Raw genomic sequence first — 140,002 nt, forward strand, 5'->3', positions numbered from 1 at the left:
CATTAAGTGCTCAATAAATACAATTGAATGAATGAATGAATGAAAGGGGGAGGGCGAACAATTACCGAATCCCCATTTTACAGAGGAGGAAATTGAGGTACAGAGAAGTTAAGTAAATTACCTAAGGTCACACAGCAGGCGAGGGGCAGTGCAAGGATTAGAACCCAGGTCCTTTCACTCCAAGGTCCGGACTCTTTCCAGTAGGCCAAATACATTATTTCTGGACTTTATAATTAGTAATTCAATCATGAGTACTTTCGGAGAAAGACACCTCACTCTTGTGAGACGTATTGTGAAACACACTGTGAAGCAGCGCGGCCTAGTGAATAGCGCCCGGGCCTCAGAGTCAGAGGATTTGTGTTCTAATCCCGGATCCACCCTTGTCTGCTGGGTGACTTTGGGCGAGTCACTTAACTGCTCTTATGACTCAGTTACCTTATCTGTAAAATGGAGGCGAAGATTGTGAGCCCCATGTGAGACAGGGACTGCATCCAAAAGGATTAGCCTGTATCTGCCTCAGTACTTAGTACAGTGCCAGACACAGAGTAAGCGCTTAGCAAATACCATAAGGGAAATTAGCCATATAAGTCAAAGGCTAATTCTTGGGGGTAAAATCTAGGTAAAATGTTTTTGGATGGGTTATGGAGCTTTAAAATGTCAGCCGATCGACTGTATTCACATCTCAGTGAAATCAGTACTCTTCCTCCTGGAGTCGTCTGAATTTTTTTGTGAGTTTTGAGTCAGATAATCTGTACTCCAAATGAGACCTTTAATCAGCTTGCCCTGTAGGACGAGTACAATACCTGGTTTGATAATTGTCATGTTGTTACCTTGGCTAATTTAATTTCTAGGTTAATTTTTTTCCTCGTTCATGCGATGTGGCAGGATTAGCTTATTCAGCTAGACACACCCTAATGTGTGAACTTCTTTTTCTATGTTTTTTGGTATTTGTTAAGTGCCTACGGTGGCCAGGCACTGTACTAAACACTGGGGTAGATTCAAGCTCAATCAGGTTGGACACAGTCCATGTCCCACATGGGACTCACAGACTTTGTCTCCGTTTGACAGATGAGGGAACTGAGGCCTGGAGAAGCAAAGTGACTTGCCCCGGATCACCCAGACAGGTGGCGGAGCCAGGATTAGAACCCAGGCTCCCTGATTCTCAGGCCCGGACTTTAACCACTGGGCTACACTGCTTCATGATGGATGAGTGGTTGGGAGGCTTCAGTGTTCAGGTCAGGGTAGGAGATGGATAATTTTTCCAAGTCCTTCGGTGATAAAAAGGAGCCGTTTTCGTCCCAGTGTGGCCCTTAGCTTAAGAATGGGTCTGCATGGCAAATGGAGAGCCCTAGGAGGGGCAGGAGGGCCATCATCATCATCATCATCAATTGTATTTATTGAGCGCTTACTGTGTGCAGAGCACTGTACTAAGCGCTTGGGAAGTACAAGTTGGCAATATATAGAGACAGGCCCTACCCAACAGTGGGCTCACAGTCTAAAAGGGGGAGACAGAGAACAAAACCAAACATACTAACAAAATAAAATAAATAGAATAGGTATGTACAAGTAAAATAAATAAACAGGTGCTGAGGGGAAGGGAAGGAGGTAAGATGGGGGCATGGGCTGGGCCCCTCTCAGTTCAGCCAAAACCATTTATTGATTGCCTACCGTGTGTACAGAACTGTGTTAAAGAAGCAGCCTGGCCTGGTGGCTAGAGCCCAGGCCTGGGAATCAGAAGGTCATGGGTTCTAATCCCGTCTCTGCCCGTTTATCTGCTGTGTGACCACGGGCAAGTCACTTCACTTCTCTGGGCCTCAGGTCCCTCATCTGTAAAATGGGGATCGAGACTGAGAGCCCCACAGGGGACGGGGACTGGGTCCAACCTGATTTGCTGGGATCCACCCCAGCACTTAGTACAGTGCCTGACACATAGTAAGTGCTTAGCAAAGGCCATTATTATTATTATTATTATTATTGTCCTGTTAAAATAAGGACGTGAAGGTATTATTGTACATATGTATATATGTTTGTACATATTTATTACTGTATCTTACTTGTACATATCTATTCTATTTATTTTATTTTGTTAGCATGTTTGGTTTTGTTCTCTGTCTCCCCCTTCTAGACTGTAAGCCCGCTGTTGGGTAGGGACTGTCTCTATGTGTTGCCGACTTGTACTTCCCAAGCGCTTAGTACAGTGCTCTGCACACAGTAAACGCTCAATAAATATGATTGATTGATTGATTGATTATTATTATCCTGTTAAAATAAGGAGGGGAAGGATTCAAAGGGACCAATTTTGTTGGTTTTCCCAATTTTATTACAGTGATGCTTTCATTGTAATTTTTATAAAAAAATTGATGGAATGTTTGGTATGTCTGCAATGTTGATTTTCATTTTAGACCAGGTCCTCCCATTGTACCTACATGGTAAATTGGATTTTGATTAGGGGAGCTCAGGTGTTTTCTGACAAGTTCACATACATTTTTTTTTTGATGCGTGCAGTCTTGGTCATTCAAGATACGTTAAATCTCTTTCATGGGGGATTAAGATCTTTTGCTGCTAAGCAGTGTTGTGTGGTCTGATCTCTTCTCTAGTGTTGAAGGCCATTTTTCTGTTGTGCCCGAATTGTAAGAAGCACTAAGCCGAATTGTGGCTTAGTGGAGAGAGCCCAGGCTTGGGAGTCAGAAGGACCTGGGTTCTGATCCTGGCTCTGCCACTTGTCTGGGATGTGACCTTGGGCAAATCCCTTCTCTGCGCCTTAGTTTCCTCTGCTGTAAAATGGGGCTACCTGTTCTCCTTCCTACTTAGGCTGTGAGCCCCACGCGGGACAGGGACTGCGTCCGACCGGATGAACTTGTACCTACCCCGGTGCTTAGAACAGTGCTTAACCCATAGTAAGCGCTTGACAAATACCATGAAAAAGAGGCAAATTCAAATGGTTCAAAAAACAGAAAATCTTGAAACCGAGATGGTGAACTCTAAACTGGTCCCTGTGCAGTCATCCTTACACACACACACACACACCCTGTGCTTGTAACTAAAAAAAAAAAAAATCTCTGTAGGTGGAAATTCTCAGGATTATTCATAAAAAAATCCATATTCCTTGAAGGCTGAGGCGGAATGAAAAAGCACCAAGATTTTAAGACGGTAGAATCTGGGCCTTTTCAAGGTGGGGGTTGAGGGGCGGGGGTGGTTTCCTGTCTTCTGGGTTTGTGTTTTCTTAAGGATGTTAAACACAAACTTCTCAATGGGAAAAGGAAAGGGTCACTGTGGGGAAGGAAGCTTGTCTGTCACTATTTGTTTGGAAGATTAGATCTGGGCAGCTTCTCCTGCCTCCCCCTGCTCCCTGTGAGCCCGGGACCCAGGAGGATCCGGAGGGAAGCCCAGGGAATTCATTCATTTCAATCGTATTTATTGAGCGCTTTTTGTGTTCAGAGCACTGTAGTAAGCGCTTGGGAGAGGACAGCATAACAATAAGCAGACTCACTTTCTGCCCTCAATAAGTTTACAGTCTAGAGGAATGAGAAGAATTACAGTCCCGAGGAATTAGCAACCTCCTAGATCATTAGTGGCCCTTTTTTTTTTATGGCATCTGACCAGGACAGTGTACTGCATCTAGTGGGTGTTCTTCATCCTGTGGTAGGGCAGGGGGGATGGGGAGGAGGAGAGGAAACAGGGGCTCAGTCTGGGAAGGCCTCTTGGAGGAGGTGAGCTCTCAGTAGGGCCTTGAAGGGAGGAAGAGAGCTAGCTTGGCGGATGTGTAGAGGGAGGGCATTACGGGCCGGAGGAGGACGTGGGCCGGGGGTCGCCGGCGGGACGGGCGAGAATGAGGTACAGTGAAATTAGCGGTGACACAGGAACGGAGGGTGCGGGCTGGGCTGGAGAAGGAGATAAGGGAGGTGAGGTAGGAGGGGGCGAGGGGATGGACAGCCTTGAAGCCGAAAGTGAGGAGTTTTTGCTTGATGTGTAGGTTGACAGGCAGCCACTGGAGATTTTTGAGGAGGGGAGTATCATGCCCAGAGCGTTTCAGCACAATGATCCGGGCAGCAGCGTTTGACACCCGTCCACATGTTTTGTTTTGTTGTCTTTCTCTCCCTTCTAGACTGTGAGCCCGTTGTTGGGTAGGGACCATCTCTATATGTTGCCAACTTGTACTTCCCAAGCGCTTAGTACAGTGCTCAAGCACACAGTAAGCACTCAATAAATACGATTGAACGAATGAGTGAATGGTACTGGTGTCAAAGTTGACAGTGATTTCACAGGCAACTCCCCACTTGTAAATGAGGGTAGGGTTGATTAGAAGAAGGATGAAATTTAGGGTGGAGCTGGAAAGTCACTTGGACTCTAGCTGAACTGTGAAAAACGCATTCGTCATGACAATTGGAGTGTCAGCGACTTGTTAAAAATGATGACTTTTTTCTTTTCACAATGAGTTCCCCTCCCAAGAAAGGCTGTGGAACAGGTTAACCTCCAAGTCAACCTCTTCCTCTAGACTGTAAGCCTTTTGGGAGCAGGGAAACTCAAGGAGCGTTCAGTCTACTGTGTGCAGAGCACTGTACTCAGCACTTGGGAGGATTATAATAATTGTGGTATTTTTTGGCACACACTTACTGTGTGCCAGGCACCGTACTAGGTGCTGGGATGGAGCCAAGCAGATCGGTTTGGACGCAGCCCCTGTCCCGTATGGGGCTCAAAAGTCTCAATCCCCATTTTCCAGATGAGGTCACTGAGGCCCAGAGAAGTGAAGTGATTTGCCCAAGGTTACACAGCAGACAAGCAGCGGAGCCGGGATTAGAACCCATGACCTCCTGACTCCCAGGCTGCGGCTTTACCCACTAAGACCGTAGAATTAATAGGCACAATCCTTGCCTTCAAGGAGCTTACAGGCTTATTGGGTGCAGAGCACTGTAAGCGCTTAACAAATGCCATCATTATTATTATTAGGGATTTAGGGAGCCAAGGGACCCTCCCGTGGAGATTAGCTCTGCTTTTTTTTTTAAATGGTATTTATTAAGTGCTTGCTATGTACCAGGCACTGTTCTAAGCACTGGGCTAGATATAGGGTGATCATATCGGACACAGTCCATGTCCCACATGGGATTCACAGCAGCGTGGCCCAGTGGGTAAAGCCCGGGCCCGGGAGGCAGAGGACCTGGGTTCTAATCCTGTCTCTGCCACTTGTCTGCTGTGTGTGACCTTGGGCAGGTCACTTCTCTGGGCCTTAGATCCCTCCTCAGTCATATTTCTTGAGTGCTTATTATGGGCCGAGCACTGTGCGAAACCCTTGGGAGAGTACACTGTAACAGAGTTGAAAGATATATTCCCTGGCCATAACAGCAACAAACTAGAGGCAAGTCACTTCACTTCTCTGGGCCTCAATTCCCTCATCTGTAAAATGGGGATTAAATGTGTGAGCCCCATTGAGACAGGGACTGTATACAACCCGATTAACTTGTATCTGTCTCAACGCTTCGGACAGTGCTTGGCAAATAGTAAGTGCTTAACAAGTACCATTATTATTATTATTGTTATCATCAGAGGGAAAATGTGTAAAATGGGAATTAATATCGTGAGCCCTAAGTGGGACATGGACTTTGTCCAACCTGGTTAACTTGTAATTACCCCAGTGCTAAGTAATAATAGTAATAATAAATGTGATATTTGCTAAGTGCTTACTATGTGCCAAGCACTGACTAAGTGCCAGGGTGGATACAAGCAAATAGGGTTAGGCACAGTCCCTGTCCCATGTGGGGCTCACAGACTCAGTCCCTCTTTTACAGATGAGGTAACTGAGGCCCAGAGAAGTGAAGTGACTTGCCCAATGTCATCCAGCAGACAAGTGGTGGAGCCGGGATTAGAACCCCTGACCCTCCAACTCCCAGGCCCGGGCTCTATCCACTATGCCATGCTGCTTTTGTACTACTTCTAGTACAGTGCCTGGCACATAGTGAGCACTCAACAAATCCCATAAAAATAAAAAAAGAAATACAATAGTACAGCGCCTAGCATATAGTAAGCGCCTCACAAGTACCATAAAAAAAGTGATGTTTAGGATGTTTAGACAACTTTGTGCCTGCAGCTATTTAATCGTGGCCTGGTTCACTCAGCGAAATGTAAATGCCAAAACGGAGGGCTGCTAGGCGCCTTCGTACGTTTAGCTAACTAAATGTCCTTGGCTTCTGCAGTTTTCCCGGTGGTCAGCTTCTGTTGTAGGCCAGGGCAGCTTTAGAACAGAAGGGAGTTTCCAGGGACACAACTGAATCACCACCAAGTGAAGAAACAGCACCACCCAAATTCCACTCCGAGTTGGAAGGAGGGAGAGGCGTTTTCCACATTTCAGCTGTCGCTTGCAGGCAAGAGTTCAAGTCTGTAAGTTCACAACTGGCCTCGCTCTAGGGTGGACAGATTCAAGCCCAGATCTCTGCCCCAAGTGATTTTTTAATTCTCGTTTTTCCTCCTAGGGCCATCATCTCGAGGAGTGTTTCAACATGAAGCAGGAGATGGTAAGCTAGACAGTAAGCTTCTTGAGGGCAGGGATAGTGTTTGCTAACCTTCTTGGCATCTTCCAAGAGCTCAGTCCTGTGCTCTCCACACCCAGCCCGCCCACTTCGCTCCTCTGGTGCTAACCTTCTCACTGTCCCTCCATCTCGCCTATCTCGCCACCGACCCCCGGTTCACGTCCTGCCTCTGGCTCCTCAAATCACACAATTACTCTCCTCCCTCATCCCTTCAAAGCCTTACTAAAGGCTCATCTCCTCCATGAGGTCTTCCCAGACTAAGCCCCAGTCTTCCTCATCTCCCCCTCCCTTCCACGTGGCCCAGAATTGATCCCTTTGCTCTTCCCCCACTCCCAGCCCCCCAGCACTTCTGTATATAGCTGCCATTTTATTTATTTGTGTTGTTGGTTTATTTGTATTGATGTCTGTCTCCCCCCATGTAGACTGTGAACTCGTTGTGGGCAGGAATTGTCACTCTATATTGTGCCTAATACAAGCGCCTAATATGGTGCTATGCACACAGTAAGTGCTTAATACAATACAATTGGATTAATGAGTGAATAAACATCGTAAGCTCTTTTTGGACAGGGATTGTCCTTTTTTAAAAAAAAGATATGGCATTCGTTTAGTGCTTACTATGTGCCAGTCACTGTACTAAGCCCTGGGGTAGGTAGAATTTTATCAGGTTAGACACAGTCCCTGTCCCACATGGGGCTCACTTCTTAATCCCCAATTTCCAGATGAGGGAACTGAGGCCCAAAGAAGTAAGGTGATTCACCCGGTAACACGGTAGACAACAGACGGAGCCAGGATTAGAACCCAGGTCCCTCTGACTCCAGGTCTGTGCCCTAGCCGTCGACGTTAGCCTGTGTGGTGGATAGGGAGGCAACCCAAGTGAGGTATTTCATTCATTCATTCATTCGTTCAATCGCATTTATTGAGCGCTTACTGTGTGCGGAGCACTATACTAAGTGCTTGGGAAGTACACGATGGCAACATATAGAGACGGTCCCTACCCAACAGTGGGCTCACGGTCTAGAAGGGGGAGACAGACAACAAAACAAAACATATTAACACAATAAAATAAATAGAATAGTAAATATGTACAAGAGAATAATAAATATTTCCGCAGTAGGCTTTGATCCTCACAGCCTCCTTTGTCAGACCTAGGCCCCAGCGGGCCACGGGAAGGAAAAGAGGCCTCTCTCTGACTGGGTTAATGAGTCAGGTCTGGACACTTAGTATCGCATAGTGGCTAGAGCCCAGGCCTCCGAGTCCAAAGGTCATGGGTTCTAATCCTGATATTTGTCTTCTCGGTGACCTTGGGTAAGCCTCTTCACTTCTCTGGGCCTCATCGACCTCATCTGTAAAGGGAGGATTGCGACTGTGAGCCCCACGTGGGACAGGGACTTGATCTAATCCGATTTGCTTTGATTGACCCCAGCGCTTAGTACAGTTCCTGGCACATAGTAAGTACTTAACAAATGCCGTAATTGTTATTGTTTTTATTATTACTTGCCAAGGGAGGTGGGCAGAGCACCCAGAGGGCCTGGCCATCTGGGGCCAAGCTGACTGACCTTAGCTTTCTCACTCAACACTCCATCGTACTTGCGTTTTTGGGAAGAACAACCAGTCCATTGCATTTGTTGAGCACTTACTGTGTGTACAGCACTGAACTGAGCGATCGGGAGGGTCCATTTTTTTATGGTATTTATTAAGTACTTACTATGTGCCAGGCACTGTTTTAAGCCCTGGGGTAGATACAAGCAAATCGGGTTGGACCCAGTCCATGTCCCACGTGGGGTTCACGGTCTCCATTCCCATTTGACAGATGAGGTAGCTGAGGCTCAAAGAAGTGAAGAGACTTGGCCGAGGTCGTACAGCAGACAAGTGATGGAGCCGGGATTAGAACACAGGTCCTTCTGATTCCCAGGCCTGGGCTCTGTTCACTAGGCCAGGCTGCTCATCCTATTCAACTGACTTGGCCCCTGCCCCCCAAAGAGGATTTCATTGTCATACTCTAACGTCGACAGTCGTGCTCTTACTGTGTGCAACGCACTGTCCTAAGCGCTTGGGAAGCAGCGTGGCTCAGTGGAAAGAGCTTGGGCTTTGGAGTTAGAGGCCAGGGTTCAAATCCCAGCTCTGCCAGTTGTCAGCTGTGTGACTTTGGGCAAGTCACTTCACTTCTCTGTGCCTCAGTTACCTCATCTGTAAAATGGGGATGAAGACTGTAAGCCCCCTGTGGGACAACCTGATCACCTTGTAACCTCCCCAACGCTTAGAACAGTGCTTTTCACATAGTAAGCACTTTATAAATGTCATTATTATTATTATTATTATTATTATTACAGCAGAACGATAAATAGACACATTCCTTGCCCACCACGAGCTTAAAGTCTAGACGGGGAGAAAGAACATTAATATGCATACAAGGCAGTCGTGTTGGACAGCTCCTGTCCCTCTTGGGGCTCACAGTCAAAGTAGGAGGGGGAATGGGCTTTGAATCCCCATTATACAGATGGGGAACCTGAGGCATGGAGTAGTGAAGTGACTTGCCCAACATCACACAGGTGGAACCCTGGCCCTCTGACCCCCAAGCCTGCACTCTGTGGTCAGGAAACGTAACTACCAACTCTGTTGTATTGTCTGCTCCTCAACACTTAGCAAAGTGCTCTGCCCACAGTAAGCGCCCAATAAATACCATCAGTGGATTGCTTCTACTAGCCTCGCTGCTCCTAACCGGGCCGAATTGGATCTGTATCCTAGGCGTTGCCCTTTCTGGGAGAAGCATAATATGAACAGTAACTGGGGTAATTATTCAGTGCCTACTATGTGCCGAGCACTGTACCAAATAAGCACTGGTGTAGATCCAGATGAGATCATCATCTTGGACCCAGGTGCTTAAACCGCATTTTAGAGGTGAGGAAATAGGCACAGAGAATAATAATAATAATAATAATGATGGCTTTGTTAAGTGCTTACTATGTGCAAAGCACTGTTCTAAGCACTGGGGGGATACAAGGTGATCAGGTTGTGCCACGTGGGGCTCACAGTCTTAATCCCCATTTTACAGATGTGGTGAGGCACAGAGAAGTTAAGTGACTTGCCCAAAGTCACACAGCTAACAATTGGCGGAGCCGGAATTTGAACCCGTGACCCCTGACTCCAAAGCCCGGGCTTTTTCCACTGAGCCACGCTGTGACTTGCCCATGGTGTCCCAGCAGGCAAGTGGCAGAGCTAGGATTTAATAATGATGATAATGATAATAATGATATTTGTTAAGGACTGACTATGTGCCAGACACTGTACTAAGTGCTGGGGTAGATACAAGGTAATTGGGATGTACACAGCCCCTGCCCCACATTGGGTTTACAGTCTTAATCCCCATTTTATAGATGAGGGAACTGAGGCACCAAGAAGTGATGTACCCAAGCTCTCCCAGCAGACAAGTGGCGGAGCTAGAATTAGAACCCAGGTCCTTCTGACTGCCAGCCCCGTGCTCTATCCACTAGACCGTGCTCTTTCTTTGAACCCAGAGCTTCTGGGTCTCTAGACACTAAGCTCTTTGTGGGCAGGGAATTTGTCTATCAACTCTGTTATATTGGACTCTCCCAAGCACTTAGCACACCGCTCTGCACACAGTAAGCGCTCAATAAATATCATTGATTGGCTCTCAGGCCCGGGCTCTTTCCACTGGGCCACACTGCATCCTTGCATGCACCTTGCCTAAAGGTGGAGCTGAGTCTGATTTGAGCCCAGAAGTCCTAGTTTAAGATTGTGCTTCCCTCATAGTGAGTATGGAATTACAGGGCTAAAAGGGCGCTCAGTTAATTCTGCTACTACTTACCATACCCACCCTGTTCACAGGCAGGGATAAAGTTCGCACTTTCATTGGTTCATTTTCATTATTCGCTAGCATGTCTTTCGGAATGTGCCTTTGGATATCTTTGTTTATTTGGTTTTTGGGGGGTTTTTTTGAAAAATGGTATTTGTTACACGCTTACTATGTGCCAGACACTGTAGACCCAAGCTAATGAGGTTGGACACAGTTCATGTCCCATGTGGGGCTCACAGCCTTAATCCCCATTTGACAGATGGGGTAACGGAGGCACAGAGAAGTGAAGTGATTTGCCCAAGGTCACCCAGGGTGCAGCCGGGATTAGTACCCAGGTCAGTCAACCAATCAATCATATTTCTTGAGCGCTGACTGTGTGCAGAGCACTGTACTAAGCACATGGGAAGTACAAGTTGGCAACATATAGAGACGGTCCCTACCCAACAGTGGGCTCACAGTCTAGAAGGGGGAGACAGAGAACAAAACAAAACATATTAACAAAATAAAATAAATAGAATAGATATGTACAAGTAAAATAAATGATCATAGTCTGCTCCTGATAATCCACTAGGCCACCTTGTTTCTCTTTGGTATTTTTATTAACTATAGTGGTGTTTGTTAAGCGCTTCTTCTGTGCTGAGCACTGTACAAAGCGCTGGGATGGTCAGCATACTCAGAGCAGAGTGTTTGGGTCACGGGGGTTCACAGTCGAAAGGAGAAAAAGAACGGAGATTTAATCTCCTTTTTACAGAAAGGAAGATACAAGGTAATCAGGTTTCAGTTGGTGCTCACAATCTAGATATTCTAGATATCAGTGTAGATACCCATTTAGATATCTAATAATTTAGATATTATTCCTGTTTGTAAATGACTTTGGGCCCGTCCCCTTAGGTCTTCAGCTCGCCTTGGGAACTTACTATGTGAGAGCCCTGCACTAAGCGCTCGGGAGAGTACAATACAACAGAATTAGAAGACCCTTTCCCCTCCCATAACGAGCATACAGTTTATATGAGAGCAGCGTGGCTCAGTGGAAGGAGCGTGGGCTTGGGAATCAGAGGTCATGGGTTCTAATCCCAGCTCCGCCACTTATCAGCTGTGTGGCTTTGGGCAAGTCACTTAACTTCTCTGTGCCTCAGTTACCTGATCTGGAAAATGGGGATGAAGACTGTGAGCCCCATGTGGGACAGCCTGATTACCTTGTATCTCCCCCAGTGCTTAGAACAGTGCTTGGCACATAGTAAGTGCTTAACAAATACCAAAATTATTATTAATTATTGTTATAGGGGAAGACACACATTACTGTGACAGACATTAATATGAAGAAAGGCATTAAAATGATCATGTCCTTTAACTCTGCTGTACTTTCATGAGCAGTTAGTACACTCTTCTGTTCTCAGTAGGTGCCCAGTACATAGTAGTGACTGATGATGGCCTTCGGGACTCAACTCCGGAAATTAATCCTGAGGGCAGAAGGTATGCAAAGCCATGTTTTTGTCTCAATGGACAAGTTTACCAAGTGGATAAACTCATCCTGTTTGCCCCAGTGGGTTTCTTAAATGTTTGAAATTAGCCACCTGGAGGAGGAAAATGAGCAAACGAATATTCTGCCCCAGAGGGAATTTAGTCCTCTAATTTCAGTGAGTCTTTTTTTTTAAAATGGTATTAGTTAAGGGCTTATTATGTGCCAGACATTATACTGAGTGCTGGGGTAGATACAGGCTAATCAGGTTAGACACAGTCCCTGTCTCTCATTGGGCTCGTAGACTTTGTCTCCATTATACAGATGAGGAAACTGAGGCCCAGAGAAGTGAAGCGTCTTGCCCAAGGCCCCCAGCAGACAAGTGGCAGAGCTGAGATTCGAACCCAGGTCCTCCTAACTCCCAGGCCCAGGCTCTACTCACTAGGCTACCCTGCTTCTTTTGTTACTTAAGATCGCTCTCTGTTCTTTCTAGACTAGAATGCTGATGTCCTCTCTCCAGCTTTGCTTCCTCAGAGCCCTTTCAAATGAGGATCCACCCTTAATGTAATTTTTCAAGTTTAAGGTAGTTGAGGTTTTCCTTTGTGGGTTTTTTAAAAGCTCTTTGGGGAAGTATTATTCAGCTGGTGACTGCTTTCAAGTGCTCACTTACCATTGATTCATTCAATCATATATGTTGAGCACTTACTGTGCGCAGAGCACTGTATTAAGCGCTTTGGAAGTACAAGTCAGCAACTTATAGAGACGGTCCATACCCAGATGGGTTACAGTGATTTTGGGGGTTTATTCTTTATCTGAGGTTTTTTTTTAAGTGCACAAGGATATGAAATTTTTGTAATCTTGTTGTGGGCGGGGAACGTGTCGGTCATCTCAGTTGTACTCTCCCAAGCGCTTACCACAGTTCTGTACACATAGTAAGCTCTCATTCAATACCATTGATTTATCGATTGATAAAGCACCTATTTTCTCATCATTTTAGAGACTCCCCTCCTCGGTGTCTTTGAATCGAGCCAAACCACCCAACAGACTGTAGGGTGAGGTTGAAAAATAATAACATGTCTTTCAGGCTTAGGAAACGTGGATGCTTAATGCTCTGACCTCCCCCTGCTAAAGTTGAAATGTCCCACCACCCCAACTAAGTCTTGCTGTCCATCCTGAGAAGAAGATGGGATCTGTAAGTGAACTTGAAGGAGACAGCTTTATCCAGAACAAATGGTCTGGATCAAACCAACAGATGGGAAAAGATGTTTATCTAAGGCCTGCTCATAGATCATTTTATAGAGAGGGGAAATTGGATTGAAGAAAGGGTGTCCTTAGGGGATAACTGAATTACCTCACCCTAGAAAACCAGATAATCCTGAGTGGGGGACGTGAGGAGAGGGGGTTTCCTTCATGTCGTTCAGATGGCTTGTGGCCCAGGAACAGCTGCTCTGTGTAAATTGGGCCGCTGACTTTTGGTAGGTAGCCTTCCTTTCATCATCCCTGGCTCTTTCTGGGAAGGGCTGCCTGGGCTGGAGGCCGGGATGGGGTTTAGCACTATACTGGGGCACGGGGTGACCTCCAGAAGTGAGAGGCAGGGCCCGAGTTGAGAAAAAAGTCAATTTAGCATCACTGATGTTGATAGCTGAAAAATTGTACACTGTCAGGGTGTGTGTTTATCGGTGTCAGAGTGTGTGTGTGACACAGCATGTGATGGAGTATGTGTGACAGAGTGCGCGTTATAGAGTGTGTGTGTGACTGTGTGTGTGTGTGACAGTGTGTGTGACTCCTTGTCTGTGACAGTGTGTGTCTGTGTGTGTGTATGGATGATCAAGATAGAGTGTGTGGTTGGTTTGTTTTTGGTGTTTGTGTGTGTGTCTAGGGGTGTCAGTTGGCAAATTCTTGAGGGCTTCCAGTGGCCACGCTAACAAAGGATCACTTTTCCTCAAGGAGGCAAAATTGTGTTATCTAGGCAAGCACTATTTTGCTTTCCCAAAGTAATTTTGCAATTACAGACTAAGTACCCAGTATTTTTCCCCCTACTCCATCGTGCTTTTTTTTTTGATGACATTTATTAAGTGCTTACTATGTGCAAAGCACTGTTCTAAGCGCTGGGGAGGTTACATGTAATCAGATTGTCCCACAGGGGGCTCACAGTAATCCCTATTTTACAGGGGAGGTCACTGAGCCCCAGAGAAGTTAAGTGACTTGCCCACAGTCACACAGCTGACGATTGGCAGAGCCGGGATTTGAACCCATGACCTCTGACTCTTTCCACTGAGCCATGCTGCTTCTCTTGTGCTGCTGCTTTTGTGGTCACTAAGAGCCTTTTGGCATTTCTGAACGATTGCCCACCTAAATCCTGCCACCTTTTCATCGTGCCATCTGGGATGTTTTTGGTTTTTTTGATGAGGAATGATGTGAGCTAAGATTTTCAATAAAGACCTCCGTAAACTGGCCTCCGCTTTCTATCCCTGTGGGTGGGTGCCTGCTGACTTCAGTGGGTTGGAGTGATGAGACTTGTGGCCCTGCAGGGTAGACTTAGACGTAGAAGGTTTATTCCCTCCCAACCCCACAACTCTTACGTTCATATCTGTAATGGTATTTATTTATCTTGATGTCTGTCACCGCCCCCCCCCCCCCCCCCCCCCCACTGTAAGCTCGTTGTTGGCAGGTAATATGTCTGTTTATTGCTGTATTGTACTTTCCCAAGCGTTTAGTACAGTGCTCGGCACACAGTAAGCCCTCAATAAATACGACTGAATGAATGAATTGAATAAATGAATTCAGCCTCAAGTCTACTGCCTTGATTTTGTGGCCGAGTTGCGGAAATCCATTTTTCTGGGGTATCTGGAGTGATTCTCTAAATGTCAGTCCCACCTCCGACATCTTGTTCCTCTCAGTTAATCAGTCAGTGGTATTTATTGAGCGTTTACGGTGGGCAGGGCACTGTGCTAAGCACTTGATCTAATCTACTCACTCACCAGGTCTCTTTATCGACCTCTTGCTCCTGCTTCACAATCAATCCTATTTATTGAGCGCTTACTGTGTGCAGAGCACTGTAATAATAATAATGATGATGATGGTATTTGTTAAGCGCTTAATATGTGCAAAGCACTGTTCTGAGCGCTGGGGGATACAAGGTGATCAGGTTGCCTCATGTGGGGCTCACAGTCTTAATCCCCATTTTACAGATGAGGGAACTGAGGCACAGAGAAGTTAAGTGACTTGCCCAAAGTCACCCAGCTGACAATTGGCGGAGCTGGGATTTGAACCCATGACCTCTGACTCCAAAGCCCGAGCTCTTTCCACTGAGCCACACACTGTACTAAGCCCTTGGGAAGTACAGAACAAAAGGCAATCCTCTTAACTGGAACGCCCTCCCTCTTAACATCTGACAAACTACCTTGCCCCCCGGTTTTCAGCACCTTCCTGAAATTCCATCATCTTTGAGGAAGCTTTCCCCCATGTATTTCTCCTTTTGTCCTTCTTTTTCACGCCTGTGCTTTTTTTAAGGTATTCGTTAAAGAGCTTCCTATTTGCCAGGCACTGTACTAAGCGCTGGGGTAAATATAAGATAATCAGATTAGACACAGTCCATGTCCCATATGGGGCTCACAGTCTTAATCCCCATTTTCCAGATAAGGGAACTGAGGCCCTGAGAAGTGAAGTGACCTGCCCACTGAGCGCTTACTGTGTGCCGAGCACTGTACTAAGTGCTTGGGAGAGTACGGAATAGCAATATAGGACACACAGTCCCTGTCCACCATGAGCCCAGGCCCGCGCTGTAGCCACTAGGCAACACCGCTTCTCACTCATTCCCCGACTCATCCGTATTTCCATCTTTCCTCCCATCTGTGAATTATTTTGGGTCTGTCCCTCCTTGCCAAACCGCAAGGTCCTTGACGGCAAAGATCTGCTCTTCCGATTATCTCGTGCTCTCCCAAGCGCGTCATACAGGGTTCTGTCGGTGTTCAAGGACTACTACTGATCGACTGACAGAGTGGCAGGTGTAATTAAAAAGAAGCAGGGATAAAATGTTCAATCTTCAGCATCAGGGGTAGCGTATGATCCTGTTTTAAGTCCGTGGAGAAGCAGCGCTGCCTGGTGGCTAGAGCCCGGGCATGGGGGGTGGTCATAAGGACCTGGGTTCTAATCCTCCATTTGTTGGCTGGGTGACCAGGGCAAGTCACTTCTGTGGGCCCCAATTCCCTCATCTGGAAAATGGGGATTAAGACTGGGAACCCCTGTGGGACATGGACTGTGTCCAACACCATGAGCTTGTGTCTACCCCAGTGCTTAGTACAGCGCTTGGCACATAGTGAGTGCTTAACAAATACCATTTTAAAGAAAGGCACACACATATTTCCTAGCATTTCCAGGGCAACATCTGATTACCTCGAAATTACAGAAGTTTACTTCTGATTAAAAGAAATATATTAATCGGCATTTCTCTATTTTGAGGGGCGCATGCAGTATTGTATAGTTTTATTTATTTTAATGGTCCAGATAACAGAAATGGACATTTTTTCTCTGATTTTGTATACTAGTTTTGGGTGATGTCACATCCACTTTGAGGCTGTTTCCGTCCTTGGCCTGCTCTGACTTTATTCCAGAGGAAGGCTTTCTGTGGTCCTATTTTTCAGAAGTCCAGACGTTTTATAGTCGAAAGCTCAGTTGGGGCTGTTGGGTGTGATCCTTTATCCTCAGAATCGATGGCGTGAATTCAAAGATTTTTGTTTTCTTGTTCTGGGATTCTTTGGGGGCATGTTCAACTTTATTCATAACCTCTGAAAAATGCAGTTTTTTAAACATAAAAAAAAACCCCATGTGAGGTTTTGCATAAACACTTGCCATGATTTGAGCTCCTTCCAAAAATTCAAGAATGATCATTTTTATTTGTGGTGAAACTGGGCATTAGAGGGAGGAGTAGAGAAGTAGGAGGAGTATAAGAAGCAGTGTGCCCTCGTGGATAGAGCAAGGGCCTTGGAGTCAGAAGGACCTGGGTTCTAATCCCTGCCCCGCCACTTGTCTGCTATGTGACCTTGGGCAAGTCACTTCGCTTGTGTGTCTGTTACCTCATCTGTAAAATGGAGATTAAGACTGTGAGCCCCACGTGGGACATGGACTGTATCTGACCTGATTAGCTTGTATCTACCCCAGTGCTTAGTTCAGTGCCTGGCACAAAGTGCTTAACAAATACCATTAAAAAAGTATTTGGAATGGAGAAATAGGCAGAGTAGGAGAATTAGGAGTACAGTCCTGTAAACTCGAAGTTGGCAGGGAACTCTGTTGTATCATAATCTCCTGAGCACTTAGTACAGCGCTCTGCACCCAGTAAGTGCTGAATAAATATCATTGATTAGGAGTATAGAAGTGGGCAGAGGTTGAATATGATAATAATAATAATTGTGATATTAGTTAAGCGCTTACTATGTGCCAGACACTGTACTAAGCTCTGGGATGGATACATGCAAATCGGGTCGGACCCGATTCCTGTCCCACGTGGGGCTCACTGTCTCAATCCCCATTCTCTGAGGCCCAGAGAAGTGAAGCGACCTGCCCAAAGTCACACCGCAGACAAGTGGCAGAGGCGGGATTAGAACCCGTGACCTTCTGACTCCCAAGCCCGGGCTCTGGCCACTACACCACGCTTCTCTTAGGAGAAGTAGAGGACAAAAAAACCCAACAACAGTGGGTTACTAATACAGGAATCACGCGAGTCTACTTGACAGTAAAATCTCCGAAAAATATTCTCTTTATATAGACCTAGATGAGCTAGTGGCCTCCTGACTGACTTCCACCAAAAGGCTATTGTCCGGTCCAAGTGGCGACTCAGGAGTCAGTGGAGGAAATGGTTCCGGAGGAAATGGCCGGGACAATCCGACTGGGGAGGGAGGGAGGGAAGGAGTCACATCCTGTGCTCCTCAGGCCAATAGGCGCCATGTTCGGGAACTCGAGCCAGCTGCCCCTCGGGTTATATTGGCTTACCTGGGGTCTATTCCTTCTCCTCAACAGACCCTTTTTCGAGGGGAGAGAGAACAGATTCATTCATTCATTCAGTCGTATTTATTGAGTGCTTACTGTGAGCAGAGCACTGTACTTTTCTATTTAGTTTATTTTGTCAATATGTTTTGTTTTGCTGTCCGTCTCCCCCTTCTAGACTGTGAGCCCGCTGTTGGGAAGGGACCGTCTCTATATGTTGCCAACTTGTACTTCCCAAGCGCTTAGTACAGTGTTCTGCACACAGTAAGCGCTCAGTAAATACGATTGAATGAACAAATGAATACTAAGCGCTTGGGAAGTACAAGTTGGCAACATATAGAGATGGTCCCTACCCAACAACGGGCTGTAAGTAACATCAGTGCGTTGGTCCAAGGCATCACGCAGTGGCATTTACTGAACTGCCTCTCTATGCTAGATGCTGCGTTAAGCACTGGGGGCAGAAACCAGCTGCAAGACAGTGTTCCCTGCCCTACAGGTAGGTATTTACGATCAAATGGGGGAAAGGGACGATAATTGCTTATAGTTAGCCAGTAATTGTATTTATTTACTGTGTGCCGGCACTGTACTGAGTGCTTGGGGGAGGACAGCAGAACAATAAACAGACACAGTCCCTGCCCACAACGAGTTTACAGCCTAGAGGAGTCCAGCTGGAGGAGGAAGTGTGGTCTAATGGATAGAACTGGGCATGGGAGTCAGCCTGGGTTCTAGTCCTGACTCTGCTACGTGTCTGCTAGGTGACCTCTGGGCCTCAGTTCCCTTATCTGTGAAATGGGCATTAGGACTGTGAGCCCCATGTGCGACATGGACTGTGTCCGATCTGATTAGCTTGCTTAGTACAATGCCTGGTGCCTAGTAAGCGATTAACACATAACATTAAAAAAAAGAACAAGAATAAAACAGGAAGTTCTAATACATCATGTCCATTGTGCAGCGTGGCCTTGTGGGACAAGCGCTGTATCTGACGTAATTATCTCACATCTACCCAGTGCTTGGCACAGAGTAAGCGTTTAAGAAATACCACAGATATAGTGGAAAGAGCCGGGGCTTGGGAGTCCGAGAACCCGGCTCCTAATGTTGTCCCTGCCGCGTGACCTTGGACAAGTCATTTCACTTCCGTAGGCCTCGTTTTCCTCATCTGTAAAATGAGATTGAAATGGTTGGTCTTAGACGGTGAATCCGAGGAGGGACAGGAACTGTGTCCGACCTGATGATCTCGTACCTACCTCAGCGCTTAGTACAGTGCTGGGCACAGAGGCTGTTCTAGTGTGCTCTCTCAAGCGCTTAGTACTGTGCTTTGCACACAGTAAGCACTCAATAAGTATGATTGAATGTAGACTGTAGTAAGCTCATCATGGGCTGGGAACATGTCTCCTCAGTCACTTGTATCGGAGTCTCCTGAGCGCTTAGAACAGTGCTCTGCACATAGCAAACACGCAATAAATGCTATCGATTGATTTGTATAGTTTGTCAATCAGTCGGTCAGTGGTTTTTATTGGGCCCTTAGTCCTCTGCACAACGTCTGTGTGGGCAGAGGTGGAGAAGAGAAGGGGGCCCAAAATTGAACCTTGGGGGACTCCCCCAGTTAGGGGGTGGGAGGCAGAGGAGAGCCAGACAGAAAAATAGGAACACAGTGAATATCTGAAGCAGCGTGACCTAGAACGCAGGCCCGGAAGTCAGAAGGACCTGGGTTCAAATCCCAGCCCCTCCCCTTTTCTGCCGGTGCTCTCGGGCCTCAGTTCCCTCGTCTGTAAAAATACTACTACTACTACTACTACTACTACTACTACTACTACTACTACTACTACTAATGGCATTTATTAAGCGCTTACTATGTGCAAAGTACTGTTCTAAGCACTGGGGAGGTTACAAGGTGATCAGGTTGTCCCGGGGGGGCTCACAGTCTTAATCCCCATTTGACAGATGAGGGAACTGAGGCACAGAGCAGTTAAGTGACTTTCCCAAAGTCACACAGCTGACAGTTGGCGGAGCCGGGATTTGAACCCCTGACCTCTGACTCCAAAGCCCGTGCTCTTTTCACTGAGCCATGCTGCCTTCCCTGAAAAAATGAGAATTAAAAATGAGAATTAATGAGAATTAAGAGAATTAAGAAATGAGAATTAAGAATGTGAGCCCCATATGGGACATGGACTCTCTCCAACCTGATTAGCTTGGCTCTACCCTAGCACTCAGTACAGTGCCTGACCTATAGCAAGCGTTTAACAAATGCCATAAAAGAAAAAAAAATAGGAGGAGAACTGGGAGAGGACAGTCGTCTGTGAAGCCAAGGTTAGATAATGTTCCCTGGAAGGGAGTGGCCCACGGAATTGACGGCGTGGGCCATAGTCGAGAGGTCGAGGAGGATCAGAATGGAGCGGAGGCCGGCGGATTTGGCGAGAAGGGAGGTCGTCGGTGACCTTCAAGAGGTCGGTTTCCACGAGGAGGCGGAAGCCAGATCGCATGGGGCGGGGGGGCGAGGAGAGAATGGGGAGAGAGGAAATGGAGGCAGTGAGAGTAAACAACTCACTGGAGGAGTTTGGAGAGGAAGGGGAGGAGGGAGATGGGGCGATCACTGGAGGCAGCCGGGGGCTCAAGGAAGGGTTTTTTTAGGGTAGGGAAGACATGGGACTGTTTGAAAGCAGCATCAGGGAAAGAGCTGTTGGAGCAATTTGAAGAAGGTGTTCAGGGAAGGAGCAGATGCTTTAACGTGCAACAGGATGGGGTTGGACAGCGGGATGGGGGAATTTTTTACCAGGAGGCAAGAGGTGGGGCCTCAGTGACCTCGTCTGAAAATAGGGATTGAGACTGTGAGCCTCACGTGGGACAGGGACTGGGTCCAAACCGATTTGCCTGTACCCACCTCAACACTTAATACAGTGCCTGGCACCTAGTAAATGCCGAACAAATACCACTCTTCTTCTTCTTATTATTATCTCCACTAGAGACACTTGCTGGGTAGGGTGGGAGAGTTGGAGGGGGCGGGAGGAGGGTGGAACTGAAGAGGAACAGGGGAGTTTTTAGCGGGGCCGCTGCTGATGGTTTTAATTTTATTGAGGAAATAGGTGGCCAGGGCTTTAAGGGCAAGAGATGGGGGAGATGAGAGGACAGGGGGCTGGAAGAGGGAATTAAACGTCTGAAATGGGTGGCGTGGGAAATAGGCCCGGGAGTCAATAAGATTGGATAAAGGTTATTCTTGGGCCAAGAAGACAGTGGAATTAGAACAGGTGAGGTTGAATTTGTGATGGTTATAGTTATAGCAGGTGAGGATGGATAGAGCCCGGGCCTGGAAGTTATCCTGGCTCTGGCCGCTGTCTGCTGTGTGACCTTAGGCAAGTCACTTCACTTCTCTGGGCCTCAGTTTTCCCATCTGGAAAATGGGGGTGGAGACTGTGAGCCCCATGTTGGACAGGGCCTGTGTCCAACCCGATTAACTTGTGTCTACCCCAGCACTTCGAACGGTGCCTGGCACATAGTAAGCACATAACAAATGCCGTCATAATAATAATCTGTGCCTCAGTTTTCTCATCTGTAAAATGGGGATTCAATTCCTGTTCTTCCCACTTCGACTGCGAGGTCAGAACTGCGTCTGACTTGATTCATGTGTATCTACCCCTGCTCTTAGAACAGTGTTTGACACATAGTAAGTGCTAATATCAGTAATAATAATAATAATAATAATATTCTTGTACTGGGAGAGTACATTAGAGTAAGTAAGGTAAGAAGCAGCATAGCTTAGTGGAAAGAGCCCGGGCTTGGGAGTCAGAGGACGTGGGTTCTAATTCCGGCTCCACCACTTATCTGCCGTGTGACCTTGGGCAAGTTCCTTCACTTCTCTGTGCCTCTGTTATCTCATTTGTAAAATGGGGAGTCAGACTGTGAGCCCCACGTGGGACAACCTGATTACCTTGTATCTACCCCAGTAGGTAGAACAGTGCTTGGCACATAGTAGCTGCTTAACAAATACCATCGTTCTTCTTCTTCTTTTTAAGTAGGCAAGATCCCTGCCTTCAAGGAGCTTAGAATCAAGCTGGGGAGAGACATGAAAATAAATTACAGGTAGGGGAAGGGAAGGGATATAATTAGATGGCTCCACCCCACTTAGGCATTTGAGCATCCCTACCCAGTTGTAAACCTTCTGTAAATACTGATTTACATATCATACCATTGAAACCCTTATTAATCAACTCATCTCCAATTTCCCCCTTTCCTCTTCAGGGTAGACTGTAAAGTCCTTAAGGGCAGGGATTGATTGGATCGCCTAATTCTCTTCAAAGCTCTCAAACCATGACCTGCCGGGTAGTAGACACTCAATAAATGCCATAGATGGTTTTGTGTCTTTCTCCCTGGCTCCACTGTAAGATCCGTAGTGGAAAGATGGCTTTGAAAGAACCCTTGGGAGTCAGAAGACCTGGGTTCTAATCCTGACTCTGCCGCTTGTCTGCTGGGGGCCTTAGCTTTTCTGTGCCTTAGTTCCCTCATCTGAGAAATGGGGATCAAGACACTGAGCCCTGAGTGGGACAGGGACTGTGTCCAGCGTGATTAGCTTGGATCTACCCCAGTGCCTAGTACAGTGCCTGGTGCATAGTACGTGCCTAATGAATGCCATTAAAAAGGATCGTTAAGGTCATGGGTCTCATGCTTTCTAACTCCATTGTACTCTCCCAAGGCCCTAGTGCAATATTCTGCCTGCTCCAAAAGACTCTCAGTAAATGATTCAAGAGTTTTTATTGAGCACTACTCTTTGCAGAGCACTGTGCTAAGCACTTGTGTAAGCACATTAGAGCGAGCTGTGATCGGTCGATTGAGGTCTTTTGCAAATGGAAAACAGGATTCGGGCCACTGCGTAAGATTTTTAAGGTGTCCAATTTATGAAACGTACAATAATAATAATTGTATTAGTTGTTAAGCGCTTACTGAGGGCCAGGCATTGTACTAACGGCTGGGGTGGATACAAGCAAGTCCCTGCACCACGTGGGGCTCACGGTCATTTGACAGATGAGGGAACTGAGGCCCAGAGAAGTGAAGTGACTTATCCAAGGTCACACAACAGGCAAGGGGCGAAGCTGGGATTAGAACCCAGGTCCTCTGACTCCCAGGCCCAAGCTCTTTCCATTAGGCCACTCTACTTACAATGATGATGTTATCTGTTAAGCGCGTACTATGTGACAAGCACTGTTGTAAGCGCTTATCTAGAGACCGACAGCCCCTTTATGGGCAGGGAATGTGTCTGCTAACTCTGTTGTATTGTCCTCTCCTAAGTGCTTAGTACAGTGCTCTGCACATAGTAAGTCCTCAATAAGGACCATGGATGATGTTGTTTGTGCTTATTCGAAGAAGGTGAAAGCCACTTATGTCTGGTCACTCTGTTCTGCTGGACTCTCCTATGTGCCGAGCACTGTTCTAAGTGCTGGGGTAGATACAAGGTTATCAGGTTGTCCACATGGGGCTCACAGTCTTAATCCCCATTTTACAGATGAGATAACTGAGGCACGGAGCAGTGAAGTGACTTGCCCAAAGTCACACAGCTGACAAGTGGCTTAGCATTGATGATGATGTTTGTGCTTATCTGAGGATGTTGAAATTCACTTATGCCCGCTAGACCTGTTGTATTGTATTCTCCTAAGCACTTAGTACAGTACTCTGCAGGTAGCAAGTGCTCAGTAAGGACCATTGATGATGACGTTTGTCCTTATTTGAGGACAGTGTAATTCACCTATAAGTGCCTGTGTGTCTGTAAAAGGGGTGTGTGTGAGTGTGTGTGTGTGTGTAGTATGTCTGTCTGTTTGTCTGTCTGTCTGAAAAGGCCAGTGTGGGAGCCATGGCCCCAGGGCACGGGAATAAGTTGTCCCTAATGTGTGGTGTAATGTTTGCAGTGCAGGGAGGGTCCTGTTTTCATTTTGGCCTCCTCCTCCTCCTCCTCCTCCTCCTCTCTGTTTTCCTGCCAAGCTTCTGGTCCACTCCCTTGTCCATGGCAGCCGTCCAGGTTGCTCTGTCCCCTCCAATTGTCTCCCTGCGTAGGCTAAACACAACCTTTCCTCTTGAGCCATTTTGGAATAATTCAGACAGAAAACCAAGAACTAGTGAATGGTAACCTCTCCCCTAGCCCCCTGCAAGTCCGTTTCCCTCGCCCTCCTTACCCCCAAACAGAATAAACCAGTGAGAGCCTCACTATCTCTGTCTGTAGCCAGTCAGTCCGTTGTATTTATTGAGTGCTTACTTTGCATGGAGCACTGGACTAAGCGCTTGGGAGAGGACACTACAACAATAAACAGACACATTTCTTGTCCAAAATGAGCGTACAGTTTAGCGGGGGAGACAGAAATCAATAGAAATAAAGAAATGACAGATCTGGACATAAGTGCTGTGGGTCTGGAAGCGTTACATCCTGTCAAAACTGGGAATTAGACTGCAGCAGTAACATGGTGTCAGTATAGGGAAGCAGTACAGCTGAATGGATAGAGCCTGGGCCTGGGGTGGGAAGGACCTGGATTCTAATCCCGGCTCTGCCACATAATAATAATAATAATAATAATAATAATAATAATAATAATAATAATAATAATAATAATGGCATTTGTTAAGCGCTTACTATGTGCGTAGCACTGTTCTAAGCACATTATGTTATTTGTTAAGTGCTGATGATGTGCCAGGCACTGTATTAAGCGCTGGGGTGGATACAAGCAAATCAGACTGGGAATAGTCACTGTCCCAAATGGGGGACTCACAGTCTCAATCCCCAGTTTACAGATGAGGGAACTGAGGCCCAGAGAAGCAAAGTGACTTGCCCAAGGTCACCCAGCAGACAAGTGGCAGAGCCACGATTAGAACCCATGACCTTCTGACTGCCAGACCCAGGCTCTATCTGCTCCGCCATGCTGCTTGTCTGCTGGGTGACCTTGGGCTAGTGACTTCACTTCTCTGTGGCTCAGTTCCCACATCTGGAAAATAGGGGTTAAGACTGTGAGTCCCACATGGGATGAGGACAGTGTCCAACCTGAAGAGCTTATATCTACCCCAGTGATGATTATGATGATTATGGTGTTTGTTAAGCGCTTACTATGTGCAAAGCACTGTTCTAAGCGCTGGGGGTATACAAGGTGATCAGGTTGTCCCACGTGGGGCTCACAGTCTTAATCCCATTTTACAGATGAGGTAACTGAGGCACAGAGAAGTTAAGTGGCTTGCCCAAGGTCCCACAGCTGACAAGTGGCGGAGCCGGCATTCGAACCCATGACCTCTGACTCCAAAGCCCGTGCTCTTTCCACTGAGCCACGTGCTTAGAACAGGGCTTGACACAGAGGAAGCCTTTAACGAATGCCATTATTATTGTCATAACTATCGGCATCAACAGGTAGTCGCTGGGTAAATTGATGGCTTTGCTGATAATAATAATAATAATAATAATGATAATGTTGGCATTTGTTAAGCGCTTACTATGTGCAAAGCACTGTTCTAAGCCCTGGGGAGGATACAAGGTGATCAGACTGTCCCGTGTGGGGCTCACAGTCTTAATCTCCATTTTACAGATGGGGTCACTGAGGCACAGAGAAGCTAAGTGACTTGCCCATGGTCACACAGCTGACAATTGGCAGAGCCGGAATTTGAACCCATGACCTCTGACTCCAAAGCCCGGGCTCTTTCCAATGAGCCACGCTGCTTCCCTGATGGCAGACCTTTTCCTAGCCAGCCGGGGAGAATTTCCCCAGTGGATCCCAGCCCCACCATCAGAAAGCAAATGAGTGCAGATGAGTGATTCATAAAGTCCACTGGAATGTGCAACTTGAAATTTAGTCTGTCCTTTTACCCCTTCCGAACTCTGCTGCACCTGTGAAACAGAGCCCATTCAGTCCAACGAAGTGTGTTCATTGGCTCCTCTGTACTCTAAACCTGACTCATCGTCTCCTAGGAGTGTGAGAATGGAGTTGATTTTAACTTTTTTTTATGTCTTTTAAATGCTTACTATGTGCCAGGTTCCAGACTAATCGCCTGGGTAGAGAAGCAGCGTGGCTCAGTGGAAAAACCCCAGGCTTGGGAGTTAGAGGTCTTGGGTTCAAATCCTGGATCTGCCGCCTGTCAGCTGTGTGACTTTGGGCAAGTCACTTCACTTCTCTGGGCCTCAGTTACCTCATCTGGAAAATGGGGATGAAGACTGTGAGCCCCATGTGGGACAACCTGATTGCCTTGTATCCTCCCCAGCGCTTAGAACCGTGCTTGGCACATAGTAAGCGCTTAACAAATGCCATTATTATTATTATTATTATTATTACTATTACAAGCTAATGGGGTTGGACACAGTCCCTGTCCCACATGGGGTTCGCACTTTTAATACCCATTTTACAGAAAAGGAAACCGAGACCCAGAAAAGTAGAGTGACTTACCCAAGGTCACAATACAGACAAGTTATTGAAGCCTTATTGAAGGCCCATCTCCTCCAAGAGGCCTTCGCAGACTAAGCCCCACTTTTCCTCATCTCCCGCTCACCTTCTGCGTCGCCCTTACTTGCTCCCTTTATTCATTCCTTCTCCCAGCCCCTCACCATTTTGTCCATATCTGCCATTTCTTTATTTGTATTGATGTTTCCCTCACCCACTCTAGACTGTAAGTTTGTTGTGGGCAAGGAATGTGTCTGTTTATTATTATTTTACTCTCCCAAGCGCTTAGTTCAGTGCCTTGCAAGTAGTAAGCACTCAATAAATGTGACAGAATGAATGATTGAAGTGGTGGAGCTTTATTTTTGTTTGCTTCACCCCTCCCTCAACTCCACAGTCCTTATGTCCAGAGCGGTCATTAATTTATATCAATGTCTGTCTCTTTGTCCAGACTGTAAGCTCACATTGGGCAGGGAAAGTATCTAGAGACAGCATGGCATAATGGATAGAGCTCAGGCCTGGGAATCAGAAGGTTCTAGTCCCGGCTCCTCCACGTGGCCGCTGTGTGACCTCAGGCAAGTCACTTCATGTCTCTGGGCCTCAGCCCCCTCGTCTGCAAAATGGGGCTTAAGACTGTGAACCCTATGTGGGACGTGGACTGCGTCTCACCTGATGAGCTTGTATCCACCTCAGCACTTAGTACAGTGCCTGGCAAGTAGCAAGCATTTAACAAATGCCATTTAAAAAAAGCAACAAAAAGTTTGTTATAGCGCACTCTCCCAAAAGCTTAGTACAGTTCTCTGCCCGCAGTAAGCGCTCAATAAATCCAATTGACTGAGGACTGACTGAGAAAGCTTGGAGAACCATGGGTCCCATGGGGATTGGCAGGTGAGTGGCAGAACCGGGATGAGAACCCAGGTCACTCAACTCTCAGTATTAATAATAATAATAATGGCATTTGTTAAGCACTTACTATGTGCAAAGCACTGTTCTAAGCGCTGGGGGGGAATACAAGGTGATCAGGTTGTCCCAGATGGGGCTCACAATCTTAATCCCCATTTTACAGATGAGGTAACTGAGGCTCAGAGAAGTGAAGTGACTTGCCCAAGATCACACAGCAGAGATGTGGCAGAGATGGAATTCGAACCCATGGCCTCTGACTCCCAAGCCCAGGCTCTTTCCACTGAGCCAACCTGCTTCAGTCTGGTGCTCTCTCCACTAAGCCATGTTGCTTCCCACGCTGCTTCAGGAATACGGGGAGAGGGAAGAGAGGGAAGACAGAGACCAGGAATCTACATTCTCTACAGCCCGTTGGATTCAAGCAAGAAGCCCGGCAAGAGGAAATATTTGGGATTTTAGCAAGGTTCTCCTTGTGTTTTCAGAAATTCTGGGCTGGGTAGAAAGAAATCCCTGGCCACGTCTGTTATCTTTGCCTAATGAACTGTGAGGGATCGAGCTAACTCCTCTGCTCATTCCAGGGCTAGGCTGTTTAAAGTCTTTTCTGATTTTTGTTTAGCTCCCCTCTCAGTAGAATAATGATTTCAGCCCGAGATTTTAGGATGTGGGGCATTTTTTTTTTTAAAGAAACGAGGTTTTATTCCTGTTGGTGCCTTCTTGGGCATTTTCCTAGTGTTTGGGATGTTTTAAGGAGTCCAGTGGGCAGTTGGAGAAGCAGCCTGGCCTAGTGGATAGAGCTCAGGCCTAGGAGTCAGAAGGACCTGGGGTGCCACATGTCTGCTGTGTGACCTTGGGCAAGTCACTTAACTTCTCTGAGCCTCAGCTACCTCATCTGTAAAATGGGGATTAAGACTGTGAGCCCCACGTGGGACAACTTGATCACCTTGTATCCCCCCCCCCCAGCACTTAGAACAGTGCTCTGCACATAGTAAGCGCTTAACAAATGCCATCATTATTATTATTATTCTAATCCCACCTCCTCCAGTTGTTGGCTCTGTGACCCAGGGGGTGGTCTCTGGGCTTCAGCTCCCTCAGCTGTAAAATGGGGATTAGTACAGTGCTTTAGTAAGCGCTCAATAAATACAATTGAATGAAAGGAAGCGCTCAATAAATTCAACTGCATGAACGAATGAAGTGGCCGAGCTTCATGTTTGTTTCCTTTGCTTCACCTCTCCCTCAACCCCACAGTCAATCAATCAATCAGTCGTATTTATTGAGCGCTTACTGTGTGCAGAGCACTGTACTAAGCGCTTGGGAAGTACAAGTTGGCAACATAGAGAGACAGTCCCTACACAACAGTGGGCTCACAGTCCGAAAGGGGGAGACAGAGAACAAAACAAAACATATTAACAAAATACAATAAGTAGAATAGATATGTACAAGTAAAATAAATAAATAGAGTAATAAATCCGTACAAACATATATACATTATATACAGGCGCTGTGGGGAAGGGAAGGAGGTAGGGCGGGGAGGATGGAGAGGGGGAGGAGGGGGAGAGCGTCCAACCTGATTAGCTTGTATCTACTCCAGCACTTAGTACAGTGCCTGACACATGGTAAGCGTTTAAACAAATACCATAAATATTTATATATATACATATATATATGTGTGCGTGCGTGTGTGTATATATATTTATGATATTTGTAAACCGCTTACTACGTATGTACACAGAGAGGTAGGAATGAGGGTGAGGAAGACTATGGAGTGATGCATGTAGGTAAATAGGTGTTAGTGTCATCTACATCGAAGTTAAACCTTGTGGACAGATATTTAGAGCCATTAGTTTAGAAAGCACTGCTATAAATCGTTTTTCGCCTGCGTTCCCCATCAGATTGTAAACTCCTGGAGGTGAGGGAAAATACATCTTGTTTTGGTCATTCTCCCATCCCACCTTTCCTACAATGCTTTGCACTCACCTTCCTGACAGTGGGCCAGTGGACGTTGATCCCTAGAACCGACAGTTTGGTTTTTGAGGATTTTCTACCCACAAGAGACCTTAAGCTCCCTTTTTTTTTTGTAGTGGTATTTGTTGAAGCACTTATTACGTGCCAGTCACTGTACTAAGTGCCGGGGTTGATAAAAACTTATCGGCTTGGAGACAGTCCATGTCTCACATGGGGCTTCCAGTCTTAACCCCCATTTTACAGATGAGGGAACAGAGGCAGAGAGAAGTGAAATGACTTGCCAGAGGTCACACAGCAGACAAGTGGCAGAGCTGGGATTAGAACCCAGGTCCTTCTGATTCCCAGGCCCAGGTTCTAGCCACTAGGCCACGCTACTTCTCATTTATGGCCTTTACTGTATTATGCTTTCCCAATGCTTAGTACAGTGCTGTACATCCAATACATGCCCAATAAATATTATTGATTGATGGATCGATTGCTTTCTATGCTTCCTTCACCAAATGATGCTCTTCCCTGACTGACACTTTCCCTCTCTCTCTCTCCTGTAGCTGCTGTGGATTCATCTAGGATCTTCTTAATTCCGTTGGACGTTTGATTGCGACTATGGCAACACAGGTAGAGATCATTGCCCCCTTAAAATCCCTGACCACCCTCTCCGTTGTCAATGAAGTGACCAATGAGGAGATATTACACAAGCAATACGTGAAGGATGATAATGGCGTGGCACATTGCTCTGGCCTGAAACGCCCTCCCTCTTCTTTTTTGACAGGGAACTTTTCTGCTAATTCTCTTGTATTGTACTTTCTCAAGCGCTTATTACAATGCTCAGTAATAATAATAATAATGATGGTATTTGTTAAGTGCTTACTATGTGCAAAGCACTGTTCTAAGCGCTGGGGAGGTTACAAGGTGATCAGGTTGTCCCCATTTTACAGATGAGGTAACTGAGGCCCAAGAAAGTGAAGTGACTTGCCCAAAGTCACACAACTGACAATTGGCCGAGCCGGGATTTGAACCACTGACCTCTGACTCCAAAGCCTGTACTCTTTCCACTGAGCCACGCTGCTCCTCAGTACATAGTTAGTGCTCAGTAAATACTGTTGATTGATCTGACAGGCAATTTCTCCCACCCACCTCCAAATCCTCACTGAAGGCCCATCTCCTCCAAGAGGTCTTCCCTGTAAAATGGGGATTAAGTCTGTGAGCCCCACGTGGGTCGACCTGATGACCTTGTATCTACCCCAGCTCTTAGAAGAGTGCTTGGTGCATAGTAAGTGTTTAACAAATACCACATCATTATTATTATTGTTATTTTCCTTTTCTTTCACCCCCTTCTGAGTCGCCCTGACTTGCTCCCTGTATTCATCCCCCCCACCAGCCCCTCAGCCCTTATGTCCATAGCTGGCATTTATTTCTATTAATCTCGCTCCCCCTAGACTGAATGCTCACTATGGGCAGGGAATGTGTCTGTTATTATATTGTACTCTGCCCAGCGCTTAGTACAGTGTTCTGCACACAGTAAGCACTCAATAAATATGATTGATTGATTAATGGATTGATTGGGTCTACCCTGATTTCAGGAGACAAGAGCGGCTCTGGGATTCTTGTGAGCCCACGGCCATGTCTACCGGAAGCTCAAGGCCCAGACTCTCCCCCAGACCCTTTTCCAAAGACGCGCCGTCGGAGAGTTTCGCCAATGTGAAATTTCCCGTCACATCCCTGAAGGGCAGCCATGGGACTTGGGGAAGCCTCTGGCCCAGCCCAGCAGTGGAGAGCAGTAGAGAGGACAAGGCCCAGGACGACAACATGCCTTCCTTAGTGGAACAAAACACAGCCAAAGACGAGCGTCTGAGCCAAAACGCGACCTTCTCCGCCAAGGCCCTCTACCCCCAACCCGGTCCAAACATGGTGATTGTTTTTGCCGCGGCCAGCATCGAGAAACCTGGGGAGCGGGCGACTCTGACCACTGGGGAGCTTAGACAAGATGGTGCCACTTCCTTTAGAGAGGCACCACCGTCCCTGGAGCCCGGGGGGACGACCGAGCTGGGATTACCTTTCCGGAAACCTCCCGGTGCTCTCTGCCGACGGACTTCTCTCTCTTTCGATCCAAAGCAAGTCTCCCAGAGATCTCCCGGGATGGGGGTTGAGCAGGATCCCCGGGAAAACCATGCCATTCTAAACCCCCAGGACTGCCGGCGAAGGGACACCGACAAAGCTGACTCGACCCCCGAGGTCCAGTTAAGGCCCAAGAGGAGGCCGGTGTCCGCCATCTTTCTCGAGTCCATTCAAGATCGAAAGGAGAACAGTTTGGCCGCCTTGGGAGAAAACTCCCCACCTGCCACTCCGGAGAAAACGTGTGTCAGAAAACCTAGGCCTCTCTCCGTGGATCTTACAGCCAAATTTGAAAATAAAAACGTTCCCCCCAAAATAAGTAGCCCCTGGGGTGAGAGCAGAGAAAAGGGACCCTCAGCGCACCCCGCTGATGCAGACCAGCGGCGAGAACGCCCTGTTTTAGAACGGAAAGCCGAGGAATCGCGGTCCGTGACGAGAGATCCCGTCCCCTCCGACTGCAGAGGAGGGGCTGACGAGCCCGATTTTCTTGACGTTCAAAACAGAATCAGGGAGTGGAAGCAGATAGTTCCCCTGAAACACACCGACTCGCTCAGCTCCAGAACCTCGGCCGAGATCTCAGCTAAGATCCACCGGCCCCCTAGGGAAAATCCCACCAAGTTGGAAAACGGACAAAACGAGAAGGAGACGGGCACTTTGGTTCTGTCACTTAAGGCTGACAGAAGTGGAGACGATGGGAACGAAACGCCGAAGGAGGAAGGGAGGCCAAGGGAGAAGTCGTCGGAAAGGACCCATCTCGCCAACACTTCCCCGGCAACCGAGTGGGTCAAGGGCAGCGTGAAGAAGCGCATCAGTTGGTTTGGCTCAGAGAACATCTTCTCCCCTTCCGGGATCGAACCTCCTCCTCCCTCCACTGTTGAGAAGGATAACAGGACAGGACAGAAGGATAACATTCAGGACAGAAGCAAAGGTTGGAAAAAAGAAGGCCAAGATATCCCGGGAGAGGGTCTCTGGCAGCCATTTCCTCCGAGGCCACTGTCTGCTGATTTAACCAAGGTGTAAGTACCCTTTTCCCTTCTCGCCGGTAATAATTATGATTTTATGAAGCGCGTTCTATGGGCCAAGCACTCTATTGAGCGCTGGGTTAGGTAGAAGGTCATCAGGTTGACACAGTCCCTGTCCTACTTGGGCCCCATGGTCTTAAGTAGGAAGGAGTAGGAATTAATTTCCATTTTTCATATGAGGAAACTGAGGCTCAGAGAAATCCTGTGACTTGTCCAAGGCTACCCGGCAGGCAAGTGGCAGAACGGGGATTAGAACCCAAGTCCTCTGATTTTCAGACTTGGGCTCTTTCCACTAGGCCGTGCTGCTTCCCAAATGTTCCTAAATACCAAATATGTATCCCCCAAATCTCCTAATGTTAATTTCCGATGTTCTTAATATTTTTTAAACTTTAGGTCAGATGTTGATTTTTTTTTTTGTCTTCACCAGGCTCAAAACAATCAATTCTCCTTTTTTAAAAAAATTGTATTTTAAAGCTTTCTGTGGGTCAAGCAGTCTTCTAAACACTGCGGTAGGTCCAAGTTTATTCTTTCAATTCAGTCCTATTTATTGAGCGTTTACTCTTCAGGTTGGACTTGGCTCACAGTCAAAGTAAGAGGGAGTAGGATTTAATCCCTGTTTTACAGATGAGGAAATTGAGGCACAGGGAAGTGAAGTGATTTGCCCAAGGTCACATTGCAAGCATTTGAGGTCCTCTGACTTGTTTGAGAAGCAGCATGGCACAGTGGCTAGAGCCCAGGCCTGGGAGTTAGAAGGTCAAGGGTTCTAATCCTGGCTCCACCACGTGTCTGCTTTGTGACCCTGAGCAAGTCACTTCACTTCTCTGGGCCTCAGTCCCCTCATCTGTAAAATGGGGATTAAGACTGTGATCCCTAGGTGGGACAGGGACTGTGTCCAACCCAATTATCTTGTACCAATCCCAGTGCTTAGAGCAGTGTCTGGCACATAGTAAGTGCTTGACAAATATTATCATTATTAGAGAAGCAGCGTGGCCCAGTGGAAAGAGCCCGGGCTTGGGAGTCAGAGGTCATGGGCTCTAATCCCAGTTCCGCCACTTATCAGATGTGTGACTTTGGGCAAGTCACTTCACTTCTCTGTGCTTAAGTTACCTCATCTGTAAAATGGGGATTAAGACTGTGAGCCCCACGTGGGACAACCTGATCACCTTGTATACCCCCCAGCGCTTAGAACAGTGCTTTGCACATAGCGCTTAACAAATGCCATTATTATTATTATAATTATTATAATTACTAATACTGTGAGACATGTGGGACAGGAACTGTGTCCAACCTAATTAACTGTACCAACCCCATCGATTAGAACACTGTTTGACACTTAGTAAGCGCTTAACAAATACCATAAAAAAAAATAGCCAGGATTAAATGGCTCTGTTCCTGTTTATGAGAAGAACCCCAGTCTCTGGGAGTCAGCAGACCCAAATTTGAATCCACTGCTTCTCCACTGTGTGATCTTGGGCAAGTCACTTAACCTCTTTGTGCCTCAGTTTCCTCATTTGTCAAATGGGAGTTAAATATCTGCCTCCTCCCTTGCCTTAGACTGTGAACCCAGGTAGAACAGGGACTGATCATTGCACCTGAGTGCAACGTTTGGCACATAGTCAAGCAGCTTGGCCGAGTGGGTAGTGTTCGGGGCCTGAGAATCAGAAGGACCTTGGTTCTAATCCCAGCTCCACCACTTGTCTGCTGTGTGATCTGGGGCAAGTCACTTTAATCTCACTTCTCTATGCCTCGGTTACCTCATCTGAAAAATAGGGATGAAGACTGTGAGCCCTGTTTGGGACAGGGACTGTATCCAACCCGATTATCTTGTATCTACCCCAGTGCTTAGTAGAGTGCCTGGCACATAGTAAGCGCTTAACTGGTACCGCAGTTATTATTAGTCAACACCGAACAAATGCCACTGTTGTTCTGTTCGTTAGGTTTTCAAGTCCAGCTCCAAGGAGCGAAGGGAGATGGGAGCGATCTGCTGAGCCGAATTCTCCTAAAGAACTTCAAGGAAAGGTAAGGAGCCAATATTGTGGCCTTGTCTCAGAATTTGTCTGAAATTCTGCTTTTGGCATCAGGTCTCGGGTTGACCTCTGAGAAGCCCCTCGTGGGTAGCAAAGAGGGCGTGGGCCGAGCCTTCCCAATGGGCCGCCTTTCCTCCTGACTCTGGAAGGCCGGTGCCCGGAGTCCCGGATGCTGAGGCTACTGACTGCAAGGGTTTCAGCGCTTAGAAGAGCGCTTGACACATAGAAAGCGCTTAACAAATACCATCATCATCCTGTACAAGTCACTGATCCCAATAATAATTGTGGTGTTTGGTAAGCGCTCATTATGTGTCAGGCACTAAGCGCTGGGGTAGATACAGGGTAGTTAGTCTAGACACAGTCCCTGTCCCACAGTGGGCTCACAGTCTTCTGGCTCAGTGGAAAGAGCCCGGGCTTTGGAGTCCGAGGTCATGGGTTCGAATCCCAGCTCCGCCAATTGTCAGCTGGGTGACTTTGGGCAAGTCACTTCACTTCTCTGGGCCTCAGTTACCTCATCTGTAAAATGGGGATTAAGACTGTGAGCCCCCTGTGGGACAACCTGATCAACTTGTAACCTCCCCAGCGCTTAGAACAGTGTTTTGCACATAGTAAGTGCTTAATAAATGCAATTGTTATTATTCATCCCCATTTTATAGTTGGGGGAACTGAGATACAGAGAACTGAAATGACTTAACCTCGATCACACGCAGACATGTGGCAGAGGTGGGATTAGAACCCAAGTCCTCTGACTCCCAGGCCTGGGCTCTTTCCACTAGGCCATGCTGCTGCTTCTAATAATAACAATAATAATAATAATAATAATAATTATGGTATTAGTTGAGCACTTACCTTGTGCTGGGCACTGTAGTAAGCACTGGGGTAGAGACAAGCAAATTGGATTGGACACAATTCAGGTCTCACATGGGGCTCACTGTCTTAATCTCCAATGTATAGATGAGGTAACTGAGGCCCAGAGAAGTGAAGTGACTTGCCAGGGTCACATAGCAGACAAGTGGTGAAGCTGGAATTGGAACCGAGGTCCTCTTACTCCCAGATCTGGGCTCTTTCCACTAGGCCACTCTGATTCCTGTATTACATTATTCCACTTGTTGGAGTGGAAGGTCTTTTTATGGTATTTGTTAAATGCTCATTGTGGGCCAGGCACTGAACTAAACACCGGGGTAGAAACTAGCTAATATATAGATACATATATATACATATATAAAATCTCCCGTGGTACTTGCCAATAGGAAGCACTTAACAAATACCATTTTTATTATAGAAGACCTGCAACCTCCCATTGAATGCAACTCTTAAACCAGAGCCCCAGGTCATTTTTGCTTCCTGTTAAATCCACCACCACTAGTCTTTATTTTCCCATCCCTCATGGTTGACTTTTCTATTTTAGCATAAAGAAGGACATCTTTGGCCCGAAGCAGACTTGGACGAAGTCTCTGCGTCAGGCAGCCAGAGGAAGTCAGTGAGAAGATCAGACAAGGCCGGGCAGATCGAGAGGCAGGGAAGTTGCGTCAGAGGAGGAATAGGTTCCTCCCTTCAGACCCAAACTGCCCTGGGGACGGAGCGAAATGCTGAAGTCAAGCCAAGACCCTCCCCGTCGGAAGAAGAGGAAAACTGTCGAACCATTAGGGCAACGGTGTTTGAACATCACGTGCAAAGGTGCTACGTCGGGGATCGGCCAGGACCTACTGACCCCGAAGCGAAGCTTTCCGGCAGACTCTCTGAGGAGGCTTCGGTGGCGACGGGCTTCAGCCGTGAGAGAGCATGTGAGCCGGGGGACAAAATGGGAGGTGGAACCGATGGGCCCCGGGGGTTCAGAGTTCGGGTCTCGGTCCCACCCGCTGCTCTGTTGAATGAAGAGCAGAAACTCTTCCCGGCCGACGATCGGTCAAGTGACAGATGGAAGAAGCCCACGCTCCTTCCCAGTGAAAATCGCCCCGTTGGCCAGGAGTGGGGGCCGAGGCGTGACATCGTTCCTGGGAACGGGACGTTCAGTGAGGTCCCGAAAGACGAGGCAGCGACAGGTCGGAGCCAAGAGCACCGGTCTTCCTTGTGGGAGAGATACCTCAGCGACAGTCCACAGGACAAGCCAGATGGTCAGGCGGGCTGTTTCCGAGCTCCCGTCCAGGCTTCCCCCGTCAGAGATGGGCCAGAAGCGTCCGGGCCTGGCATCGGAGAAGCCAAAGTCGAGTCCGGTGGCGATCCAGTCCCACATGGACGTGGGCCTGAGCCCTCACATGCCAGAGTCCAGGACGTGGGATCCACCGCCAGAGAGAAAGGGACGACGTGGCACGTCCGGAGTTTGAGGAGAAAGAACGAAAGTCCGACCTGTGTTCCCGAGAACTTTGTAGTTCAAGCTGTCCGGGCCTTGGCCTGTGACACAAGCCTTGCCATGGGTCAGGAAAAAGTTTCGACACAAGGAAAGAAAGCAGGCAGTCGGTCGTCAGCGGAAAGAGGTGACCAGCTCCATCCATTCTCAACAGATCTCCACCCTAGGACAGACCTCGGAGCCAACGGTGAAGGAGATTCCTTGAGCCTCGAAATCAACCCCCCGAGAAATGCTGCGCCCCACGCCGGTGAGCAGAGCCGGTTCCGGGAGGCTGAAGAGAGACTTGGGAAGCCCCGGGAGAGTGAGGGGAAAACGGTGGAGAGATGGCGGCGGAGGACGTTACCCGTCCATCTGGGGTTGGATGAGTTCGGCCTGTCGGAACGTTTGAGAAGGCTCGAGAGGAGGGGTGAGCTGTTGCAAACCGACAACGAGGAGGTGAGAAGGAGAAGTCAACACCTTCAAGGCGATGGTGATTCGAAAGAGGCCACCCTGGTTGTTTCTCAGGAACCGAGCGACAGACCGTCAAAAACCGTCCCCTCCATTTCCCGGGTCCCAGATGATAGAAGAGAAAAGAGCACTTCCATCTCAGTTGGTGAAAGCAGACAGCCTTTTTCGCGGGGCAAAGACCCACCGGTTAATTCGAATCCCACCGATAATTCCGGCGGAAACCTCAGTGCTCCGTCTCGGCACCCGTCGACCGATCTGCCCTCCGCCACCCGGGGAAGTTCTCCGGGGGCCTTCGATAGCAAAAACTTGGGGAGGGATAATTTAAACCTGTTAAAAGATAACAAGCCCCCTGAACAGTCGTTGCTTCGTGAGGATGAGAAGAGGCAGTCTGGTAGCCGAAGCCCTCGGACTTCCGGTTTGGATGGAAGAATGATCGACGTTGATTCTTTGTTGTTTAGGGGCCGGCCGGAGAATTCCAGTAGCCCCCGGGATGATCCAAAAGGCAGTGGATGCCGAGGGTCTTCCCATCACATCTCAGCATCCACTCCACGCTTTAAGAGTCCCTGCAAAGAGAGCGACACGATAACCGGAAAGAAGCAGGATGGAGACAGTGAGGACGCGCTTGGCAAGGAGCGGGAAGATGGTTTCAAGCACCGTATTCTCGATATCGATGCCCTGATGGCAGAGTACAAGGATGGATGCAGGAGTGGTCAGGCCGGTCAAGAAGAACGGGACCCCCTGACTTTGGATCGGGGTGGGTCCCAGCAGGAGAGGCCGGACCACGGGAGGGTCGCCGAGAAGACGCCCCTGAAGTCTGGCTGGACGGATCAGAAAGAATCTAGGGATCCTTCTTATCCCAGGAGATCGTATGGTCTCTCCCCGCCCCGTCGGCGACTGGGAAGTTTGACAATAGCGCACCCCCAACCGGAAAGCACCAAGTGCCCGACGGAGTCTCCCGGCCGAGATGCCGGCAGGCAGTACTCCCAGGATCCACGGGGAAGATTTCCGTCTTCGCTCTCCGGTCGGCTTGCGGACGCAGTGGATCGTGGGGACGGTCTCCCTATGACCGGAGCAGTGGAGAAAGAGACCCCCGGGTTGGGAAGGCAGCAGGGGCTGGAAGGCCGGGGGTCCCAGCCGGAACCCAGCTGGGACCCGTGGACGGCCGTGGCTTCTGAAGAGGTTCCCAGGAGGCGGACCGTGCGGAAGAAAGACGGGGAGAGTTCCACCCGCGGGCGGAATAAAGCCAGGTGGAGTGATCGTGGGATCGATCCGGAAGCCTTGCCTTTGGAAATCAAGCACACTTACTCGGAGAAGGGACCCCCCTGGAAGATCAGAGAGGAGCTCTCTCTGAAGCGGGAAGCCAGAGGAAGACGGGATGCACAGCATTGCCAGCCGAGCCCCCCCAAGGAAAGTTCTGAAAATCAGCTGGCAAGAAGAGGGCCGTCTTATCGGGACTTGGAGCCTGGCGAGGAGAAAAAGGTATGCTCTAAATTACAACCATAATAAAAATAATAATTAGGGTACTTGATGAGGGCTTACTATGTGCCAGGTACTGTAATAATAATAGTAATAATAATGATAATGATGGTATTTGTTAAGCACTTCTAGACTGTGAGCCCGTTGTTGGGTATGGACCATCTCTATACGTTGCCGACTTGTACTTCCCAAGCGCTTAGTACAGTGCTCTGCACACAGTAAGCGCTCAATAAATGCGATTGAATGAATGAATGAATATGCCAGGCACTGTACTAAGTTCTGGGGTGGATACAAGCCAGTCAGGTTGGACACAGTTCCTGTCCCACATGGGGCTCACAGGCTCAATCCCCATTTTACAGATTCATCCATTCATTCAATTCATTCAATCGTATTTATTGAGTGCTTACTGTGTGCAGAGCACTGTACTAAGCGCTTGGGAAGTACAAGTTGGCAACATATAGAGACGGTCCCTACCCAACAGTGGGCTTACAGTCTAGAAGGGGCAGGGGGAGACAGAGACAGAGAACAAAACATATTAACGAAACATATTAACAGAATAAAATAAATAGAATAAATATGTACAAGTAAAATAAATAAATAAATCGAGTAATAAATACGTGCAAGCATATATACATATATACAGGTTCTATTTTGGACGTGTTAAGTTTGAGGTGTCGGCAGCATATCCGAGTCGAGATGTTATTCATTCGGTCATTATCGTCATCATCATTATCATTATCATCATTCGATTATTGAGCCCTTACTGTGTGCAGAACACTGTACTGTGAGGTAAATAGGCCCAGAGAAGTGAAGTGACTTGCCCAAGATCACCCAGCAGACAAATGGCAAGGCCAGGATTAGAATCCATGACCTTCTGACTCCCAGGCCCATGCTCTAGCTACTAAGCCCTGCTGCTTCTGTGTTTCTATGTGATACTTTTTTTTTTTAATTCCCAAAGCGCCATACATTAATTAGTTATTTACTGTTCTAAGCGCTGGAGTGTTTACAAACTAATCAGGTTGGAAACAGTCCCTATCCCAAGTGGGGCTCACAGTCTCAATCCCCATTTTACAGATGAGGTAGACACATTTAGGGCAGGGATCATTTCTCCCGATAATTAACAATAATAATAATAGTAATTTCACCTTGTTGCGTGCTTGTTCTGTGCCAAGCACTGTGCTAGGCACTGGGGGAGATACAAGGTCATCAGGTTGGACACAGTCCCGGTCCTACACGGGGCTCCCAGTCCAACCAAGGAGGAGGGATTGGGATTTAAGCCCCATTTCATTCATTCACTCATCATTCATTCCATTTTAGACTGTGAGCCCACTGTTGGGTAGGGACTGTCTCTATATGTTGCCAACTTGTACTTCCCAAGTGCTTAGTACAGTGCTCTGCACACAGTAAGCGCTCAATAAATACGATTGATTGTATTTATTGAGCACTTGGAAGAGTACTGTAGAACAGTAAACTGACACATTCCCTGGCCACAGTGAGGAAACCGAGGCCCAGAGAAGTGAAGAGACTCGCCTAACGTCAAACAGCAGACTAGTGGCGGAGCCGGTTTTAGAACCCAGGTCCTCTGATTCCCAGGCCCTGTTGTTCTTTCCTCTAGGCCACGTTGCTTCCTCATATTTATCAAGCACTTTCTCTGCACAGAGCACTGTGTTAAGTGCTCGGGAGAGCACCATAACGTTAGGAGCTACTATCTCTGCCCGAAAGCAGCATATAACTCTTTTGTACTCTCCAGAGCCCCTGGCACAGTGCTGTGTACAGAATGGTCACTCAATAGCATTTTTAAAATTTTAAAAATATTAAAATATTAATTTTGAAAAATATTTTTAATAGTATTTACTGGGTGTCCACTTGGTATGGAGCACTGTACTTGGTATCTGGGAAGTACAGAATGAAAGAATGAAACATCCCTGGCTACAAGGAGCTTACACTCCAAGAAGGCATCAAACATAAAAAATGCAGAGGGTTTTTTTATAGTGTTATGGCCTTACTGTGGGCCAGGCACTGTACTAAGCGCTGGGGTAGAGATGAGCTAATCAGGTAGAACACCATCCTTGGGGCTCACAGTTTTAATCCTCATTTTAAAGCTGAGGGAACCGAGGCCTGAGAAGTGAAGCAACTCGCCCAAGGTCACACGGCAGACAAATGGTGGAGTCGGGATTAGAACTCAGGTCCCCTTGTGACTCCCAAGCCTGTGCTCTAGCCACTAGTCCATGCTGCTTTTCATACAACTGGAATAGTCAGAATAAATGAAGAGTCCCCATTCTGTGCTAAGCAATGACTTCTATTATAATTTATTTATTTCTTTATATTAATGTCTGTCTCCTCTTTTAGACTGTAAGCTCTCTGTGGGCCGGTATGTGTTTGTGATATTGTTTTGTTGTATTCTCCCAAACGCTCAGCTCCTTGTAGGCCGGGATGTGTTTGTGATATTGTTTTGTTGTATTCTCCCAGACAGTATATGCTTTGCACACAGTAAGTGCTCAATAAATACAATTGAATGAATGAATAATACCCCTTATCTATGGAAATCTCACTCTAAGTTTCCCCTCTAGACTGTCAGCTCATTATGGGCAGGGAACGTGTCTACTAATTCTGTCTTATCGTCCCCTCCCAAGCGCTTAGTACAGCGCTTTGCACACAGTAAGCCTTCAATAAATGCCATGGGTGGATTGCTCGATCGCTCTGACAAAGTTGTACCTCAGCGTCCACATAAATCGCGTGGTCCTTAATTGCCGCAAGCGAGAATTTTCCAAAACGTTTCCCGTCTCCCGGAACTCAGGCGCCCCAAGATTTGGAAAGACAGAGGAGGAGGCCTCGTACTGACAGACCCCTTGGGAGAGACCCCACCCCTCCACCGATGCCGAGGAGAAGCCGCAGTTTTTGTAAAGACAAGAGAATGGAGCCATTTCTGGTGAGTTCCCGTCTGCGCTACTTGTTCCGGGTTAAAGAATCATCCCGTCTTGGATGCCCTTGTCCGTTTGGCTCCGGTGTGTGTGTGGGGAAGGTGGGAGTTGGGGATCGCGCTGGAGGGAAAACCGTTGACAGCAGCTGGTCGGGGGCTTCTGGTTCGTTCATCGTGGTGTATAAGTGCTTTCTATGTCCCAGGCAGTGTACTGAGCGCTGGGGTGGATACAAGGTACTTATTTCTATTAATGTCTGCGCCCCCCCCCCCCCCAGACTTTGAGCTTGTGGTGGGCAGGGAATGTGTCTGTTGTTGTATTGTACTCTCCCAAGCACTTCGAATAGTGCTTTGCACACAGTAAGCGTTCAATAAATACATTTGAATGAACGAAGGAAAAGGATGGGGCTCCCCGTCTTCATCCCCATTTTACAGATGAGGGAATGGAGGTACAGAGAAGGGAAGTGACTTGCCTAAGGTCACACAGCGGACAACTGGCGGAGCCGGGATTAGAACCCAGGTCCTGCTGACGCCCAGGCTCTAGCCACTGTGTTTCTCGCGTCAGCAAGTCGGCTGATTTCAGTTCACCCGTTCTTTGTAAACAAAGAGTCTTTGAGGTAGTCGTTGTGCAGTTCGACATACTTCTTCAGAGAGTCACCATGGCCCCATCAATATTAAGATTGCTCTTTGATCGAACATTAAATTGGTGCCATAAAATGCCATGTCACTTTGGCCCCCTGACCTTGTTTAGCATTTAACTTTAAGGCTGAATGTGGAGTTCATTTTTTTTTTTTAAGACCTCCCATTCCACTCTTCCCCATTTCACTTTCTGTGGAGGAAACAATGTTACTTTAATTCAGATGGCTTCCATAGAATCCGAACAGATTGGCGGATATGGAACTGGGAAGAGATGAAGAGAGGGGCTCTGTCTTACGGGGTGGTGGTGAAATAATTCGGTTTAACTCCTAGGTTAGTCTCTGAGAATGCCGGAAACTACCAGTAGAGCACTTTGGCCGAGTGGAAAGAGCACAGCACTGGGAGTCGGAGGACCTGGGTTCTAATCCCTATCCGCCAATTTGTTGTTTTGTGTTTTTTATAGTACTTGGAAGGCGCTGCCAAGCACTCTTCTAAGTGCTCTTCAGGTCGGACCCAGTTCCTGTCCCGCATGGGATTCATTCATTCATTCACTTGTATTTATTGAGCACTTACTGTGTGCAGAGCACTGTACTAAGCGCTTGGGAAGTACAAGTTGGAAAAAGTACAAGTTGGATTCACACAGCAGACGAGTAGCGGAGCCGGGATTAGAACCCCTGTCCTTTGACTCCCAAACCCGTGCTCTTGCTAAGCTGCTTCTACTGCTACTGCTACTATCCATTCATTCAATCATATTTATTGAGCGCTTACTGTGTGCAGAGCACTGTACTAAGCTCTTGGGAAGTACAAATCGGCAACATAACTACTACTGATGTTGCTACTACTACAACTATTGCTACTGCTGCTGGTGAGAAGCAGTATGGTCTAGTGGTCTAGTTTAGTGCTTAGAGCAGCACTCTGCACACAGTAAGCGCTCAATAAATACGATTGAATGAATGAATGGATAGAGCACAAACCTGGGAGTCAGAAGAACATGGGTTCTCATCCCGGCTCTGCCACTTGTCTGCTGTGTGACCTTGGGCAAGTCACTTCACTTACCTGGGCCTCCATTAGCTCATCTATAATGTGGCACATAGTAAGTGCTCAGCAAATGCCACAGTTATCACTATTATTATTCTTGCTACTGTTTCTACTACTGCTACTACTTGTACTACTGTGTAGTGGATAGAGCATGGGCCTCGAGGTCAGAAGGCCGTGGGTTCTAATCCCGGCTCTGCCACTCGTCTGCTGGGTGACCGTGGTCAAGAAGCAGCATGGCTCAGTGGAAAGAGCTCGGGCTTTGGAGTCAAGAGGTCATGGGTTCAAATCCCGGCTCCGCCAACTGCCAGCGGGGTGACTTTGGGCAAGGCACTTAACTTCTCTGGGCCTCAGTGACCTCATCTGTAAAATGGGGATGAAGACCGTGAGCCCCCTGTGGGACAACCTGATCGCCTTGTAACCTCCCCAGCGCTTAGAACAGTGCTCTGCACATAGTAAGCGCTTAACAAATGCCATTATTATTAAGTCACTTCGCTTCCTCCGGGCCTCAGTTCCCTCATCCGTAAAATGGGGATTGAAGAGAGCAGGTTTGGAACGGCCGGCATTCCTCACTGGTGAAGAAGCAGCACGGCCCAGTGGAAAGAGCATGGATCACGGGGGCCGGGGTCCCCTTTTCCCCAGCGTTTAGCACAGGGCTCTGCCCCCCAGTAATCGCTCAGTAAATACCGCCACTTCCACAGACCTTATTTTTTCTTTTCCCCAGCGCTTAGCACAGGGCTCTGCCCCCCAGTAAGCGCTCAGTAAATACCGCCACTTCCACAGTCCTTATTTTTTCTTTTCCCCAGCGCTTAGCACAGGGCTCTGCCCCCCAGTAGGCGCTCAGTAAATACCGCCACTTCCACAGTCCTTTTTTCTAATGTCGAGGTTTGTCTTGCAATGCCAGGAGATGGCCACCAGAGGGCGAGGTTGAAATCAGTTGAAAATATCTTCATTTTAAAGGGTTTCCCAAGCAGAAACACTCTGTTGCCATGTGTGTTTTTTGGATTTTTGGGTATGGTTTTTTTTTGCGGAGGGGGGGCAATTAGGTCGTTGGTTTGTTTTTTTTTTGGAAGTGTGCTGGAATCACAATTTTAATATCTTTTTTCATTCATTCAGTCAGTCGTATTTATTGATCTGAGCTCTGTACTAAGCTGGCTATATGTTGCCAGCTTGTACTTCCCAAGCGCTTAGTACAGTGCTCTGCACACAGTAAGCGCTCATAAATACAATTGATTGATTGATTGATTGATTGGAAAGTACAGTTTGGCAACAAACAGAGACAGTCCCTCCCCAGCAACGGGCTCACAGTCTAGAAATGGTGGTGGGGGGGGACAGACAACAAAACAAAACAAGGAGACAGGTGTCAATACCATCAAAATAGATAAATGGAATTATAGATATATACACATAATAAAAATAATAATGATAGCATTTATTAAGCACTTACTATGTGCAAAGCACTGTTCCAAGCGCTGGGGAGGTTACGAGATGATCAAGTTGTCCCACAGGGGCTCACAGTCTTAATCCCCATTTTACAGATGAGGTAAACTGAGGCATAGAGAAGTTAAGTGACTTGCCCAAAGTCACACAGCTGGCAATTGGTGGAGCCAGGATTTGAACCCATGGCCTCTGATTCCAAAGCCTGTGCTCCTTCTACTGAGCCACGCTGCTTCTCACATCATTAATAAAATAAATGGAGTAATAAATATGTACAAACATACCCAAGTGCTGTGGGGAGGGGAAGAGGGTGGGGCAGAGGGAGGGAGTCAGGGCGATGGGGAGGGGAGGAGGAGCATTCATTCAATCATATTTATTGAGCGCTTACTGTGTACAGAGCACTGTACTAAGCGCTTGGGAAGTACAAGTTGGCAGCATATAGACACGGTCTGGGCTCACAGTCTAGAAGCAGAGGAAAAGTGGGGGTAGGGGGGCAGTTTTCAACACCGTGTCTGCTTTTTGCATTTGTCCGTTTATTGAACGTTGGACTAGTTGCATGTCAGGTGCACGTTTCCAGGTTGTCCTTCATTCGTATTTATTGAGCGCTTAATGTTTGCAAAGCATTGCACTAAGTGCCTGGGGGAGTACAGTCTAACAACAAACAGACACATTTTGAGAAGCAGCGTGGCCTAGTGGCAAGAGCCCAGGCTTGGGAATCAGAGGATGACGAGTCTAATCCTGACTCCCCCACTTCTCTGCCGTGTGACCATGGGCAAGTCACTTGACTTCTCTTGGCCTCAGTTACCTCATCTGGAAAATGGGGATTAAGACTGTGAGCCTCATGTGGGACAACCTGATTACCTTGGATCTATCCCAGTGCTTAGAACAGTGCTTGGTAGCTAATAAGAGCTTAACAAATGCTGCAGTTATTATTCCTTGCCCACAGTGAGCTCACAACAAGCTCACAGAATAGAGGGGGAGCCAGACATACATAATAATAAATACATACATAAATAAATGAATTACAGGTATATACAGAAATATACGTATGGGATGTGGGGCTGGGGTGGGGGAATGAATGAAGGGGGCAAATCAGGGCGACGGAGAAGGGAGTGGGAGAAGTGGAGAGGAAGGCTTCTTGGAGGAGATGGTCCTTCAATAAGGCTTTGAAGTGGGCGAGAGCTGTTATTGTCCGATATGAGGAGGGAGGGTGTTCCAGACCAGAGGTAGGTTGTAGGTAGGAGATAGATGAGATGGAGGTCCAGTGAGAAGGTTAGCATTAGAGAAATGAAAAGTGTGCGGGCTGGGTTGGTGTAGGAAAGTAGTGAGGTGAGGTAGGAGGGGGCAAGGGGATTAAGTGCTTTAAACGCTGATGGTGAGGAGTATCTGTTTGACGCAGAGGTGTATGTGCAATACTGTAGTATCCTGAGGAGTGGGGAAACATGGTCTGTACATTTTTGAAGGAAAACGATCCAGGCAGCAGAATGGAGTATGGACTGGAGTGGGGAGAGACAGGAGGCTGGGAGGTCAGCAAGGAGGCTGATACAACAATTAAGGCGGGCTAGAATAACTGCCTGTATTAATGTGATAGCAGGTTGGATGGAGAGGACGGGGTGGATTTTGGCCATGTCATGTAGGTTGAACTGACAGGCTTTAGTGTTGGCTTGGCATGTTTTTCATCCCAATTGGGATATTTGTTAAGCGCTTACTCTGTGCTCAGTACTGAGTACTACTCAGTACTACTCAGAGAAGCAGCGTGGCTCAGTGGAAAGAGCACGGGCTTTGGAGTCAGAGGTCATGGGTTCAAATCGTGGCTCCACCAACTGTCAGCTGTTTGACTTTGGGCAAATCACTTAACTTCTCTGAGCCTCAGTTACCTCATCTGTAAAATGGGGATTAAGACTGTGAGCCCCCAGTGGGACACCCTGATTACCTTGTAACCTCCCCAGCGCTTAGAACAGTGCTTTGCACACAGTAAGCACTTAATAAATGCTATTTTTAAAAAAGTGCCTGAGAAGATACAAGTTCATCAACTCAGGCCCTTTTGATCTTCTTTCTCAGTATTTGCATTTTCTAAGTGAATGAAATGATGGCATTTTCCTTGACACCTGGGTAAGAATGTGCAAAACCATGGATTCTTTAGCTTTTTTGTATCCTTTCCAAAAAACTCGTAATTGTTGGTCCACCAATCTTTCTGGTATGGCCTTCTAAGGAATATCGATCAGTGAGGCCCCCTAGACTGTAAGCTCGTTGGGGGCAGGGAGTGTGTCCGTTATATTGTTCTGTTGGACTCTCCCAAGCGCTTAGTACAGTGCTCTGCACACAGTAAGCGCTCAATAAATACCACTGATTGATTGATTGAGGGCTCTGGCAAGTGGTGTGAGATGATCAACTCCCCACCTTTACCCCCCTGCCAGCAGGAGAAGCAGTGTCACCCAGTGGATAGAGCCTAGGTGGCAGAAGGGCCTGGGTTCTAATCCCATCCCTGCCACTTGTCTGCTGTTTGACCTTGGGCAAGTCATTTCTCTGGGCCTCATTTCCCTCATCTGTCAAATGGGGATGAACACTGACTTCCCACTTGGGTTAAGACTGCGATCCCCATGTGGGGCATGGAATGTGCCCAAACCAATTAGCTTATAAAAATAATAATTCTTATAATGCTACTTGTTAAGCACTTACTATGTGCCAAGCACTGTGCTAAGAGCTGGGCTAGATACAAGTTAATCAAGTTGGGCACAGTCCCTGTCCCACATAGGGCTCCCACTCTTCATCCCCATTTTCTAGATGAGGCAACAGAGGCCTAGAGAAGTGAAGCGACTTGCCCAAGGTCACACAGCTGTCATGTGGCGGACCCGGAATTAGAACCCAGGTCCTTCTGACTCCCTGTCCCGGGAGAGCCCGGGCCACTAATAATAATAATAATAATAATAATAATAATAATGGCATTTATTAAGTGCTTACTATATGCAAAGCACTGTTCTAAGCGCTGGGGTATTTAGGTTGTCCCAGGTGGGGCTCACAGTCTTAATCCCCATTTTGCAGATGAGGTAACTGAGGCCCAGAGAAGTTAAGTGACTTGCCCAAAGTCACCCAGCTGGCAACACTAGGCAACACTGCTTCTCACGTCTTCTAATATCTACCCCAGGGCTTAGTACAGTGCCTGGCACATAGAGTGCCTGTATGCTCGCACACAGTCAGCGCTCAGTAAACACGATGCTTTGATGGATTGATTCAAATTCCCGCTTCCTTGACGTCCCCGGTTCTCGTCCACCTGAACTGTGTGAGTTCTTAGAGCAGAGCAGCTAAAGCAAATGAGCGGGTACCCCTGAATCATCTTCATTTTCAAGAGTAATAACGTTTGCCGCTGAGTAAGCCGAGCAGGGGTGATCTATATTTAGGGCTTAATTTGAACCGTGCTGAGTAACTTTATCATTGGCAGACAATCCTAATTAGCATGAAAGTCCCTTTCCTATCTCTCCGTGGTATTAGGGACCTAATTCATCCGCTTTCATTCGCATGAAAAACAATCAGTAGAATCCTGATGCCCTCCTAGAGTTTGTAGTATATGGGTGGGACAAAGCACATTTATCGTTGACTTACCTTGGAAACGCTTACTGACCTCGCTACAGTGCGGTCTGATATTGTTCCTCTACAGTTCCATTGTTTTGTCCTCGCCCAAGCACATAGTACAGCGCTCTGCACATAGTATAGCGCTCTGCACATAGTAAGTGCTCAATAAATACCACCGATGATGGCGATACAAGCAACCCTCATCTTCTAACCCCGGCTCCACTGCTTGTCTGCTGTGGGACCTTGGGCAAGTCACGTCGATTCTGTGGGCCACGGTTCCCTCATCTGCAAAATGGGGATTGAGACTGTGAGCTCCACGCGGGACAGGGACTGTGTCCAACCCGATTTGCTTGTATCCACCCCAGCGCTTAGTACTGTGCCTGGCACATAGAAAGCACTTAACAAATACCATTATTATTTCTCCTCCGCCCCTTTTCGGAGAGGGCCGCTTCCCTCTCGGTCGTAAAAATTGAGCACTTGCTTGTGCAGAGCTCTGCACTGAGCGCCTGGCAGAGGACAATAGAACAGTTAGTGGACAGCTTTTCTGCAATGAAATTTACTTTCCAAGTAAAGTTCTTAAAGTACTCCAGAGGGGTTCGGAAAGTGTGTTTGGGTAGCAGGCAATTAAAGATGACTTAGAATTTTCTCCTCTTTAACTTCCTAGAGGAGTTGGAAGTGTTTCTTGACAAGAATGTTGTTTCAGCTACCTCTGTTGCACTTACCTACAAGAATAATCTAACTAGGTTAAGGGCTATCTCCTTCGCTCTCCTTTTTTCTCCACCCCATCTCCATCAATCAGTCATAATATTTGAGCACTTACTCCCTCTGTGAAAGAGCACTGTTTTGAGCACTCGGGAGAGCTGGTAGACACGATTCCCTGCTCTCGAGAGCTTACAGCCTAGTCAGTTGGGTCCAGCATACGGAAAAAGATGGAGTGTAAGGATAAGTACGTAAGGGGAGAAGTAGCTGTGGTCTAATGGCTAGAACCCAGGCCTGGGTGTCAGAAGGACCTGCGTTCTAATTCCGTCCCCGCCGCTTGTCTGCTTTGTGACCTCGGGCAAGTCACTTCACTCCTCTGCACCTCGTCTGTAAAATGGAGATTAAGACCGTGAGCCTCACGTGGGACAGGGCCTAGATCCAATCTGATTTGCTTGTATCCACCGCTGTGCTTAGTAGAGTGCCTGGCACTTTGTAAGTGCTTAGCAAATACCATTATTATTATTATTATAATTAAGTGCTGTGGGTTTAGGGGTGTAATGAGCAGCAAAATAGCAGACCTGATTAACTTGTGTCTACCCCAGTGCTTAGAACAGTGCCTGACACAAAGTAAGCTCTTAACAAGTAACGCAATTATTATTATTACTATTGAACAGTGCAGAGTGTACTCTCCCCTTAGGCTGGGAACGGCACGTGGCGAAGGGGTTAGGTCTGACCTGTCGATCTCTTATCTACCCCTGCGCTTGGCACATAGTGAGCGCTTAGCAAATACCACACCAAGCAGACAGCCTCCCTTCCTGCCTGCTCTATCACCCCCCACCAGAGCAGCCTCCCCCACCCCTGCTGTCGGCTGCAGCGTCAAAACCACGAGCGCTCACATTTCCATCCCGAGCATTTTCGATTTCATAAAGCAAGTGATCCTTCAGAAAAACCGGTCGGTTTCAAAGGCTGCGACCCCTGTCTCTTTGGACGGTTCAACAGTTCTTCAAGAATTCTACAGCCCACAGAGGGGAGAATCACAAGATCGACCGGCTCTTCACGGTGGCTTTTAAAAGAGCCGGCCTCCCGTCTTAACTTCCACTCCATCGAGCCGTGTCGATCAATTATTCATGGTCTACTCTTACCGGGCCTCAAAGGAAGGAGAGAGCCACCTCTCCCCGGCCCCGAGAAAAGTCCTCCCGTTGGAGTAGTTTGGGGTCTTCAGAGATGGAGTATTATTACTGCCCCAACCTTTTGAAGGCCCTGCGCTATCTCTGGGTAAGTGTGGCTCTCGATTTCTAACTCCCTTGGCCCGCTTCGGCTGCGTCAGCCGCGGAGGCCGTCCGAGGGATCATCCGTCTGGTCGGCGGAAAGGCGTAGTCGACCTGGTGAAGGGAAACCGGGCCGGCGGAGGAAGGGTGAAGGCGGAGGTGCTTTATCAGGTTGCCACAAAAGATTATCTATTAGGCATTTGTGCTTTGGAAGTGTGTTACAGGTCCAAGGACCTCTTGGGGAATGCTTAAAAGTCCTGGGTGTGGGATCTTATATCTATGCCAGCACTTAGAACAGTGCCTGGCACTTGTAAGCACCTAACAGATACCATAATTATTATTATTATTTTTGGCCTGAGCGGGATGAGCAGAGAAATTTGGCTCTTGAAACCCAGCCATTCATTTTCAGTTGCCTGGAGGGGAGATTTGGGGGCAAATTTGGGAAGCAGGATGGCCTAGTGGATGGAGCCCAGAGTCAGAAGGGCCTGGGTTCTAGTCTTGGCTCTGCCACTTGCCTGCTGTGTGACCTTGGGAAAGTTGTTTCACTCCTTTGGGCTTCAGCTACCTCACCTGTAAAATGGGGGTTAAGAGTGTGAACCTCAGGAGGGACAGGAACTGTGTCCAATCCAATCACCTTGTATCTACCCCAGCAATTACTACAGTGCCATACATATAGGAAGCACTTAACAAGTACCATTATTATTATTATTATTATTCTGATTTCTGTCTATGGGATGAAGCTTTCTCTTAGGCTACAGAAGGGGCGTTGATTTCTGTCTTCTGGCCCTGAAAGAATGAAGAGGCCACTTCATCTCCTCCTATTTTGTAAGGATCATTCATTGATTCAGTCGTATTTATCGAGCGCTTACTGGGTGCAGGGCACTGAACTAGATGCTTGGGAGAGGACAGTATAACAGCAAACACAGTCCCTGCCCACAGCGAGCTTACAGTCTAGAGGGGGAACTATTGCAGATTGCTTCCTGTACAGCTTGGCTCCTAAAAAGAGCTTCTCTACCCTAGTTGAATGAGACACGTCATAGAAGGGAAAGGTCAATGAGGTACGGAGAAGTTAAGCAACTTGCCCAAGGTCACACAACGGGCAAGAGACAGAGCTGGGGTTAGAATCCCCATTTTCACAGATGAAGTAATTGACATCCTTGCACTAGAGGGTCTTTTGGTCTTGAAGCCAATTCAGAGGACAAATGTCATTACCGTTGGGTCCATGGTTAAGCTCCTCCTCCAGTCTGTGTGTTTTCCACCAGCTATTTCTATGCCTTGATGCTCGCCTTCTTGACGGCTCACAGAAGTGAGGCTCAGAAGTTACCTCAAAAACCTGGCCACAGCCAGGAAACTGGTTGACTAAACCGCATCACAAAATGAAGCCAATAAATAAAGATAGATGTGGGAGCTTGAATGTTGCAACCTGCTACTTCCATCATCTCTATTACTTTTTTAAGCGCTTATTATGTGCCAGGCACTGTTCTAAGCGCTGGGGTAGATGGGACACAGTCCAGGTGCCGCATGGGACTCACGGTCTTAATCCCCGTTTTTCAGAAGTGGTAACTGAGGCCCCGAGAAGTGAGGTGACTTGCCCATGGTCACACAGCAGACATGTGGTGAAGCCAGGATTAGAACTCAGGTCCTTCTGACTCCCAGGCCTGGGCTCTATCCATTAAGCCATACTGCTTCTCGGTTACTTTGTAAGTTGTCTGTAAGTGTTCTTTTAGACCTGTCACCCCTATTAGGGAAGCAGCATGGCTTAGTGGAAAGAGCCCGGGTTTGAGAGTCAGAGGATGTGGGTTCTAATTTCGGCTCCGCCAGTTGTCTGCTGAGTGACCTTGGGCAAGCCAGGTAACTTCTCTGGGCTTAATTACCTCATCTGTAAAATTACCTCATCAGTAATACACAACTCAGAGCCCCCAAGTAACCTAATCTCCTGCTGAATTTTGCTTTTCTCTTCAGTTGGGAATTTCCCCCTTGTTTCCTCTCCCCCCAAATTGTGGAATTTGGTGAGGCACCTACAATGTGCTAAGCCTTGGGCCTTTTCAAATAGCGTCACATGATCCAAATCACCGTGCTAATTAAAAGAAAGTCATTTATATAATTTAAGTTTTAACGAGCAACATCCTTGAACTCTCTCAAGGGAATCTCTCCAAGATGGCTGGAAAGAAGAATGCAAACTTAGCCTGAAAATAAAAATACAGTTAAAAGTAAAAGTACGCAGTAAGTGCTCAATAAATAGGATTGAGGGGTTGATTAGTGTTGATTGATTGTCCGTCGCCCCCTCAAGACGGTAAGCTCCTTGTGGGCAGGAACTCTGTCTGGTCTATTGTTATATTTTACTCCCCTCAGCGGACTGTGAGCCCACTGTTGGGTAGGGACTGTCTCTATATGTTAACAACTTGTACTTCTCAAGCGCTTAGTACAGTGCTCTGCACACAGTAAGCGCTCAATAAATACGATTGATTGATAGTACAATGCTCTGCACACAGTGAGCGCTCAATAAATGCAAGTGACTGGGTGATCAAGTAATCTCAGTGGGGAAGAGAACTTCCTGAGTAGGCAGAAGAGGGCACTCTGTGTTTAAATAACTGTCCGTCCGCAAAGGATGGTTTGTTGTCCGGGTTTCCACAAGACACATTTTAATCATAACGTGGGATTAATATTTGGTGAAATATGTGGGGCCCGGTAAGTGCCGAAGACGGTCTGCTCCTTCTCTAAAATCTTGGGATTAAAATTTGGTGAAATATGTGGGCCCGGTAAGTGCCGAAGACGGTCTGCTCCTTCTCTAAAATCTTGGGATTAAAATTTGGTGAAATATGTGGGCCCGGTAAATGCCAAAGACAGTCTGATCCTTGTATAAAATCTTGGGATTAAAATTTGGTGAAATATGTGGGCCCAGTAAATGCCAAAGATAGTCTGATCCTTGTATAAAATCTTGGGATTAAAATTTGGTGAAATACGTGGGCCCAGTAAATGCCCGAAGACAGTCCAATCCTTCTATAAAATCTTCTGAAGGTACAGTTAGTGTAAGTCATAACGGGTCCCGGTGTCAGGAGGACCTGGGTTCTAATTTCGGCTCCGCCGCTCGTCTGTTGCGTGACCTTGGGCAAGTCATCTCACTTCTTGGGGTCTGTTACTTCTTCTGCAAAATGGGAATTAAGGCTTTGGGCCCCCTGGGCGACTAGGGTCTGAGTCCAACCTGATTAGCTCTTATTGCCAATTTGTGCTTCCCAAGCACTTAGTACAGTGCTCTGCACACAGTAAGAGCTCAATAAATACGATCGAATGAATGAATGAATGAATTAACCCCAGGGCTTAGTCTAGTGCCCAGCACATAATTAGATCTTAACAAATACCATTACTACTACTAATAATAATAATTATGGTACCTGTTAAACACTTACTATGTGCCAAGCACTGTTCTAAGCAGTGGGAGAGAACCAAAAGGCTGACCAATGAAAATGGTGGAAATGAGCAATAGTCCAGTCTCGCTTTCACAGAGTGGTTTTCAAATCCCTTTAGTTTTGGAGGGCAGAGCATGTGAACGACTCGGATTATCCGCACCAGAGGGTAAGAGGGCCCCCCACCTTTGAATCGTGGGCGTTCAGAAAAGGGGGTGCCCACTGCCCCACTTGCCCCACCCTGCGATTTTGATCCAAACTTGTTTTGACGGCTCTGGCTCTCTGGGGCGGTTATCTCTTCCATTAACGCTGGATTCCATCCAAATTCCCACTATTGTCTGTAATCTCGGCCCAGCGTTGTAACTGGAGAGTTGAGGGTGGGTCCTGCTGACCCTCCCCGGGGAACTGGCATCAGGAAAAGCCACTTGGGCCCGGCGAAAGGAGGTCTTTGTGTTGGACTTTCTTTAAAATACCATCTCAACCATGTTCCCTGCTTTCCTGCCAAGGTAGTGATTCCGGCCAGCCTCCGGTTGCTTTACCTCCCGCCTCCTTCAAAACCTGATTGAAGGCCCCTAATAATAATAATAATAATTATGGTATTTGTCATGTGCTTACTATGTGCCAGGCACTGCACTAAGCACTGGGGGGAATACAAGCAAATAATAATAATAATGATGGCATTTGTTAAGCGCTTACTATGTGCAGAGCACTGTTCTAAGCACTGGGGGGGATACAAGGTGATCAAGTTGTCCCACGTGGGGCTCACAGTCTTAATCCCCATTTTACAGATGAGATAACTGAGGCTCAGAGAAGTAAGTGACTTGCCCAAGGTCACACAGCAGACATGTGGCAGAGCCGGGATTCGAACCCATTGAACCCATCCAAATCGGGTTGGACACAGACCCTGTCCCACGTGGAGCTCACAGTCTCAATCCCCAGTTTTCAGATGAGTTAACTGAGGCACAGAAAAGTGAAGTGACTTACCCAAGGTCACAAGCAGACAGGTGGCAAAGCCGGGATTAGAACTCATGACCCTCTGATTCTCAGGCCCGTGTTCTATCCACTAGGCCATGCTGCTTCTCTACCCCAGCCCATAGTTTGGTGCCTGATACATTGTAAGCCCTCAATAAATACCATTGAAAAAGCAGGGGGAGGAGGAAGAAAAACATTTTTTAGGGTCTGGAGCCTGACAGCACTTAATACGATGCCTGGCGCATTGTAAGCGCCTAATGAATACTTTTAAAAGAAGTGGGGGAAGGGGAGAAGAGAAGCATTTTTCAAGGGCCTGGAGCCTAACAGCGCCTAGTACAGTGCCTGCCACATTGTAAGCGCTTAACGAATACCAGTAAGTAAAGGTGGGAGGGGGAAGGGAAGCATTTTTCCAGAGATTGGAGCCTTCAAGCGCTTAGTACAGTTCCTGGCACACTGTAAGTATTTAATGAATACCATTAAAAAGTGGGGGTAGGGAGGGGGGAAGAGAAACATTTTTTCGGGGCCTGGGGCCCAAGACCCCAGCGGCCCTTAAAAAGAGCCGTCCCTCAATCAGTGGTATTTAGTGAGTACTTACTGGGTGCAGAGCGCTGTACTAAGCTCTTGAGAGAGGACAGTGCAACTTTGGAGAGACTCAATCCCCACCCACAAGAAGGTTTCCTTCCAGTGAGGAGTTTAATCAGTCAGTCGTATTTATCAAGCGCTTACTATGTGGAGTGCACCGGACTGAGTGCTTGGGAGAGGACAGTCCAACAGAATTAGCAGCCGCGTTCCCTGCTCGTAATGAGCTTCCAATCTAGAATTTGAAGTCTTTTGGGTCATATTGGAGGGCGAGGTTGCTGCCCTCGAGGTGGCCCAGTGGAAGAGAGCCCGGGCTTTGGAGTCAGAGGTCATGGGTTCAAAATCCTGGCTCTGCCAATTGTCAGCTGTGTGACTTTGGGCAAGTCACTTCGCTTCTCTGTGCCTCAGTTCCCTCATCTGTAAAATGGGGATTAAGACTGTGAGCCCCCTGTGGGACAACCTGATCACCTTGTAACCTCCCCAGTGCTTAGAACAGTGCTGTGAACATAGTAAGTGCTTAATAAATGCCATTTAAAAAAAATATCCTGGTGACGTTTCTTTCCTCCCCAAATGACATTTTTCATTTCAGGGTCCGAAAGGTCTCGCCTCTGAAGGTGCAGATGCTACAGCCTCTTCCTTTTGAACCGTTCATTCAATCATTCAGTGGTATTTATTGAGCGCTTACTGTGTGCAAAGCACTGTACCGAGCTCTCGTTCCTGGAAGACAAATTAGATTTTGAGAGAGCAGACAGCAGGAGAGCCAAGCTGTGTATGTAATCAACTGTCGACTCTGCTATTTCTCAGACCCGTTAAGTGAGAAAGCTGTCTCTTTTCAGAAGAGCGCTTTGGAGAAGCTCTTATGGTAGAAATAATGATGGGAATCATCAACTTGGTATTTATTAATGTATCTCTCCCTCTAAGACTATAAGCTCGTTATGGGCAGGGAACCCATCTATCAACTCTGTTGTAATGGAAATCGTCAACTTGGTATTTATTAAGCTTTCTCCTCCTCTAAACTGGAAGCTCGCTGTGGGCAGGGGACATGTCTACCAAATCTGTTGAATTGTACTCTCCCAAGTGCGTAGTACAGTGCTCTACACATAGTCAATGCTCAATAAATAATTTGATTGATTTCACTGTGTAGCTGTGGGTTGGAAGCTCCTTGAGGACAGGGATTGTATATACCAACTCTATCGTCCTCTCACAAGTGCTCAGTACAGTGCTGTGCACACAGTAGACTGTAAGTGGCTGGAAGGCAGGGACCATGTCTCCTATTCTGTCATCCTCTCAAGGTCTTAGTACAGTGCTCTTCCTGTAGTAGACTAAGCTCCTCGAGGGCAGAGATCGTAATTACTAACCCTGTTGTACTCTCTCAAGTGCTTAGTACAGTGCTCTGCACATAGTAGACTGTTAAGTGCTTTGAGAGTAGGGATTGTGTCTACTAACTACTGTCCTCTCTCAAGTGCTTAGTAGACTGCGGACTGTAAGCTCCTTAAGGGTAGGGATCCTGTCTACTAACTCAACTGTACTATTTCAAGCCCTCAGTACTGTGTTGTGCACACAGTAAGCGCTCAATAAATACTATTGGTGGGTGGATTGACTCCCTCCCAAAGTCCAGATGATTCTGTGTTGATTCCAAAGGGGGCTTTTTTTTCCTTAATGGTATTTGTTAAGGGCTGGGTTAAGAGACCCTGATTGAAAGCAACGTTTTTTTCAAAGAAAAATATTTCACAGTGGACATGCCACTCTTGCTCTGAATTTTGAAAATGCTACTCATTCTTGCAAGTGCTCCGTTAAGGCCCCAACCCCTCCCTTTCTCAAACCAAGTGACCCCGATTTTCCCTAAGGGTTTATTTTGACATGCGGTGGGTGTCTTTTTTGAGCCGTTTTTCATCCTGTGGATCCGTGGGAAGGAACCCAGCACACACCACAAAATTGTCGGCGTCTAGGAGATGGTTTTTTTTTTTTCATCCCATCGCGCCTGGTGCTAAAATTGGGCCAGCTCCACAGATAGTGAGTCCTTTCCATTCCTAAGGAGGGTGAGTGTCTGCAGGTCAAAATAGCATGTGAAAGGTCCCGTCGGACCGTTCCGTTACTCGATGTATAGTTCTTATCTTCTCAGAATTGTTTCGCTGCCACTCCCCTCCTCCCCGAATTGTATGCTGCAGATTTTTCCTGTTGCTCATTCTAGGCCAGGTGGACAGGAAGTGGATAGGAAGAGGTGGCCCACTGCTTCTGGTCCCTCAGACTATTTTCCTCAGGCGTTCTAGAGTTTAGAGTTTCAAGTCTTGCGAGCCATACTTTGGAGGTAGAGGTTGCTGCCCTCTCACAAGATCTGGGTGACATTTCTTTCTTCCCAAAAGGACATTTTTCATTTCAGGTTCTTGAGATGAATTTTGGCTGCCAGGAGAGTGAACCACCCCACTAGAGGCAAACTATCATCGGCCTAGCCTATTTTCCCTCCAACAGAACGGCTTTGTCATTTTATGTGAAGGCGGGCCGCTTTTTTTTTTTTTTTACTGGTATTCATTAGGCACTTACTACATGCCTGGCACTGTACTAAGCACTGGGGTAGAATCAAGCTAATTTGGTTGGGCCAAGTTCCTGTCCTACGTGGTGCTCCCAGTATTCATCCCCATTTGACAGGGATCTGAAGCCCAGAGAAATGAAGTGACTTGCCCACGGCCACACAGCAAGTGAGTGGCGGAGTCAAGGTTAGAACCCAGGTCCCTCTGATGCCCAGGCTCTGTCCATTAGGCCATGGAGCATGCTTGAATTAAATGATAACTTTGATCCCAGTCAGATGTCACAGGGAAACATTAGGGTGTTTCCATTAGAAAGGTCTGGACAAGAATGAAATGGAGAAAGCAGGTCTTACTGAAATATTTCCGTTGCCATGGGTACCAAGTAATATGTAGAAACAGACATATAGTATTCACAGAGTTAAAACTAAAAATCAGTGAATCAATGGAATTTAGTGATGGCTTACAGACTGCAGAGGACTATACTAAGTGCTTGGGAGAGGATAACACAACAATGGACAGATACATTCCCTGCCCAAAACGGGGCGACTCTAACCTCAAATAAAATTGTTGAGTAAGATTTCCAGGGTGCTCATCCTTCCGAATTGATATTGAATAGTCTGACTCTCTTGGGTAGGGTATAGATGGGGAATCTGAAGGCTTTTAATATTATTAATAATAATGATAATAATGACAATAATAATAATAATAGCAATAATAATAATAATAATAATAATAATGGTATTCGACGCTTACTATGTGCCAGGCACAGTTCTAAGCACTGGGATGGACACAAGCAAATCGGGTTGGACATAGTCCCTGTCCGTGTGGGGCTCACAGTCTCAATCCCCATTTTACAGATGAGGTAACTGAGGCACAAGGAAGTGAAGTGACTTGCCCAAGGTCACACAGCAGACAAGTGGCGGAGCCGGGATTAGAACCCAGGTCCTTCTGCTTCCCGGGCCCGTGTTCTATCCACTATGCCGGGTGAACCTTCTGTCTCAGTGACCGCCGTGAACACAGAAACAATCCCTGGATTTACAGGGCCCTGGGAGGGAAACGCAGATGTTGGCTGTGTGACCTTGGGCGAGCGACTTAACTTCTCTGTGTGTCTTTCCACAGTGCTGTAGTAATTAGGGCAGTAGAGGCATTCCTTTCCCCGGTGACGTCGTCTTCCTTGGTGAATATGTTCCTTCGAGTGAAGGAATGGGAAGGTGTTATATTTTACATTCATTCGTTCATTCGATTGTATTTATTGAGCACTTACTGTGGGCGAAGCACTGTTCTAAGTTTTTGAGAGAGGACAATATACGAGTATATTCAGTATACAATGGACGGACATATTCCATGCCCACAACAAAAGCTTATTTTCCACAGTTTTGAGAAGGAGCATGGCCTAGTGGGAAGAGCCCATGCCTGGGATTCACAAGACCCAGATCCTAATCCCGGCTCTGCCACTTGTCCCCTGTGTGACCTTGGACATGTCACTTCACTTCACTGGAACTCAGTTACCCCATCTGCAAAATGGGGATTCAACGCCTAGCCTCCCACTTAGTCCGTGAGCCCCGTGAGGGAACTGATGATCTCGTATCTACCCCAGTGCCTAGTACAGCGCTTAGCACATAATAAGTGCTTAACAAATACGATTATTATTATTATTCTTTGAGAGGCACATCTGTGCAAATGAAATCACTAAATCCTCTTTGCAGTGGAAGTTTTATTAGTTTTTGTAGCATCTCTAAAATAAGGGCTTGAGGAAGCATTCTCAGTGGAAGGGCTACAGTCCTCTGAAAACTATCCACCCTTTTCTTTTTGAGTCGGGGCTGGTTTTTCTGGCTTGGTTATTTCACAGACCAGAGGAACACTGTTTTCTTGGTAACCTCTCAGTCACCTCTCCCCCTCCGCCTCCCCAGGCTTGTGACGAGATTATTCTAGAATCTAATAAAGTGGGAGAGGAGAGAGGCAGACAAGCTAAGCAAACCTATGTGCCTTTTTTTTCAATCGTGTCAAAAAATAACCAGATGGGTCAGCATGTGGAAACTTTATTCTGATTTTGAGGAAAGCAAGTACTATGCTTCTTCCCCTTCCCTAAGGGAATTCATGAAGCTTAAAGATCCTGCATTTGCTATTTTTCGCTAGTAGAGGAAGCTTCCGATGACGAAAACAAATGAGATGTTTGCTAAACATTAATCCAAATGTCAACTGTTTAAATTGACATAAAAGGTTTCCCAGCAGGTCTGTCCTTTGCAATACGGACCCTGGCCCATCTGCATCATTTCTGTTTGAGGTTGGCTGGCAGAGACTGTCTGGTAGTTCTGAGAAGGATTCTGACCAGACATAATAATAATAAAAATAAAAATAATAATAATAATATTTTGCATTCAAATAGTGCATTTTTTTCTTTTTGCTCCAGTTATCCCATTTCATCCTCTCATGCCGTCTCTTTGAGGTAGAAAGGGGCAGATATTAATCCTATTTTTATAGATGAGGAAGCCGAGGCCCAGAGAGGTTTAAGCCACTGTCCCAGGGTCACGCAGCAAGCCAGGGGCAGAGGTGGGTTTAGAACCCAGGACTTCTGACCCCCAAGAGTGTGAGCTTTCCACTGCTAGATCGAGTTGCTTCCCTCAGTCACGTGTTGAGGAGAATCGTGATGTTCACTTGAGAAATTGAAGAAAGACGAAGGATGAGGTAATGAAGGTGGCATGTATTGAGCACTTTCTACGTGCCAAGCACTATGCTGAGACGTGGGGTCAGTTACAGGAATATCAGATGGGACACAGTCCCTGACCCTCTCAGGGTGCAAAGTCCAAGGGGGAAGGGAGGGCAGGTTTCTTAGCTCCATTTTATAAATGAGGAAACTGAGGCCCAGAGAGGTTAAGTGCCTTGCTTGAGGTTGCACAGCAGGAAAATCTTATTATTGTTATTGTTGCTGTTGTTATTATTATTATTATTATTGATAATAATAATAATAATAACATTATTATTAATAATAATAATAATAACATGGCCTAGTGGCAAGAGTTTGGAAGTCAGAGGATGTGGATTCTAATCCCTGCTCCGCCACTTGTGTGCTCTGTGACCTTGGGCAAGTCACTTCACTTTTCTGTGCCTCAGTTTCCTCATCTGTAAAATAGGAATTTAGAGTGTGAGCCCCATATGGGACAAGTCTGTGTCCAACATGATTACCTTGTATCTACAGAATTGTGCTTTCCAAGCACTTAGTACAGTGCTCTGCACACAGTAAGCACTCAATAAATACAATTGAATAAATCTACCGCAGCACTTAGAACAGTGCTTTTCACCAGTAAAATGCCATAATTATTATGCTATTTGTTCAGTGCTTACTAGGTGCCAAGCATAGTACTGAACCTTGGAGTAGTTATGCTACAATCGAATCACATACAGCCCATGTCCAAGACAAGGCTCACAGTCAAAGGGGAAGGGAAAACAGTCATTCATTCATTCATTCATTCATTCAGTAGTACTTATTGAGAGCTTACTTTGTGCAGAGCACTGAACTAAGGGCTTGGGAGAGGCAAGTACAAAAATAAACAGACAGATTCCCTCTCCCCAATGAGCTTACAGTCTAGAAGCAGGGGAAGCAGCGTGGCTCAGTGGAAAGAGCCCAGGCTTTGGAGTCAGAGGTCAGGGGTTCAAATCCCGGCTCCGCCAATTGTCAGCTGTGTGACTTTGGGCAAGTCACTTCACTTCTCTGGGCCTCGGTTACCTCATCTGGAAAATGGGGATTAAGACTGATCAGGTTGATCACCTTGTAACCTCCCCAGCGCTTAGAACAGTGCTTTGCACATAGTAAGCGCTTAATAAATGCCATCATCATTATTATTATTATAGAGACAAATGAGGGTGCCCAACTGAAGAACGTCAGCCCCACCCAGATCGTCATCCTTTTTATTTATTTACTAAGTGCAGAGTACTGGCCTAAACACTTGGAAGAGTTCAGTACAACAGAGTTGGCAGACATGTTCCCTGCCTTCAAAGAGCTAACAATCTGGGGGCGGGGGAGACATTAACACGGCCTAGTGGCAAGAGCACGTGCTTGGGAGTCGAAGGATGTGGGTTCTAATCCCAGATCCCCCACTTGTCTGCTGCCTTGGGCAAGCTACTTAACTTCTCTGTGCCTCACTTATCTCATCTGTAAAATGGGGATAAAGACTGTGAGCCCCACATGGGACATCCTGATTACCCTGTATCTAACCCAGTGCTGGACACATAGTAAGCGCTTAACAGATATCATTAATAGAAATAAACCATTTATAATGTAGAATTTATAGATTTGAACAGAAGTGCTGTGGGGTGAATTTCCAGTGCCCAAAGGTCACAGATTCAAGTGCAGAGGTGAAGAGGGAAAGGGAGCGGGGAAAGGAGGGCTAATCAGGGGAGGCCTCTTGGAGGAGGTGAGTGACTCTAATAAGGCTTTGAAAGTGGGCAGGGAGACTGATAAGGCAACCGGAAGGACTTAAATTCAGTTTTACGGGGAAGATTACAAAATTTGGCTAGAGCCCGGTCCTGGGAGTCAGAAGGATCTGGGATCTAACCCCGGCTCTGCCACTTGTCTGCTGTGTGACCTTGGGCAAGTCTTTTCACTTCTCTGGGGCTCAGTTACCTCATCTGTAAAATGGGGATTAAGACTGTGAGCCCCACGTGGGATGTGCCTGATATGTTGTGTTCTCCGAAGTGCTTAGTACAGTGCTCTACACACAGTAAGCGCTCAGTAAATCTGATTGACCGGCTGACTAAAATGAATTACTGATGTTATCCATTTTGCTCCTTCCCCAACTATATAAGGAAGTTCTCTTAGTTTTTATTGATTGATTTTTTTTTTTTAATGGTATTTGTTAAGTGCTTACTATGTGCCAGGTACTGTTCTACGCGGTGGGATAGATACAAGCTAATATAATTTAGACACAGACCACGTCCCACATGCGGCTCACAGTCTTCATCCCCATTTTACAGGTGAGGGACTGAAGCCCAGAGAAGTGAAGTGACTTACCCTCAGTCACACAGCAGACACATGGCGGAGTCAGGATAAGAACCCACGTCTTTCTCACTCCCAGGCTCGGGCTGTATCCATCAGGCCATGCTGCTTCCCAATTTATTGGTGCAAGTGATTGATTAATTTTCTGGTCGAGATTTCCTCTTTTCCTCCTCAGCGTTTGTTAATGCTTCGATATAGCCAAACCCTGTTTTCATGATCTTTGTAACTGAAAGTCAGCCTGCAGGGTGGCCTAGTGGATAGAGCACGGTCCGGGGAGTCAGAAGGGCCTGGGTTCTAATCCCAGCTCCACCCCTTGTCTGCTGTGTGACCTTGGGCAAGTCACTTCACTTCTCTACCCCTCGGTCACCCCATCTATAAAAGGGGGATTAAGACTGTGAGCCCCATGTGGGACATGAACTGTGTCCAACCTGATTAGCTCAGATTACCCCAGCACATAGTACACGTTGTACGCGCTTTACAAATACCAAAAGAAAGTAAATTAAAAAATGCCCCATCAGGATAAAGTTGGGTGACAAGGAAAGAAGGGAGAGAGTGGAAAATAAAAAAATGTGTACAATTCCACGTCGTCTCTATTGACAGTGAACAGTGACCTCTGGTCCGAAAAGCAGGTGAAATGGGAAACTGGAATTTCGGCAGATAGCAACTACCTCTCCCCCAGACGTGAGGAGAGATGAGAAAATCTCGTCTTCCACATTTTCCAGTTTCTTCGTTCCCCTGGTGGGCTTTTGTAGTCTTCAAAAATGGTAAATTTCCACTTGGGCAAGTAAACCCCCCCCCCCCCGCCATGAGTGGATTTATGGTGAAACATGAAGGTTTGGAGGCATGATTTGTAAACCTTTGTTCTTGGAGGTGTCGTTTCTAGTCAGTGATTCCTGATGGAAGCAGGGAAAGCGAGTTTCCTTGAGGAGAAAATAATAATAGTTATGCTTTTTAAGCACTCTGTATCAGGCATTGTTCCAAGCAGTAAAGTGAAAAGCCTCCCTTCAAAGCCCTACTGAGAGCTCACCTCCTCCAGGAGGCCTTCCCAGACTGAGCCCCCTCCTTCCTCTCCCCCTCCTCCCCCTCCCCATCCCCCCACCTTACCTCCTTCCCCTCCCCACAGCACCTGTATATATGTATATATGTTTGTACATATTTATTACTCTATTTATTTTACTTGTACATATTTATTCTATTTATTTTATTTTGTTAATATGTTTTATTTTGTTGTCTGTCTCCCCCTTCTAGACTGTGAGCCCGCTGTTGGGTAGGGACCATCTCTGTATGTTGCCAACTTGTACTTCCCAAGCGCTTAGTACAGTGCTCTGCAATAGTAAGCGCTCAATAAATACGATTGAATGAATGAATGAATGAAAAGGACCTGGGTTCTAATCCTAACTCCTCCACTTGTCGGCTGGGTGACCTTGGGCAAGTCATTTCACTTCTCTGGGCCCCAGTTCCCGTATCTGTAAATGGGGATGAGGACTGTGAGCCCATGTGGGACATGGACTGGGTCCAGCCCGATTTCCTTGAATCCACCACAGCGCTTAGTACAGTGCCTGGCACATAGTAAGCGCTTTACCAATATCATAAAAAAATAAAAGCAGTGGGGTAGATACAATATAATCAGGTTGGACACAGCCCCCATCCCACCTGCGCTCAGAATCCTAAATAGGAGGGAGAACAAGTTTCGCATTCCCATTTTACAACTGAAACAACTGGAGCCCAGAGAAGTGAGCCAACCAGGCTCTTTCCACTAGGTCCCCCTGCCTTTTTCTTTATTTTAATGGTATTTGTTAAGCTCTTACTATGTGACTGGCACTGTACTAAGCACTGGGGTAGATACAGGATAATCAGGTTGGACACAATCCATGTCCCATAAGAGGCTCCCGGTCTTAATCTTCATTTTACAGATGAAGTAACTGAGGCCCAGAGAAGTGAAGTGACTTGTCCCAAGTCACCCAGCAGACAAGTGGCAGAGGCGGGATCAGAACCCATGTCCTTCTTACTCCCAGGCCTGGGCTCTATCCATTAGGGCACCAGCTTCCCTGGGTGTGATCATTTGGGCTGTGTCCAAACTGATTATATTGTATCTACCACACTGCTTTTATATTTTTTATGATATTGGTAAAGCGCTTACTATGTGCCAGGCACTGTACTAAGCGCTGTGGTGGATTCAAGGAAATCGGATTGGACACAGTCCATGTCCCACATGAGCTCACAGTCCTCATCCCCATTTACAGATGAGGGAACTGGGGCCCAGAGAAGTGAAATGACTTGCCCAAGGTCACCCAGCCGACAAGTGGAGGAGTTAGGATTAGAACCTAGGTCCTTTTCATTCATTCATGCATTCAATCAATCGTATTTATTGAGCGCTTACTGTTGCAAATGAGAGATTGTATTTTTAGCTAGCTCGCAGGGCTAGTCAGACGTTAGGATAACTATCTGATGGTTCGGCTCAGTAACCTTAATTTTTTTTTCTCTCTTTTTGGGGGAATTTCTGCATTGCTCAACAGAATGAATCAGATTTATAAGCCAGACTTTCTAATTTCTTCAGAAGGGGAAAGGGCCTCTGCTCTAATTCTGCTAAGTGCAGTTAGTTTCAGGTTGTGTTGCTTCTCCAAAGATTTCGCTTAGGCCCCGAGCCTTTAAGAAACGACTTGATGAGTTCTGGCCCAATTTTGCCAGGTAAATAAATGATCTAATACTAATGCGATGATTAGGTAGGTGGAAGTAGCATATCAGCCTCATACCTTGGTTGGTAACCTCTGAGATCATAAATGATGAATGATTTCCTGGTCACTCTGCTATCCATGGACACTGACCTCATCAGAGAGTGGTCCTTTCTTGACACTAGATTCTTCTTTTATTGAGGGGCCAGAGTCTCGGAGGGGGTGTTCTGACAGAAAGCGAAGCATGCAACTGTTAGGGAAATTGAGCCAGCCTTCCATTAAACCACTTTCTCCTTTCTTTGGAGTGAGAAGTAGCAGCGTGGCCTGGTGGATAGAGCCCGGCCCTGGGAGTCAGAGGACCAGGGTTTAATCCCGGCTCTGCCACTCGTCTGCTGTGTGACCTTGGGCAAGCCACTTCACTTCTCTGGGCCTCTGTTACCTCATCCGGAAGGTGGGTTTCAGTACCTGTTTGCTGTCTCCTAATTTGACCCTATTCCTATGTGGACATAGATCCTGCCTCAGATGGGGCTCACAGTCTAAGTAGGAGGAAGACCAGGTATTGAATCCCCATTTTACATTCGTGGAATCTGAGGCATAGAGAAGTGAAGTGATTTGCCCAAGGTCCCACAGCAGACAAGTGGCAGAGCCAGAATTAGAACCTAGGTCCATTGACTCCCAAGGCCTGTGCTCTTTCCAATGGTCCATGCTGCTACTTCAATCAATCAATCAATCAATCGTATTTATTGAGTGCTTACTATGTGCAGAGCACTGTACTAAGCGTTTGGGAAGTACAAGTTGGCAACATATAGAGACAGTCCCTACCCAACAGTGGGCTCACAGTCTAAAAGGGGGAGACAGAGAACAAAACCAAACATACTAACAAAATAAAATAAATAGAATAGATATGTACAAGTAAAATAAATAAATAAATAAACAGAGTAATAAATATGTAAATATGTACTTTTCACTCCAAATAATGTAGATTAACTCGAATCTATCCCAGGGCTTAGTACAGTGCTTGACTCACAATAAGCACAGAACAAATGCAATAATAATAATAATAGTGACGTTGGAGGAGGAGTGGAGGTGGTGTTTATTAAGCACCCAGTATGCAACACACAGTGCTAAGCGCTTAGGAAAGTTATTAATGGTATTTGTTAAGCGCTTAGTATGTGTCAAGCCTTGTTGTAAGCACTGAGGTAGATACAAGCTAATCAGTTTGGGCAAAGTCCACGTCCCACATGGGCTCACAGTCTTCATCCCCATTTTACAGATGAGGGTCCTGAGGCACAGAAAGGTGAAGTGACTTGCCCAAGGTCACCCAGCAGACAAGTGGTGGAGGCGGGATTAGAACCCAGGTCCTTCTGACTCCCAGGCCCAGGCTCTAGCCATTAGGCCATGTTGCTTCCCACCAGCAAGCGTGAGGTACGACCCTGCCCACAAGGAGCTTCAACTCTAACGGGCGGGCAGCTGGAAAATCCCAACAGGATAATGTTCCCAACTCTGACACCCGAGACTATCCGCTCCAGAGAACGGCCTTGTGGGTGGATGCTTTCATGGCAGGGAAGTAGCGAGGATTGCCAGCATTATTGATTGTGTGAGCTGGGTTCCCCTGCCAGAGAGGGAAGCAGGGGAGGTGTTTTGTTGTGGCTGACGACACCGGTTTCTCAGTGTGTTATTGTCTGGTCTCGGGGCAGGCCTGAAGGGAGACTAAGAATCAGTCCGGCCAGGGGCTGATGGGAAACAGTGACAGGAAACACCATCCATCAGTCGGTGGTATTTATGGAGCGCTTCCTGTGTGCGGAGCCCTGGACTAAGTGCTTGGGAAAGGATGATACGAAAGAAGTAGCCGACTCATTCCCAGCCCACAATGAGGTTAAGGTCTAAGCGAGCTAAGGTCTCGCCGCTGACCCCTGACCCACGTCCTGCCTCTAGTCTGGAATGTCCTCCCTCCTCAAAGCCGACACACAATGACTCTCCCCCCCTTCATAGCCTTATTGAAGGCCCATCTCCTCCAAGAGGCCTTCCCAGACTAAGCCCCCCCCTTTTCTCATCTCCTGCTCCCTTCTGCATTGCCCCAACTTGCTCCCTTAGCTCTTCCCCCCTCCCAGCCCCACAGCACTTACGTCTCTGTCTGTCATTTTATTTATTTGTATCAAAGTCTGTCTCCCCACCTCTAAACTGTGAGCTCATTATGGGCAGGGAATGTCACTGTTTAAGAGCCCAAGACGCTTCAAGACGTTGCTTCAAGACGTCCCGTTTCTGGATGCCAAGGAAGGAAGGACCCACCCTGGTGGGGTGGTCACCAGGAGGGAGACAGAATCCTCTGAGTCTACCGGCCGGTGCTCTACGGTGACATCAGCTACGACTGAATGAACAAATACGACTGAATGAACAAATAGAGAATAGGGATGTACCAGCCCCGGCCGCCTTCCTTAACTACCGCCCTCATTATCAGGGCCGGTGTTGTCAGTTGGTTTTTTTTATGGTATTTGTTTGTTGGACTCTGTGTCCAACACTGGTATAAGCACTCAGGTCAGAACATGTTAATTAGGTTGGACAAAGTCCCTGTCCCGCATGGGGCTCACAGCCTAAGTAGGAGGCAGAACAGGTATCCCCATTTTGCAGTTGAGGAAACTAAGCCCCAGGGAAGTGAAGGGACCCGTCCAGTGTCACACAGCAGATCAATCAATCAATCAATCGTATTTATTGAGCACTTACTGTGTGCAGAGCACTGTACTAAGCGTTTGGGAAGTACAAGTTGGCAACATATAGAGACAGTCCCTACCCAACAGTGGGCTCACAGTCTAAAGGATGAGTCCCAGGCCCGGGCTCTAGCCAATAGGATGCACTACTTCTCTGCTGCAGGGAGAATCTCCGTCCCGAGTGCCTCTACAAGTGAGGGGGCAAGGATCGGATACAAGCTGTAATAATCGGAGTAATATTAATGGTGGTATTAAAGTGTTCCATAACTCCCAGGCCTGGGCTCTTTCCACAAATAATAATAATGGTGGTGTTTGTTAAGCACTTACTATGTACCAGGCACTGTACTAAGCACTGGGGTGGATACAGGCAAAGTGGGTTGGACACAGTCCCTGTCCCACATGGGGCTCACAGTCTTCATCCCCGTTTTACAGATGAGAGAAATGAGGCCCAGGGAAGTGAAGCGACTCGTCCAAGGTCATACTGCAGAAATGCGGTGGAGCCGGGTTTAGAACCCAGGTCCCGATCAAGACTCGGACAGAGGGGCACCCGACCGAAGCCCCCGCTAAGTCCAGAGGGAATCCCTTTTTCTGTCCTTGTGCTTTCGGGGTGCGCCGGCAACCGAGGGGCCGCCCCCACCCCCCGCCCCATGGCAGGCTCAAGCCTGCCTCGTGCTCAGTGGCGTGGACTTTGCCGTTCATGAAATAGCAACCGACCTCACGGTTCCCCACCACCTGCTGCCCGGGGACCGCTGTCACTTACACAATCCCTGAAAATAACACTCCTCAAGTATTTCTGTGACAGGACAAAATTGGCCCCCAAAAGGCTCATGGGAAGAATAAGCAGTCGAGTGCCCCAGTTTTTCAGGTGACTTAAGGTTCTGATAACATCTCGGAAAATAAAGCGTGGAAGGAAATAAAAAAAGACAGAGGTTAACGTCGGGGCTCATCACCGAGACTGCTAGATCGGGTGATCGTTACGGGCAGGAAACGAGTCCACCAACTCTTTTTGATCACTCCATGGTATTTATTGAGCGTTTTCTCTGCACGGGGCTCTGTATTGAGTGCCTGGCAGAATTGTAAGCACTTAACAGATACCATCATTGTTATTATAATTATAATTATAATTATAATTATAATTATAATTATAATTATTATTACAAGAGGCACGTTCCCTCCCCATAACAAGCTCATGGTCTATAAGGGGAGACGGGCATTAATATAAATAAGTAATTTATAATATAAGATTTAAAGATATGTACTGCTCCCAGCCCAACGACACTTATGTACATTTCTGTAATTTATTTTTATTGGTGTCTGTCTCCTCCTCTAGACTGTGAGCTCATCGTGGGTGGGAAATATGACTGTTTATTGTTAGATAGTCCTTTCCCAGCACTTAGTAGAGTGTTCCACAAAAAGTAAGCGCTCAGTAAATATGGTTGAATGAATAAATGAATAAGTGCTGTGGATTGGGGTGGAGCAAATAGCAAATGCCCAAAGGTCACAGATCCAAGTGCGTAGATGATCCTGTTGTTATCACCCTCTCCCAAGGGCTCAGTACAGTGCCCTGCACACGGTAAGCGCTCAGTAAATACCATTAATTGACTGATAGATCATACCCCCAAACAGGGCTGTTTCCCTGGTTTCCCGGAGGAACCAGTGCCATGCTTCAATGTCTCTGATTGGCAGTTCTAGGAAGTGGTTCTGACGGGAGGTTCCATCCTCAGTCGTTGTGGTATTTACTGAGTGCCCCCCGATTGTAATGCAGTGTACTAAGCGCTTGGGAAGGTACAGGAGGAGTCCTTGTTATTCCCAAGCGCTGAGTACACTGTCTCTCTAGACTGGAAGCTCCTTGTGGGCAGGGAAGGTGTCTCTCAACTCTGTTACATTTACTCTCCCTGGCACTTAGTAAAGTGCTCTGCTCACAATAAGCACTCAATAAGTAACATCGATCGATTGCACTCGTGGATGCTCAATAAATACTACTACTACTTCAGTGCCTGTTGGACCTCCTATTTAGATTGTGAGGCCCATGTGGGAAAGGAAATGTGTCTTATCTGACTAACATGTATCTACCCCAGCACTTAGTACGATGCTGGACACATACTAAGTGCTAATAAATATAATAATAATCATCCTAATAATAATAGCAGTTAGCTTGTTTTCCTCTCTCTTGTGCTATAGTGAAGGTCGAATTGTGTCCTGGGGAGACCCTCTCAGTGCTTATGTTGGGATGATTTGGGGGAAACCAGGTTGTCATGTTTTGGCTGCCGTTTGATTTGAGTGTTTGAATTTCGACAGCAGGCTTCTGGGGGAAGGTTTTATGTGTTCAGTGACCTTTTAAAACCCCTCACAGTGCAGAAATCAATTCCAAAATGACTCCTTGTGTCAGGGGGCTCAAAATACCTTATCAAGGAAGTGGGGAATGAAAATCTCACAGGCCTTGGAGTCAGAAAGTCATGGGATCTAATTCCTGCTCTGCCACTCTTCTGCTGTGTGACCTTGGTCATGTCACTTCTCTTTGCCTCAGTTACCTCATCTGTAAAATGGGGATTGAGACTGGGTGTCCTTCTTGGGACAGGAATTGTGTCCAACCTTATTTGCTTGTATCCACCCCGGTGCTTAGTACAGTACCTGGTGCATAGTAAGTGCATGACATATACAATTATTATTATTATTGTTATATTATTAGTACTGTTGTCCCTATTTTCCTCTTTCAAAAACTGCCAGAGCCCCTAGTGGTGGAGACAAACCCCAGTGTTATTTTCTATCAAACTTCACTGAGAAACATGAATACCTGTCTCGTAAGAGAAGCAGCATGGCCCAGTGGCAAGAACACGGGATTGGGAGTCAGAGGTTGTGGGTTCTAATCCCGGCTCCGTCACTTATCAGCTGTGTGACTTTGACAGTCACTTAACTTCTCTGTGCCTCAGTTACCTCATCTGTAAAATGGGGATTAAGTCTGTGAGCCCCACGTGGGATAACCCAGTTACCTTGTATTTACCTCTGTGCTTAGAACAGTGCTTGGCACATAGTAAGTGCTTAACAAATACCATCATTATTATTATCATTATTATTATTAAGCTTCCATGTAACAAGATGAAACATTTTTCTCTTATGCTGAAGCATTTACAAAAATGGAAAAAAAAGCCTTTTTAAAGAATCAATACTACTGGCAACGGTGGTGTTTTGTTAAGCACTTTTGTACCAAGCACTGTCCAGTGCAGTCCCATCAGACCTAATCCCTGTCCCGCACGGGGCGCTCAGCCTGAGATGGAGAACAGGTGTCTTATCCCCCTTTACCAGATGAGGAAACCGAGGCCCAGAGGAGCAAAGTGACTTGTCCGAGATCCCACAGCAGGCAAGTGACAGAGCCAGGCTCCTTCTGACTCAGCCTCACCTCTTTCCACTCTGACCCCCGGCCTCCAACATTTTGGGAATTTGGCAACTATTCAATTGATACTTCTGCATCCCTTGCTTTTTCCTTCCTTTCTCCTGCCAACGACCCCTCCCCCAGCTCACAACGGTCGACTTCCCCATCTCATTTTTATCCCCAAACGCCGACCCTTAGAATCCGAACCCCCCCCCCCCCCCCCCGTTCCCAACCCCTTCATGACGGCAAGGGTTAAAGCGCAGCGAGGTGTCCACGTGATCTATGTAAACTATGAATCATTCCAATAGATCGGTTCCACTCCTCCCAGCCCAGCTAGATGCTGTTCCCCGGGTTGCCATGGCAATCCTGCCTGTACTATAATAAAGCCCAGCCCCAAACCTTCCCGGCCAGACCCTCTGCGGCTGTGTCACCTAGCTCATCGCCCTCTCCCGAGGGAGAGAGTTCAGGGGTGGGGGGGTGGAAGCAGCCGGGGCCAGGTGGAGGTGGGTGGTCGTCTTGGCGTAAGCGACACCTTGCCCGCTCGGAGAAGAAAACAGGAGGAGTTCTAGCGTTCAACCCGGGAGAAGGAAAGCAGAGTGGGCATCCACGATGGGGGCAGAGGCAACCTGAGAATTCCGAGAAGAGCCCGGGAGAGTAGCCACTTGAGGACGATGGGGGTCACACCGGCCCCCCTTTATCCAGCTGCCCTGTCTGGCTTCCTTCCTGCTGTTTTCCTCGCCGGAGAAGTCCCCCGCTCCAGGGAGGAGCTGATGTCACCGTAGAGCACCGGCCGGTAGACTCAGAGGATTCTGTCTCCCTCCTGGTGACCACCCCACCCGGGGGGTCCTTCCTTGGCATCCGGAAACGGGACGTCTTGAAGCGACGTCCAGTGGAGATGAAGAGCAGGTCCTGAAGAAGTTGGGGGTTGTCTCGGGGGAAGGGGGAGGGCGGAAGCACCAGAAGTTTGTTCCGCTATTCCTCCCTTGCTCCCCAAGAAGCCACAGCGTCTTAAAATCGAGCCTTCTGAGAGCCGGCTTCGAAGGAACCCGGTCCCCATTTCCACGGGCCAGAGACAGATGACGTTTCCCTAGCTGGTGCCTCGCTTCTGAGCGACTGGCATGTTGAGAGATGAAACCCGCTCCCTCCGTTTTTCTTTCTGGGGGGCATTCCCTGCAAATCCAGTCTGCGAAGATCAAAGCGAGAGATAGGCGGGCTTCACTTTCTTAACTTGGGAACGCTTCCGGGAAAATCCTCCCTCCCGCCCTCGTGTGCATTTAGAAATCCCGATTGGAAAAAAATCAATCCTTTTTTTAAAATAAAAAAATCCGGTCTCAGTTATCCGCTCTCGAAGGCTTCGACCGAGTGCGTCCTTCTCTGAGCCGGATCGGGATTTTGAGGGGAAGGCCGCGGCCGAAGCCACAAGGGTTCCTCTCGGTCGTTCTGAGGCGATGGAGTACCTGGGAGACAAACTGACGGTCGCCCAGACTCACGTGAGCCAGTGGATGGGCACGGTGCGAAGGTCTCTCCAGGGAGCCCTGAATCTAGTCACCACGGCCGTCACCCACGAGAGGGCCGGGGGCGAGGCGGGGGGCCGGACCCCCTTCAAGCGCACGACTTCCTTCAGGCACTTGGCGTCACGCAGCCGGGAATCCTTCCGGAGGTTTTCGGTCCGCAGCCAGCAGAGGTTCTCCTCGCTGAGGAAGAGGCAGGCCGGTTCTGAGCCCCGGGATCTCGTAAGCGGCCCTTCCTTTTCCTCACTCGGTAGTGTCTGGGGTTCGGGCGGGAAACCCTGGGTTGGGTCTGTCCCCCTCACAACCGGGGTGGTGTGGTATCAGGGGAGAGCTTACCATGGGTCCAGCACTTTTCTAAGCGCCAGGGTAGAGACAGGTTCATCGGATCAGATGCCGCCCTTGTCCCACGACGGGGGCTCTCAGTCCATGCAGGAGGGAGGACAGGGGTTGAGTCCCCATTTTGAAGTTGAGGAAAGCGAGGCTCAGGGAAGCAAAGCGACTTGATCAGGCAAGGAGTTGGGAGAGCTGGGATTAGAACCCAGGTCTGCAGACTCCCTGGCCCGGTGTCCATTAGGCCAAGCTGCGTCCCCAAGTCTGTTCTTTCCAAGATAGATATGCTGTATCAGTAGTCCTAGAAAATGTATTGATCACCCCACCCTGCACTGAACTTATTCATTTGATCGTATTTATTGAGCGCTTTGTGCATACAGAGCACTGTACTAAGCGCTTATGGTGAGGAGCAGCATGGCCTAGTGGATAGAGCCTGGGTGTCAAAAGCACCTGAGTTCTCATCCTGGCTCTACCACTTGTCTGCTGTGTGATCTTGGGCAAGTCGCTTCACTTCTCTGGGCCTCGTTTCCCTCATCTGTAAAATGGGGATGAAGACTGTGAGCCCATGTGGGACAGGGCCTGGGTCCAACCTGATTTGCTCGTATCCATACCAGTGCTCAGTACAGTGCCTGGCACTTAGTAAGCGCCGAACAAATACCACTTAGCTTAGATTCTGCTGCTTCCCCCAGCTGTAATTTAATTTCTGCCTTCCCCTCCGTACTAGAAGCTCCCTGTGGCTGGGGAATATGTCTTCCAACTAGGTTGTATCATAGCCATCCAAACTCTTAATACAGTGCTCCGCATGCAGTAAGCGCTCAGTAAATACCATCAACTGACCTTTGGTCATGGGCAGGGATCGTGTCTGTAAACTCTGTTGTACTCATCTCTTCCAAGCGCTTAGTTCAGTGCTATGCACACTCAGTAAGCACTCAGTAAATACCCCAGGTCGACCAGCAGTTGTGGGCAGGGATCGTATCTGTCATCTCTGTCATACCGTGTCCAACCTGATGAACTTGTATCCACCCGGTGCTTAGAACAACGCTTGGCACACAGTAGGCGCTTAACACGTACCATCATTACTATTATTACTCTTCCAAGCACTCAGTACAGTGCTCCACACCCAGGAAGCCCTCGATAAATAGCATCGATGGATGGATGCAAGACAATTAAAACGGCACTGCTTCCTGAGCCTGGTGATGCCGAAACAGATGCTCAGAATATCTCCGGTTAGTGGGAAAAAGCCACATCCGGAAAGTGGGAGGTGTGGGGGAGGGAAGGGATGTCACAGGAACTCCTAATTCTATTAAGTAAAAGCTGTCTATCCTCCATACTCTAATGGTATTCACTCTGATGGTCAGGTATCCTTTACAGCAGCGTGTCTCAGTTCCCTCATCTGTAAAAGGGGGATTGAGACTGTGAGCCCCACGTGGGACAGGGACTGCGTCCAACCCACTTTACTTGTATACACCCCAGTGCTTAGTACAGTGCCAGGCACATGGTAAGTACTTAACAAATACTGTAATTACTATAATTACGACTTAGTGGATAGAACCTGGGCCTGGGAGCCAGGAGGACCTGGGTAGTTATCCCGGCTCTGTCACTTGTCTGCCGTGTGACTTTGTGCATGCCACTTCCCTTCTCCGTGCCTCAGCTCCCTTGCCTGTAAAATGGGGATGAAGATTGTGACCCCTCTGTGGGACAGCAACTGTGTCCAACCCAATTTGCTTGTATCCAGCCCAGTACTTCCTACAGTGCCTGACACATAGCAAGTACTTAACAAATAGCATAATAATAATGTCAGAAACTGTGTCCAGCCCAATTTGTTTCCTCCCCAGTGCTTCGTACAGTGCCCGGCACATAGTAAGCACTTAACAGATACCACAGTTATGATGGGCAGAGAATGAATGAAACCAGAATCTTTATCCCGCAGCCCTGCCCCTCTGTAGGACTGAAGTGTCTGAGACCCAACTTCTCCTTTCCAGGTCCAGACTTTGGCTTCTCTTTGTGGCTTACTGGTGGTCGGGGGGTGGTGGGTGCCGGGGATGCCACAGAATCATGATTCTTGGCCCAGAGGTGCTGCCTTCTCTCCCAATTGGGGCCAATCTCGTGTCTTTTTGCAGGAACACCCTACTTTTGTAGCTGCCACCCATTTCAGGCCTATGTGCTGAAGTGACCATCCCTGCCCTATCTTGTTCATCTCGTTTGCATGGTTTTTAGACCACTGTGGGGTGGGAGGGAAGTGTCTACTTCCTGCTCCTGCTGTGGGTAGGCTCTTAAAACAAGACCCTTCTTTGTACAGCCTGCCACTGTTCCCCAGAAATGATTAAAGCGATTTCTTAAGAGTGTCGTCTGTGGTGGGGTTGCTGTGAATACTTGTTTCTCGTCTCACCCTATAATCCAGTTTAGGTGTGGCCTTTAGAACCCCTGCTTCTTGGACAAACTCACCTTAATCCTCCATCTATTTCTGCCCCGTTCCCTCCTTCTCGTGGCTCTTGCTTGATGATGCTGTCTCTTCCCCCCCATCCCAAAACACAAACACACACACACACCCCTGCCCCTCCCTGCCCCCACCACCCACTCTTGGGGGAGCGTTGGCATGGGGAAGAGTTGGCCTCCTCACTGTCCCATCCCCTCTTGTCCCTCATCTTCGCTTCTTTTGAAGCCCATGTCCTCCACCTCTACCACCCACTACAACCACTAGTTATAGTATTTATTAAAAGTGCTGGGATAGATTCAATTTTATTAGATTGGACATAATCCCTGACCACAGCGGGTCAAAATCTGTTGTCTCCCCATTTTACAAAGAAGGAAACAGGCTCAGAGAGGTAAAATGACTCGCCCAAGATCACACAGCAGGTCAGTAGCAGAGCTGGGACTAGATTGTGGAAATCTTGTGCCCATCCCACTAGGTCCACATCCCGTCCTTCCTGAAAAAAACCTTTGTCCCCATTTCAATCTGGCTGCGGTGCCCAGGGAAAATGGGAGAGGAGAAGTGGACTGAGGTTTCACCTCCACTTTTCTGAGTAACTTCTCTCCTACACTATGTCTTGGGGACTTGACTAGCCACAAGGATGTTCCCGATGACCTGACATCCCCTCCACCCCAGCTGCCCATTTCCTCTCTTAAACTCTGGGACACTTGCTCCTCTCCAGCTCATCCATCCCCTCCCCACAGCACCTGTATATATGTTTGTACAGATTTATTACTCTATTTATTTTACTTGTACATATTTACTCTTCTATTTATTTTGTTAATGATGTGCATCTAGCTTTATTTGTACTTATTCTGATGACTTGACACCTGTCCACATGTTTTGTTTTGTTGTCTGTCTCCCCCTTATAGACTGTGAGCCCGTTGTTGGGTAGGGACAGTCTCTATATGTTGCCAACTTGTATTTCCCAAGTGCTTAGTAGTGCTCTGCACGCAGTAAGCGCTCAATAAATACGATTGAATGAATGAATGAATGATTATTATTAGAAGAGATGATCTGAGGAAAATTCTCCCCATCCACTCAGGTTTTAAGCAGAGGTTGTATGGCCACTGCCTTCTCCATTTCCTGGTTGACTAGGGTGGACATAGCTTTATAAAGTCAAGAAAGGTAGATTTTGGCAGAAGGTGACTCAAGTAAAATGGCTTGTGAAAAGTACAAGGATTTCCAGGAGCCTTTATCCTGCAATCAGGGAAATATCAACTGTGCCTTGAATGGAGCCTTGGATTGTAAACTCATCCTCTAGACTGTAAACTCATTGCAGACAGCGAACTTTGTTGTACCCTCCCGAGCACTTAGTACCATGCTCCGCACACAGGAAGCACCGATAAGATGCGATTGAATGAATGAGTGAATTAAAAGACATTTTATCTACAGAAAAGTGATCGTTTAGGGGCTTAAAAGTAGAATGTTCTGTGAGAGGCCCATGTATCTTAGAACTGGCGAAATACAGACCAGAGACTCCCTGTGGGCCTGCAGTCCAAATTATTCACCAGTTTATGATAATAATGATAATTATGGTATTTAAGCGCTTACTACATGTCAGGCACTGTACTAAGCGCTGGGGTAGATAAAAGCAAATCAGGTTGGACACCATCCCTGTCCCACGTGGGGCTTCGAGTCTCAAACCCATTTTACAGATGAAGCCAGCTGAGACCCAGAGAAGTGAAGTGACTTCCCCAAAGTCACCCAGAAGACAAGTGGCAGAGCCGGGATTAGAACCCATGACCTTCTTACTCCCAGGTCCGGGCTGTATTCTGTCCACCGTGTTGCTTTCCCTGTAATAGTCTGGTTTAAAGTGACACTTCAGGCTCCTTATAGTGAAAATGCCAGCATAGTTTTATCACACGGTCTATTGACGCCCCAACATTTTTTACACGCATCCCTCGACAGCTTCAGTAGCATTCCGGAAGTGTCCCATCAGCCCACGTAAAATGCTCTTCCTTCTCTTAGTAGGATTTGAGAGAGAAACTACTTTTGTGAAAGCAAAAGGCATAATCCCCGGCCCGTCCTCCGTGAAGCGTCTGGGGAGGTCAAACGAGGATTTTGTTCCTTTCACTCGAGGCGGTTTTCAGTTCTTATAGGCAAGTTTCCGAGTTGTCGGGGGAGAACCAGCATCTTTAGAAGTGTGTTTGAAGGGCTCCCCTTTCTCCCTCAGAGGATGGTCGAAACAGCTTTTTGGGAAAACCCAAAGTGAATCAGTCAATCAGCGGTATTTATTGAGCACGTAAAGTGAGCAGAGTACTCTGGTAGGCACTTGGGAGAGGACAATCCAAAGTAATTGGTAAGCAGGTTCACTGCCAACAGGGAGCTTACCATCTATAAGGGAGCATACCATCTAGGTTCGTGAAGATGAGGCATAACGGTTTCCTTCTCGGTTCATGGATGGCCATTTCTGGGTACGTTCAGTCAGAAACATAATGTCGTAGGATCCCAACAAGACTCAGTTTTTCGCTTTTTTTCAGGAAGAAATCTTACAGTCATCAATCAGTGATATTTATTGAGCCCTGACCGTGTGCTAGAGCACTGAACTAAGCTCTTGGGAAAGACAGTGCCACAGAATTGGTAGATATGTTCCTTGCCCAAAGTGGGCTTACGGTCTAGACGGGTTTACAGTCTATAGTAGTTGCAGGCCACAGTTCTGGCCTAGAGGAACTATGAGGCATTTGGGTTTGGCACCTGTGAACTTAATCCCTGCTGTTCTGTGGGTTTATGCAAGTGCTTCGCACAGAGTAAGCGCTCAACAAAAGCTATCAGTCGATGGATTAATTCAGTTGTATTTAGTGAGCGCTCACTGCACGCAGAGCGCTGCACTAAGCGCTTGGGGGAGTACAATCATTGATCGGGAACCGTATCCCTCGTGCTCGATGAACAGCGTAGTAATAATGATAACTGAGCACTTATTATGTGCCAAGCGTTGTACCAAGCCCCCTGTGATGGAGATGTATTTGATAAAGCTTCTGTCGTGATGCCCACGAGGCCCCACGTAACCGATGCTCAGTCGAGACGCAGGCTGTCACAGGACTGCGTGCGAGAAACCTGCATCCCAGAGGCCTAAGATTAATTTCCAAGGTGGGTCCATTTTTCTTGGAGACCTCTTCCAACTTGAAATCATTTGTTTAAAATGGGGCACACCCAGCTATTGAAAGGAGGAATGCAGCGAAAACGAATGCATTGTTCCAAAGGTACAAAAGCAGGAAGAGGCAGGCAAGTTAGGAGACCAATTTACTTGGAATGTGTACCTTTAGGGCGAATGGTGATATTTCAGACGTGCTAAAGCCCTGTAAGCCGGCAATGGTTTTTAAGACCGAGGAGCCACGTGGCCTAGTGGAAAAACCCCCCTGGCCTGGGAGTCAGAGGACCTGGGTTCCAGTCCCGGCTCCACCACCTGCCCGCTGTGTGACGTCGGGCGAGTCACTACGCTGCTCTGGGCCTCAGTTCCCTCATCTGGAAAATGGGGATTTGGGAGCTGGATGTGGGACAGGGACTGGGTCCAAACTTTTATCTGCCCCAAGGCTTTGTACAATGCTTGACACCTAGTGAGCGCTTAACAAATGCCATTTAAGAAAATAAAACGGATTTCTTTATCAAATGAGTTAGGTTTTAATCCTGGCTCTGCCACAGACTTACCGGCTGACCTTGGGGGAGTCACTTAACTTCTCTGTGCCTCCGTTTCTGAATCTGCAAAATGGAGATTCAGAACCTGTTCTCATTCAGTCATTCATTCATTTGTATTTATTGAGTGCTTACTGTGTGCAGAGCACTGTACCAAGCGCTTGGAAAGTACAATTCAGCAACAAATAGGACAGTCCATACCCAACAACGGGCTCACAGTCTAGAAGATGGGGAGACAGACAAGAAAACCAAACAGGTACAAGTTCTCATAGTCAGACTGTGAGCCCCATGTGGGACCTTATTATCGTCTATCTATCCCAGTGCTTAGTACAGTGCTTGGCACAAAGTAAGCGCTTAACAAATAATGTAATTAATATTATTTATTTTCGTTACTGTTAGGATTATGCTGTTGATCCAGCAGGAGGGATTTGGGTCCCAGTTGATCAGTTGTTAATAATAATAATAACGATGGCATTTGTTAAATGCTTACTATGTGTGAAGGACTGTTCTAAGCGCTGGCTGGGGGGATACAAGGTAATCAGGTTGTCCCACATGGGGTTCACAGTCTTAATCCCCATTTTACAGATGCGATAACTGAGATGAGATAGAGAAGTCAAGTGACTTGCCCAAAGTCACACAGCTGACAAGTGGCAGAGCCGGAATTAGAACCAATGACCCCTGACTCCCAAGCCCGTGCTCTTACCACTGAGCCACGCTGCTTCTCTGAGCTAAAAATCGTTAGCTTTTATCGAGTGCTTACTCTGTGCAGAATACTTGAATAAACCTGTAGGACACCTAGAACTAAATCCAAGTCCTTTGAGGGTCATTTCTCAACAAGCTCCCGGGATGCCCGATTTTCTGAAACACTCGAACTGGGACTTCCCTGGTCAGGTGCTCACAAATACCTATGTTTAACTTCAGACTGGGGTGAAATCCTCCAAGTCGAATCGGCTGGTAGCCGATTTATTCGGATCTTTAAACCGGTGAGATTTACAGATCCCAGAAGCAAGAGGGAGATTGCCGTTAAACCGTTCAGGCTCGAGGGTCTCTGGCGGTTTTCTCCTGTCATCCAGGACGGTTCAGAGAATTCACTTCTGTGTTCAGTGTCCACCTCTCCGCTCCTCGGACGCCCCTCTCCCCAGTGACAGCCCCTCTCTCCGGATTATGCACTCCCTCCACACCACCCCCGTTACCACCTCACTTTCCTCAGTGCCCCATAGGTTTCACTTTCCTCATCTGTAAAATGGGGATTGTGAGCTCACTGTGCGACAGGGACTGTGTCCAACCTGATGACCTAGTGTCTACCCCACCACGTAGAACAGTGTCTGGCACATAGTAACTGCTTAACAAACACCATTTAAAAAAAAAAAAGGTTTACCTCATAGCCGGACCTCACTCTTGACTACCTCACTTCAACCTCACCTGGAGAAGCAGTGTTGCCTAGTTGATAGGGCCCGGGCCTAGAATTCAGCAGGACCTGTGTTCTAATTCCAGTTCTGCCGGTTATCTGCTGTGTGACCTTGGGCCAGTCAGCTCACTTCTCTGGGCGTCAGTTCACTCATCTGGAAAATGGAGAAGCAACATGGCTTAGTGGAAAGAGCATGGGCATGGGAGTCAGAGGTCGTGGGTTCTAATCCCGACTCTGCTGCTTATCAGCTGTCTGACTTTGGGCAAGTCACTTCACTTCTCTGGGCCTCAGTTACCTCATCTGTAAAATGGAGACTAAGACTGTGAGCCCTATGTGGGACAGTCTGATTACCTTGTATCTACCCCAGCACTTAGAACAGTGCTTCGCACATAGCAAGTGCTTAACAAATGCTATTATGGAGATTAAGATTGGGAGCCTCGTGTGGGACAGGGACTTTGTCCAACCTGATTAGCGTGGATCTGCCCCAGCGCTTATTACAGTGCCTGGCACATATTAAGCACATTACAGATACCATTAAAAAAGGGTCAAGCACATACCCCTCCCCACGTGACGTTAACAGTAGGAGGGAGAACAGGGATTGGATCCCCGTTTTATTGATAGGGAAACTGAGGCCCAGAGAAGCGAAGTGACTTTACCAGGGTCACGCCGCAGGTAAGCGGTAGAGCTGGAATTCAAACCCAGGTTCCTCAACACCAGGCCCGGGCTATTTCCGCTTGACCACGCTGCTCTTTGTTGACAGTGCTTCAGTTTTAGGCATCCAAAGCCACCTACGTGAGGCCTTTTGAGCTCCTCACTGTTTTCCTTTCCATCCTCCTCCCACTCTCTCCTCTCCTACCCCGCACCCTTTCCTTTTCCTCGCTCAGTGGTGGTCAAGGTTTGTTTTTTCATACGATAATAGCGATACCTGATGATCCAGGAAATCCTGCAGTAGAAATGTCAGGAAGGAAATCTGGATTGCAGTCTGTCTTTCCCGAAGGACAGAAACCTTTTGCAGAAAACATTAGGTCGCTTGTTTAATCTCTCAGAGGCGACCCTTCTTCCACACGATAAACTCGTACTCGGAGAGGTGTTGGCTGGGAAAATAAGTGGAATCTGTTCTCTAACTCTGGGTCGGTGAGAGCATATTATCAATACTTCAGCATTCACACAGCTACACACACACACACACACACACACACACACACAAACTCATCTGTCACACACTCACATGCTTCTCCATGCGCCGCAAGGACACAGTTGTCGGGAGAGATTCACCCTATAGGTCCCCGTGCCATCAAATTGACCAGGGCAGGTTCCACAACCCTGACAGCTTTGTGCGAGCACAAAGGATGTCTCTTGTTGCGTCGTTGTATGTGCCGTTTGTAACGTCGGGGCCTGTTTTTGCTTTTGTCTTCTTGGGTCCCCAGTCTTACAAAACTTTTTCCCCAAAAGAACCACTCCTTTCGGGGTGACAGCACCACATTCCGGTCTCCACCGCAGGTGACTTCCGGCCTATAACGAGGTTAATAGTAACGATGATTGTATTATTTAAGTGTTTACTATGTGCCAAGCACTGTTCTGAGCGCTAGGGTAGATACAAGGTGATGGAACTGGACAGAGTCCCTGTCCCACATGGGGCTCCCAGACCCATTTTCCAGATGAGGGAAGTGAGACCCAGTGAAGTGACTTGCCTAAGGGCACACAGCCGACAAGTGGCAGTGCCGATATTTGACGCCCGCTCCTTGTGACTCCTAGGCCACGCAACTTCTAGCTTACAGTCTAGAGCGGGAGACAGACATTAATATGAGAAAATGAAAAATGTATATGGGCAGTGCCAGCCAGTGAGGGGCAAACCGATTGGTCAGGTGGAATTTGTGAGCCCGTTGTTGGGTAGGGACTGGGTCTATATGTTGCCAACTTGTACTTCCCAAGCACTTAGGACAGTGCTCTGCACACTGTAAGCACTCAATAAATACGATTGAATGAATGAATGAAAGTCAAACGCTTACGTGGGCAGGGACCCCGGCAGCTGATGGGCACCATCCCATTGGGAAATCTTGGTGTTTACCCCGGGAGGTTTCAAGGCCTTTACAGTGGTGCACTTCTTGGCACCGACAAAGACAGCCACGCCAAAGAGAAGGAGCCACCCGATTTGAGTCTCTAGAAAGAGGGCAAGTAGTAACAGGACCAGAGTGGCCCTCTTATTTTCCTGAGGAAGAAGGATGAGCTCACTTTCGGGGCGTGCGGTAATCTCGGAAGAATGAGGGCTGTGAAATCGGAGGCCCCTGACAGGATAAATTCAACACCGGCAGGGAGGGCTGGGTTTTCTAAAGGGCGTCTGAGTGGCAGCCTGGATGAAAAGTGGGAGATAAGGAAATGGCTTCACTCGCCCTCTTTTTTTCGGTGGCTGGGAAAACAGCGTGGCCTCGTGGAAAGAGCTTGGATCTGGGAGACAGGGGACCTGGGTTCTAATCCCGGATCCACCACTTGTCTCGTGGGTGATTTTGGGGGAAGTCACTTCACTTCTGGACCTCAGTTCCCTCATCTGCAAAATAATAATAATAATAATAATGGCATTTATTAAGCTCTTCCTATGTGCAAAGCACTGTTCTAAGTGCTGGGGAGGTTACAAGGTGATCAGGTTGTCCCATGGGGGGCTCACAGTCTTAATCCCCATTTTACAGATGAGGGAACTGAGGCACAGAGAAGTTAAGTGATTTGCCCAAAGTCACACAGCTGACAGTTGGCAGAGCCAGAATCTGAACCCATGATCTCTGACTCTGAAGCCCAGGCTCTTTCCACTATTCAGAATAGTTCCTACTAAGACTCACAGCCCCATGTGGGACCTGATTATCTTGTGTCTACCCCAGCGCTTAGTACAGTGCTTGGCATATACTAAATGCTTAACGAATACCACAGTCATGATTATCATTGTTGCTATTGTGTTTCAGGGAGAGGTGTTTTTTTGGGGGTGGGAAGTGGTGGTGGTGACCCAAATTCCATAGCAAGTCATACTCATTTGCAGTGGCGAGCTCACGTTGGAATTGCAAGTGTTTCGTTTGTTTTACATGATATTTGTTAAGCGCTGCCTATGTGCCAGGCAGTATACTAAGCACTGGAGTTGATGCAAGCTAATCAGGTTGAACACAGTCCATTTCCCCACAGGGCTTATAATCTTGATCCCCATTTTGCAGAAGAGAGTACTGAGTCCCAGAGAAGTGAAGTGACTTGCCCACAGTCACCCAGGAGACAGGTGGCGGAGTGGGGACTAGAACCCAGATCCTTTTGACTCTCAAACCCAACCCAGCTCTATCAGTGAGGCCACGCCACTTCTCCTTCTGTTTGTCCTCTTCATTGTACCTCCCTGAACTTCTCTGCAGTGCGTGCCCCACAACTCTTGTTGGTATTTTGATTATTAAGTTGGGCCGGGTAGATATTATTGAATCATAAACGAGTGGCTGATTTGCAAGCGATAAATGAGTTCCCCGATCCTGGACTTCTTCTGGCACATTCCTAATCCATCAGGATTCCCCTTTCTCACCTAATAATCTCTAGACTGTGAGCTCCCTTTGGGACAGGAATCCCCTCTACCAACTCTGTTGTATTTGTACACTCCTGAGCGCTCAGTACAGTGCTCTGCACACAGTAAGTGCCCCAGTACCGTTGATGGATTGATTAAGATTATTAAGGGCCTTTGTTGAGTGCTTACTACCTGGGGTGTTCCTGATAATCAGATCGGACACAGTCCCTGTCCTTGTCCTGCTCCCTGCCATGGCTATGACCTCTTTTCTGATTGCTCTCGTTTGGTGATTCCCCCGATCTTCCCGGGGATTGTGATGGCCAGTAGGGGATGTAGACTGTGTCCAACCTAATTCAATCAATAGTATTTATTGAGCACTTACTGTGTGCAGAGCACTGTACTAAGCGCTTGGGAAGTACAAGCTGGCAACATATAGAGACAGTCCCTACCCAACAGTGGGCTCACAGTCTAGAAGATAATTATCATGTATCTACCCCAGCACTTAGTACAGTGCCTGGCACATAGTAAGCACTTAACAAGTACCATAAAAAACCCCAACAAAATCTTCACCATTAATGGTACAGTCACTGGCAGGCAGATTGGGGACCAGATTCCAAGAGCAGAGCTCTCTCCACTAATACAAATCAGGGGCATCCATGCATCTTGGTGAATTTCAGCCAGTACTATCCATTTATCATTACTGCATCCATCTCTTGGTTCCCCCTCATCCCTTCCATTTAAAATTCTCTCAGCCTATCCGATATTTTGAAGTGGGTCAAAAATAACTTCCCATGCTTTCTTCATGATACCCAATTTGAGGCAGGCTTTTTTTTCTTCCTTTACTCACACTTCTTAAAATATTGGATCAAGAATTGAACGCAAAAGCAGATCTCATGTGCGTCTTTAACTGTGGCTGTCTGTGTGGCATTAAGATGCCATTGGCTAGCCAGGAGGTGAACATCTCTTCTCCCGAGAAGGCCATGAGAAAATATTCCTTTTTGGGGGTTCGGGTCCTACCCTACTTGCCCTGCTCTTCGTGATTTCCTCACCCCGCATAGCCCGTCACCTTTTCACCTCCCTTTCCTAAGCTCTAGCCTGGCCTGTAAGCTCGTTGTGGACAGGGATTGTGTCTGTTTATTGTTGTATTGTCCTCTCCCAAGCGCTTAGTACAATGCTGCACACATAGTAAGCACTCAGTTAAATATGATCAAATGAATAAGCTGGAGCGTCTGCATAGACCAAATGATCCCTAGTCTCTGTATAGAATGAAGTAACCCCGTCCTGCTTATTCTGAAATCTTGGTTATCTCCGCGACCTCATCTGGAAAAAGGGGATGGAGACTGTGAGTCCCATGTGGGGTAGGGATTGTGTCCAACCCTATTAGCTTGGATCTACCTCAGCGTGTAGTACAGCGCTTGGCACATAGTTAGCAGTTAAATGCTATTAAAAAAAAAGAAGACCTAGGTTCTAATCGTTCTAATCCCGGCTCTGCCACTTGCTTACTGTATGACCTTGGGCAAGTCACTTCACTTCTCTGGGCCTCAGTTGCCTCCTCTCTCAAAAGGGGTTGAAGACTGTGAGCCCCATGTGCGACATGGACTGTGTCCAACCTGATTAGCTTGTGTCTAGCCCAGTGCTTAATACAGGTCCTGGCACATAGTAAGCGCTTAACAAATACCATTTTTTTAAAAAAAGTTTGATGTGTAGCATCCATACTTAATCATCATGGCCGTTGACCCCTTCCTTATGCCCCTCTCCCAACTGCCGGGACCCCCCTCCCCATTCACATCCGGCTGTGTCACGTCCCTTCTCCCCATCTTCCAAACCCTGTTAAAGTGACATTTCCTGCAAGAAGCCTTCCCTGACAAATGTCTCATCTCCCCATCTTATTTCTCCCCTTTTGTATCACCTGGGCACTTGGGACCCCACTCCCACCCCAGAACACTCATCCCACCCCCGCAGTACCTAAGCTTGTTAGGGGCTGGAATATGTCTGTTTGTTGCTATATTGTACTCTCCCAAACGTTTAGTCCAGTGCTCCGCACACGGTAAGCATTCAATAAATAGAATTGACTGACTGACTTACTCCACTGCTTCTCCTTCCTGTAATTTGTTATCATTATTTTGAAAATGGTATTTAAGTGCTTATTTTGTGCCAGGCACTGTACGAAGTGCTGGGGTGTATACAAGCAAATCGAGTTGGACATCACCCGTCTCCCACGTGGGGCTCACAGTCTTCACCCCCATTTTGCAGATGAGGGAACTGAAGACTGGAGAAGTCAAGTGACTTGCCCAGGGTCACCCAGCAGACACATGGAGGAGCCGGGAGTAGAACCCAGGTCTCGACTCCTGACTTGCAGGCCCAGGCTTTTTCCACTAGGCTTCTCATTTACTTTATTTTAGTCTTCCCCCTACTAGATTATAAACTGCTGAAGGCAGGGATCTTGTCTTCAATACTCTGTTGGACTCTCCCAAGCATTTAGTACAGTACTCTGCACCTGTTAAGCCCTCAATAAATACTGTTGATCGATGTCAAGAGTCAAGAAGCCATCTCTAGGTTTAGCATAGCCACTAGTAGAAGTAGTATTTATTAAAGTTCCTCCTTCAGATTGTAAGCTTCTAGACTGTAAATTTCTTGTGGGCAGGGAACCGCTCTACCAATTCTGTTGTAAGGAGCTCTCCCAGGCGCTTAGTCCAGTGCCCTGCACACAGTTATGCACTCAATAAATACCGTCGATGGATTGATTAGGTGCAAAGTAATATACTTAAACCTGGGGAAAATTGCGCAAGTAAGAATTTGCCACGGTCGCTGCTTCGCAACCGAAGAATAAGGTGGGAGGGGAGGAGGGAGTTGGCGATGGACACGTGAGAAACTTGAAACGATAAAAATGGCATGAAAGAGAAAGCTGACGATCCATACGGCAACTTGCCAACTTGTACTTCCCAAGCGCTCAGAAAGTAAGCGCTCAATAAATACAATTGAATGAATGAATGCAGCAACAGCTGTCCAACCTGATTAGCTTGTATCTACCCCAGCACTTACTGCGGTTCCTGAAACATAGGAAATGCTAAACAAATGCCATAAAAAAAGAGTACTGTGGCTTGTCTTTTCTTGTTTTATGCTGTCGAGTCGTCTCCGACCCAGAGTGACTCCATGGACGCATCTCCCAGAACACCCCACTCTCTATCTGCGATCGTTCTGGTAGTGCATCCAAAGAGTTTCCCTGGTAAAAATATGAAAGTGGTTTACCCTTGCCTTCTTCCACCCAGTAAACTTGAATCTCTGCCCTCGACTGTCTCCCACGCCGCCACTGCCCACCACAGGGGAGTTTTGACTTGTAGCGGGTTGCCTTCCACTCGCTAGCCACTGGCCAAGCTAGGAATGGAATGGGTAGGCCTCCGCTTGACTCTCCCTCCTGTAGCCAAGACTGTCAGAGGAATGGAAACTCTCCAGGTGCGATCCCGGGAGGGGAGTACTGTGGCTAGAGGAGCAGAATTTGAGGCTCCTCCATACTCAGTCCACGATCCCAATAGCTGTCGTCCTCCAGTCCAAAAGTGGGGAAGACCCCCTCCCCTTCCCTCCCTCCCACCCCAGTCCCATTACCACTGTTCCCTCACCCTTTCCAGCCCGGAGCAGAGGCTCATAGGAAGTTCAGCTAGTGTCAGGCCTGGGCGTCTCCTCTCCCAGGCCGCAATCTGGGCGGGAGGGACCATCCCCTGAAATGTCTCGCTAAGCACAGCACTCGGCACAAAGTAAGAGCTTAAGGAATACCATAATTACCCAACTCCTCCCAACCGCCAGTAATCAGGGCTTTGAAGTGAGGCAGATGAGGACATTTGGGAGCGATGGGACCGGTTCTCTTGTTTTTTCAGTCAGCCTCACAGTGTCAGTTGTGAAATTCGGGATTCCAACCCCTAACTCCACCGCTGGGGGAAAAGCCCAGCGAAAGAACGCCAAACTCCAGGCAGGCTGGCATTAAGCAATACTCAGCTCGGGAAATGAGAATGGATTTTGCCACCCCCGTGAAAGCCAGACAAGGAATGAATGTCAAACGATTCTCCGGGTGATCCCTCACGCACCCTCCGAGACGGATGTCTGAGCCACCAACTCACGGAGTTACTCCAGTTGGCCAGGATAACCATTATCGCAGTTGAGGGATTTGGGTTTGTTTGTTGTTTTTTTTGTTTGTTTTTTTTAATGTAAGCACTTACCGTGTGCCAGGCACTGACAAAGCACTGGGGAAATACAAGCTAGTCAGGTTGGACACAGTTGCTGTCCCATGTGGGGCTCACAGTCTTAATCCCCGTTTTACAGTTGAGGAAACTGAGGCCCAGAGAAGTGAAGTGACTTGTCTGAGGTCACACAGTCTACCAGTGATGGAGCTGGGCACAGAACCCAGGTTCTCAGATTCCCAGTAGCGGGCTCTAACCACTAAACAGCACTGGGTTTTCAGTGGAAATGTCCTGACTGTGCCAAGCACTATACTAAGCGCTGGGTTAGATACTAGTTCATCAGGTCCCATATGAGACTCACATTCTAAGTCGGAGGGAGAAGCAGCATGGCTCAGTGAAAAGAACACGGGCTTTGGAGTCAGAGGTCATGGGTTCAAATCCAGGTACCGCCAAGTATCAGCTGTGTGACTTTGGGCAAATCCCTCGACTTCTCTGAGCCTCAGTTACCTCATCTGTAAAATGCCGATTAAGACTGTGAGCCCCCAGTGGGACAACCCGATCACCTTGTAACCTCCCCAGCACTTAGAACAGTGTTTTGCATATAATAAGCGCTTAATAAATGCCGTCATCATCATCAACAGGGATTGAACAGGATCAGCTATTGGGTCAGTGCTTTTATTATTATATAATATTATTATTTTGGTATTTGTTAAGCACTTACTGTGGGTCAAGCACGATTCTAAGTGGTGGGGTAAATACAAAGCAAACCAGTTCAGGCCCAGCTCTTATACCACGTGGGGTTCCCAGGACAAGTAGGAAGGCGGAACAGGCATCAAATCCCCATTTTTCCAATGAGGAAACCGAGGCCTAGAGAAGTGACTTGCCCAAGGTGACCCAGCAGGCAAATGGAGGAGCCAGGATTAGCAGCCCCTGGTTCTTCCGGCATCCAGGCCCGGGCTCTTTCCATTAGGCCACATAACATGAGGCCACTTTAGAGAAGCTGCATGGCTCAGTGGAAAGAGCCCGGGCTTGGGAGTCAGAGGTCGTGAGTTCTCAGCCCAGCTCCACCACTTATCAGCTGTGTAACCTTGGGCAAGTCACTTAACTTCTCTGTGCCTTGGTTACCTCATCTGTAAAATGGGGATTAAAACTGTGAGCCCATGTGGGACAACCTAATTACCCTGTATCTACCCCAGCGCTTAGAACAGTGCTTGGCACATAGTAAGCGGTTAACAAATGCCATTATTATTATTATTATTATTATTATTATAGTTGTTGTTGTTGTTGTTATTATTGTTATTATTATTATAACTCCAGGTGGAAAGAGCCCAGGCCTGGTAGTCAGTTCTAACCCCAGCTCCATCGAATGCCTTCCATTCGAGCTTGGGTTTGTCACTTCACTTCCCTGGGCCTTGGTTTCATCACTGGGAAAATGGGGATTCAGTGCCTGTTTTCCCTCTTCCTTAGACTGTGAGCCCTGTGTGGGACACGGACTGTGTCTGATTTGATTATTTTATGTCTACTTCAGTGCTTAGTATAATGCTTAGCTCATGGTAGGTGCCTAACAACTACCATGATGATGATGTTGATGGCTATTACATCTTATTCACTGATCTTTTCCCTCATCATAGTATCCAGACACAGGCTGCAGCGTAGTACAGTGCTTTGCACACTGGAGTTGTTTAAAAAATAGTGTCACGTCTACTACTCCAGGGAGAAGGTAACACCCTAAACAAAAGGTTGGGTGGATGGTTAACTCCATTTCCTCTAAACAAATTTTCTTCCACAAGAAGATGTTGCTTCATAACTCCGACTCCATAAATATGGGTTGAGAAGGTAATTTAGAAATTCTAAATGCGGGATTATTTTTAAAGTACTTAGATAAATAACACTTGTCTAGTGTTTGTGACAAGCTCTCATAAAGGGACTCTCGTAGGCGTATCTCACTTATTTCAAAGACTTTCTGGGATCTAGAGTTTAAACAGAATTTAAAAGGCAGATAACTGCCCTCCCTTCCTCTTAGACCGTGATCCCTATGTGGTGCAGGGACAGCATCCGAACTGATTAGCTCAGCACGACCCCAGCGCGTAGCACAGTGCTTGGCACATAGTGAACACTTAGTAAATAGCGTGATTGTTAAAAAGGCACACGTCGGGCAGTTTCTTGTCCACGGCTCCCTGTGTAGGTTCTTACCTTTGTGTCGCAAGCCTGTATCGATCAATCCACAGTATTTATCGAGTGACTGTTGTGTGCCAGGTAATGTATAATCAATTCACCAAAAAAGGTGTTTACTGAGCACTTGTTGTGTGCAGAGCACTGTACTGAGTGCTTGGGAGCGCCCAATAGGGGTAGTAAGCATGACCCCTGCCCTCCAGGAGCTTACTATGTTCTAGCATGACACTAAAATAAATCGCAGGTTGGAGAAAGAAGGAAAAGGGGAAATGGACAGGACTTGGGGCTTGAGAAGCAGGAGAGAAGCAGCATGGCCAAGGGAACTAACTGAGCCGGGGCCTGGGAGTCAGAGGACCTGGGTTCTAATCCTGAATCCACCACCTGTCTGCTGTGGGACGTTGGGTAAATCCCTTCACTTCTCGGGGTCTCGGTTGCCTCATCTGGAAATTGGGGATTCAATACCTGTTCCCACTCCTCCTTAGACTCTGAAGCCCTTGTAGGACCTGATGATTTTGTATCTACCCTAGCGCGGAGTATTGTGCTTAGCACTTAGTAAGGGCTTAATAAATGCTACAATTATTATGATTAGGATCGTGATTTAATAGGGCCTGAAAGATCAGTACTTAACATGTGTATGCCTGAGGGCCTAGGTGAGGCAGAATCAATCAGTCAGTGGCCTTTAGTATGTGCTGACTCTGTACAGAATGCTGTACTAAGCGCTTGGGAAAGTACGATATAACAATAAATGGACGCATTCCCTGCCCATAACGAGCTTACAGTCTAGAGGGGGAGACAGACATTAATGTGAATAAAATGATTTATAATGTATAATTTAAAGATATGTACATAAATGCCGTGGGGTAGGGGGTGGGATGCATACTGTGAGCCCGTTGTTGGGTAGGGATTGTCTCTATCTGTTGCCGAATTGTACTTTCCAAGCACTCAGTACAGTGCTGTGCACACAGTAAGCACTCAGTAAATACGACTGAATGAATGAAATTCTCAATGATCACAAATCCAAGTCAATAGACGCAGATGGAAAAGCGAGGCGGGGCAAAGAGGGCTTAAGCCGGGAAGACCTCTTGGAGGAGATGTGATGGTTGGAAGGTGGAGAGAGTGATGATGGTATGGTGGTTATGGACAGGGAGGGAGTTCCAAGCTAGGGTGAAGATGTGGGAAAGGGGTCGGCGATGAGGTAAATGAGATGGGAGCTCAGTGAGTGAGCTGGCACTGGAGGAGGCGAGTGTATGCGCTGGGCTGCAGCAGGGGATCAGCGAGGTGAGGTCGGAGGGGGCGAGCTGATGGACGGCTCTAATCCCATGGTGAGGGATTTCTGTTTGATTTGGAGGTAAATGGGCAGCCATTGGAGGTGCTTCAGGAGTGGGGAGGTATGGACTGAACGTTTTTGTTGGACTGAACGTTTTTGTTGGAAAGTGATCTGTGCAGAGTAAAGGATGGATTAGCCTCCCTTTAGGCTGTAAACTCATGGTGAGTGGAGAATGTGCCCAAATTATGGTATTTGTTAAGTGCTTTCTATGTGCCAGTCACTGTTCTAAGTGCTGAGATAGATTCTAGTTAGGTTGCCCCACGTGTGGCTCACAGTCTTAATCCCCATTTTACAGATGAGGTAACTGAGGCCCAGAGAAGTGAAGTGACTTGCCCAGGGTCACAGAGCAGACAGGCGATGGAACTGGGATTAGAACCCAGGTCCTTCTGATTCCCAGGCCCGGGCTCTAGACATCAGGCCACACTGCTTCTTGCTCTCCGGACGCCCCCGACCATCTCTAGGAGTGTGGAGACTGGTGGTAGACCCTCCACCCAAACTCTCCTGGGCCAGAATGCTCCTCCACAACTGCCCACTGATGGATCTTCCTCCAGGAAGCCTTCCCAATTACTTCACAACATTCCAGGTGTGTCGACCCAACTCCCCCCTACAACATGTATGTGTTTCACTCCTATCTTCAACAGGTATGTTCAGTATGAAGAACTGCTGTGTACAGTCATGCGTATTTTTACTTTTCTCCAAATTAATATATATGTACATATATATTCATATATATTCGTTTTATATTGTGCATTATATAGCCTTATATTTCATAATTTATATTTATTTAGATATATACACCCAGACGATCTATTTTTAAACCATTTCAATCATTCAGTTGTATTTTTTGAGCACTTACTGAACGCTTAGGAGAATATGACATAACAGATATATTCCCTGCCCACAACGAGCCTACAGTGTAGAGGGGGACACAGACATGAATGTAAGTGAATTATGGATATGTTCTTAAGTGCTGGGGTGCAGGCTGGGGGCAGGGGTGATGAAGAAAGGAAGCAAGTCAGGGAGATGTGGAAGGGAGCAGAGAAGAGGACAAGAGGGCTTAGTCACGGAAGGCCTCTTGAAGGAGATAGGCTTTTGGTAAGGCTTTGAAGCAGGGGAGAGTCATTTTCTTTGGGATGTGAGGAGGGAGGGCGTCCCAGGCCGGAGGCGGGACATGGGTGAGAGGTCAGCGGTGATATGGATGAGATGGAGGCACAGTGAGTCTACGATCATATCTTAGAGGCAGCCGGAGGGAAAGGTGTGGGTAGCTCTGCCAGCCTTAGGTTGCCTAGCAACAGATGATCTCTGGTGGATGTGATGGTCTAATTCGTGAGACCCTTGGGGACTTGGGTGATGCTTCCCGTTCACACGGACCGGAAAATGAACAGCGCTGGCAGCTTGGTGGTTGCCTTAAAAGTAGCTTCCTCAATTCTCCACCAGTGGAAATACGAAACCATAGATAAGACCTCAGAGTCCCCAGAGAGGATTGAAATTGATGAAAATATATGGATTTTCCAAGATCTGTTGTTCCCTGCCGAGCATTTGCTTTATAAATTGCCATTTCATTCATTCAGTCGTTCAGCCATATTTATTGAGTGCTTCTGGTGTGCAGAGCACTGGACTGTTGTGTTGTACTCTCCCAGGTGCTTAGTAAAGTGCCCTGCACACAGTAAGCGCTCAAAAAATATGATTGAGTGATCTCAGGGTATTGTTATCGCCTTTTGCTTTTGATCTCCCATGGACAGAGTTTATTTTCCAAAGAATGCCATCATTTTTCTTGCTGAATCAATCAGTGGTATATAAGAGAGAAGCAGCGTGGCTCAATGGAAAGAGCACAGGCTTTGGAGTCAGAGGTCATGGGTTCAAATTCCGGCTCCGCCAATTGTCAGCTGTGTGACTTTGGGCAAGTCACTTAACTTCTCTGTGCCTCAGTTACCTCATCTGTAAAATGGGGATGAAGACTGTGAGCCCCTCATGGGACAACCTGATCACCTTGTAACCTCCCCAGCTCTTTGAACAGTGCTTTGCACACAGTAAGCGCTTAATCAATACCATTATTATTATTATTGAACATTTACTGAGTGCAGAGTGCTGTATTAGGCACTTGGGAGAGGTTTTTTTTTTCTTTTTAAATGGTGTTTGTTTGGCTTTTACTGCGTGTCAGTCACTGTTGGGGTAGATGAGAGCTATTCAGGTTGAATTCAGTCCCTGTCCCACATGGGGCACACAGTCTAAGTAACAGAATCCCTAGTTTGCGGTTGGGGGAGAATGAGGCCCAGAGAGGTGGAGTGACTTGCCCAAGTTCACATAGCCCGTAACTGGTGGAGCTGGGATTGCCTGGGTCCTCTGGCTCCTAGACCTGGGCTTTATCTACTAGGCTCTTCTGCTTCCCATACTGCAGCGTTGGTAGACACATTCCCTGCCGACGAAGACCTTACAGTATAGATGGGGAGACAGACAGTATTATAAGTGAATACATATGAGTGATTTCAGGGTATTTTTATCGCCTTTTGCTTTTGGTCACACGTGGACAGGGCTTATTTTCCACAGATTGCCACCATTTTTCCTGCTGAAGCAGTGGTGTTTATTGAGCACAGTGGCAGAGGGGGTGGGGTTTGCATCTACCCCAGCACTTAGTACAGTGCCTGGCCCAAAGTAAATGCGTTAACAAATACCATTAAAAAAACCCAACAAACCACAGAGACTTTTGAGGTCCCAATCTTTAGGTGACAACAGTTGGGAAAGGGATTTTATGAAAGGAAGTTAACCAGGTTTGCATTAAGATCTCAACTGTAGGCTCGTTAGGGGCAGGGAACGTGTCCACTAATTCTGGGGTAGCATACTCCCCCAAAACGCCAAGTACAGTGCTCTGCACGTAATAAGCACTCAATAAATGCCATTAATCGATTGATTGATCCGAAAGCTACACTCCTGGCCACCCCAAATGGATTTCACCTCTCGTTGCTATTTAGCTGTGGCAAATCCCACCGAAAATCATTCACTCACCCAATTGCGCCCAGTTCCTTTTCTTGAAGGAATAAAAACATCATGTCTAGCAGGTAACCTAACCAGCTACTCTAATTATCTGTTAGCCTGCAGTGGTTCAGGGTTCTGTCAGCTAATTAGCTCTGGAAGGGAGAGGTATTCTGTCAACAAGACATAAATAGCCAGTTAAAGGAAGAGTGAAAATGATCATGGTAGTTCCTTTCCTGAGATGGGTTGGTGGTATATTTTTTTGTTAACATGACCCTGTGCTATAAATGGTATAAAACCATTAATATAGAGATAGCAGATTGTCTTGAAAAAGAACAGCTGGAAAGGCAATTTAGCCAACCTTCAATTTTATTAGTAATTTGAATCTGAGACAAACAGAATCCAGTACTGAAATTCGGAGATTTTTATTTTTTCTAGCTAAAAAAAAAAATTCTGGAATGTTAATTGGGTGGGGTTTTTTTCTTTTTAAATTGGGGCTTGAAATGGGATGGAATTTCAGAAATGTCATGATATAGTTCTGTTTATTTTTGTAATTCATGTAAAAGAACGTAGGCACAGCAAGAGTTTTGTTGGTAACGTCACTGTTCTCAGTGCATAGGTTAGGGTTAGCGTGTACACATGCGAATGGCTCGATATCACAAGCTAATCTCGTGGTCTACAGGGGAGGGTTAAAACAACAGAGCTTAATTTAGAGTATCGAATTCTACATCCAGTTGAACGAACCAATCAATATTCATTCTATCATATTTATTGAGCGCTTACTGTATGCAGAGCACTGTACTAAGTTTTTGGGGGAGGACAGTAGAACAATAAACAGACACTTTCCCTGCCCACAATAAGCTTACAGTCTAGAAGGGGAGACAGACTTAGTATTTATTGCCTGCTGAGAAGTAATGGGGGCAGTTCAGATGAGGCAAAAGACATGATACCCACTCACAAGGAGATTCCAGTTGAACGGCGGAGAAAGAAATAAAACCATCATCAATCGTATTTATTGAGCGCTTACTGTGTGCAGAGCACTGTACTAAGCGCTTGGGAAGTACAAGTTGGCAACATATAGAGACAGTCCCTACCCAATAGTGGGCTCACAGTCTAAAAAATATCTAAACCAGATAGGAGAGAATTAAGCTCTTGAATTCTAATCACTTTAGCTGCTTCTGATTAATAAAACCCCAAACTTTACTAAAGAACTCACGGGACATCTGACATTTGCATTGAGTCGATCAAGTCTAGTGGCATTTATTAAGCGCCTGGAACGTGCGGGGCACAGTACCGAGATCTGGAACAATCCACAAGATGGAAAGCCTGACCCAACCCATTGGCCTGCGAGAGACTCACCGTTCCAGGGTACGAGAGTAGAGCCCGAGGAGGAGAAAAAAATCAAAATGACAAGCCTAATTTGCCCGCTCTAAAACACAGTGAGAGGTCATCTCTCAATTTGCCGAGCTCTTCATCATTCCTGGCTGGGCTTCCCTGCTCAACCCCCCAACTCAGCATTCCTGCTAGAGTTCCAGCTCCTCTGCTGCGTTGTAAGGCCCTTGAGGGCAGGGATCATGCCTTCTGGCAAGCGCTTAGCACAATGCTCCGCACTGAAAAGGTGCTCAAAATATACTCTGGGGTGATTAAAGCGAAGCAGTGTGGCTTAGAGGATAGGGGCCTGGGAGTCAGAATCAATCAATCAATCAATCTTATTTATTGAGCGTTTACTGTGTTCAGAGCACTGTACTAAGCGCTTGGGAAGTACAAGTTGGCAACATATAGAGACAGTCCCTACCCAACAGTGGGCTCACAGTCTGAAAGGGGGAGACAGAGAACAAAACCAAACATAGTAACAAAATAAAATAAATAGAATAGATATGTACAAGTAAGATAAATAAATAAATAAATAGAGTAATAAATATGTACAAACATATATGCATATATACAGGACATTTATACAGAAGGACCTGGGTCTAATCCTGGTTCCATCCTTTGTCTGTTGGGTGACCTTGGGCCAGTCACTTCACTTCTCTGGGTCTCAGTTCATTCATTCATTCAGTCGTATTTATTGAGTGCTTACTGTGTGCAGAACACTGTACTAAGAGCTTAGGAAGTACAAGTTGGCAACATATAGAGACGGTCGCTACCCAACAGTGGGCTCACAGTCTAGAAGGGGGAGACAGAGAACAAAACATAACATATTAACGAAATAAAATAAATAGAATAAATATGTACAAATAAAATAAATAAATAGAGTAATAAATACGTACAAACATATATACATATATACACGTGCTGTGGGGAGGGGAAGGAGGTAAGGCGGGGGGGGATGGGGATGGGGACGAGCGGGGAGGAAGGAGGGAGCTCAGTCTGGGAAGGCCTCCTGGAGGAGGTGAGCTCTCAGTAGGGCCTTGAAGGGAGGAAGAGAGCTAGCTTGGCGGATGTTGGGAGGGAGGACATTCCAGGCCAGGGGGAGGACGTGGGCCGGGGGTCGATGGTGAGACAGGCGAGAACGAGGCATGGTGAGGAGATTAGCGGCAGAGGAGAGGAGGGTGCGGGCTGGGCTGGAGAAGGAGAGAAGGGAGGTGAGGTAAGAGGGGGCGAGGTGATGGACAGCCTTGAAGCCGAGGGTGAGGAGTTTTTGCCTCAGTTCTCTCCTCTGGAAAATGAGAGGTTAAGACCGTGAGCCCCATATGGGACGTGGACTGTGTCCAACCTGATAGTCTTGGATCTACCCTGGCGCTTAGTACAGTGAACGTAGTGAGTGGTTAAAAATCCCATAAAAAAAGACAAGCTCCTGCAGTAGAGTTTTACCCAGGGAAGCTACCCCCAGCCATAGGGCCAAAGCTGATCTGAAACACTGTGGCCCAGTAGAGGGGTAGCCTTGGTAGCCCCCACGGTCTTCCCCTTGCACTTTGTCCAGCTATTTTTCCTGTCGGACCCGTCCACATCACGGAACCCCTGGGGGGTTCCTTGACCAGAGAAGCACACCACCACTGGTATTCAATCTGGACTCCTTTTTTTATTTTTTAATTCCTCCTTTACCTAAAGCAGCGTGGCTCAGTGGAAAGAGCACAGGATTTGGAGTCAGAAGTCATGGGTTCTAATTCCGGCTCCGCCAATTGTCAGCTGTGTGACTTTGGGCAAGTCATTTCTCTGTGCCTCAGTTACCTCATCAGTAAAATGGGGATGAAGACTGTGAGCCCCAAAAGGGACAACCTGATCACCTTGTAACCTCCCCATCTCGTAGAACAGTGCTTTGCACGTAGTAAGTGCTTAATAAATGCCATTATTATTATTATTATTATTATTATTATTAAAGCTAAATTGTAGTTAGCCAAAAAGCCCAACTGTTCATTCTGCTGCCAGCCCCGGGCTGTTTACTGGGCGTTCAGATTACAAACCCCCTTCTCCCTTCTCTACACCAGCCTTGATAGGATCGGAATGAGGCTTTGAGCCGTAAGCTCCTCCTTCTAGATCATAACGTCCTTGAGGACAGGGTTGGTTTCTGTTGAACTGGACTCTCGCAAGCACTTTACTACAGTGCTCTACACGTGGTTAGTACCCAATAAATACCACTGATGGATCGATTGATCCATTCTTTCTGTTGATGTCTGCCTCCCCCTCCGGACTGTGAGCTCACTGTGGACAGGGAATGTGTCTGTTATATTGTACTCTCCCAAGCGCTTAGTACAGTGCTCTGCACGCAGTTAGTACACAATAACTACCACTGATGGATCGATTGATTCATTATTTCAACTGTCGTCTCCCTCCCCCTCTAGACTTTAAGCTCATTTTGGGCAAGGAATATATCTGTTATACTGTTATACTATACTCTCCCAAGCACTTAGTGCAATGCCCTGCATGCGGTTAGAGCCCAATAAATACCACTGATGGATTGATCGATCCATTATTTCTATTGAAGTCTGCCTCCCCCTCTAGACTGTAAGCTCATTGAGGGCAAGGAATATATCTGTTATATTATACTCTCCCAAGTGCTTAGTACAGTGCTCTGCACACAGGAAGCACTCAATAAAGGCAATTGGCTGGCTGACTGATGGGCTGATATACGCACTTGCCTTATCCCACTGAAATTCAAACAGTAGAATTTAATTCTAGCAGACCAGGGCTCGCTCTTTTTGCACTAGATCTGGGAGGCTGGCCTATCGAGGGAAAGGATGTCTCTAATTGGCTCTTACGTAAGAAAGTTGTTAATTGATTCTCGAGAAGAGATAGCAAGGTCGTGTGGTTGCAGTCACTGAGCTGGCAGGAGAGAGGAAATTTCTCTCCATAGTGGAGGTAGTTCTGCAAGTAGTACAGAGCAAGAAAAAACTAGGAGCACAAGAGTAATAATGGTGGTATTTGTTCAGCGCCAACTATTTCTTTAATGGCATTTAAGCCAAGGCCTTACTATGTGCCGGGCACTGTTCTAAGTGCTGGGGTAGATATAAGGTAACCATGTCCCATATGGGGCTCATGGTCTTAATCCCCATTTTCCAGATGAGGGAACTGAGGCACAGAGAAGTGAAGTGACTTGCCCAGGGTCACACAGCAGAAGAGCGGCAGAGCTGAGATTGGAACCCAGGTCCTTCTGATTCCCAGGCTGTATATCCACCAGGCCATGCTGCTTCTGCGTGCCAAACACATTCCTAAGCACTGGGCTAATAATGCTGGTATTTGTTAAGCGCTTACTATGTGCCAAGCACTATATAAGATCATCAGGTTGGACAGTCCTAGACCAACACTGGGCTCACAGTCTAAGACAGCAGGAGGACAGGTATTGAATTTCCCTTTTCCAGATGCGGAAACCGAGACACAGAGAAGTTAAACGACTTGCCCTAGGGCACCCAGCAGGCAAGTGACAGCGCTGGGATTAGAACCCAGGTGTACTGACTCCCAGACTCGGGGTCTTTCCATTGGGACACACTGCTTCTCTCTGAGCTTGTAGCAATCACTGCTGTGGAGATAGGCAAGAATGGGAAGCTTTATCGGGGTTACTCTTGAAATATGGAGGATATAGCAAAATGATCCAAGAGGCCGCTCATTATTTCCATTACAGAACAATACAGAGCCAAAAGACAGGACAGAAAATAAGCCGAATGACGTTCTCTTGAGTAGGAAGTTAGAGATAACGGAACTGAAGAAGCAGTGCAGTCTAGTGGATAGAGCCCAGGCCTGGGAATCAGAAGGACTTGGGTTCTAATCCCGGCTCCGCCGCATGTCTGCTGTGCGACCTTGGGCAAGCCGCTTCACTTCTCTGGGCCCCAGTTCCCTCATCTGTAAAATGGGGATGGAGACTGTGAGCCCCACAGGGGACAGGGGCCAAGTCCAACCTGACTAGCTCGTATCTATCCTAGCGCTTAATACAGTGCCTGGAACGTAGTGAGTGCTTAACAAATCCTACACAAAAATATGATTGATTTGGGGGTATTTTCCCAAGTGCTCAGAACAGCATATGGCTCCCAAGGAGTGCTCAATAAATTTCCTGACTGCTAATTTCAACCTTTTGGTCAGAGCGACATTCTTGGAGCAGCTCGCAGGTCCTGTCACTCTCTTCCTGCTGTCGAAGTCTGAAAGACTGTGTCCAACCAGATTATCTTGTATCTATCCCAGCGCTCTGAACAGTGCTTGGCACAAAGTAAGCGCTTAACAAATTCTATTTTTTTAAAAAAAGCCCAAGGAGACCAAGTACAATTGTCTAAATTGGCAGTCTGTAACCCCTTGCTATTCTCTAAAGCTTCTAGTTCTCACACAGTATAAAGGCTTGGCCAGGCCCACCCGAGTGAATAAGCAATAATAATCATAGTATTAGTGAGCGCTTCCTAGGTGCCAAGCCTTGGGCTAAGCACTGAGTAGCCACAGGACGATCAGGTCAGACACCGTCCCCGTCCCTCTTAAGACTCCCTGCCCAAGAGGGAGGGATAACAGGCATTTTAGCCCCCATTTTACCAGTGAGGAGACTGAGGCCCCCGAGAGATAAAATGACTTCCCCAAGGTCATCCAGGAAGCAGGGGATGGAGCAGGATTAGAACTCAGGCCTCCCGAGTCCCAGTCTCGGCCTCTTTCTGGCGGTGCTTGAGGTTCTCGCCTAGTCCTTCAGGGTACCAGGAGCTGGCACGTGCCCTCCATCCTGGCACCGTCTCCTGTTGGAATCACGTCCGGGCACAGTACTGGGTTCTAATTCCGGCTCTGCCACTTCCTTACTATGTGACCTTGGGAAAGTCATTTAACTTGGGAGAGTACAGCATAACATCAGACATGTTCGTGAAGCAGCATGGCTCAGTGGAAAGAGCACGGGCTTTGGAGTCAGAGGTCATGGGTTCAAATCCCAGCTCTACCAATTGTCAGCTCTGTGACTTTGGGCAAGTCACTTCACTTCTCTGTGCCTCAGTTACCTCATCTCTAAAACGGGGATGAAGACTGTGAGCCCACCGTGGGACAACCTGATAACCTTGTAATCTCCCCAGTGCTTAGAACATAGTAAGCGCTTAATAAATGCCATTATTATTATTTATTATTATTTATTCCCTGCCCACAACGAGCTCACAGGCTAGAGGGCTCCCATGTGATTTTCCTTGCCTCAGTCAACGAATCGCTAATATGTACTGAGCACTTACTGTGTGCCGAACACTGGACTAAGCACTTGAGAGAACAGTGCAACAGAATTATCCGACACGTTCCCTGCCTGTAACAAAGAGCAAACACCCAGTAAATACCACAGTGAATGAAATGTGTGGCTCTCGCCCAAGTTCAGTAGTGTTACAAGATTCTGGTCTTAGTCTAGCCTTTTTCAAAATTTCCAGGAGGGACAAAAGAAAGGGTAACATTTTGGTTGGTGTCCGTTAGCTAAGGAGATGATGCTCTCTGGGCTATTTATTTATTTTCTTACTGGTAGCCGTTAAGCACTTAATATGTGCCAGGCACTGTAGTAAGCACTGGCATAGATACAACCTACTCAGTGTGGACACAGTCCATGTCCCACATGAGGCTCACAGTTTCAATCCCCATTTTACTGATGAAGTAACTGAGGTACAGAGAAGTGAAGTGACTTGCCCAAGATCAGAGAGCAGACAAGCGGAGGAGCTGGGATTAGAACTCAGGTCCTTCTGACTCCCAGGCTTGGGCTCCAGCCACTAGGCCACGCTGCTCCTTTGGAAGGAGCTGGGTACAGACCGCTTTAAGGACTGTAATATATTCTCTTCATGGTGGGAAGTGACACGTAGGTTGAAGTATGAATATTTGATGGGGAGGAAGGAAATTCTTTATCTCCAGATGGCTCCTTTCCAACCGGAGCTAAAGAAAAGGCCGAGATGTTTAGCTGTAGATGGAAGGGTCTGAGCCCTTATGTACATATCTGCAATTTATCTGTAATTTATTCATTCGTGTTATTGTCTGCCTCCCCCTCCAGACTGAAAGCTTATCTTGGACGGTGAATGTGACCATTTATTCTCATATTGTACCCCCCAAGCACTTGCTACAGTGCTTTGCACACAATAAACGCTCGATAAATGTGATTGGAGGAATGAAAGCTTTTTGATGGAAAGAAACTGTGCCAGGGAAGAACAGAGTGAGTGAAATGAAACAATCAATCGCTACTGAGCTCTTACTAGGTGCGAGCACTGTACTAACCGCTTGGGCAAGTACAGTGCAACTAAATTAGCAGGCACAGTCCCTGCCCATAATGAGTCTAGAGGAGAAACTCTCTAGACTGTAATTTCATTGTACGCTGGGAATGTGTCTGGTTATTGTTGTATTGTACTCTCCCAACTGCTTAGTACAGTGCTTTGCGCACTGTAAGTGCTCACTTAATACAACTGAATGATTGAATGAATGGAAACAGTGGGTGGCTCTGAAATAATGATCAGACTGTGGCTGATTGCTGAGGTGGGAAAATCCAAGTGAACTTGTGATTCCCGGCCTTGGAGTTGGAGATGTTAGAATTCATGGACTCGGATGGATTTTGGGAGCTTAGCCGGTATTCTGAGAGGAAAGGTAGTCTTTGAAGGAGGCAGATTTTTTGGTTACCACTAATTCACCCCCTCACTGTAGTAGTGAGGTAGTAGTAGTGATAATACTGTATGCAGGACAGTGTACCAAGGGCTGGGAAGAGTATACTCCTGTGGTTCAAGGAGTCCAGAGTCCAAAAAGGAGTTGTGGTCAGGGATTTCATCTCATGCTTCTCTTGTTCCTCAGGCAACTAGTACAGTGCATGGTACTCAGAGGACACTCAATAAATAGCAATCGTAGTAATAATGAAGGTGCCAGTTGCTCAGTGCTTAGTAGGTGCCCAGCACTGTACTAAGCACTGGGGTTATACAAGATCATCAGGTCAGACCCTTTACTCACACGGGTCATTTGAGAGATGAGCCACCTGAGGCACTGAGAAGTGAAATGAGTTGCCCAAGGCCACACAACAGGCAAGTGGCAGACTCGGGATTGGAATCCAGGTCCTTTGACTCCCAGGCCCCCGGGCTCTTTCCACTGGGCTCTTTTATTTTTATTTATTTATAGCTGGAGGAGGAAGGAAAAGTGACAAGGGAAGGCCGAAAAATAAATGAGCAGGGAGGATATTTAGGGACAAAGAAGACAGCAGTTGGAATTGGTCACCCTTTTATGATGACAGTTGTAATTATCTGGGCTGTGGCCTTTACAGTCTACTGAGTCACGTAAGTCTAGCAAAACACCCTGACATCAAGGTAAACTAATGTCATCCTGAGAAATGGGTGCGGGATGTGTCATTCTTAGCGTTTAAACCCTTGGTATCCACCCTACCCTCCAACCCTCAGCCCTTTTGTCCATTTACTTTTCCCTGCCGATTCCCCTGTTTTTTATTGCAGTTTCTGTCTTCCCCTCCGGATTGTAAGCTCCTTGTGGGCATAGGTCGTGATTACAAACTCTCTTGTAATCATCCTGTCCCAGTCAATCAATCAGTGGTATTTATTGAGTGCTTACTATCTGCGAATACTGTATTAAGTGCTTGGGAGAGGACAGTTCAGCCGCATTAGCGGACACATTCCCTGAACACAGTGAACTTAAAGCCTAGATGGGGGAGAAGGACATTAATATAAATATATCATTTATAATATATAAGTTAAAGATGTGAACGTAAGTGCTGTGGGCATGGGGGTGGGTGGGGTGAATATCAAATGCTGAAATTTCACAAATCCAGGTGCATAGATGACACAGAAGGGAGAGTGAAATGGAGAAAAGAGGGTGTAATTGGGGAAGGCCTCTTTGAGGAGATGTAACCAATTCAAGCGTTCATTATAGTGCTCCACCCATAGAAAACAATCAATAAAATAAACTTGCTAAATTGATCGAGTGATCCTTTCAGTACGGAATGAGAGCCACAATTTAGTTGGCAATATATTAAGGCTTTAGTGCAAAAAAAAAAAAGGAAGTTGTTCTGTTCCGTAGGGTAACTTTTGGAAAATAGTTTAGACATGTTATGTTTTAACCACTTTTAATGGTGGCATTTTGCTGAACACTTCTGGAAGGCATTTAGAAATGTGTATTATTAGGTGGCAGCCTCTCAAATGAAGGAGTGCCATTACTGAAGAACAGTGATGCCACGGTATTGTGAAAGGAATGGAACTTTAAGCCGTTCATTTGAAAAAAATCCCCATTAATAATAACTGTGGTACTGGTTAAGTGCTTACTCTGTGCCAAGCATTATACTATGGGCTGGGGTAGGTACAAGATCATCAGGTCCCACGGGGGCTCACAGTATAAGCAGAAGGCAGGATAAGGTACCGAATACCCATTTTCTAGTTGAGAGAACTGAGGCCCAGGGAAAGTAAATGATTTGCCCTTCTAGACTGTGAGCCCGTTGTTGGGTAGGGACCATCTCTATATGTTGTGAGCTTGTACTTCCTAAGCACTTAGTACAGTGTTCTGCACACAGTAAGTGCTCAGTAAGTACTACTGAATGAATGAATGAATAAATACTATTGAATGAATGAATTTGCCCCAGTTCTCACAGCAGGTAAATGGAGGAGCAGAATTAGAACTCAGGTCCTCTGACTCCCAGGCCCGCCAAGGTTCAGGTTGAATGTTGCTGCCACAACTTCTTCTTTTTGGAAGAATTGAGGTCCTAAGTTCTAGATTGCACACAGCGGGTCTTCCTGGGTCAGACCACTGATCCTCCCAGACCAATTTATCTGCCCCATAATTATGGCAAGAAAATGCTTAGAACGATGGGATGAGGGTTGCCATCCATCTTAACGTTTATCTCTGTAGCAGCTAAAATCCCTTAACCTTTCCCTCAAAGCGCCTCTCTCATAATACTAATGATGGTGTTTAGTAAGCTCTCACTATGTGCTGAGCATCACAGCATGGCATAATGGATAGGACATGGGCCTCGGAGTCAGCAGGTCATGGATTCTAGTCCCCTTGTCTGCTGTGTGACCGTGGGCAAGTCGCTTCACTTCTCTGTGCCTCAGTTACCTCATTTGTAAAATAGGGACTGAGACGGTGAGCCCCATGTGGGACAGGGGCTGTTTCTAACCTGATTTGCTTGTACCCACAGTCTAGTTTTGTTGTCTGTCTCCCCCTTCTAGACTGTGAGCCCGTTGTTGGGTAGGGACCATCTCTATATGTTGCCAACTTGTACTTCCCAAGCGCTTAGTACAGTGCTTTGTACACAGTATGAATGAATGAATAATAATAATACATAATAATGACATTTATTAAGTGCTTACTATATATCAAGCACTTTTCAAGGCGAGGGGGTGGATCTGAGTTAATCAGGTTGGACACAGTCCCTGTCCCACATGGGGCTCACCATCTCAGTAGGAGGGAGAATGGATAGTGAATCCCCATTTTACAGATAGGAAACTGAGGCACAGAGAAATCAGGTGACTTGTCCAAGGTCACAGAGCAAGAAATTGGCAGAATACGGCAGTACTGAGCACGTGGGAGAGTGAGAGATGATCCTTCCGACAGTGGATTAGATGATATTCCCCCAAACCACCACAGCAACGCTTCAGCACCAACTGCACACTAGGCGCTGTCAGCTATGTACAGTCTCAATCCACCAGTCAATCAATGGTACTTATTGAGCACTTCTTGCATTCAGAGCACTGTACTGAGCGCTTGGGAGAATACACTACACTAGAGTTGGTAGCTCCAATCCCTGCCCTTAAGGAGTTCACAGTCAGCAGGGGAAGGCAGACACTCAGAGAAAATGCAGATGGGGGAAACAACTGAGTCTAAATATCTGTACCTAAGGTCTATGGGGGCAGGGATTGAGGTGGGAGGGGGAACGACCCAGGAGGTTTGGGAGAGGCAGTTGGGTCCCCTTCATGCTGGTCTCTCTGGCAGTGGAAGGCATAGGCTCGAAGGTAAAGCAAACTGAGTCGGACTCCTGGCCAACAGAGAGAGAGGGCCAGGACTCTCCTCAGCCTGGTCCTCTCTTCAGGCCGGTCTTCTCCTCAGGCTGGGCCTCTCCCCGGGCCGGGCGTCTCCTCAGGACAAGACTTCCCCTGGTCCGGGCATCTCCTCAGGCCGGACCTTCCCCCTGGGCTAAAAAGCTAAAACTTAGAAACACCGTTGTAAATCCTGTTGGGCTTTTAAATGGATGTGCAAAATGTCCCCCAAGTCCTAAACACCCATTGTTACTGAGGGTCTGTCCCTTCCCCCATCTAATAATAATAATGCTGACGATAATGATGGTGTTCGTTAAGCGTTTACTATGTGCCAAGCACTGGGGTCGATACCAGGTAATCAGGTTGTCCCACGTGGGGCTCACAGTCTTCATCCCCATTTTACAGGTAACTGAGGCACAGAGAAGTTAAGTGGCTTGCCCAAAGTCACTTAGCTGACAAGTGGTGGAGCTGGGATTAGAACCCATGACCTCCGACTCCCAGGCGTGTGCTCTTTCCACTAAGCCGTGCTGCTTCTCTAGAGACAGTACTGCTGGAGGAGGGTTGGAAATCAGTTGGGGTTCGAGAGGAAGAGAGCATTCTTGAGTTTCTGTGCTTAGCGATGGAAGTAGGTGACCCAATTCCACTGCCCACGCAGTAGGGTCAGAATTCACACACTAGGTGTTTGGGCCGTACAGACCGTGCGATGGGGATTTTCAGAACCTTTCCCCAGTCGGTCAAAATCAAAACACAACACAATTCTCAGGCCGGGCCTCCACTCGGTCTGGACCTGCCCCAGGCCGACTCTCTCCTCAGGCCGGGCCTCCCCCAGGGCCGGTTGTCAGTTTGGACACAGTCCGTGTCCACGCCCCACATATCCCACAGTCTTGATCCCCATTTTACAGATGAGGTAACTGAGGCCCAGAGAAGTGAACCGACTTGCCCAAAGTCACACAGCACACGTGGCAGAGCCAGAAATAGAACTCAGGTCCTCCTGACTCTCAGGCCCGTGTTTTTTCCTGATTTGCCAACGGGTTCTTGTGGGCTCAGCTCCCAGCTCTGCCACCTGCCTGCTTGGTGACCTTGGGCATGTCACTTAGCTTCTTTGTCCCTCAGTTACCTCAGCTGTAAAATGGGGAAAACAACACCTGTTCTCCCTCCCCCTTAGGCTGAGAGCCCCATGAGGGATAGGGATTATGTCTGATCCAATTACCTTGCCTCCACCCCAGAGTATAGTACATTGCTTGGCATATAGTCAGTGCTTAACAAGCACCGCATTTGCTATTATTATTATTGTTATTATTATGATTTATGATGATGAAATGATGCCGCCCCATCTGTCCAGTTGGATTTTTGGAGTCGCTCCGAGCTGTGGGTGGGCACCTTATTCTACAAAATGGGCTGACGGCATCTCGGTCTGTTTCTTCCTCTCAGCCGTCACTTTCTCGAGGGAAAGGATTTTTGTCAAAGCCAACGTTATCATGTAACCCGCCCCGGTTGGACCTGGCAACGGCCAAAGCCCAACTCCCGGGAGAATGCGCGAAATGCCCCAGCCCTCCAACGTCCGTTCAGGTTTTCCTTGGTTTCTGTCGCAGGACCAGCTGAGGGACTGTTTGACCCGAGCATCTCCGGAGGCCAAGGACACGGACACCCTAGTCCAAGAGGCCGATAGTCAGTATGGAACCTGGAACGAGCAGGGCCTCAGCAGGGACAGGTAAGGAAGTCTCCGTGTTGCCCCGCCGAAGGTGCCCGACTGATTTTCCCAGCCCCCCACCCCAATTCAGGTGCCAGGCCTCCGCTTTTGCCCCCCGGGGCCTCTTTAGGCCAAGGATTGAAGCGTGCCAGTTCCTGAAGTCTCAGAAGGAGGCTGTGCACTGTATTAAGCGCTTGGGAGAGTACAATATAACAGGATTGGTCGACACAATCCCTGTCCATAACGAGCTTCCAGTCTGCAGAGGAGGCAGATATTATAATAAATGACAGCGGAAATGGTAGAATATGAGGAAATTGTACTTTCCCAAATGCTTAGTACAGTGCTTCGCACACAGTAAGCGCTCAATAGTCAGCAGTGTGGTCTAATGGTTAGAGCCCAGGCCTGGGAGTCAGTTGGACCTGGGTTCCTCTCTCGGCTCTGCCACCTCTCTGCTTTATGATCTCGGGCAAATTCATTCATTCATTCAATCCTTTATTGAGCACTTACTGTGTGCAGAGCACTGTACTAAGCGCTTGGGAAGTACAAGTCCAATCGTACAAATGCGACTGAATGAATGAAAGTCGGCAAAATACAGAGACGGTCCCTACCCAACAACGGGCTCACAGTCTAGAAGGGGGAGACAGACAGCAAAACAAACCAGGTGATAATAATAATCACTTCACTTTTCTGTGCCTCAGTTCCCTCATCTGCAAAATGGGGCTAACGACTGTGAGCCCCATGTGGGACCGGGACTGTGTCCAACCTGATGATCCTCGGATCTACTCCAGTGCTTCGAACAGTGCCTGGCACTTAGTAAGCGCTTTGCAAATACCAACAAAATAAATAAATAAATACATGCATACATACATACATACCATCGATTGATCGCTATGTACATTAGGGCCGTGTGGTCGAGGTGACTGAAAATGTGCTTTTGGGCTTGATGCAGAAGGGAGGAAGGAGAGAGGATGAGAGAGATTGTAAGGCCAATTTAGTAGTACGTGAGTGGGGGGATGGAACAGAAACTCAGATGGATCTCAGCCATTTCCGATCCCAGGATGCCCAGGCACTGCCCTCACTATTGGGAGAGGAAAACCTGGGCCATGGGGCATTGGGCGCTTTTCATCTCCTGACTCATAATAATACTAATAATAATGGCATTTATTAAGCGCTTACTATGTGCAAAGCACTGTTCTAAGCGCTGGGGAGGTTACAAGGTGATCAGGTTTTCCCCCGGGGGGCTCACAGTCTTCATCCCCATTTTTCAAGATGAGGGAACTGAGGCCCAGAGAAGTGAAGTGACTTGCCCAAAGTCACACAGCTGACAGTTGGTGGAGCTGGGATTCGAACCCACGACCTCTGACTCTCAAGCCCGGGCTCTTTCCACTGAGCCACGCTGCTCTTGTGCCCTCTGGTGCTTTCTTGAAGTCAAAGGAAACTCCCAAACTGGACAGTCCATCCCCGACCCAAAAAATTTCCCCAAAATTTCTTCCCACGGCCTCTGGCGCCACCCACTGCTCCATAACCGCACTTAGCTTTTCTCTTGGACTCTCTGCCGGGAAACAGAACCGACCGAGGGATTTAATAATAATAATGATAATAATCAGGGTATTTATTGAGCATTTACTATGTGCCAAGCACTGTTCTAAGTGCAGAGGAAGATACAAGAAGCAACATGGCATAGTGGATAGAGCACGGGCCTGGAAGTGAAAAGGTCATGGGTTCTAATCCCGCTTCTGCCACTTGTCTGCTGTGTGACCTTTGGCAAGTCACTTCTCTGTGCCTCAGTTCTCTCTTGTGTGAAATGGGGATTGAGACTCTGAGCCCAATTTGGGACTGGGACTGTGTCCCTCCCAATTTGCTTGTATCTACCCCAGCACTTAGTACAGTACCTGGCACATAATAAGTGCTTAACAAATACCATTGTTATTATTATTATGAATATTAAGAAGTAATCAGGTTGGACGCAGGCCCTGCCCACATGGGACTCACACTCTTAATCCCCATTTTAAAGATGAGGTCACTGAGGCCCAGAGAAGTGAAGTGACTTGCCCAAGGTCACACAGTAGACATGTGGCAGAACGGGGATTAGAACCCAGGTCTTTCTAACTTCCAGGCCCTTGCCCTACCCACCAAGCCACACTGCTTCACTGTGTTAAGTGCTCTACTGAGCATGGATGTAGATGATTTCCCAATCCCTCTGACCCTAGCAGCTTCAGGGAATTGAGTCTGGACTCTGATTCTGTTTCTGCAGTGGAGGAAGAGCAGGGACAAGTTCCTTGTGGCAGTCTTTGGGCCGCCCTTCTTAGAATATTTGGAGTTTATGGTCTCCACTTTGTGGCGGTCTTCAGACTGCCCTTCTTAGAAAATTTGGAGTTTATGGTCTCCCCTTTGTGACTGGGAAATCACCAGGCTGGGCGCTGGCCCGGTGACCCCGATCTGTCTCTGTTTCACAGCTTCACCGTGGAGTCTCCGTCGTCCGACAGCACCGTCAGCTCAACGCGGCAGCAGCAACCAGGCATCCGGCCGCCTTCTCTCTCGTCTCAGACGGAGCCGACCTCCGGGACCGCCCAGATCGGCGGTGACTCCTCCAGGGACCAGAGGAGCATCAGCCTGGACCGCTCCAGCACGGACTTGGATTCCACCGACGGCACCGAGGCGTCGCTGTCCGCCCTGCCCGACCCAGACGGGAAGAGTGACGATTTCTCCTTCATCGACGTAAGTCACCCTCCGCGGGGACGTCTCGCTGGTGATCAGTGCGTTCGCTGCTCTCCGAGCCCCGCGGGGGCCCCGAGAGTGATTCAGAATGAGGAGTGGGCATACTGGCTGGAGTGGTGGTATTTGTAGTAGTAGTGGTGGTGATGGTGGTAGTGGGCATGGTAGTAAGAGGGGTGAGAGTTGTAGAGTTGCTGGTGATAGCGGTCATGGTGGGAGGAAGTGATGGTGACAGTGGTGGGTCGTAATAATAATAATAATGGCATTCATTAAGTGCTTACTAAGTGCAAAGCACTGTTCTAAGCGCTGGGGAGGTTACAAGGCAATCCGATTGTCCCGCGGGGGCTCACTGTCTTCATCCCCATTTTACAGATGAGGTAACTGAGGTCCAGAGAAGTAAAGTGACTTGCCCAAAGTCACACAGCTGACAATTGGCAGAACTGGGATTTGAACCCATGACCTCAGACTCCAAAGCCCGGGCTCTTGCCACCGAGCCACGTTGTTGTAGCGGTGGTGGTGGCAGTAGAGAGAGTAGTGACAGTTGTAGTAGAGATTCCTTCATTTAACCATATTTATTGAGCGCTTACTGTGTGCAGAGCACTGTACTAAGCGCTAGGGAGAGTACCGTACAACAGAGTTGGTAAGATGCATTCCCTGTCCTTCCCCTCCCCACAGCACCTGTATATATGTTTGTACAGATTTATTACTCTATTTATTTTGCTTGTATATAGTTACTATTCTATTTATTTTGTTAAGGATGTGCATCTAGCTTTATTTCTATTTATTCTGATGACACCTGTCCACAGGTTTTGTTTTGTTGTCTGTCTCCCCCTTCTAGACTGTGAGCCCGTTGTTGGGTAGGGACCGTCTCTTTATGTTGCCGACTTGTACTTCCCAAGCGCTTAGTACAGTGCTCTGCACACAGTAAGCACTCAGTAAATACGACTGAATGAACGAATGAACGAGCTGACAGTCTAGATGGGGGGACGGACTTGGATAGAAGTAAAGAAATGACAGATATGGTTATAAGCGCTGTGGGGCTGGGAGGGGGCATGAGTTAAGGTGCACATCAGAGCGACGCAGAAAGGAAGGGGAGAAGAGGAAAAGGAGGGCTTAGTCAGGGAAGGCCTCTCGGAGGAGATGGGCCTTCACTATAGCTTTGAAGGAGGGGAGAGTGATTGCCAATGCCCAGGCCACTCTTCTCCGCAGTCCTCCTCCTTAAGGGCCCATTGGCCACCTCAGCAGAGCAGGCTGGTTTCACGCTTCCTCTAGACTGTCAGCTCGTAGTGGGCAGGGAACGTGTCTGTTTCTCCTGTTCTGCTGTCCTCTCCCCAAGCGCTCAGTCCAGTGCTGGGCACACAGTAAGCGCTCAGTAGACACGACTGACTGGGTGATTGAAGAGCTCGAGTGGACGCACGTCCGGCCGTGAGCCCGGCCGGTGACGGGCCCGTGTCCTCTCCCCGCAGCGCACGTCCGTCCTGGATTCCAGCGCCCTGAAGACGCGAGTCCAGTTGAGCAAGAGGAGGAGACGTCGAGCGCCCACCTCCCACTCGTCCCGCGGGGCCCGGACCCCCGAGGCCGTGGATGGGACGCCCCTGCCTGAGGAGATGGGAAGCTCCTGGATGTTCAGGGATTCCACAGGTACGCAGACCCTCCCGCCACGCAGGACCGTCACCTGGGGGTTACGCAGGCTTTGCACATCCGTGGTATATATGCAGTTGGTATCTGTGTATGCTTGGTGCGGGTATACGTGTGGAACCTGTATATGCCTGGTGTATGTATGTGTGGTATGTGTATATGCCTGATGTATGTACATGTCATATTTGCACATGCCCGGTTTATTACATCTGGTATCTACATGTGTCTGGTGTGTGTATGTGTGGTATCTGCATGTGCCTAATGTATTTATATATGTGGTGTCTGCATATGCCTGGTGTGAGCCTGTTGATGGGTAGGGACCGTCTCTATATGTTGCCGACTTGGACTTCCCAAGCTCTCAATAAATACAATTGAATGAATGAATGAATGAGTATGTGATGTCTGCATATTCCTGGTGTGTGTATATATATTAATGATGGCATTTATTAAGCGCTTACTATGTGCAAAGCACTGTTCTAAGCGCTGGGATGGTTACAAGGTGATCAGGTTGTCCCACGGAGGGCTCACAGTCTTAAGCCCCATTTTACAGATGAGGGAACTGAGGCCCAGAGAAGGGAAGTGACTTGCCCAAAGTCACACAGCTGACAAGTGGCGGAGCCGGGATTAGAACCCATGACCTCTGACTCCAAAGCCCGGGCTCTTTCCACTGAGCCACACTGCTTCTCCATATGTATCTATGGGGTATCTGCAAATGTCTGATGGGTATATTCTTATGGAATCTAACCTTGGGCAAGTCATTTCACTTCTCTGGTACTCAGTTCCCTCATCTGTAAAATGGGGATAAAGACTTGTGAGCCCTCCATTTACCTTGTATTCATTCATTCAGTTGTATTTATTGAATGTTTACTGTGTGCAGAGTACCATACTAAGCGCTCGGGGGAAGACAACACAACAATAAACAGATACACTCCCTACCTTGTATCTACCCCAACACTTAGTAGAGTGCCTGGCTCATAGTAAGCACTTAACAAATACCACAGTTATTATTATTATTATTATTATTATTATTATTATTATATGTCTGGTTTATATATACATGTGGTGTCTGCATATGCCTGGTGTATATACCTGTGGTATCTGTGTATGCCTGGGTAACCCTGTGCCGATGCCAGGACTAGAACTCAGGTCACCCGATTTCCAGTTGCATGCTCTTTCCGCTGGAACTGAGCCACCTGGAGAAACGTTGAGTTGGGTAGCAGCCATGGCACCTTTGCTCTTGAAATGGTATTTGTTAAACGCTTACTATGTGCCAGGCCACACGCTGGGGAAGATACTACTTATTCAAGTTGGACACAGTCCCTATCCCACATTCATTCATTCATTCAGTTGTATTTATTGAGCACTTACTGTGTGCAGAGCACTGTACCAAGTGCTTGGGAAGTACAGCTGGCAACAACATAAGGCTCACAGTCTTAATCTCTGTTTTCCACATGAGGTTACTGAGGCCCAGAAAAGTGAAGTAACTTGTCCAAGGATACACAGCAGACAAGTGGCGGAGCCAGGGTTAGAACCCAGGTCTTTCCGACTCCCAGGCGTGAGCTCTAGCCACTAGACCACACTGCTTCTCCAGTCCCAGCCACGGATCTGTCACCATTAGAGAGGAAGCAGCTTGTGGCTAGGAGTTTCTCCTGTGCTCTCATTTCCCAAGGCTTAGCTGAGCATGGCACCCAGGGCCTCTCAGGCAGTTCCATTTCCACATTCATTTTTTTCAATGGTATTTGTTAGGCGCTTACTATGTGCCAGTCACTGTACTAAGCTCTAGGGTAGATACAAGCTAATCAGGTTGGACACGATCCGTGTCCCACGGGGGGCGTGCAGTCCTTATCCCCATTTTACAGATGAAGGAATTGAGGCCCGGAAAAGTGAAGTGACTCACCCAAGGTCACACAGCAGGCATGTGGCGGAGCCGGGATGAGAACCCAGGTCCTTCTGACGCCCGGGCTCGGGTTCTGGCCAGTAGGCTGTGCCTGCTGCCGGCCAAAGCCATGCGGGTGTGCATTGGTGTGGTTGAAGCAAGCTGAGACTGGGCGGGAGGCTTTCATTCATTCGATCATATTTATTGAGTGCTTACTGGGTGCAAAGCACTGTACTAGAGAAGCAGCGTGGTTCAGTGGAAAGAGCCCGGGCTTTGGAGTCAGAGGTCATGGGTTCTAATCTCGGCTCTGCCGATTGTCAGCTGTGTGACTTTGGGCAAGTCACTTCACTTCTCTGGCCCTCAGTTCCCTCATCTGTCAAATGGGGATGAAGACTGTGAGCCCCAGGTGGGACAACCTGATCACCTTGTATCCCCCCCACCACTTAGAAGCAGGGCTTTGCACATAGTAAGCGCTTAACAAATACCATCATTATTATTATTATTATTACTAAGCGCTTTCAGAAGAGAACCCCTCCTTCTTCAGGCCCCCATTCTGGGAGAGGTTTCCCTGGCCTCTCCCAAGTGCATAGTATGGCACCCCACTCTCTGCTGTAGCTGAATGCATACCCCCTGCCCCCAACACACACACACACACACACACACACACACACACACACACACACATACTCACACACCACACCACAGCACACTCCCCCAGTTACCCCTCTGGGACCCTAAAGGATTCTGGAAAGAAACATGCGCCGTCACTTCTTTCTGGTTTGTGTCCAGAGGAGAAGTCGCCGGCCCCGAGGGAAGACGGCGATGAGGAAACGAGTCCCCGGTCGGAGAGAGCCCCAGGAGCCCCCACCCCCCGGCGGCCCGTGTTTCCGGGCATGGACCCGTCTGTGCTGAAGGTACGTGAGGCCCGCGATCCGGATCCCGGCCGAGCCCTTTAGCACGCGAGGGGTCCCGGCTTCTCCTCCTGCTCCTCCCTCCCTCCCTGCATCCTCAATGACTGGTCACAGGCCTTCTGCCTCGGCTGCACTCATAATGTTCACCCACCCAACCTCTCGCTCTCTTCCAAGGGCTTAGTACAGTGATCTGCACACAGTAAAATCGCTCAGGAAAGACCACTGATTGTTTGATTGATCCTGGAGCCAGCCACCCTCCAGTTTCTACTCGGACACGGGCGGAGGGAGGCTTGTTGACTAGTGGGGAAAAATAGCCCAATCTGAGATGGTGGCCCAGGCTGTTGGGTCATTGGTTTTCTCACTCTCTAGACCAAGGACATGTCTCCCAGCCGGTGAACGTGGCACTTCCTCTCACCATGTCTGTTTGGCTGCCAAAAAATCGGTCACTGGAACGCAGGAAAGGTTTTGCTGATCCCTCAGTCTCTAGCACGCAGAGTGCTCAAAGAGAGCTTAAGAGAATACGGTAATCAGTAGGCCTAAATCCTCACCTTCAAGGAGCGTACAGTTTGGAAGGGAGACCAAGGCACTGTAATCAATTCTGGGCAGATCATGCTGAATGAGTTTTCGATTGGATTGAAGTAAAAACAGGCCATGGTTTCATTCATCAATGAATCCTATGTATTGAGTGGTTACTGTGTGCAGAGCACTGTACAAAGCACTTGGGAGAGGACAATTTAATGATATTAAGAGCTTCTCTGAGGAGGTATCCAGGTCTGGTGAGACACAGTCATCATGTTCAACCGTATTTCATTCAGTCACATTGAACGCTCTCTGAGTGCATAGCACTGTACTAAGCACTTGGGAGAGTACCATACAACAATACAGAGCCGCATTCCACACCCACATTCATTTATTCGTTCATTCATTCTTATTTATTGAGCAGTTACTGTGTGCAGAGCACTGTACTAAGCACTTGGAAAGTACAGTTCAGCAATAAAGAGAGACAATCCCTTCCCACAACGGGTGCACAGTCTAGAAGGGGGGAGACAGACATTCAAACAAATAAACAGGCATCCATAGCATCAATAAACGGGCTTAGAGTCTAGACTGGTAATAATGGTAATAGCGTTTATTGGGCACTTTCTGGAAAAGCCCAAAACAAGAAAGTGACACAGCCCCTACCCACAAGGAACTTACCCCTCACCTGTGGGGGGATAGGCATAAAAGTATTTCTCAACCCAGTAATCGCAGAGAATAATCAAACGTCCGAATTGGCAAAGGTCTAGGACTGGTCAAGGATAAGATGAAGAGCCGACTGTCCCTTCTTTTCAGGCTCAGCTTCGGAAAAGACAAGAGGAAGACGTCCCCGCCGAAGCCACGAGTTCGAAGAAGTGGTCAAAGTCTCCCAAATCGCCATTCCATTCTGGGAATCTTGGCAGTAGAGTCCTGGCCCCTAGTGGAGTGAAAGAGGACAGGTGAGGGAGACCGGAACACCATTATCATTTTCTTTCTTTCTTTTCTTCTTCTTCATCTTTTTATTTTATTTATTTACTTTTTTGGTATTTGTTAGGCGCGTAATATGTGTTGAGCACTGTGCTAGTCACTGAATTTCCTCCTTTAATCCAATAATAATAATTATAATAACATTTGTTAAGCGCTTACTATTTGCTGAGCACTGTTCTAAGCACTGGGGTGGATACAAGGTAATCAGGTGTTCCCACGTGGTGCTCACAGTCAGTCCCCATTTTACAGATGAGATAACTGAGGCCCAGAGAAGTCAAATGACTTGCCCAAAGTCACATAGCTGATCGGTGGCCGAGCCGGGATTAGAACCCACGACCTCTGACTCCCAAGCCCAGGCTCTTTCCAGTAAGAGCTTCCGAGAGCTTGAGAAGCAATGTGTTCTGCTTCTCAAGCTCTCGGAGGAGCAGATTAGCTTTGTAATCTCCCAATAAGAATCATGCGTCAAGTGGGTCTAATAATCTTTTTGGTTTTAAGTAGGAAGCAGTGCGGCCTAGCAGAGAGAGCCCAGGCCCGGAAGTCAGAAGGACCTGGGTTCTAATCTCAGCTCTGCCACTTGTCTGTTGTGAGACCTTGGGCAAGTCACATCACTTCTCCGGGCCTCAGTTCCCTCATCTGAAAAGTGGGGATGAAAATTGTGAGCCCCGCGTGGGACAGGGAGTGTGTCCAACCGGACCATCTTGTGTCTACCCCAGCTCTTAGTACGGTGCCTGGCACATTGTAACCACTTAAGAGGTACCATAAATAGAGTTTAAAAAATGGCTTTGTTTTCCTAGTTCACAAGACTCATCTCCCCAGTGGTTAAAAGAGCTGAAATCAAAGAAGAGGCAGAGCCAATATGAGAATCAAGCTTGAAAAGGTACCGACCTGCTAATCAGCTATTCAGGCAGCCAATCAGCAGTGTGTCTGCCTTCCTTCCTTCATTCATTCACTAGTATTTATTGAGTGCTGTCTGTGTGCAAAGCACTGTACTAGGCACTTGGGAGAGTATACCGTAACAATAGGCAGACACATTTCCTACCCACGGAGAGATGATCTTAAAACATGGCAGCAGCAATTTAAGATTTCGGGGAAATCTGTCTGGAAGGGAGGAAGGGGCTGCTGAGAGAATGAGGGTTCCCCTTTTTGTGGGGGGGTGGGGAGGCGGGAGAAATGGTTTAGGCTGAGCTCCTCGTCCCGCCTTGTCCTTGTCACCTGAAAGGATGTGTCCATCCTTTCCAGCATCGCGGACGGCCCTCTATCCTTTCCGGGCAGACCACTATCTAGAAGTCGAACAGAAGCCTTAACTCCACCCGAACCGGAAGTCTGGCTGTTCCCGCTCGCTTCCCGCCTCCCCGCAGGTGGGCCGGGCGCCCCCGCCCCCCCACCCCCCTCCACCGGCCGGAGCGGCCAAAGGATCGGACTCCGGGGAGGAGCTCGGTTGGACACCTGCCGGGGGAGCCCTACGGGACCACCCGAGGCGAGGGCCGGCGGCGGGGGGTGGGTCCGATGGAGCCCTCTGGCCCATCCCGTCCAATGCCTCCCTAATTGGGGATGGCGTGAGGGGGCCAGGAGGCGACGCTCTGAGACACGCCTCCGTTGGCGAGCTCTTCAGCGCCTAGGAACGCTCTCGGAGGGGAAGTCTCCCCTCGACTCAGCCACTTCTGGAACAAGCTGACTCGGGCAAGAGATCATTCCTCTCATCCCCTAGCCCGGTTCCTTTATGACAACGGCAACTCTCTGAGAAGAAAAGACGATTCGAGAGCAGAAAGTATTATTGTGAGCCGGCCGGGAAGATACCACGATTCTGTAGCTCGGTATCTCCCGTCTGTCAGTGACGAGGTCCCCGGTGACTAAGTCCGCGAGCTCAGCGGACGGGATTGTAAAATGAACGAACGACAGTTTTTGTTTCTTCAGTCGGGGTGTACCCATCAACTGCGTGTAGTATCGATGCTTCAGTAGCCTTTTTTTCTTCTTCTTTCATGGGGGATAAAAAGCAATAATTCCAATCGAATCTCTTTAAAACTAGATATGCATATCTATTTTTATGTCAGAGGAAGGGGCCGCAGCTCCACGTGGAGCGGGTTGGCTATTTTGTTCGCGTCTCAGGTTGCCCTTCCACCGCCCTCCCGTTTCGGGGGGGTTACGCTCGTCAGTGTCTGATGAGTTCATTTAATTTTTTTATTCTGATTTCTCGGGGCGACCGGGACACGGGAAAGGAACGGACGCGTCACGGAAAACGTAGACCGGGGGGTTGCCGTAGCAGCCCAGCCCCTGCTTCGGGGGTCGTGGCGGGGCGGCGTCTGCCATGTTTTGACGGAGACCCGAGCCCTGCTTTCTGCTTGCCCATCAGTGCCCCCCACTCACCCCCGCATCCCAGTAAGTGTTCTTCTGGAACGGCCATCCGGATACTGAGAGGGATCAGCGTCCGAGAGGCCGACGGCTGCCGAGACCAGAGAAGCAGTACGGAGCCTCAGGCTCAGGACCCCTGAGCCGTGCACTCCCACCATCCTCCAGGGATGCCGGAGACCCCACCACCTTCTGCCCGTCCCCCTTCTGGCCTCCGCCCGACCGTGCCCCGATGATGCCGACGCCATAGTCCCAGTTTGATTCCTTCACCACCCCCGGCTCACCCGAGGGGTTACCCGCCTCGCTGGCCGCCCAGCTACTCTACGCCCACCGCAACCCGGGGCCAAGCCGGTCGGGAAGAAGAATCCAGCCAGGAGCGAGGGACCCACCCAATGTCCCTGGTAGCCAGGTGGGGGAAAGGGCTCATCTCAACGACCGTCTTCCCGAGAGGAGTCACGGAAAAGTGCAGGGGGGAGAACTGCTCTGCCACCCTCTACCAGCACCTTCCAGAATTGAGGAATCCCTTCTGCCTCCGGATGTTGGAGCTATGCTGTCTCAGCCTCTCATGGGAACACCCACCAGTCAACTCTCCAGGGAGGCGGGAACAAGCATCTCTCCCGGGCTGAGAGTACCGGCATAGAGTCCCGGGGGACGGGCCACACCTGGGGGGAAGATGCTGGTACCCGCATTTCCCAATAGGACCTGCCAGCCGATAGAATCCAATTTGGGGACTCTTGGCATTCCTCCCTGGGGGTATTAGTATCGCCTGTCCATCCCACCCCATTGCCGGCCCGTTGGAGCATCTCCTGGCATGTCCGTGTGTTTCCAGGCTGGTCCCCGGGAGATGGACACTGTCTCCACCTACGTGGCCAGTGAGCCCAACCTGGATTGTTATTTACAGAGAGAAAACCGCACGTGGAACCGTCTGCGGCCCTCGAGCACGGACTTCAAGGCATCCAGGCTGTGCGTCGGGGCTGGGGGGAGGATTTAAATTCCTTGGTAGTGATTGTGTGTGAGTGTGTGTGAGTGTGTGCGTGTGTGTGTTACTTTGAGTTCTCTGAAGCTTTGTAAACGATCCCAGTGATTCCTCGAGCAGGCCTCGTCTCCCTCGACCGCTTCCGAGGGGGTTGGAATTGGAGCCTTTCCTGAATCTCTCCAGGATCCCGCATCCTCCGCCACGTCGAGGTGTGAGGAGACCGACTCCGCCCCCCGCCCTTCCCCTCCCCGGGCGGCCGTGGGCCTCGAGGATGATGGGAAGACACGCGAGACCCTTTTGGGCTCCGGAAGGGGATGCAGCATGCACTGAAAATGAGCGCACAGTATTTCGCCACTAATGAACAATGTTTTACAAGGTCTAATTAAAAAGAAAATCTTTAGAACCAAAGAGAATCGGCCTCCTGTTTATCTCTGGTCTGGGTTCCGTTTGCCATCGCCACCTAAGGACCACGATGCGGTGACATCTGCCCAAGCCCACAGAGCAGGCAGGCGGCGGAGCTGGGATTTGAACCCAAGTCCTTCTGCCTCTCAGGCCTGGGCTGTAGCCATTAGGCCACGTTAGTCTTTTTGCTCTGCTCTCCCCCTGACGTTGTCCGCCTTGTTTCTGCCCATACCCGCTCCACCCTCCGCCTGCCTTCAACGGTGAAAGGGTTAGCCATTTCTGCTAAGAAGAAGGACCCGGAGTTTAGCTGGCTGTTCCGTCTGGGTTAGCCACAGGGCCAGTTCTTTCAACTTGCCCAAGCATGAGGCAAGGGTGACAACAAGTGCCGTGAGCAGAATCTTGCTTCAATGTCAGGGGATTTCTCAAATTCTTCCAATTGCAAGAGGAAAAAGATTCGTCCTCAGTTGAACCACTCAAGCACCGTTTGACCTTGGGCAAGTCACTTCACTTCCCTGGGTCTCAGTTACCTCATCTGTTAAGTGGGGAAAAGAGTCTGAATCCCATGTGGGACTTGGACTGTGTCCAACCTGATTAACTTCTATCTACCCCAGCACTTAGAACAATGCTTGGCACATAATAAGCGCTTAACAAGTACCATAATGATTAATTATTATTGTTATTAGTGGTACCACACTGTCTCTTCCCACGTTTCCAGCTCCCATTTACAGACGGCGTGAGGGGCTTGAAGCCGAGGTAGAAATGATGACTTCCCACGTCAGCGGACTTGGGTCCACTTGAAAGTCCCCCCTTCTAGACTGTGAACCCACTGTTGGGTAAGGACCATCTCTATATGGTGCCAACTTGTACTTCCCCAGCGCTTAGTACAGTGCTCTGCACACAGTAAGTGCTCAATAAATACGATTGATTGATTGATAGTCAAGCGTGGTAAAGGCTGGGCGCTTGTGGCCAGAACAATTCTGACGCAGGCCACTGGCTGATTGGGTCTGAAAGCTTCAGGAAGCAGTGTAGCCTAGTGGAAAGCACCCGGCCCTGGAGTCGGAGGACCAGGGTTCTAGTCCCGGGTCTACCATTTTCCTACTGTGTGACCTTCGGGCAAGCCACTTCACTTCTCTGTGCCTCTGGTTCTTCATTTGAAAAGCGGGGATTTTCACATCCTGTTTTCCCTCCTGCTTAGACTGTGAGTCCCATATGGGACAGAGACTGTGTCCGACCTGATTACCTTGTATCTAACACCGTAGTCCCCTCTCAGGGTCGCACCTGGAGAGTTTCCAGTACTCTACCAGTCTCGACTACAGGAGGGAGAGTGAAGTAGAGGCGTATCCATTCCATTCCTAGCTTGGCCAGTGGCTAGCCAGTGGAAAACCATCTGCTACAAGTCAAAACTCCCCTGTGCTGGGCAGCGGCGGCACGGGAGAGAGTCGAGGGCAGAGACTCGAGTTGACCGCGCGGAAGGAGGCAATGGTAAACCACTTCTGTATTTTTACCAAGAAAACTCTGTGGATCCACTACCAGAACGATTGCAGATGGAAGTGGGGCGTTCTGACCAAGGTGGGTCCATGATGTTTCTATGGGTCTGAGACGGATCGGTGCCGTAAGACAAGACCACCTTAGTAAATGCTTATCAAATACCGTAATTATTCATTAATAATTTGATGCTGACCTTCTGGCTTTCAGCCTGAGAGGCATCCCTCTTAGGGAAAGACCACCATATTGCTTTTTTATGATATCTTTTAATCAACATATTTATGGAGCGCTTACTTTGTGCCCGGCATAAGCACTTAACAAGTACCAAAAAGAAAATACTGTAAAAAAGAAACAAGCGAGGCTCCAGTGCCGTCGTGAACAGTCTTCCCAAGTGAAATGAAGGAGTTTGATCTGGGCACAGGACGGTAGTTGTGGTTCAGTTGTAATAATACAAACCATTGCCCCCAGGAGCGGGCTTGGTTCCAACAAAAGCAGTCTATTTCATCCTGGTATTTATTGAGTGCCTCCTGAGGCAATGCACTGTCATGTTTTAGTGGATATAACCCAGGCCCGGAAGTCAGAAGGACTTGGTTTCTAATCCCATCTTGGTCATATGTCTGCAGTGTGACCTTGAGTGAGTCACTTCACTTATCTGGGCCTCAGTTCCCTCAATTGTAAAATGGGGTTAAGAGTGTAAGCCCCATGTGGGACAGGGACTGGGTCCAACTTGATTAACTGGAGAAGAAGCATGGCTCAGTGGAAAGAAGACAGGCTTGGGAGTCCGAGGTCATGGGTTCTAATCCCGGGTCTACCACTTTTTAGCTGTGTGACTTTAGGCAAGTCGCTTAACTTCTTGGTGCCTCAGTTACCTCGTCTGTAAAATGGGGATTAAGACTGTGAGCCCCACGTGGAACAACCTGATCAGCTTGTACCCCCCCCCAGCGCTTAGAACAGTGCTTTGCACGTAGTAAGTGCTTAACAAATGCCATCATTATTATTATTATTATTAATGTGTTTCTACCCCAGCTCTTAGAGCAGTGCTTAACGCTTAGTAATCGCTTAACAAACACCATTATTATTAGTAGTAGTAATTACATTTAAGTCATCAGGAAGGAGAGAGGCAGCATGACCTGGTGGATAGAAACCGGGCCTTGAAGTCAGAAGGACCTGGATTCTAATCCTGGGCCCGGAGATCCAGATTGGAGCGTGCACAAAAGGCAGCTTTCTCCATCAGTCTCTGGAGTTCTCTGTGCCTCCGACACTGAGGTCCCTGGTTCTGATGTCGGCACCGGAAAGGTCGGGATTCGGGGCAGGTGGTCGTCGGCTTCTAGGGACACCGTCCTCCCGATGTGGGGGCCAGACGGGTGTCGGACTGGGTCGGTTTGGGATCACCAGCCCCCCGTTTCCCTGTCCCCCCACAACCAAAGAATCACGTGCCCGAGCGGCCAGACTCGCTTGGAGAAGCAGCGTAGTGTAGTGGATCAATCAATCAATCAATCAATCTTATTTATTGAGCACTTACTGTGTGCAGAGCACTGTACTAAGCGCTTGGGGTGTACAAGCTGGCAGCATATAGAGATAGTCCCTACCCAACAGTGGGCTCACAGTCTAGAAGGGGGAGACAGAGAACAAAACCAAGCATACTAACAAAATAAATAGAATAGATAGGTACAAGTAAAATAAATAAATAGAGTAATAAATATGTACAAACGTATATACATATATACAGGTGCTGTGGGGAAGGGAAGGAGGTAAGATGTGGGGGATGGAGAGGGGGTCGAGGGGGAGAGGAAGGAAGGGGCTCAGTCTGGGAAGGCCTCCTGGAGGAGGTGAGCTCTCAGCAGGGCCTTGAAGGGAGGAAGAGAGCTAGCTTGGCGGATGGGCAGAGGGAGGGCATTCCAGGCCCGGGGGAGGACATGGGCCGGGGGTCGATGGCGGGACAGGAGGGCTGAGTAGGTGCGAATGAGGTTGTCGTTAATGTAACTTGGTGATAACAAGGGCCTTTTTCCCGGGGTGGGGGGCAGAGATGGGGAGAGTCAGTCAGGACCGGACCCGGATAGTACAGTACCGTGCACACAGTAAGCGCTCAAAAAAATATGATTGAATGAATGTTAGAACCCGGGCCTGGGAGGCAGAGGACCCGGGTTCTGATCCTGACTCCAGCTCCTGTCTGCTCTGTGACTTAGGCAGGTCACTTCACTTCTCTGTGCCTCAATTAGTACACCCCGCCACTTAGTACAGTGCCTGGCACATAGCGCTTAAGAAATACCATAAATACTATGTATATTTTTATTATTTCATCCTGCTTAAACAAATATGATAACAGGGTATACTCTGTCAGATTATAGTGTATTACCCATATTTTCTCACATGTCTGCTGTGGCTGTTCTTCACAGGAGAGAGGGAAAGTTGAGTTCTGCTGGAAAGGGAATGAAATTCCATGTCTGGACAGTGGGTTTGTAAACGCATCAGTCTACTGGCTCTTTGAGGTGTGGGGAAAAACCAAGAACCGTGGGCATTACGCTGCTAAATGTTATACCTGTTTCACTGAGCCTTGCGGAGCCGCCGCTCCCAACACCTAGATTTTTAAAGAACAAAAAGGCAGTATCTTTGCTGTGAGATGTCATCTCTAATTTGCTGGCTTCCCTGCTTTGCACATAGTAAGCGCTTAACAAATACCATCATTATTATTATTCCCTGTCTACCTCACAGAGTATTCGATGGACAGATGTGTTTTTATATTGTCCATCCGGAGGGTCTCTTATTTGCAGAAAAGCGGTTGAAACTGTGCCTAAGGACCCCAGTGGGCACTGGCATGTCTTCCAGAGGATTTTTTGCAGGACAAAGATGCTGGTCCCAAAGAGACCAATGCAGCGTGGCCTAGTGGGTAAACCACAGCCCTGGGAGTCAGAAGGACGTGGGTTCTACTCCTGCTTCCTCCACTTGTCTGCTTTGTGACCTTGGGCAAGGCGCTTCACATCTCTGGACCTCGGTTACCTCAGCTGTAGAACGGGGTTAAGATTGGGAGCCCTGTGTGGGACAGGGACAGTGTCCAATCCGATTGGCTTGGATCTATCCCAGCGTTTCTTGCAGTGCCTGGCACATAGTGATGTAAAAAAGGGAGCAATTGTGCCCGAGGCAAGGTGGGAAAGAGAGCCTGACCCCCAGGGAGTGTCAACCCGGGAAAGGAAGTGCTGGCAGCGGGGGGCAAGATGGTGGGCAGTGTGTTGTTGGACCGGGACCCTCGCCCTCATTCATTACATCTGCTAACTTTCTTGTACTCTCCAAAGTGCTTAGGACGGTGCCCAGCCCAGAGTAAGTGCTCCAAAAGTACTCTCGGCTGATTGAGACGACTGGAGCTGATGCTGCCCACTCCAAGGGCCGGGGGAAGGAGGGAGGACCTCCCCCGGGCCACGGGGACTGGAACATGCTGGGAGAATTTCCCTGTCCCGCCATCACTGAGGCAGCTGTGCCTGACCCCGGCCACAGAGTCAGCGCCGCCTGGGACAATCCCTTCAGTGATGGACGCCCGGGGGGCCCGGAGGTCTCTGGGGTTGGGGCTGAGTGGCCGCCATCCCCTGCCCATGCTGCTCCACGGCTCCCATTGATGGCTGGGCCCCGACCGAGAGGAGGGGTGGTGGGCGCCTCCCCGGCCCCTGGCCCTATTGAAGTGAAGTGGGACGGACGGAATCCAGGTGGCAGACCTGCTGCCTCAGCGCCGGAAAAAATGCTGGCCTGGCCAGGGAGCGGACATAAATAGTCGCCCGGGCTGGGCCCAGGGCCAGCGCTCCGGACATCCTGCCATCTCGTTCTGCCCAGGGACAAGACATCGCAGAGCCAGGTACCATCTCTGAGAGGCTTCGACTTCAGGGGGGCTTTAGTTGGACGGGGGTGGCCTACACCATTCTCCCGCCCTCCGGGTCTCCCACTGGGCCGGCTCCATCTTGGGCGGTCTTGGATTGGGTGGGGGCCGGCTAGGGTCTCTAGGGACTCCAATTTGCGGGGAGTCTTCGATTGGGTGGAGGCAGGCTGGACCATTCATTCATTCGTTCGTTCAATCGTATTAAGTGCTTACTGTGTGCAGAGCGCTGTAGTAAGCACTTGGGAGAGGACAGTATAACAATCAACAGACACATTCCCAGCCCACAACGAGCTTACAGCCTAGAGAAGGAGGGGCTCCCACTGGATTTGCTCCATTTTGGGGGGTGGTCTTTGATTGGGCTGGGGCGGGCTGGACCCCTACCGGGTTTAGGGTTTATATTGTGCTCTCCCAGGCATTTAGTACAGTGCTGTGGACCCACTAAGCGCTCAACACATATCAGTAATCAATTGATTCCCAGGGGAGTGGGAAGCTCTGCAGTCATTCCGGTGACTGGGTGGGGGTGGGGGTGGGGAGTCCCCCACTGGGTAGTGGGGTGGAGACTGACCCCCCAGGGGAAGTTAGCCCCCACACCCGGAGTGAGTTTTGAGAGACGCCAGCTGTCTCTAGGACCCAACCCCCGGCCATGTATGGGGAAGGGGGAGGGGAGAGGTGGACCCCAGGGGGGCTGGGAGGTGTGGGATGACACCTCAGGCCGGACCCCCATCCCCGGGTCACTGAAGTAGCTGCTCTTCCTTGGATTGGTCACAGGCTCTTCGCGGAGATGACAGAACAGCAGAGCGCCCCGCAGCAGGCTCCTGCCGGCAAAGCCCATGGTGGTCTTGGGGGCAGCTTCAAGGTGGGCTTGCTTGGGGACCCGCCCTGGGGGGCTGAGGGTGTGTGTGTGCGGGTGGGGTGTCTGTATGTGAATGTGCAGTGCTCCATGCTTTCTCCCTCCAGTTCAGATAGGGCAGCTGGGCCCAACGTAGTCCTTTACACAGGCCCCTCCTTGAGGCCAGCGATCATGTCTACCAACCCTGTTGGACTCTCCCAAGCGCTTAGCACCGTGTGAGGGCAGTGATCCAGCTCTATCATATCAATCTATCAATCAATTGTATTTATTGAGCGCTTACTGTGTGCAGAGCACTGTACTAAGCGCTTGGGAATCAATCAATCAATCAATCGTATTTATTGAGCGCTTACTATGTGCAGAGCACTGTACTAAGCGCTTGGGAAGTACAAATTGGCATTACATAGAGACAGTCCCTACCCAACAGTGGGCTCACAGTCTAAAAGGGGGAGACAGACAACAGAACCAAACATACCAATAAAATAAAATAAGTAGGATAGAAATGTACAAGTAAAATAAATAAATAAATAAATAAATAAATAAATAAATAAATAAATAGAGTAATAAATATGTACAACCATATATACATATATACAGGTGCTGTGGGGAAGGGAAGGAGGTAAGACGGGGGGATGGAGAGGGGGACGAGGGGGAGAGGAAAGAAGGGGCTCAGTCTGGGAAGGCCTCCTGGAGGAGGTGAGCTCTCAGCAGGGCCTTGAAGGGAGGAAGAGAGCTAGCTTGGCGGATGGGCAGAGGGAGGGCATTCCAGGCCCGGGGGATGACGTGGGCCGGGGGTCGATGGCGGGACAGGCGAGAGCGAGGTACAGTGAGGAGATTAGTGGTGGAGGAGCGGAGGGTGCGGGCTGGGCAGTAGAAGGAGAGAAGGGAGGTGAGGTAGGAGGGGGCGAGGTGATGGACAGCCTTGAAGCCCAGGGTGAGGAGTTTCTGCCTGATGCGCAGATTGATCGGTAGCCATTGGAGGTTTTTAAGGAGGGGAGTAATATGTCCAGAGCGTTTCTGGACAAAGATAATCCGGGCAGCAGCATGAAGTATGGATTGAAGTGGAGAGAGACACGAGGATGGGAGATCAGAGAGAAGGCTAGTGCAGTAGTCCAGACGGGATAGGATGAGAGCTTGAATAAGCAGGGTAGCAGTTTGGATGGAGAGGAAAGGGCGGATCTTGGCAATGTTGCGGAGCTGAGACCGGCAGGTTTTGGTGACGGCTTGGATGTGAGGGGTGAATGAGAGAGCAGAGTCGAGGATGACACCAAGGTTGCGGGCTTGTGAGACGGGAAGGATGGTAGTGCCGTCAACAGAGATGGGAAAGTCAGGGAGAGGAAGGAGGGAAGTACAAGGAGGGAGGGAGATGGGAAGTACAAGCTGGCAACATTTAGAGACAGTCCCTACCCAACAGTGGGCTCAAAGTCTAGAAGGGGGAGACAGAGAACTAAACCAAGCATACTAACGAAATAAAATAAATAGAATAGATAGGTACAAGTAAAATAAATAAATAAATAGAGTAATAAATATGTACAAACATATATACATATATACAGGTGCTGTGGGGAAGGGAAGGAGGTAAGATGCAGGGGATTGAGAGGGGGACGAGGGGGAGAGGAAGGAAGGGGCTCAGTCAGGGAAGGCCTCCTGGAGGAGACGAGCTCTCAGTAGGGCCTTGAAGGGAGGAAGAGAGCAAGCTTGGCAGATGGGCAAAGGGAGGGCATTCCAGGCCCGGGGGAGGACGTGGTCCGGGGGTCAAGGGTGGGACAGGAAGGCTGAGTAGGTGCGAATGAGGTTGTCGTTAATGTAACTTGGTGATAACAAGGGCATTTTCCCCGGGGCGGGGGGCGGGGAAGAGTCTCCGAAGTGCTTAGTACAGTGCTCTGCCCACAGTAGGCGCTCAGTATATACCGTTGATTTGTTGGTTTTCTCGTGGAGTAGTCTCAACTTCTTTTGCACTGGTATGGGGAGGCAGAACCCCAGCCCCGGGGGTCCCCCACCCCCTCCAGGGAGAAGCCGTTGGGCTTCTGAGCACTGGCCCCATTCAAAGGGGAGGTGGCGCAGTCTTGTGGCAAGAACATCGGCCGGTGGCAGTCGGGGACGCAAGTTCGAGAGTTCTAGTCCCAGCTCTACCCTCTGACCTGCTGTGTGACCTAGGGCCAGCCACTTAGCCTCTCTGGGTCTCAGTTTCTTCTGGATAAATGGAGATCAGATCCCTGATTTCCCTCTCTCTTTTTTTAGGGCATTTGTTAAGCACTTATTATGTGCCAGGCACTGTACTGAGCAACTGGGGTAGATACAAGATAATCAGGTCGGACAGGGTCCCTGTTCCGTATGGGACTCACAGTCTTCATCCCCATTTTACATATGGGGTCCCTGACACAGAGAAGTGAGGTGACTTGCCTAAGGTCACACAGCAGACAAGTATCAGAGCTAGGCCCTCTGTCTCCCAGGCCCGGGGTCTTTTCACTAGTCCATGCTGCTCTCACTTAGACTCAGAGCTCCACGAGGGACTGGGACTGCTGTGTCTGACTGGATTTATCAATCAACCAATCAATCAATCAGTGATCTTTAATAATGACAATAATAATAATGATGGCATTTATTAAGCACTTACTATGTGCAAAGCACTGTTCTAAGCGCTGGGGAGGCAGGGTGATCAAGTTGTCCCACGTGGGGCTCACAGTCTTAATCCCCATTTTTACAGATGAGGTAACTGAAGCACAGAGAAGTTAAGTGACTTGCCCCAAGTTACATAGCTGACAAGTGGCGGAGCTGGGATTTGAACCCATGACCTCTGACTCCCAAGCCCGTGCTCTTTCCACTGAGCCACGCTGCATCTCTTTATTGTGCATTGACTGTATGCGGAGCACTGAGCTCAGTACTTGGTAGAGTGCAGTGTAGCAGACACATTACCTGCCCGCAACTAGTTTACAGTCTAGATCATTGTCTTTCTAACCCAGTTCTCAAAGCAGTGTTTAGCGCATAGTAGGCACTTTAATCCCCCTCTCAGGCCACACCTGGAGAGGTTCCAGTCCTCTACCAGTCTCGGCTACGGGAGGGAGAGTCAAGCAGAGGCCTGTCCATTCCATTCTTAGCTTGGGTAGTGGCTAGGGAGTGGCAGGCCATCTGCTACAAGCGCTTAGTACAGTGCTCTGCACACAGTAAGCGCTCAATAAATACGATCGATTGATTGATTGCTACAAGTCAAAACTCTCCCATGCTGGGCAGCAGCGGCGTGGGAGAGAGTCGAGGATGGAGACTCGAGTTGACCGCATGGAAGGAGGCAAGGGTAAACCACTTCTGGATTTTTACCAAGATAACTGGCAAAGAAATGCCTTAATTAGCAAAAGAGGGACATCCGAGGAGCGCTTTACTTGTTAAGCGCTTACTGTATGACAAGCACTGTTCTAAACGCTGAGGTGAAGACAAGCTAGTCAGATGGGACTCAGTCCCTGTCCCACATGGAGCTCAAACTCTTAATCCCCATTTTACAGACGAGATAACTGGGGCCCAGGGAAGTGAAGCGGCTCACCCAAAGTCACCCAGCAGACACTGTGGAGTTGGGATGAGAACCCAGGCCCTTCTGACTCCCAGGCCGGGGGTCTATAATAATAATAATAATGGCATTTGTGAAGCGCTTACTATGTGCAAAGCGCTGGTCTAAGCGCTGATAATGATGACATTTATAAAGTGCTTACTATGTGCAAAGCACTGTTCTAAGCGCTGGGGAGGTTACAAGGTGCTCAGGTTGTCCCACAGGGGGCTCCCAGTCTTCATCCCCATTTTCCGGATGAGGTCACTGAGGTCCAGAGAAGTGAAGTGACCTGCCCAAAGTCACACAGCTGACGGGTGGTGGAGCGGGATTTGAACCCACGACCTCTGACTCCAAAGCCCGGGCTCTTTCCACTGAGCCACGCACTACCCCCTCAGCCACGCTGCTTCTCTACAGTACAGTCAGACTAGTTGACCACTTCCCAATCTGAGTTTTGACGGGGTGTGGGGGCGGGGGGGCCTCGAGCTCAGCATCCCCGGCTTCCGGGTGACTCCGCGTCCGCATCCCGCCTCAGATCTCCGTGTTCGAGCTGGAGAATTTCCAGGGGAAGCGGTACGACCTGACCCGGGAGTGCCCCAACTTGACAGAGGAACGGCTGGAGAAGGTGGGCTCCATCCAGGTGGAGCAGGGGCCGTGAGTACCGGGCCCGGAGGACCAGACGGAGGACTAGAGCGAAGACCGCTGAGTCCTGACCCAGACTCTCCCCGCTGCAGAAGCCCCCCAGGGTTGAGGGGGACGGGTGGGGAGGCTGGGAGGACGGTCACCAGGGAGGAGGGGTCGTTGCCAGGGAGGAAGGCATTGCCCTAAGTTGCCCCAGTGATGCTCACCCCGCACCGTGATCTCCATGGCAGCCAGTACACTCCTTGGCTCCCCTGGAGCTCCAGGCCCAGCCTCTGGGGAAAAAATGATTAACAGCAGCCCCAGGGCTTCCCTTCCCCCACCAGGCAGTGACACCCCTGTCAGGGAGAGGAAGATGAGTCGTTGAAAAGGGCAAAGGTCGAGTTTCCCTGCGTTATCAGAATGGACCTTTGGACCCCTCCCAAGCTTCAGCCTCTTCCCTCAGTGACCCCAAAGTAGCCCCCAGCCGAGGGAAGCATCGCGGCCAAGTGGAAAGCCCGGGCTGGGAAGTCAGAGGACCCGGCTTCGAATCCCGGCTCTGCCACTCGTCTACTGCGTGCGACCTTGGATAAGTCGCTTCACTTCTCCGGGCCCCAGTTCCCTTATTTGTAAAGTGGGGGTTCAGTATCTCCCTCCTACTTAGATTGGGAGCCCCGTGTGGGACAGGGACTGAGTGGGACCTGAATAGCCTATGTCTACTCCAGCGTTTAGTACAGTGCGTGGCATACGGTAAACGCTTAAAAAGTACTATTAAAAAAAAAATACTGGACCATCGGCCCCTTGAGGGGACACCATTGTACCCTCCCAGGCCCTTAATACAGTGCTCTGCCCCCAGGAGGTGCCCAATACATACTCTTGATGATTGATCGATTACCGCTTGCTGTTCTCGCTGGCAGGTGGCTGGGATTTGAATGCCAGGCCTTCCGGGGTGAGCAGTTTGTCCTCGAGAAGGGGGACTACCCGCGCTGGGATGCCTGGTCCAACAGCCATCGCAGCGACAGTCTCCTGTCCGTGAGGCCTCTGCATGTGGTGAGTATCGAGCACCGAAAATGACAACGACCTAATAGGTCCTCCAGCCTCCTGGGAGCAAGTGGGGGGAGAGAGAGAGGCTCAGAGAGAGCAGCTGTGGTTTGAGGAAGATGGATGGAGGGAGGGCTGATGGAGGAAGGGAAGAAAGCAATGATGCCTAGTGGAAAGAGCATGGGCTTGGAAGTCAGAGGACCTGGGTTCAGAGAAGCAGCGTGGCTCGGTGGAAAGAGCATGGGCTTTGAAGTCAGAGGCCGTGGGTTCAAATCCTGGCTCTGCCAATTGTCAGCTGTGTGACTTTGGGCAGGTCACTTAACTTCTCTGGGCCTCAGTTACCTCATCTGTAAAAAATGGGGATTAAGATTGTGAGCCCTCTGTGGGACAACCTGATCACCGTGTAACTTCCCCAGCACTTAGAACAGTGCTTTGCACACAGTAAGTGCTTAATAAATGCCATCATCATTCTAATGCTGGCTCTGTCACTTGTCCACTCTGTGACTTAGGGCAGGTCACTTTGCTTCTCTGGTCCTCAGTTCCTCAGCAGAAAAATGGAGACTAAGCCTGTGAACCCCACGTGGGACAAGGACTGTGTACAACCTGATTAGCTTGTAGCCACCGCAGTACTTAGTACAGTGCCAAGCACGTAGTAGGAGCTTAACAAATAGAGAGCGAGAGAGACGGAGGAAGCAAGAGGAGATGGCTGATACATAGTAAGCGCTTCACAAATACTGTAAGAGAGAAAGAGAGATGGAAGAAGCAAGAGGAGATGCACATAGTAAGCGTTTCACAAATACCATAAGAGAGAGAGATATGGAGGAAGCAAGAGGAGCAGGGAAGGAAGGAGGAAGGGAAGGCAGAGGGGAGACCTCAGAGAACTCCTGCTGGGCCTCGGAACTACCCGGAGGATGGCGGGGAGGCCCCAGGTTGGGCCCCCTTTCTGCTCCCAGGCGGGGCAGGGCCAAGGGGCCAGGGCCGCCGGGCTGACCGCCGTCCTCCCCACCCCAGGACGGGCCTGACCACAAGCTGCACCTGTTCGAGAACCCCGGCTTCAGCGGCCGCAAGATGGAGATCCTGGACGACGACGTCCCAAGCCTGTGGGCCCACGGCTTCCAGGACCGCGTGGCCAGCGTCCGAGCCCTCAATGGAACGTAAGTTCCCGCTCCTCAGACCCATCCTCCCCCCATTCCCAACTCGGCCCAGCGGGCGCTGCTCGAACCATTCCCTTTTTCATCGCCCGCTGCCTCCTGGCTCTGCCCGGGCACCGACTACGGGGTGACCCGTCCCTCCAGATATCCCCCGCGGTCCTCCCTTAGCATTGGCGTCTTCTTGGGGAGCTTCGGCTATCCTCCCCGCAAGGCGCGAGGTAGGGCTTGCTGCATGCTGTGCCGTGAGATAGGTGGGAGATCATCAGATTGGGCGCCGTCCCCGCCCCTTGTAGAGCTCACGGTCTGAGAGGGAGTGTGGGTCTCTTATCCCCATTTAACAGTTGAGGAAACTGAGGCCCAGAGAGGTTCAGCCACTTGCCTCAGGCAACGCAGCGAGCCAGTGGCCGAGCTGGGATTCGAAGCCGGGTCCGCCACGCCCGTGCCACCTCCCTCGGACTCCGGGGCTGTCTGGGTGCTCCACGCTCTGGGCAGCTCCAAGGCCTCCCGTCTATCCCGGGATCCTGAGACGCAGCACGGCCTGGCGGATAGGACCCAGGCCTGGATGGTGGGGGAGCCGGGTTCTAATGCTGCTCTGCCACTTGCCTGCTGGGTGACCTTGGGCAAATCACTTCACTTCTCTGAGCCTCAGTTCCCTCACCTCTAAAATGAAGACTCTATACCTTTTCTCCATCCTATTTAGGCTGTCAGCCCCACATGGGATCTGATTATCCTTTCCCTACCCCAACGCTCCGTACAATCAATCAGGGCTATTTATTGAGCACTTACTATGTGCACAGCACTATGCTAAGAACTTGGGAGAGTCCAATCCAACAGAATTAGCCGACACATTCCCTGCCCATACCAAGCCAACAGTCTAGAGGGGGAGTACAATGCTTGGCACATAGTAAGTGCTTAACAAGTGCTTCCAGACTGTGAGCCCACTGTTGTGTAGGGACCGTCTCTGTATGTTGCCAACTTGTACTTCCCAAGCGCTTAGTACAGTGCTCTGCACACAGTGAGCGCTCAATAAATACGATTGAATGAATGAATGAACAAATAAGACTTATTATCATCATCAGCCAGTAATATTTATTGAGTGCTTACTGTGTGCAGAGCACTGTATTAAGTGCTTGGGAGAGTACAGTACAACAATTCATTCAGTCGTATTTATTGAGCACTTAGTGTGTGCAAAGCATTGCACTAAGTGCTTGGGAGAGGACAATTGAACAAGAAGCAGCATGGCGTAATGGATAGAGCCCATGCCTGGGAGTCAGAAGGTCGTGGGTTCTAATCTCGGCTCCGCCACTTGTCGGCCGTGTGACCTTGGGTGAATCATTTCACTGCTCTGTGCCTCTGTGGAGCGGGGATTGAGACTGCGAGCTCTATGTGGGACAGGGATTGGGTCCATTCTGATTTGCTTTTATCCACCCCAGCGGTTAGTACAGTGCCTGGCACATCGGAAGCGCTTAACAAATACAACAATTATTATTATTATTTATCATAACCAACTCATCCCTCGACCACAGTGAGCTCACAGTCTAGAGGGGAAGACGGACATCGATAGAAATAAATAAAGGGGAGGTATGATCGCCTCAGGGTTGGCACCTGCTTCCGGGCCTGGGGGAGGACGGCTTGCTGAGCGCCGCCCCGGACCTCGGAAGCCCTGAGCCTCACTTCTGGTCCCCCCTCCTGCCTTCCCCGACAGCTGGGTGGGCTACGAGTACCCCGGCTACCGCGGACGGCAGTTCGTCTTCGAGAAGGGCGAGTACGGGCACTGGAACGAGTGGGGCGCTGGCCGGCCTCTGGTGCAGTCCGTCCGACGCATCCGAGACCAGAAGTGGCACCGGAGAGGCTGCTACCCCAGCAGCTGAAGGAAGGCCCGGATGCCCCGCCCGGCCCCCTCCCCGCCCGCCCCTCCAAGAAGAGGAAGCTCAAGGGGTCCTAGTGGCTTCCTGATCTTCAGCCTTCCTCAATAAAGCCCCGGGGTCCGAGCCCCCTCCCCATCCTCCCTGGCGTGGCTCGCTCTGTGGGACCCGGGCTGTATGGGCCGGGAAAGCTGGAGGTCGGGCTCACCGTGGTGTCTTGAGCACCTTCTGTGCGCAGAGGACCATACTGAGCGCTTGGGAGTGGACAGAACAACAGACTAGGCAGACACGTTCCCCGCACGTGACGAGAAAGAACAGTTTACTCACAGTAGAGTTGGTAGACATAATCCTTGCCCTCAATCGATCACTCCATGGTATTTATTAAGCACTTACTATGTGCAGAGCGCTGTATTGAGCGCTTGGGACAAGCACTTAGTACAGTGCTCTGCACACAGTAAAGCACTCAGTAAATACGATTTATTGATTGGCAAGAGAACAGAATAGGCAGACACTTTCCCTGCCTATAATGAGCAAGGAGCTAACAGTCTACCCACATTAGAGGTGGTAGATGCACAGTAGAGCTGATAGACACTGTCTTTCCCTGTATTGATCAATCAGTGGTATTTATTGAGCGCTTACTATGTGCAGAACACTGTACTGAGCGCTTGCGAGTGGACAAGAGAACAGAATTGGCAGATATGTTTCCTGCCCATAATGAGTAAGGAGCTAACACTCTACCCACATTAGAGTTGGTAGACACAATCCTTGTCCTCAATTGACCACTCAATCAGTGGTATTTATTGAGCGCTTACTATGTGCAGAGCGCTGTCCTGAGCTCCTGGGAGAGTGAAGTACAACTAATAGGCAGACACATTCCCTGCCCATAACGAGCAAAGAAATAATAGTCTACTCACAGTAGAGTCGAGAGACACTGTCTTTCCCTCTATCGATCAATTGATGGTATTCATTGAGCCCTTACTACGGGCAGAGCTCTGTACTGAGCACTTGGGAGATGACAAGAGAACAGAATAGGAAGATGCGTTCCCTGCCCATAATCAATCAATCAATCAATCAATCGTATTTATTGAGCACTTACTGTGTGCAGAGCACTGTACTAGGCGCTTGGGAAGTCCAAGTTGGCAACATATAGAGACAGTCCCTACCCAACAGTGGGCTCACAGTCTAAAAGGGGGAGACAGAGAACAAAACCAAACATGCTAACAAAATAAAATAAATAGAATAGATATGTACAAGTAAAATAAATAATTAGAGTAATAAATATGTACAAACATATACACATATATACAGGTGCTGTGGGGAAGGGAAGGAGGTAAGACGGGGGGGATGGAGAGGGGGACGAGGGGGAGAGGACTGACAGTCTACTACTAAGGGTGGAATTGCTAGACCTGATCCTCACCCTCTGTCTGGCATCCTTCTGGTAGTGGATCCAGAAAGTTATCTTGGTAAAAATCCGGAAGTGGTTTACCCTTGGCTCCTTCTGCGCAGCCAACTCGAGTCTCTGTCCTCGACCCTTTCCTACACCGCTGCTGCCCAGCATGGGAGAGTTTTGACTTGTAGCAGATGGCCTGCCACTCGCTAGCCACTGGCCAAGCTAGGAATGGAATGGACAGGCCTCTGCTTTAATCTCCCTCCCGTAGTCGAAACTGGTAGAGGACAGGAAACTCTCCGGGTGCCACCCTGAGAGGGGAAAGTGGCCCTGGTCCTTGTGAAAAGGAGGAAAATTGGGTCAAAACCGCCAGGCAGCTCCACGAGTCCTGAAGGACCCAATTCACTGGTTCTCCCACTGAATCAATCAATCAATCAATCAATCGTAATCTCATGCTGCCCACAGGGCTTGAACTACAGGTTCACATCGGGCCTAAAATGGGATCTCATGCTGGTTTTCACACTCCCTTCCCACTGGGTCTCACAATCGTTTTCACACTCAATAATAATAATAACGATGGTATTTGTTAAGTGCTTATAATGTGCCAGTCACCTGACTAAGCACTGTGTCTCACATTACTTTTCACACTCGTCTCACTCTGGGTCTCAACACTGGATCTTTTTCATTCATTCATTCATTCATTCAATCGTATTTATTGCGCGCTTACTGTGTGCAGAGCACTGTACTACTAAGCGCTTGGGAAGTACAAGTAGGCAACATATAGAGACGGTCCCTACCCAACAGCAGGCTCGCAGTCTAGAAGGGGGAGACAGACTACAAAACAAAACATATTAACAAAATGAAATAAAATAGAATAATAAATATACCTTTAAACATGCTCATGTCACCCTTATCCTAAAAAACCCTCCCTGGACCCCACAATACAACAGTAAACAGACATATTTCCTGCCCACAACAAGCTTACAGTCTGGAGTCCTTTTGGGATTAGCCTCCCAAAGTGGACACAGGGGCCACAACTCGTTGTGGTCAGGGATTGTGTCAACCAACTCTGTGATATTATTTATAGTGTACTCTCCCAAACACATAGTACAGTGCTTTGAACGCAGTAAGCACTCAGTAAACTCTCGGAGAAGCAGCTTGGTCTAGTGGGTAAGAGCACGGGCCTGGGAGTCTGAAGGATCTGGGTTCTAATTCCAGCTCTGCCACCTGCCCTGCTGTGTGACCTTGGGCAAGTCACTTCGCTTCTCTGGGCCTCAGTTACCTCATCTGTAAAATGAGGATTAAGACTGTGAGCCTAATGTGGAACATGGATTGTGTCCGATCTGATTAGCCTGCATCATCATCATCATCATCAATCATATTTATTGAGCGCTTACTGTGTGCAGAGCACTGTACTAATCGCTTGGGAAGTACAAGTTGGCAACATATAGAGACAGTCCCTACCCAACAGTGGGCTCACAGTCTAAAAGGGGGAGACAGAGAACAAAACCAAACATACTTACAAAATAAAATAAATAGAATAGATATGTACTAGTAAAATAAATAAATAAATAAATAAATAGAGTAATAAATAGGTACAAACATATATACATATATACAGGTGCTGTGGGGAAGGGAAGGAGGTAAGATGGGGGGATGGAGAGGGGGACGAGGGGGAGAGGAAGGAAGGGGCTTAGTCTGGGAAGGCCTCCTGGAGTAGGTTAGCTCTCAGTAGGGCCTTGAAGGGAGGAAGAGAGCTAGCTTGGTGGATGGGCAGAGGGGGGGCATTCCAGGCCCGGGGAAAGACAAAAAGCTCATCAGATCCCCGCTTTGTACCAACTGCTTTATCTGGGACAATGCCATCCATTGCACACAGAAGAGACCCGCAGGGAAAAGAGTGGAGGCACCAGAATCTACCCAAGTGCTTAGCACAATGCCTGGCACGTAGTCAGTGCTTAACAAATACCATAAAAATAAAACCAATGCAATTGATCAATTGATTAATTGGGACAGCTTTCATTGATTTGCTTGTTTTGGCCTAGAAGTCCAAGGTAAGCTTGCTGCAGGGGATTGGCTCAAATGGGGGCAAGCGGGGATAAGGTGGTGGGCACCATTTCTGAGTTCATCCGCAGAGCCCACCTGAACCCAGGACGAGGACCCCCAATCCCCATCCCCGCCTCGCTCCAGAGCCACCTCGTCCCCCTCCTGGGTCCCCCGTGAACACAGGTGCCGAGTCCGAGCTGCGGACTCGGCATCGGGTGCTGGGAATTCCACTACTCGACAGAAAGCGTCATCGTCACCATCACCGGTGGTGTTTATTGAGCGCTTACCGTGTGCAGAGCGCTGTAGTAAGCACTTGGGAGAGGACAGTACAACAGAATTGGAGGACAAGTTTCCTTCCCACAAGGAGCTTCCAGGGTAGTGTCCCGAGCTGTATCCATTTGGCGGCGCTTGGGAAAGTACAAGTCAACACAACAATAAACAGTGACATTCCCTGCCCACAATGAGCTGACCGTCTAGAGCAGGGGAGACAGATGGAAATACAAATAAATAAAATGACAGGTGGGGACATAAGTGCTGTGGGGCCGGGGGAGCGGGGCAGAGCAAAGGGAGCAAGTCAGGGCGATGCAGAAGGGAATGGGAGATGAATAGTGGGGCTTATTGAAGGAAGAAATGGGCCTTCAATAAGGCTTTGAAGGGGGGTAGATATATTTTATATTATGTAATAATTAATAATGTTAATCAATATTATTGCTGTGGTGTTTGTTAAGCACTTGCTGTGTGCCAGGCACTGTTTTAAGCATTGGGGTGGATAAAGATGATCAGATTGGACATAGGGCTCAAAGTCTTAATCCCCAGCTGAGAAAACTGAGGCCCAGGGAAGTGAAGTGACTTGCTCAAGGTCACACAACAGATGAGTGGCGGAGCTGGGATTAGAACCCAGGTCTTCCGACTCCCAGGCCCAGGCTCTACCTGTTAGGCAATTATGTTTCCCAACATGGTAGCTTTCTGGCCTGTTCCTTCCTGATCACCATGCCAGGCTGCGCTCCTGCCAAAATGCCCACCCACCCTCCTCCCCAGCTCACAGCGAGAAACCGGTACTTCCGGCATCCTAAAAAATGAGAGATGATTTCACAAGATCGTGGATGGGAGGGTCCATATTCATGTGTATATGGGAGCGGAAGTTTGTCCCAGTGACTCTGTAGAGATGAGCGTTTGTGTGAGTATCAGAGGGTTTTCGTTTGAGTTGCCTGTGCAGTGTACATGAGTATATGTGTCTGAATGTTGTATGTACATGAGTGTGTTTGAGAATGTGTATCCGAGTGCCTGGTTAAGTGTGTATATGATAATTATAATTGCGGTATTCGTTAAACGCTTACTATGTGCCAGACACTGTTCTGAGCGCTGGGGTGGATCCCAGCAAATCGGGTTGGACATGGTCCCTGCCCGACGTGGGCTCACAGTCTTGATCCCTATTAATCAGATGAGGGAACTGAGGTCTAGAGAAGTGAAGCGACTTGCCCAAGGTCACACCTCAGACAAGTGGCAGAGCGGGGATTAGAACCATGACCTTCGGACTCCCAAGCCCGGGCTCCTGCCACTAGGCTATGCTACTTTTGTTTCTGAGTGTGTGTGTGTACGTGCATGTGTTGGATAGTGGGGGGGTGACTGCGGGTGGGGTGGACTCCTTTATCCAGCCGTCAGTCAGGGAAGACAAGCGAGCGCCTGATGGCTTTAACCATTGTCAGCGGGTGCTGGGGCCTAAACTTGTATGAAAGGAAATCTCTCGGTTTTGGCAGCGGCCGTGCTGATGTCTGCAAACCCCCTGCCCTCCGGCCCCCTACCTCACCACTCAGACAGCCCCGGCCCCCGCCGAAAGTGACAGGTCAGGGATCTAACTGTCCGGAGACACAATGGACCCCGGCGATCCGCTGAGCTGGGCTTTCCCTAAGTCCACCTGCCCCCGCTGGAACGTCCGGGGGAGCCCGGCTGGCCCCGGGCCTTATCCGGCGTGCTATAAATGGACACTGTGACCC

At 48.4% G+C, this 140,002-nt stretch overlaps 3 protein-coding genes and 2 non-coding genes across 6 annotated transcripts in view; 4 read left to right on the plus strand and 1 right to left on the minus strand.

Moving 5' to 3' along the window:
• The first annotated feature begins 6,463 nt into the window (after positions 1 to 6,463).
• On the plus strand, positions 6,464 to 117,825 carry KIAA1671 (KIAA1671 ortholog). Of its 2 annotated transcripts, XM_038763174.1 has the most exons (13): positions 6,464 to 6,506; positions 29,574 to 29,640; positions 30,606 to 32,153; positions 34,097 to 34,178; positions 35,595 to 38,459; positions 41,254 to 41,385; positions 107,710 to 107,828; positions 110,264 to 110,525; positions 111,989 to 112,163; positions 114,826 to 114,950; positions 116,280 to 116,422; positions 117,245 to 117,327; positions 117,690 to 117,825. In XM_038763174.1, exons 3-12 carry the CDS (start codon positions 30,646 to 30,648, stop codon positions 117,321 to 117,323), a joined length of 5,490 nt encoding a protein of 1,829 aa, XP_038619102.1. In that variant the 5' UTR covers positions 6,464 to 6,506; positions 29,574 to 29,640; positions 30,606 to 30,645; the 3' UTR covers positions 117,324 to 117,327; positions 117,690 to 117,825. The 2 variants fall into 2 exon arrangements, with proteins under 2 accessions (XP_038619102.1, XP_038619103.1); XM_038763175.1 differs by lacking the exons at positions 6,464 to 6,506; positions 29,574 to 29,640; positions 30,606 to 32,153; ... (1 more) ...; positions 35,595 to 38,459; positions 41,254 to 41,385 and adding an exon at positions 71,683 to 72,971.
• Positions 87,444 to 87,581, minus strand: LOC119943006. Its single transcript, XR_005455495.1, has one exon. It is a non-coding gene; the product is annotated as a small nucleolar RNA SNORA7 (small nucleolar RNA).
• Positions 117,826 to 121,434: 3,609 nt separating the features above from the next.
• Positions 121,435 to 121,572, plus strand: LOC119942958. Its single transcript, XR_005455450.1, has one exon. It is a non-coding gene; the product is annotated as a small nucleolar RNA SNORA7 (small nucleolar RNA).
• Positions 121,573 to 126,302: 4,730 nt separating this feature from the next.
• CRYBB3 (crystallin beta B3) lies at positions 126,303 to 134,584 on the plus strand. Its single transcript, XM_038763543.1, has 5 exons — positions 126,303 to 126,377; positions 130,439 to 130,557; positions 131,439 to 131,571; positions 132,574 to 132,716; positions 134,419 to 134,584. The coding sequence occupies exons 1-5, from the start codon at positions 126,303 to 126,305 to the stop codon at positions 134,582 to 134,584; spliced, it is 636 nt and encodes a 211-aa protein (XP_038619471.1).
• Positions 134,585 to 139,995: 5,411 nt separating this feature from the next.
• Positions 139,996 to 140,002, plus strand: part of CRYBB2 (crystallin beta B2) — a 9,450-nt gene continuing 9,443 nt past the window's right edge. Inside the window, exon 1 of the mRNA XM_038763369.1 lies at positions 139,996 to 140,002. This exon is cut by the window's right edge and continues 49 nt beyond it. The gene's annotated coding sequence lies outside the window, so the exon portion shown is untranslated.

The sequence above is a fragment of the Tachyglossus aculeatus genome, chromosome 21, assembly GCF_015852505.1.
Source record: "Tachyglossus aculeatus isolate mTacAcu1 chromosome 21, mTacAcu1.pri, whole genome shotgun sequence".
Classification (NCBI taxonomy): Eukaryota; Metazoa; Chordata; class Mammalia; order Monotremata; family Tachyglossidae; genus Tachyglossus; species Tachyglossus aculeatus.

What these genes read in the sequence shown, in the direction of transcription:
- KIAA1671 (XM_038763174.1), top strand. Translation starts at nt 30,646, where the DNA reads ATGTCTACCGGAAGCTCAAGGCCCAGACTCTCCCCCAGACCCTTTTCC. An exon ending in CAGGGCCTCAGCAGGGACAG is followed by an intron (nt 107,829 to 110,263) that starts GTAAGGAAGTCT and finishes TCTGTTTCACAG; the next exon opens with CTTCACCGTGGAGTCTCCGT. An exon ending in ACGATTTCTCCTTCATCGAC is followed by an intron (nt 110,526 to 111,988) that starts GTAAGTCACCCT and finishes CTCTCCCCGCAG; the next exon opens with CGCACGTCCGTCCTGGATTC.
- CRYBB3 (XM_038763543.1), top strand. Translation starts at nt 126,303, where the DNA reads ATGACAGAACAGCAGAGCGCCCCGCAGCAGGCTCCTGCCGGCAAAGCC. An exon ending in ATCCAGGTGGAGCAGGGGCC is followed by an intron (nt 130,558 to 131,438) that starts GTGAGTACCGGG and finishes TCTCGCTGGCAG; the next exon opens with GTGGCTGGGATTTGAATGCC. An exon ending in GTCCGAGCCCTCAATGGAAC is followed by an intron (nt 132,717 to 134,418) that starts GTAAGTTCCCGC and finishes CTTCCCCGACAG; the next exon opens with CTGGGTGGGCTACGAGTACC.